At 40.2% G+C, this 144,179-nt stretch overlaps 6 protein-coding genes across 8 annotated transcripts; 2 read left to right on the top strand and 4 right to left on the bottom strand.

The window, feature by feature from the left end:
* Positions 1-5,642: 5,642 nt before the first annotated feature.
* etv4 (ETS variant transcription factor 4) lies at positions 5,643-25,861 on the bottom strand. The gene is made up of 9 exons (XM_012967532.3): positions 25,451-25,861; positions 25,237-25,363; positions 20,323-20,376; positions 19,697-19,778; positions 17,606-17,758; positions 16,132-16,379; positions 15,006-15,178; positions 9,762-9,863; positions 5,643-6,129 (listed from the first exon to the last, which is right to left on the bottom strand). The coding sequence occupies exons 1-9, from the start codon at positions 25,454-25,456 to the stop codon at positions 5,977-5,979; spliced, it is 1,098 nt and encodes a 365-aa protein (XP_012822986.1). The 5' UTR covers positions 25,457-25,861; the 3' UTR covers positions 5,643-5,976.
* A 10,035-nt stretch (positions 25,862-35,896) lies between these two features.
* usp36 (ubiquitin specific peptidase 36) lies at positions 35,897-84,459 on the bottom strand. 2 transcript variants are annotated; one of them, XM_004916345.4, is made up of 20 exons: positions 84,354-84,459; positions 80,659-80,752; positions 78,288-78,543; positions 77,579-77,797; positions 77,384-77,494; positions 76,152-76,254; positions 75,404-75,471; positions 74,611-74,681; positions 73,213-73,295; positions 63,341-63,452; positions 63,114-63,254; positions 61,094-61,194; positions 59,672-59,795; positions 58,194-58,628; positions 54,840-54,970; positions 48,057-48,578; positions 46,011-46,150; positions 45,416-45,562; positions 42,408-42,523; positions 35,897-36,247 (listed from the first exon to the last, which is right to left on the bottom strand). In XM_004916345.4, the coding sequence occupies exons 3-20, from the start codon at positions 78,535-78,537 to the stop codon at positions 36,119-36,121; spliced, it is 3,003 nt and encodes a 1,000-aa protein (XP_004916402.1). In that variant the 5' UTR covers positions 78,538-78,543; positions 80,659-80,752; positions 84,354-84,459; the 3' UTR covers positions 35,897-36,118. The 2 variants fall into 2 exon arrangements, with proteins under 2 accessions (XP_004916402.1, XP_017953405.1); XM_018097916.2 differs by having other exon boundaries at positions 80,659-80,748; positions 84,354-84,452.
* A 23-nt stretch (positions 84,460-84,482) lies between these two features.
* dusp3 (dual specificity phosphatase 3) lies at positions 84,483-94,484 on the top strand. 2 transcript variants are annotated; one of them, XM_002937585.5, is made up of 4 exons: positions 84,483-84,645; positions 85,288-85,453; positions 93,098-93,324; positions 93,942-94,484. In XM_002937585.5, exons 2-4 carry the CDS (start codon positions 85,332-85,334, stop codon positions 94,145-94,147), a joined length of 555 nt encoding a protein of 184 aa, XP_002937631.1. In that variant the 5' UTR covers positions 84,483-84,645; positions 85,288-85,331; the 3' UTR covers positions 94,148-94,484. The 2 variants fall into 2 exon arrangements, with proteins under 2 accessions (XP_002937631.1, XP_012822985.1); XM_012967531.3 differs by lacking the exon at positions 84,483-84,645 and having other exon boundaries at positions 85,294-85,442.
* A 3,478-nt stretch (positions 94,485-97,962) lies between these two features.
* On the top strand, positions 97,963-104,432 carry dcxr (dicarbonyl/L-xylulose reductase). Its single transcript, NM_203769.1, has 8 exons — positions 97,963-98,027; positions 99,978-100,075; positions 100,640-100,794; positions 101,696-101,738; positions 101,813-101,912; positions 102,517-102,581; positions 103,522-103,639; positions 103,771-104,432. The coding sequence occupies exons 1-8, from the start codon at positions 97,976-97,978 to the stop codon at positions 103,872-103,874; spliced, it is 735 nt and encodes a 244-aa protein (NP_989100.1). The 5' UTR covers positions 97,963-97,975; the 3' UTR covers positions 103,875-104,432.
* Positions 104,433-110,123: 5,691 nt separating this feature from the next.
* Positions 110,124-123,654, bottom strand: rac3 (Rac family small GTPase 3). The gene is made up of 6 exons (NM_001100242.1): positions 123,537-123,654; positions 116,421-116,492; positions 114,058-114,175; positions 113,827-113,889; positions 112,536-112,695; positions 110,124-110,746 (listed from the first exon to the last, which is right to left on the bottom strand). The coding sequence occupies exons 1-6, from the start codon at positions 123,569-123,571 to the stop codon at positions 110,616-110,618; spliced, it is 579 nt and encodes a 192-aa protein (NP_001093712.1). The 5' UTR covers positions 123,572-123,654; the 3' UTR covers positions 110,124-110,615.
* Positions 123,655-136,150: 12,496 nt separating this feature from the next.
* Positions 136,151-142,753, bottom strand: gpr142 (G protein-coupled receptor 142). Its single transcript, XM_031894823.1, has 2 exons — positions 142,615-142,753; positions 136,151-137,035 (listed from the first exon to the last, which is right to left on the bottom strand). The coding sequence occupies exons 1-2, from the start codon at positions 142,751-142,753 to the stop codon at positions 136,158-136,160; spliced, it is 1,017 nt and encodes a 338-aa protein (XP_031750683.1). The 3' UTR covers positions 136,151-136,157.
* Between the last annotated feature and the right edge of the window lie 1,426 nt (positions 142,754-144,179).

Here is a 144,179-nt window from a genome sequence, read left to right as displayed (position 1 = left end):
CCGCGTGGGTTTCCTCAGGCATTTGTATGTTCTCCCTGTGTCTGCGTGGGTTTCCTCAGGCATTTGTATGTTCTCCCTGTGTCTGCGTGGGTTTCCTCAGGCATTTGTATGTTCTCCCTGTGTCTGCGTGGGTTTCCTCAGGCATTTGTATGTTCTCCCTGTGTCTGCGTGGGTTTCCTCAGGCATTTGTATGTTCTCCCTGTATCTGCGTGGGTTTCCTCAGGCATTTGTATGTTCTCCCTGTATCTGCGTGGGTTTCCTCAGGCATTTGTATGTTCTCCCTGTGTCTGCGTGGGTTTCCTCCATAGGACTCAATGGTGCTCATTTCCTCAGTAGATTTGTCTGCCATATATTCTATTCTTTCAATGTGCCTGCCACTCTTAGAACTTGAATTCAACATGCCAACTAACAAAATGGAGCTTTTGTAGTGATTACAGAATACTGTAGTTTGTTTTTAGTTTGTAGATAATTAACATTGTTATGTTGCTTGTGTACTGAACTGCAATATAAATGCACAATATCACAATATTACAAGTTCCACCAGAGACCATTAAAATACAGTTTCATCTTTTGTGTCTATTATTTCAATAGAGAAATATAAATGACCCAGTAAAATTAATTTGGGGTGGGTGCTGATAGTTCTACTATGATTCCAGATATCTGATATGTAAGATATGAATGTCCTTAACTTGGCCTTATAGAGTGTAAGCTCTTTTGGGCAGGGCCTTCTTCACCTCATGTATTGGTTATTGGCTGCTTTGTGTGTAATTCTGTTTGTCCAATGTATGAAACCCACTTATTGTACAGCGCTGCAGAATATGTTGGCGCTTTATAAATAAATGTTAATAATAATAATAATAATTGGGGGTATCTGGAAAACATGCTTCAAGAGCAACAAAACATACTAAGAAAATGTTCTTTAAATCAACCCACAGTTCCCAGAACAATGTACCCCTCTCACAAATTACTTTTACCCAGGGCCAGATTTAAATCTGGTGCACCCCAGGCCTCTGAGCCGCTTATTTTCCCAGTCAAAATCAATTTGAATTTAGTCTTCCATCAAAATAAAAAGCAAAACCCAAACAAACCAAAATATATGTATAATGATAAAGACAGTTACTGAATTTGCTGTATACAATAGAAAGTAGTATAGTTACTTTTTTTTCGCAACCTATAGTCCCTATAATGCAGCTACACTACACAGCTACATTGGAGTCTGCCACCCATGGGTAGCCCCGTTACATGTTCTATAATTGGTCAGTGGTTAGTTTAGTTAATTAGCAGCTGACATGTAACGGAAAGAATATATGCAATATCTATGAAAAAGAAAAGGCAGTTATTTCTTATATTTGCAAATGTGACCAAAGAACCACGTAGGGCTCCATGAAACTCACAGAGAACACAGTTATCTCATCAGTATCTTCAAGTAACAAAGATATGAGATAAACAACAACAGAACAGGAAACACTGTAGAACACCAGACACGTGAAGTTAGTGCTTCAATGGTTCCATTTGCAGACAAGGCAACGTTTTGGGCAACGCTAGGCTTGACAAAGGGACCAGTGTAACCCGAGTACCCAAAGCAAGTTATGTTTGGACTCGTTTGACTGACAATATTGTATTAAAGGAGAAGGAAAGTCAATTTGACATTTTACTGCCAATAAATTTGCCACATTAGTGCCACCTAGAACACTATATTTATTCTGCAGAAAGCTTTACCATACCTGAGTAAAGAGCCCTAGAAGCTTTCTCTGTTTGTTTAAGATCACTGTTGCCATTTTAGCTTGGTCTTCATTGCTTCCTGCTGTAGCTCTAGCCATTATAGCTCAGATTACACATTCCTAAGGGAGGGGGGAGTGAGTTTTATGAATTCTTATGGGAGGGGGAGCAGGAGAAGGAAGAGAGGAGAGAGCTGCGCAGTCTCCGGCCCCCAGAATGCAGGATTTTTCTGACAGAGGAAGTCTGATACCGAAGAACATGTTTACAAAAAAGGAGACAAGAAATCCTGTTTTTCTTTTGATGGAGGACTCAGTGCAGCGTTTCTGTAAGTGCTTATGGCTGTATTTACATAGACCTTCTGATAAAGCTTACTTAGTTTTCACCTTTCCTTCTCCTTTAAACCCATAACCAGCTTTTTATACTGTTGGTATAACAGGCATGGATTCTGGGATGATTATTGTGTTTGAGTTTTCATTTTCATGTGATCTCCCTTTCATCTATGAGGTGTTTTGATATGAACTCTAAGTCAGCCCTTTATTGCCCCAGATGGCATGGCTGTACCAGCTAGGGCTTAGGGCAGGGCTTCACAGAGTGTAACCCCTGTACATAGGACTGGTTTCAGACATAAAATAACAGATTCCTGTAGGTATGTGAGTTATTTGTGTTTTACCAGCAGAATGTTTATTGAATACCATGGCCTGCTTTACCCTTACACTGCCTGTATTATTACAATCCCTGCTATCAGTGTAGTGCAGTTTAGATGATTTAGCCAAACTGACTGGGCAAGAAGTAGCAGTCTAGAGTGAAGGACTGTAGTATCTGGGAGAACAGAGAGACTGGGGAAGTTCTTGTTACGCTCAAAACCACCCTTGGGTGAGACAATACAAGGCCAGTTCAGATATCAGCAAGTGTTGGAGCAAAGAATAAAGTTTTGCAGATGAAACACTGTCTCCGGTCAACTGCAAGCTTTTTGGGAACTGGATTTATAGAGGTGACTGGGGAATAGAAACTTTATATACGATTAATTTATTTCCTGTTATTTATATAGTGCTGACACATTTTCACAGCCCTTTACAGAAATGATACTGCATTCACATCATTCCCTGCCCCAGAGGAGCTTACAATCAATCATACACACAATTTAGTCAGAAGCCAATTAACCTGCCTGGATGTTTTTGTGTGGGAGGAAACTAGAGCACCTGGAAGAAACCCAAGCAAACACGGAGATAACATACAAACTGCCCTGGCTGGGATACAAAGGCAGACTGACTGAAGTACAGGTATAGGACCCATTAGCCAGAATGCTCGGGACCAAGGGTATTCCGGATAAGGGGTCTTGCCATAATTTGTATCTCCATACCTTAAGTCTACTAAAAAATCAATAAAGCATTAATTGATCCAAATAGGATTGTTTTGAATCCAATAAGGATTATCTTAGTTGGGATCAATTACAAGGTACTGTTTTATTACTAGAGAGAAAAAGGAAATCAGTTTTAAAATTCTAAATTATTTGATTAAAATGGAGTCTATGAGAGACGGGCTTTCCATCATTTGGAGCTTTCTGGATAACGGGTTTCCGGATAAGGGATCCCATACCTGTATTAAGGGCTCAGCTAAATTATAGCACCAGTGGGAAAGTGAAATTAGAAAATTAAAATTCTGCTTGTGTTCATGGGGTGTCCAGGGGGTTGCACTGCACTCCATGCTACTTAATTGCTATAAAACTGCTAGGAAAAGAATATTCTCGTCAGTCTTTTTTGTTTTGTTAACTCACTGTAACATATGTGCAGGAGGAAGGTTCTATAGGTCTATAGCAGGTGTGGGCAAACTACGGCCCGTTGGTCTTTTTAATCCGGACCGCCGACTCTGCAAGTCTCATCATGCAAGACTTGCATCTGGGGACTGAGGAGCGGAAACGGCGTAACGCTGGCCCGGCCTGTCTGTAAGTTAATGTGGCCCCTGAACCAAAAAGTTTGCCCACCCCTGGTCTACAGGATAATGCACATTTTATTACTTATTTTGCTGTATGGGACTGGTGAAAATGCAGCAACTCCATTCTCTTGCCTAAGGCACTCTCACACTGCATATGTCTTGAAAATAAGTAGAAGCAATTTGCCAATTTCAACCATTTTGGGGCATTAGATAGCAGTCAGGAATGCAGCAGGGGGTCAGTATGTAGCAGAATAGACAACGAGCCTGTGCCTGCACTATCCTGATGATAATCAACAGAAAGATTTATTTGGTTTCATAGTTTGTAACCTATTCCAGCCAGGGGAACATTTAGGTGCAAATTTATCAAAATGTAAGAGCTCACCACAGAAAACCTCACCCTCTTTCTATTCATTCCTATGGGATTTGTAGAAGTGTATTTATCATTGGGTAAATGTTAGAAGTCACCAATTGATAAAAGACATTTAGGGGCTGATTTACTAAGACACGAATTCCGACCGAATTGGAAAAATTCCGATTGGAAAACGAACATTTTGCGACTTTTTCGTATTTTTTGCGATTTTTTTCGGCGCCTTTACGACTTTTCGGAAATTATCGCGACTTTTTCGTTACCAATACGATTTGCGCGAAAAAACGCGAGTTTTTCGTAGCCATTCCGAAAGTTGCGATTTTTTTCGTAGCGTTAAAACTTGCGCGAAAAGTTGTGCTTTTTTCGTAGCGTTAAAACTTAAAAGGCGCGATGTTTTGCGCAAGTTTTAACACTACGAAAAAATCGCAACTTTTTGCGCAAGTTTTAACGCTACGAAAAAATCGCAACTTTTGGAATGGCTACGAAAAACTCGCGTTTTTCCGCAAAAACCGTATTGGTAACGAAAAAGTCGCGATAATTTTCCGAAAAAAATCGCAAAATACCGATCATTACGAAAAAAACGCAATCGGACGCATTCGGCCCGTTCGTGAGTAAGTAAATGGGCCCCTTAGTCTTTAGAGGACATATACGGTATTTTAGTTTGATCATCAAGATCAATAAGCAGTTTTGTTTATTGATTAGCTAAAACCTCCTACATATATGGCATCCATTATCTTGAAACCATTTATGCAGAAAGATCTGAATACCAGCAATGACATTCATCATAGTGTATTGTGTTGTACAGGTATAGGATCCGTTATCCGGAAACCCGTTATTCATAAAGCTCTGAATTATGGAAAGCCTGTCTCTCACAGACTCCATTTTAATCAAATAATTCAGATTTTTAAAATTGATTTCCTTTTTCCCTGTAAAAATAAAACAGGACATAGTACTTGATCCCAACTAAGATATAATTACCCCTTATTGGGGCAGAACAGCCCTATTGGGTTTATTTAATGGTTAAATGATTCCCTTTTCTCTGTAATAATAAAACAGTACCTGTACTTGATCCCAACTAAGATATAATTACCCCTTATTGGGGGCAGAACAGTCCTATTGGGTTTATTTAATGGTTAAATGATTCCCTTTTCTCTGTAATAATAAAACAGTACCTGTACTTGATCCCAACTAAGATATAATTACCCCTTATTGGGGGCAGAACAGCCCTATTGGGTTTATTTAATGGTTAAATGATTCCCTTTTCTCTGTAATAATAAAACAGTACCTGTAATTGATCCCAACTAAGATATAATTACCCCTTATTGGATGCAAAACAATCCTATTGGGTTTATTTAATGTTTTTTTTTATTTTTTAGTAGACTTAAGGTATGAAGATCCAAATTGCAGAAACTCCTTATCTGAAATTCCAGAATTCTGGATAACAGGTCCCATACCTGTAATACACAGGCAGCCCTGCATTACAGAGACAGGTACAATTCTGTGCTCTCTATTCTGGAAGCATTAGGATCCATATTCCTTTGGGTTCCACATACAAATTCCAAGATGCAAAGTGCCAGCAACATGTTTTTAAATAACCCCACATAAACCAGTCTATAGGCAAGCCAGTTGTCCAGGGTTTGTTTAATGATTATTTTTTTCAGCAGATTTTAAGAAAGGTGTTTTACTTATAGGCAGCGGTTATTTGGAAATGTGTGAGTTCTGCATATTATGATAATAGATTCCCAAACTTTAAATAAATGTACTTGAGCCAAGAATACAGAAAATTAGTCACTTTTGGTGGGTTTTTTTTCAGAGCCATCTTATTATTTAAACATTTAAACACTATGCCCTTGCAAAAAAAAAAAAAATAATATATATATATACACAATTATACAACAGCAGGTAGTAGTAATTGATGTTGCTCTTGTAGTTTTGGTAAAAGACAGCTCCGTGCTTCATTAATCCAGGTGCGATAGTGGCACAGTGTATTCTTCATGAATCCGGCAGTCAGACTCAGATTTCAAGGAAGGGCACTGACTGTCATTGAAAGCCAAAGAGAAGAGAGCCTCGGGGTCACAAACAAATTTATATACATAGCGTTCGCCAGCCACCTACAGAAAAAAACATACTTTAGGTCATTGTGTGTTAAGGCATTTGGGATAACATTATTATTTAATAAAAATCAGAAGCAGATTTAGGTTTAGTTGGTGCCAAAGTGCGCACAGCTATGGGGCATTCCCACACACTAATATGCACGGTATGTATGCATTTATTTATTATATAGCACCACAATTGTACGCAGAGATTTACATGGCTTACATATAGGGTTATACAGTAAAAATAGATAAATACAGGTATAGGACCTGTTATCCAGAATGCTTGGGACCTGGGGTTTTCCGGATAATTCTGATCTCCTACCATAAGTCTGCTAAAAAACATTTTAAACTGTAATTAAACCCAATAGGATTGTTTTGCCCCCAATAAGGATTAATTATACCTTAGTTGGGATCAAGTACAGGTACTGTTTTATTATTACAGAGAAAAGGGAATCATTTAACCATTAAATAAACCCAATAGGGCTGTTCTGCCCCCAATAAGGGGTAATTATATCTTAGTTGGGATCAAGTACAGGTACTGTTTTATTATTACAGAGAAAAGGGAATCATTTAACCATTAAATAAACCCAATAGGGCTGTTCTGCCCCCAATAAGGGGTAATTATATCTTAGTTGGGATCAAGTACAGGTACTGTTTTATTATTACAGAGAAAAGGGAATCATTTAACCATTAAATAAACCCAATAGGACTGTTCTGCCCCCAATAAGGGGTAATTATATCTTAGTTGGGATCAAGTACAGGTACTGTTTTATTATTACAGAGAAAAGGGAATCATTTAACCATTAAATAAACCCAATAGGACTGTTCTGCCCCCAATAAGGGGTAATTATATCTTAGTTGGGATCAAGTACAGGTACTGTTTTATTATTACAGAGAAAAGGGAATCATTTAACCATTAAATAAACCCAATAGGGCTGTTCTGCCCCAATAAGGGGTAATTATATCTTAGTTGGGATCAAGTACAGGTACTGTTTTATTATTACAGAGAAGAAAGGAAATCATTTTTAAAAATTGGAATTATTTGCTTATAATGGAGTCTATGGGAGATGGCCTAATTCTGAACTTTCTGGATAATGGGTTTCCGGAAACCTGTATATGCGTAAGTGCTTAGGTGTTGCAATACACAGCTGGAATGAGGTCCTTACCCTAAAGAGCTTACAATCTATTAGTAAAAGGAAACAGAAACAAAAAGGTTGCATAGGTACATATACAAAATCATTACAAATTACATAGATTAAATATCAAGACTGAATGTGATCAGAGTGTAGTGCCGCACAAGCTGATTAGACGGGTATAGTTTAATACAGGTAATATAGTAAACATCATAATATTGGCCCAAACAACAGTAATTAAAGATCTGACTGTAACCTCGGCTGTCTGCTTGCAAAGGCTCAGAGATGGGTATGATGGGAAAGCTATTGCATGTGCAGAAAATGATGAGATAATTGGTATTACTGAGACAGGGTGGGATGAAATATGTGACAGCTGTGAATTTAAATGGTTTAAAATGGATTTTGTTAATCCCAGCAGGGCATTACTCTCATCATAAATGACCAGAACAAAGAAAGACTTTTCCTGCTGAGCATTTCTGTTGAGCAGAACACCCAGCTGATCCTGGGCTCCTGTTGTCTGGCTACTGGAAATCCCAGCAGGGTGTAGGGACACTGTTCCCATGGAAGGGTCTACATAAGTGATCAAAATTAGATCTGTGTTGCCACTGGGGCAGGCCCTTTGGGAATCCTGCAGGTTACAGGAGGCAGGGGGATGGCAGCACAACTATGGGCTCCCCACCACCAAGACACCCCCTGCTGCAATTACTGTATAGTCACCTCCCTGGCCAGGCAGACTGGGGGTAAAATAAAGGTGGGAAAGGGCACCGCAAAAGAAAATGTGTTGAATATGTGAAGGGCAATTGGATATAGACGGCAAGCAGGAAATGGCATCTGCTAAATGCCAAAAAGACTTCAAAAAGGTAAATTTGATTTTCATGAAAAAGTTGTTAAGATCTTTCCCTTTAACTTGCCTTTTTTCTGATTTATTCTAAACAGGACCCAGCAGTGAGAGTTGTAATCTATTGGGTCCTTCCTCGAGAGGTGAAGGAATGAATAACTGCTACAGGACAAAAGGATTTTTAAGTGAAGGTAAATAGTACTTGAATTAAAATGTTGTTAACGGACAAGGAAACCCAAATGTACAATGGGTGAGAATATTTTAGGCACCCTCCAGCCACTACTCCTCTTTAAGAAAATGCACTGACCTGGAAAGAAAATGAATGCAACACGGCCATATTCGGGGGGGGGGGGGGGGGGGGGGGGGGGGTGTCACACATGTGTGTGTATGTCTGAAGCAAAATGCCTGGGCTGAAAGTTAAGCTGATGGTGGGGAGTTGCATTCATTTACACCCTGCGCTGCTGCCCAATGATTGTAAAGAGAAACTGGGAAGAAGAGCTGCGGAGTTTGTGGCAATACCGTTTGCACTGCGCCGGGTCCTGCCTCAGGGGCTGTAAGATTCTCAACACACGACAACTTCTTCTAAAGGCCCAAAGAGGCGACTGGGGCCAGGGACCTTGCAACAACAGTGTTTATCTCTGACCTTTGCACAATTACTATTTTCTTTGTTCCTGTGTTTTAATGTTGGTGAAATAAAATGTAACTGTGCGTTAACATTTGCAAATATATTGCTTCGACTCGGTGATCTCTGCAGTACTTTCCTACATTTTAACTTTATAATGAGCTAAATATGTGATTTGCAAAGGGTACCAAGCTTTTGCATTCAGCTGTATGTCTGTTATGGTTTCTTGCAAAGGGGCAAGCGTCATACCAATACCATTCCATACCTTCAATCAGAGCTGAGCCAAGCCGGTTGGACACCTCACCCCTCCACACACAGGTGTGGGGGGGGGGGCAAGTGTCTGATGCCCCCCCACCCCCACTGTTGCACCATAGGCACATGCCTTTTGTGCATACCCCCAGTTCTACCCCCCTGCCTTCAATTACTATACTGTGTCAAAAATATGTTCCAGATTAAATGGAAGGTAGCAGATGGCCTAGGCTTACAGGAATGCATCTCCTCCAAATGCTTTCCCACTGGCAATAATATAAATCACCCAAAGGAAAACATAGAGAGGAGACAGCACAGCCTTAATAGAACTCCAAAGTAAAAGTCATTAACCAAAGGCAATAATACAGACAATTAGCAGTTTAGCAGATGGAAGGCAAATTACAGAATGCTTTACCTGCACACATCCATATTGATGCTACTTGGAAAAAAGTTCATGCATTATTTTATTAGTATTTGTATAATCTCATCACAATAATGCTTTAATTGTGGGGAAAAACTAGAATTGTGCTGCTTTTTGCAACGTGCCTGATGTTCGTAAATATGACCCTGTGTCTCAATAGTATGTGTGTGATATCCAGCAATGCTTGTATTTAGGCACTGTCCTGTTATTGTTCAAAAGCAAAATCTTTTTACTTGCCTGTAAATTCTTGTATGTTCCTAAAAGGTGCATTTTTGCCCAAAGAAATCAGAAAAACATATTTTTTAGATTCTACTATGACTCCAGGAAACCCATATGCCAATTCATAGTTTTTGAAGGATAATGACGGCAATGTACTCTACGTACCTTCTGCATAATGCCTTTCTCGTAATAGTAGCGCAAAGAACGGCTAAGCTTATCATAGTTCATGGCGGGACGGTTTTTCTGCATGCCCCAAAGTCTTGCAACCTGCAATATAAAAATGCCATTGCTATTTTAGCCTTATATAGGTAAAGGCATGAAAACAAACCAATTAAAATTATTTTCTGTTCTCCAGCTATAAAATGAGCTGCGCCTACCGGCTCGTATGATTTTTCAAGCAGTTGAAGTATAGGAACTCAGCCGCACACCTCTGAATCCAGAGCACAGTCCAGGGGGATTGGCACCCCTCCAATTCAGTAATTGCAGTTAAGGACATGCTGATGCGCGGAAATCTCCTGCATTTATTGTGTTTTGTGGGCAGACCCCTTTGTCAGGTATTTTTCAAGCAGCGCTAGGCCAGGTCAGGGTGCCCAAGGCATATTCGGTTTGGGATTCGGGCAAATCTGAGCCTTTCTTAGCAGGATTGGGATTTGGCTGAATATATAAAGTAAAAAATCACTGTGCGCTTTGGGCATGTCCGCTTTTTCCGCCTACACAGCGACAATTTCAGTTACAGATTCAGTTAGATTGTAAGCTCTACGGGGCAGGGACCTCCTTCCTACTGTGTCTCATACCACATGGCATTTATTCCCTGTGCATTTATATATATATATATATATTTTTATTTATTGTATTTATTTATTATATCACTTGTCCTCCATGTGTATAATTTTGTATATTGTAAGATTGTACAGCGCTGCGTACCCTTGTGGCGCTTTATAAATAAAGTTATACATACAGTGGTGTGAAAAACTATTTGCCCCCTTCCTGATTTCTTATTCTTTTGCATGTTTGTCACACTTAAATGTTTCTGCTCATCAAAAACCGTTAACTATTAGTCAAAGATAACATAATTGAACACAAAATGCAGTTTTTAAATGAAGGTTTACGTTATTAAGGGAGAAAAAAAACTCCAAATCTACATGGCCCTGTGTGAAAAAGTGATTGCCCCCCTTGTTAAAAAATAACTTAACTGTGGTTTATCAATTTTAATTTTCAATTTCAATATCAATTTCTGTAGTCACCCCCAGGCCTGATTACTGCCACACCTGTTTCAATCAAGAAATCACTTAAATAGGAGCTACCTGACACAGAGAAGTAGCCCAAAAGCACCTCAAAAGCTAGACATCATGCCAAGATCCAAAGAAATTGAGGAACAAATGAGAACAAAAGTAATTGAGATCTATCAGTCTGGTAAAGGTTATAAAGCCATTTCTAAAGCTTTGGGACTCCAGCGAACCACAGTGAGAGCCATTATCCACAAATGGCAAAAACATGGAACAGTGGTGGACCTTCCCAGGAGTGGCCGGCCGACCAAAATTACCCCAAGAGCGCAGAGACAACTCATCCGAGAGGCCACAAAAGACCCCAGGACAACATCTAAAGAACTGCAGGCCTCACTTGCCTCAATTAAGGTCAGTGTTCACGACTCCACCATAAGAAAGAGACTGGGCAAAAATGGCCTGCATGGCAGATTTCCAAGGCGCAAACCACTTTTAAGCAAAAAGAACATTATGGCTTGTCTCAATTTTGCTAAAAAACATCTCAATGATTGCCAAGACTTTTGGGAAAATACCTTGTGGACCGACGAGACAAAAGTTGAACTTTTTGGAAGGTGCGTGTCCCGTTACATCTGGCGTAAAAGTAACACAGCATTTCAGAAAAAGAACATCATACCAACAGTAAAATATGGTGGTGGTAGTGTGATGGTCTGGGGTTGTTTTGCTGCTTCAGGACCTGGAAGGCTTGCTGTGATAGATGGAACCATGAATTCTACTGTCTACCAAAAAATCCTGAAGGAGAATGTCCGGCCATCTGTTCGTCAACTGAAGCTGAAGCGATCTTGGGTGCTGCAGCAGGACAATGACCCAAAACACACCAGCAAATCCACCTCTGAATGGCTGAAGAAAAACAAAATGAAGACTTTGGAGTGGCCTAGTCAAAGTCCTGACCTGAATCCTATTGAGATGTTTTGGCATGACCTTAAAAAGGCGGTTCACGCTAGAAAACCCTCAAATAAAGCTGAATTACAACAATTCTGCAAAGATGAGTGGGCCAAAATTCCTCCAGAGTGCTGTAAAAGACTCGTTGCAAGTTATCGCAAACGCTTGATTGCAGTTATTGCTGCTAAGGGTGGCCCAACCAGTTATTAGGTTCAGGGGGCAATTACTTTTTCACACAGGGCCATGTAGGTTTGGATTTTTTTTCTCCCTAAATAATAAAAACCCTCATTTAAAAACTGCATTTTGTGTTTACTTGTGTTATCTTTGACTAATAGTTAAATGTGTTTGATGATAAGAAACATTTTGTGTGACAAACATGCAAAAGAATAAGAAATCAGGAAGGGGGCAAATAGTTTTTCACACCACTGTACATACATACATACAGCACATGGTTTCAGGGATTTTGCCGAATACCAAACAGGTAAGATCAGTGCGCCCATATTTATTATATTGCACCAATATACACTGCTACCTAAATACAAATTTTTTCTTATGACCACTTGGGTTAAAGGATCGTGTACAGAGGGTAGAGAAAAAGCGCTTAAGGGGAGATAATAACTATGTATAATTATATATAAGGGCCATATAATAACCTCTCTAATGCTTTAGTTACCAGTAGGTCCTTCCAGCAGACACAAAGGCACCCACTGTGATTAGAAGAAAGTAGGTTCCATCTAAACATCTGAATACATTTTTATTCAGTGAGAACAAGTGGGAAAATCCAGGGTTACTTAAAAAAGCTCTTAGAATAAAGTTGATCCAGGGACTAGTTTGATTTCCATCTGAGAGTCAGGAAGAAATTTGACACATATTGGAGAGGCTTCAGATGGATTTTTTGCCTTCCTCTGGATCAACTAGCAGTTAGGCAGGTTGTATTTAGACATAAAAGGTTCGATGTATGTGACTTTTTCAACCCAGTTTACTATGTTATGTTACATGCTTCTGTGACTTCCTTACTCAAAAGATTATATTACATCACTAAAATGTGCAAAGAATTTCTAGAATGCAGGGTATGAAGTAGAGTTTTACCCTCTTCTTTTCAGTATGAACTGGAGGCTTTACTTTTCTTAAAGAATGGTTTTATACCCCACTTTGAGAGCATTGCAAGAAGAACTGAATATACAAATGGTGCCCTACTTTCTATTAGGTACTATATAATACAGTATATAGCTATGTGGAGGGTAGACAGGACAGGAGGCAGAGATCTAAGGAGGGTAGGTAGGACAGGAGGCAGAGATCTAAGGAGGTAGACAGGACAGGAGACAGAGATCTAAGGGGGGTAGGCAGGACAGGAGGCAGAGATCTAAGGAGAGTAGGCAGGACAGGAGGCAGAGATCTAAGGAGAGTAGGCAGGACAGGAGGCAGAGATCTAAGGAGAGTAGGCAGGACAGGAGGCAGAGATCTAAGGAGAGTAGGCAGGACAGGAGGCAGAGATCTAAGGAGAGTAGGCAGGACAGGAGGCAGAGATCTAAGGAGAGTAGGCAGGACAGGAGGCAGAGATCTAAGGAGAGTAGGCAGGACAGGAGGCAGAGATCTAAGGAGAGTAGGCAGGACAGGAGACAGAGATCTAAGGAGGTAGACAGGACAGGAGGCAGAGATCTAAGGAGAGTAGGCAGGACAGGAGGCAGAGATCTAAGGAGAGTAGGCAGGACAGGAGGCAGAGATCTAAGGAGAGTAGGCAGGACAGGAGGCAGAGATCTAAGGAGGGTAGGTAGGACAGGAGGCAGAGATCTAAGGAGGGTAGGTAGGACAGGAGGCAGAGATCTAAGGAGGGTAGGCAGGACAGGAGGCAGAGATCTAAGGAGAGTAGGCAGGACAGGAGGCAATATCAAAACCCCAACTACAACATGAATTAATGGTAACTGAAAAAAAACAAAAACGCCAACCTAGTCACATAATTCTTCAAAAACAAAAAAACTATCATAGCATTTTTTTTTTATCTTTAACCACCTAGCAGGGTTTTCAAGCATATATATCTCTGTTGATTAAAGAAGCATCAGAACTCGGTATCATGTAGGCTTTGGAACTAACCTCCACGTCTGTTTTGTTTCTTAGCTATGCCTTATGATGTACGATAATATGCTAGAGCTTTTCAAAAACCTATGCACAATGCTACCTTGCAGAAATTGGCCTTGTCTGTCTTCCACTAATGAGATAAAACTGTATTTATTAGTGGTAATAATTCTCTTTGAACTTTATTCTGTATCTATTGCTCCTTTGACTAAAGTGTGGCCCGTATTGACCATATATGGCTTCTGATTTTGTTCTGTCCTATCAGGTCCCTTGCATGAGATAAAAATAATATTTAGTTTGTCTGTGGGGGTTTTTAGACTTCTGATATCTGTAAGCAGAATCCTGACATTACTTTTTTAAATGATTAAGCAGGGCACTTACATGAATTACTGGTTTTACACACCCCGTTTCTCCTCAGAAAAAGTGCCCAAATGCTAGAATGTTACTGCTACACAACATTCCAATGTGTTGTTTGGGAATGCATGCAAAAATACAAACACTGGACTGATGTATTAAAATACTTGGATGAACAGCTTGTACTCCCTGGAGTTAACTCTCCAGATGTGATAAGTTAGTCCTCTTAAAGGAGAAGGAAAGTCATTTTGGCCTTTTACTGCCAATAGATTTGCCACATTAGTGCCACCTAGAACGCTATATTTATTCTGCAGAAAGCTTTACCATACCTGAGTAAAGAGCCCTAGAAGCTTTCTCTGTTTGTTTAAGATTGCAGCTGCCATTTTAGCTTGGTCTTCATAGCTTCCTGATGTAGCTCTAGCTGCTGGTAGCTCAGATTACACATTCCTAAGGTTGAGGGGAGTGAGATTTAATGAGTTCATATGGGAGGGGGGAGCAGGAGAAGGGAGAGAGGAGAGAGCTGCACAGACTCTGGCCCCGGGAATGAAGGATTTTTCTGATAGATTAAGTCAGATACCGGAAAAACATTTTTACAAAAATGGAGACAAGAAATCCTGTGTTGCTTTTGATAGAGAAGTCAGTGCAGCGTTTCTGTGAGTGCTTATGGCTGTATTTATATAGACCTCTGATAAAGCTTACTTAGTTTTTACCTTTCCTTCTTCTTTAATCATTCCAGAATCTGATGAGTGCAACTTTGTCTTTGTGCCTGTTTTTAGGTATAAAAGTGCGGTGATTGATTCTTGAGATATAAATATGTTACCTCTTCTGGCTCAATCAGTTTGAACTCCATGCCTCTTCCTGTCCATGCAATAAAGTGCGAATTTGTCGGGTTGTCGAGCAAAGCCACAAGGAACTGCCACAGCTGCAGGGACCCTCGGCGCTGATATGGAGGCCTATCTCTGTAGGGTACCGCTTCTTGTTTTATATCTCCTGCTATGAAACGTAATTTAGAAAGAAAATAATTAGTACTGGATTGAAGAACTTACTAGCCTGGGATGTTGAACATAACACAACGGTACATAGGAGCCTATTATATGGGAAAATGCAGAATAAGCAGGAGCGGGGTGAAAAAGCAACAGAAGTCAGATTTGTGTTGAGATGTGGGCATTATTGGTTAGAGAGAGTTTAAATGAAACAGTAATTATTTTCTAATATTGCCACCACAAAAGAAAATGGACGCTACAAACAAAATAGATGCCAATGTCATTGGCTTAAGTGCGGTGCAAACATGAAAACTGCATATGTGAGGAAAATACTGTTTGCCCCTTAACACCCAGTTAGTAAAAATAGTGAATGGGTCTTCCCCATCCGCAATTAAATAATAGCAAAGAGAAAAGAAAGTCCTCATTGTGGTTATTTTTGTAAGGCTGGTGGAATGAACTCTATACCACAGAGAGTATTGGGAAGACAGAAAAAGTGTTAAACTGCCAAAGGCACATTATGTCGCTAAGGGGGTTATGTAATAAAAGGCACTAAGTTTGTCCAAGAGCAGTGACCCTTAGCAACCAATCAGCAGGTAGCATGTACTGGGCAACTGTTTAAAAGCAAACATCTTATTGGTTGCTATGGGTTACTGCTACTGGGCAAACTTAGTGCCTTTTATTACATATGGGGGTTAGAGTATGTTACCTCTTTGACATGAAGAGGAAAGGGCTCCCTCCCTGCTACAGCTGCTTTACCAGTAGAACATATGTTCTACACAACTTTATTGTTATTGAAAAAAGACATAAAAGAAAAAATCCCGCATAAGGGTTATTCTCTCATGTTTCTTCTATCACACTACTTGATCCCGACACTCAAAACATAATAAATCAAGCAATGTAATTACAATAGAGGAGCCGGTGTTCATTAGAGCCAGCTGGTTACTGAATTTCTACTTGTCCTACCTGAATCATATGAATAGTCTGCCTGTTCTTGCTTTATGACCACATTTGAAGGGAGTTGCTGAGCCTTGTGGTTACCCAAATGATTTGGCTCCTCACTCAGCGGCTCGTGGTACTTTTCTTTGAATTCTTGCTGCAGATACTGGAGGCAAGGCTCAGATATTTGTGACTGGTAACCGTCAGAAGTTTCTCTACTCAACTGCAGCGATTGGAATGGTAGGTACGTGTCTATAGGCTCTGCATACCGGGATCTGAAAGCATAAAAACTTTTATTTAGGAACCAACACTAAGGGGCACATTTACTAATCCAAGAACGTCCGAAAAGCGCCCAAATGCGTTTTTTTCGTAATGATCGGTACTTTGCGACTTTTCCGCGAATTGTCGCGACTTTTTCGAGCTCTCAATACAAAAGTTGCGATAATTCACGAAAGTCGTAATGGCTATGATAAAGTCACGACAATTCACAAAAGTTATAATGGCAATGAAAAAGTCACGACAATTCTCCAAAGGCATAATGGCAATGAAAAAGACGCGACAATTCACGAAATTTGTTATGGCTATGAAAAAGTCGCGACAATTCGCGCAAGTCGTACCGGTTACGGAAAAGTCACGACAATTTACGGGAAAGTCGTAACGGCGACGAAAAAATCGCAAAAAATACGAAAAAGTCGCAAAATGTTCGTTTTACAATCCGAATTTTTCTCATTTGGATTCGGATTCGTGGATTAGTAAATCAGCCCCTAACTATGGGTTTTATAACAATACATTTATTACATTTTAACAGTGGTATAAATTCAGGGGCCCAGAACCCCTGCAAAAAAATTTTTGGGCCTCTACAATCCCCCCCCCCCACACGAAAAGGTCACATGTGACTTTTTGTCTCTCGGGCCACACGCAATTTGTGTCACCGACTACCCCCCATGGCCCCCCAGACCTCCACCCTATGGCTACGGGGTCTGTCCCATCAATAGTTACACCACTGACCCTAAATTAAGGTCAAGTAAGACATTGAAGACATTTCTAGAAAGGCAGGAGGATTCCACTGGTTTATAACTTTATCTATAAATTGCTGCATGGAAATGCAATGCTTCAGAATCTTACAATGCAGAAAAGTACACACAGGGAGATTATAACAAATAAATAAAAGCAGGGTTGGACTGGGCTGCCGGGACACAGGGAAAAAACCCAGTGGGCCCTGGTGGCTCAGACCCAATCCCCACAGGGCACTATATCGAGCCACCAGTCAGATGGGTGGGGGGGGGCGGATGAAAGGCTGCGACGGGGGCCATTGGGGGGCCCTGAGGCAGAAGCCCGGGTGGGCCCTGCATCCCCCAGTACAACCCTGAATACAAGTATAACTATACAGAGATTCAGTTGTAAGAGATAGAATAGGTAGAAGGTCCCTGCCCCATAGATCTTACAGTCTAATTGGGTGGAAAACATACAGGCACAGATAGGAGGGCAAAAGTGCCCTTACTTGTGTTCTGTGAGATACTCCTCAGCTGGAGCATACTGAATAGAGCCTTGCTGAATGGCAAATCTTCTACCTTCCGTAGAGAAGTAGTGGATCTGTGACTTCTGAGAACCTTGGTTTGGAGAAATAATGCCATGTCCTGTTTGATGATAGGCACTAAAAAAATATCCATAAGGTACATTGTTTCAATAGTCAGAAAATAGATGAACTTTCATAATCTAAAGGGAAACTATATCCTGTAACACAAAGTTGGACACAGAACATCTTTACACTTTTTTTAAATGTCTCCATGAAAATGTTAAAGGCATTTAAGTGAATCTGCAGAGAATCGCTCTCACAGCTTATGGCTGCTTCCTAAACACAGGGCCAAAGAGTAAGCGCAGGCATTCTTGGAGAATTCGGACTTATCTGCCTTTCCTGATGGGTGTGTCAAATACCAGCAAAGTCCTATTCTAACTAAGGATGGCCAATCACAGTTGAGCTCTCACTATATAAAGCTTTCTCCACTTCCTGTCCAGAGAATTAAGGCTGATTTCTTAGATCTTGCCAAGACTGTTTAGGCTTCTGCCTTGCCCAGTGCCCACAAGACAATGGCTTCTGCCTTGCCCAGTGCCCACAAGAGAATGGCTTCTGCCTTGCCCAGTACCCACAAGAGAATGGCTTCTGCCTTGCCCAGTGCCCACAAGAGAATGGCTTCTGCCTTGCCCAGTGCCCACAAGAGAATGGCTTCTGCCTTGCCCAGTACCCAAAAGAGAATGACTTCTGCCTTGCCCAGTACCCACAAGAGAATGGCTTCTGCCTTGCCCAGTGCCCACAAGAGAATGGCTTCTGCCTTGCCCAGTACCCAAAAGAGAATGACTTCTGCCTTGCCCAGTACCCACAAGAGAATGACTTCTGCCTTGCCCATTGCCCCCAGGAAAGTGACTCCTGTCTGACCCTGTGCCCCCAGGAGAATGGCTTCTGTCTGACCCAGTGCCCCCAGGAGAATGGCTTCTGTCTGGCCCAGTGCCCCCAGGAGAATGGCTTCTGTCTGGCCCAGTGCCCCCAGGAGAATGGCTTCTGTCTGGCCCAGTGCCCCCAGGAGAATGGCTTCTGTCTGGCCCAGTGCCCCCAGGAGAATGGCTTCTGTCTGGCCCAGTGCCCCCAGGAGAATGGCTTCTGTCTGGCCCAGTGCCCCCAGGAGAATGGCTTCTGTCTGGCCCAGTGCCCCCAGGAAAGTGACTTCTGTCTGGCCCAAGAGAATGGCGTCTGCCTTGCCAAGCGCCCATGGGAGAGTAGCTTCTGCCTTGCATAGTGCCTGACCTTGTAACTGCTTGTTTGCACTTCTAAAACTGGACAGAAACCTGCTGTAGAACTTTAAAAATTCATAGTGTTTTTATGTATCTGGAACATGTTGTTCCCTAAGTACAAGGTAAGAGAAGCAGCTGAGAGTTTCATTGGGATGTTGGGCTAATCTGCCTTCTCTGGTGGGCGAGTAAAACCCAAACAACCTCATACCCCAATTAAGGCCAGCCAATCTTGATACTACGTTACTATTCGCTGTTCCCTCTCACTAATTCCTATTGGCTTGCTCATGCCTTAGAGACAGCAACAAGAGGTCCTCTGCACTCATTGCACCCCCCTATTTGTTGAATATTTAGAGGTGAGCACAACTATTTATATAGATATTGCTAATGCCTTATAGATGCATGCCAGTTGATTCGGAAACGTATATGTTTGAGATTTGATGTTTTCATTTCATTTTTTTCTGAATTGTGGTTAAGTGCACAGTCATACCAGGTAAAATGTATACATTATATAACCATGTGGTCTGTGTACAAGATCTTACGTTTCACTATGTTTACTAACAGCTGATGGTTCCCTTGCAAACAAGGGAGTGGGGTATACGTTTCTGTTTGCTGTGTGTTAATGCAGCCTTGACAAAGGTCTCAAATAAATTCATTTTTTTCACCATTATATGAAGACCTGTGAGTGCCTAACATTTCTGTATGCTCCTATAAACTCACACACCCGGGCTGTTTTCCTATATGTGAGTGCAGCTATATGAGTATACAATATACATACAATAAATGGCTTTTGCTCCACAATACTTACTCAGCGTAGAGACACTGCCCATCACTGTTATACCGGTACTGTTGCTCCTTTTTGATTTTCATGGGAGGGCTATAAAAAGTAACTGAAACAAAATTACTTACTAAAATACAGTTTGATTATCAGTTGCAAATATAGGTCATTAATGTAAAAGTGATTAAAAGTGCATTTCCCTGTGGTGTGTTCCTCTGCTGATTTACATTTATATACAAACAACAGCATAATGTGGTCGAGCCAGGTCCCCCTGCAAGAAAATTCTTCTGAGGGGGCTCAGTATGACCAGTCACTCCTCCCAGCGCTCTTGTGTCGCACCCCCCGACCCAATCATGCTGCTATTATAAAGGTAAAAGTATGGCTGGGTAGGGTGACTATGGTACAGCAGGCACCGCAGCCCCCCCCCCCCATGGGCTCTGCTTATATATAGTTCTATATAGGGCTCATTTACAAACAGTGCGCACCCAGAGAAGCTGGAGCAGAATGGAGGGCAAGGACCCGCTGCACTTTATGGATCAGTACAGTATGGCCTGTGTTTAGCAGTGTAGCGGTACCCTTCCTACATAACAACTACTTTGTGGGTCATTCAGACAGGCAAGCTCGAGCAGGACAGGCTCCAATAAACAGATACTTACTGTTCTCAGACTGCATGTCTTGTGGAAACTGTTCATCGCTGTCCGGAACTTGAGCTAAACAAAGGACAAAAAATAGATTTTTAAGAATTAGTGTAAATAATGACACCAACAGGATTGTGCTCATATACTTGGCCAAGTCTGGTGCTGTACTGGCAGCTAGGGTTGCCACCTGTCTGGTTTTGACCCGGACAGCGCGGTTTTTAAAAGGACTGTCTGGGCCAAAACCTCCTGCCCGGTTTCCCAAATTAGGAAAACCGGGCAGGACATTGATGCAGTGATTGCCGATTGGCGTCATAGCCACACCCCATGATGTCACAGCCCCACCTCTTCCCTGACCCACAACGCCATGGCGCTGCCTCTTCCTCCACCGCCTGTGCCGTCACCCCCGCCCCCTGCCCGGCTAAGAAAGCTGACAGAGGTGGCAACCGTACTGGCAGCACTTCTTAAAGTGGCATCAGAGATTGCGGCATACTCAGAACTCTAAGTTAAGTAAATTTTACATGGGGCTAGCCATATTATTCATTTCCGAGAGTGCCACAGCCATGTGACCTGTGCTCTGATAAACTTCAGTCACACTTTACTGCTGCGCTGCAAGTTGGAGTGATATGCCCCCTCCCAGCAGCCGATCAGCAAAACAATGGGAAGGGAGCAAGATAACAGCTCCCAGTACGTATCAGAATAGCATTCAGTAGTAAGAAATCCAAGTCGGGCTTGGGACTCCTCCAGTTACATGGGAGTAGGAGAAACAATAGGTTAGCTGAAAGCAGTTCTAATGTGTAGCGCTGGCTACAGATACAGAAATCAGTGTACCCCAAAGAATCCTTAGTTACTTTACGTCCTGTTTAAAATATATCTGAACTGGTTCAGATGCCCACACACAACATTTATATGCCAGTTTATGAATATATATTTCTTGTTCTGCACTACACGTATCAGATCTGTTATTATGAAATGAAAGCTGACTTATTTGAACCAAATTAGACTGTGAGGCAAGTTATACTGAGCTTCAGAATTGTATGATCAATAACTTACTGACGGCGCAGACTAAAGATCAGTGACAATACTATAATTACTAATGGTTGTTGATGATATTAGGGGGCCTAAAGAGCAATATTTGGTTTCTGCAGCAAACAGTATGTAAAGGGTTACATATAGACACAGCTGTGTGAGCAGCTCTACATATTCTATTTTATACAAAAGCATAACTTCCCTTCTAACCATAAAAAGCATTTATGAAATAGCATGTAGGTTAAGTACAACATACACAGAAGACAAATATTAAAATCACAGACTTTTTCTCATGGGACCCAAATTAAATTGAAAGGATTCAGCTTCATAACACCAAAATGAGTTTTATTATGTGTCTAAGTTTCGTTACTATTTTGTATTGCAGAAACGTCACATTAAGATGGAGCACAGAGACCCACGTTAGATGGTTTGGGAATGCACTTTGGGACCCTGACCCATAGCTTAAGAATTGCTGCCAAATGGAAGGTTTTATAGGAAGGTATGGGACCTGTAATCCAGAATGCTCGGGACCTGGGGTTTCGGATTAGGGGTCTTTCCGTAATTTGGATCTCCATAACTTAAGTCTGCTAAAAATCATTTAAATATAGAATAAACTCAATAGGCTTGTTTTGCCCCCAATAAGGGGTAATTATATCTTAGTTGGGATCAAGTACAGGTACTGTTTTATTATTACAGAGAAAAGGGAATCATTTAACCATTAAATAAACCCAATAGGGCTGTTCTGCCCCCCAATAAGGGGTAATTATATCTTAGTTGGGATCAAGTACAGGTTCTGTTTTATTATTACAGAGAAAAGGGAATCATTTAACCATTAAATAAACCCAATAGGGCTGTTCTGCCCCCAATAAGGGGTAATTATATCTTAGTTGGGATCAAGTACAGGTTCTGTTTTATTATTACAGAGAAAAGGGAATCATTTAACCATTAAATAAACCCAATAGGGCTGTTCTGCCCCCAATAAGGGGTAATTATATCTTAGTTGGGATCAAGTACAGGTACTGTTTTATTATTACAGAAAAAAGGGAATCATTTAACCATTAAATAAACCCAATAGGGCTGTTCTGCCCCCAATAAGGGGTAATTATATCTTAGTTGGGATCAAGTACAGGTACTGTTTTATTATAACAGAGAAAAAGGTAATCAGTCTAAAAAATTAGAAATATTTGCTTATAATGGAGTCTGTGGGAGATGGCCTTTCCGCAATTTGGAACTTTCTGGATAACGGGTTTCCGAATAACAGATCCCATACCTGTACTTGATATGTCACCCTAGTGGGTATAAGTACAACAGTTTTGGATCCTTTTACATAAAATACAGCATTAAGAGTAAAAATGGCTTCCCCTACTGTTTTCCTGCTCTATATTAAACCCACTGCTTTACCTGTAACATTTACTTAAGTTCTTGCAGATCATTTACAATTTAATTTCTATAAACAAAGTCTTAAATACTTGCTAAACAAAATCCTCCCCCTGCATTATTATTAATATGTGATAAACCGTATCTATGATTCAGGGTGCGTCCAACCTCAGCAAAAGGGTATACGAATATGAGATAAGGGACAAATGGAGTTTCCACATTAACCCCCTTTTTAAATTAAATTATCCTGAATGGTCCTTATAGACTTAGGGGACCAGCAGTAGGGGTATAATAACTAGGATGCCACAAATCTGTTGGGTTGCATTGTGCCCACTGTGCTCTGCAATAAAATGATATTATAACTAAACACTAATGTGAATGAATTGTGTAAAATGACATTTATTTACTGACCTTCTGTGGAGTTACCAGTTTTAGCTTGTTTAACCCTTGGGTCTTACGTGAACAACAAAATAATATCAATGAAATGATTATAATACAGGTATAGGGTAGATTATCCACAATGCTTGGGACCAGGGGAGGTTTCCAGATAAGGGATCTTTTTCTATAAGTCTGCTTAGAAAACATATACAGGTATGGGACCTATTATCCAGAATGCTCGGGACCTGGGGTTTTCCATAATTTGGATCTCCATAACTTAAGTCTGCTAAAAATTATTTAAATATTGAATAAACCCAATAGGGCTGTTCTGCCCCAATAAGGGGTAATTATATCTTAGTTGGGATCAAGTACAGGTACTGTTTTATTATTACAGAGAAAAGGGAATCATTTAACCATTAAATAAACCCAATAGGGCTGTTCTGCCCCCAATAAGGAGTAATTATATCTTAGTTGGGATCAAGTACAGGTACTGTTTTATTATTACAGAGAAAAGGGAATCATTTAACCATTAAATAAACCCAATAGGGCTGTTCTGCCCCCAATAAGGGGTAATTATATCTTAGTTGGGATCAAGTACAAGTACTGTTTTATTATTACAGAGAAAAAGGAAATTATTTTTAAAAATTAGAATTATTTGCTTATAATGGAGTCTATGGGAGATGGCCTTTCCGTAATTTGGAACTTTCTGGATAACGGGTTCCTGGATAAGGGATCCCATACCTGTACACATAAAATAAGCCCAATAGGATTTGGCTAATAGGGATTCATGCAGCTTAGTTACCATCAAGTACAAGGTACTGTTTTAATATTACAAAGAAAAGGAAAATAATTTCTAAGAATTATATGCTATATGGGCTATCTGTGCTATATGTGGAGATGGCTGTCCCATAATTCTGAACTTTCTGAATAATAGGTTTCTGGATAAAGGATCCTACACCCGTATGAATGTGATTACTGATAATATAAATGCTTTGCCTTTAGCAATGTACAACTTTTTCAGGTTCCTACTTATGTTCCAGGGTGGAAGGAACCACAACAGCCAAAATCTTTAGCTGCAGAAAATTCCGTTCCAAAGACCTGTTCTCACTTGCTCTCATTTTACGCTTTACACATTTCATACCATTTTCTGTTTTTGTGATCTTGTTAAAACAAATGAGCCTAATTCAAATATATATCTAGTTATTCTGCTTCTTGGGACTAATTTCTCTTGGTTTTTTTTTTGTTTTTTCTTCCTAAACTTGCCCATCGCTTGTTCTTATCCCATAAATTATTTGTCCATTCTATGCACACAGGTTTCTTTTTATTTGTATTAGTGTGCTTCCTTGGGCTTGGGGATAGGTGCAAGCAGGGCACTAGACAGCACTAGCAAATAGTCTCTGTGTTTGCTATGATTTAATCTTTATAGGCGAGAGGCTCTCCGCTTCGTCCTGGGCCACTTGTATAGACAGGGCTTATTTACTAATAGGTGCTAAACTGCACTAGTGCCATTACCTATAGAAATGAAAGCAAATATCCTGTTGGTTGTGATGGGTGCACTGGTGAAAATGAGTATCTATGTTAGCCAATCAGCCCCAGATGCAAACAGAATAACAGCACAGAAGGTCCATAGAAAGAAATCCGCATAGGCACAAACCACTGAATGAAAATACGCTGAACAATATTCCAAAGCACGCGTTTATAAAGCCACGCAAGATCAGTCGCTGAACATTATGATCCCCTTTAGTCTTATGGCACCAAAAGCCTGTTTCTCTGAAAATCATTTTAAAATCTTGGCATCTATAACCCTGACATATATACCGGATTTAATTAATGCTGTCATTGGATTCAATTTAGAAAGTTTGATACTATTAAAATTTTCATCTTTTTCATGTGCTTTCCCTGCGCTGGATAATAAGGTTAAGTGAAACGTTATGAAGCATATATGAACATACCCCATAATAAAAGTCTGAAGCATGCAAGTTGAATAAAAGAATATACAGCCATATCACAAAATCACACATATATTATTTATACTATGGAAAACATTTAGAATGCAACAACAGTTCTGCCTCAGCAAAAACGAATAAAACTACAATTAACCCCATTGGGGCCAGACAACAGAAAAATACATGTATAACATTTATGACCTACCAGTTATATCAGACCATACAGAAACAGGTGATTGTATGGATTTCGGTATCCCAATATTAACCAGCATGTTGACTACTTCCCAACTGATAAAGAACAGTCCCAGCATGAAGGTAAAAGGGCTTCCACTCTGCAGAAAGGGAATACGTAGTAGCAGCGCCTATTTCAGAGTTATTCCTCATTAATAGCCACACTTTTGACAAACCTGCTCGCTTACCTGCATTAGAACTGGCAGTGTGTCTTTTCAATATTCCAGCTCAGGATCATCATGCTAATCTCAGTGATCCAATTGTTAAAAAGCAATTTCCGTTCAGGGCAGTTTCTAGGCAATTTGGCTCGCACTTCACTTACCCACCCCCAAGAAAACATTTCAAATAAATGGCACCTCTTTAGGCTGTACCTAACAAATGAACATGAAAAAAATGTCAGTTGCAGAACATTGCGATATTAAACTCTTTACATCTACAAAGAGATTATACCCAAGTCAGACATGAAAAGGCTGATAATAGTTATAATGATATTAGCTAACTTGTGTTTACTGCTGATATTTTAAAGAATAGAAATGAAGTCTAGGAAACACAATATCTCTGAAGAAAGTGGCTCGCAATGCACCATGGTCAGCCAGAAAATGGCTAAAACTCAAACTTTATTTACATCCTTAAAAACCCAGAACGCCTGACGCGTTTTGTGCGTACCCGCACTTGAATTTGCTCCCTTGGGCTACGGGTTTGGGGCTCCAAGCACCCGAACCAAATTTCGGCATCCGTGAGTGTGTGTATATTGACGTGATCTTCACTGCATGTGTACTAGCATTTGAAATATTTGGCGGGGGACCTGGGGTATATACACGCAGGTCAACACCTGTTTTAGGTAAAGATTTTTGTCTTTAACTTTGACCCCTTTCATAAATTGTTTCATTAAACTGTGTTAGCACACTACATATAAACTTTACTAAATTGGGTGTATTCTTTGAAGATTTAGGAAACACAATACAATAGAACCACAATTTTACATCCCCTGGATTTTACGTTTTGCTGGAACCGACAATATTTTGTCACGTTCCCGCTCAGGAAATCGCCCATTTTTCCTCCATTTCCTCCAATTTCCACCATTTTGATGCAGTGCTTTGGCAGCACCCCCAAAGTTTCCAGAGGTGGCAAAAAGCCTTTCCTGGTAACTTAAGAGCCAAATTTCCAGTTTTTGCACTCTCTGCAGTAGTAATGCGGCCCTCCTGGACCCCTCTGGCGCCAGAAAGGTAATTGCGGGGGTGGTGGATCCTGGGTGAGAATCAGCCCTGCCTGTGGGAAACATAAAATCTGGGTTCTACCATATCTTGGTAATAAGTAGGGATGCACCGAATCCAGGATTTGGTTCAGTATTTGGCCAAGATTCGGCCTTTTTTGTCAGGATTTGGATTCAGCTGAATCCGCGCTCCTGGTAGAACCGAATCCAAATCCTAAAAATCACGTGACTTTTTGTCACGTAACCACTGAAGTTTTTCATTTAACCCTTCCAAAACCTAATTAGCATTTGATTTGGTAATACAAATGGTTTGGGGGTTCAACTGAATCCGAAAAAGTGGATTCGGTGCATCCCTAGTAATAAGAAGCCAGGTTTTATACACAAAAGCAACAAAATGTTCCAGAAAAGTACATTTTTACTTTGCAGATGCAATGATGTGAACCAAGGTCTCTCAAATGAAATATACAGACCTGTTCTAGTTAGGGTATCATTTGGTAAAGAAACGATATAAAATAATAATAATTATAAAATGTTTGTCAACAACAAGTCTACTAATAAAATATTACATTGATTGCAATAACCAGAAGCACAAATACTGAAATCCGATTGCTTGACTCCCATGTTGCTTACTCATTACATTGTTCACATTAGGCCAATGGAACATGGAGCTGTGCCTCAGCTTTTTTCTGTTTGTGGTTTTTCTGCAAATAGACAAAAGCCGATGTGATCCCTTCCGCTCCTGTGGGCCTCTACACTGACAGATGAGACAGTGACCGGTATAAGCACAAAAATGCCTGGTTTTCTGTAGCTATCTGCACCATGTATCTGTACCCAGGCTGGCGCAGTGCAGGTTTGAACAGGAACCCATCGACTTCCTCCGTTTGCAGGAAAAACACAAGCAGAGAAAAGCCAAGGCACAGCTGTCATTAACCATGAAACGTTTGCCACAGTGGTTACTTCTCCCACTGTAACATTTACTTTTAGCAAAATTATAGGTCACTGTTGACATGGCAGATGATTTGTGTAAGGCAGGGGTCTCTCAGATCCCTCAGACGTTTTAAAAAAAAAAAAAAAAAAAAAAAAAAAAACAGGCACTCTGCAAATATTTTTGAGCAATACAATATTTTATGAGCTTTAGAGCCTGACTGGCAGCATTGCTGGCCTGATGTTGTGTAGGCAGCTAGTAACTGAGCTGCTAGTAGCAACTAGGGGGCCCTGCTCTGGGCCGGGCTACTACCTGTCTGTGTAGTGGTGGTGACTCGGCTCAGCATGTCTTCATCCCTGGCTACTACCTGTCTGCCTCAGCGTGGCCCTCTGCCCCAGTGCATCACGTCACAACGTAACAACGTCACACCGGCTGGACACATTATTAGGGTTGGCCGGTGAGACGGGGTGACGTGATGCACTGGGGCCAAGGACAGCACTGAGGCAGACAAGTAGCAGCCAGCGGTGAGGGCACAGCGGGGGCGGGTGCCAGATAAATTACTTTGGAGGTCCGTAGTTTGAGGACACCTGGTATAAGGCAACCAATTTAGCAGAACCTTTATGCATATTGCTCAATATACTAGACCAGTGCTGTCCAACTGGCGGCCCGCGGCCCGCGACCCCCCTCTGTGCGGCCCCCCACCTGTCTGGCTGGCTGCTTTGATGGCTTACCTTTGTGTAAGATTTAAATGGTATCAGTACTGAGATTAACTGCCCCCCTGCATTGTTCACACCTCATATTCAGGCTGTAATCCCCCTGTATTGTTTAAACATGTAATTCCCTGTGCTGTTCACACCTTTTAATTCCTGCAATGTTCATCCCCTGCAGTGTTCACACCTCAGGCTCAGGCTGTAGGCACCCAGCATCTGTTCACACCTCAGACCTGTTGTTTGTACTGTCTGACCTATGCTGCCTGTGTGTATGGCACATAGGGAACATCATCCAAGGATATGCTGATTTTAAGATCTGCAGTTAGTTAAGTATAGGTATATAGTTTATACTTGTATAGGAGATTATAGTTTTATAGTTCAGTATAAGTAGAGATAGATAACAGCAGTAGTTTGCATTTATATTTCCCTCAATTTGAGGTGGGGGGATTGGATTAGTTGCACCTCAATAGACAGTATAATGGGACTCCAGCTCACTCTTGTGGACAGTATGTAGCTGGAGTTAAACATGCCTGCATTTAGGAGTTTAAATAAGGAGTACTTTTCCTGTTTTTGTGCTCTTTAACTGGGACAATGGGAGGCAGGAAGGTTGAAGGTCTGGTTTGATGCCCGGTTTGTAACATGTATGCACACTTGTAACCGGAGCATCAAGGTACTTACCTCTGTGGTAGATATTAGCAAACTACTAGAAGCTTGAGTGAGACATTAGCAGCAACAAATTGCAACACTGACACCAATTGACTATATTAATAGAAGCCTCTTGCTCAATAAGCAGGACCTAGCCGTGGCAGGCAGAGCTAAAGGTGGAGCGGGGCAAATTTTTGATTAAGGCTTGGGGAGTAGAGGAACTGAATAAGACCCAAATAAAGCAGTTTTAGGGATTCTGGAAACCTTTTTCTGTGTACCCAGGGCTTTGAAAGACTGCTTGCATGATATAATGGAGTAAACCATATGATTTCTCAATAGTAAGAGGCTTCCAAAGAAACTGTTTGATAATGCTTAGCTTTGCCTCTAAGGGAGACTTTTCATAAGGGAGAGTGTTACAGACAGAATGTGCCCCCGGGGTTGTGCAACAGATGAAATGGGAAGATTTTCTGATAGACTGCCCAACTTCTAGAGCGCTAAGGGAAAGGCTGGCAAGGACTATGTCCACATCCTTCTTTAAATCGGCTACATGAGCAGAATTACACTATGGAATCGTTACCAGAGACACTAGTATTTATAAGGATACTTTGTATACAATAATTGTACAGTCGTGGGCAAAAGTTTTGAGAATGACACAAGTATTAGCTTTCACAAAGTTTGCTGCTAAACTGCTTTTAGATCTTTGTTTCAGTTGTTTCTGTGATGTACTGAAATATAATTACAAGCACTTCATACGTTTCAAAGGCTTTTATCGACAATTACATGACATTTATGCAGAGAGTCAGTATTTGCAGTGTTGGCCCTTCTTTTTCAGGACCTCTGCAATTTCGATTGGGCATGCTCTCAATCAACTTCTGGGCCAAATCCTGACTGATAGCAACCCATTCTTTCATAATCACTTCTTGGAGTTTGTCAGAATTAGTGGGTTTTTGTTTGTCCACCCGCCTCTTGAGGATTGACCACAAGTTCTCAATGGGATTAAGATCTGGGGAGTTTCTAGGCCATGGACCCAAAATTTCAACGTTTTGGTCCCCGAGCCACTTAGTTATCACTTTTGCCTTATGGCACGGTGCTCCATCATGCTGGAAAATGCATTGTTCTTCACCAAACTGTTGTTGGATTGTTGGAAGAAGTTGCTGTTGGAGGGTGTTTTGGTACCATTCTTTATTCATGGCTGTGTTTTTGGGCAAAATTGTGAGTGAGCCCACTCCCTTGGATGAGAAGCAACCCCACACATGAATGGTCTCAGGATGCTTTACTGTTGGCATGACACAGGACTGATGGTAGCACTCACCTTTTCTTCTCCGGACAAGCCTTTTTCCAGATGCCCCAAACAATCGGAAAGTGGCTTCATCTGAGAATATGACTTTGCCCCAGTCCTCAGCAGTCCATTCACCATACTTTCTGCAGAAGATCAATTTGTCCCTGATGTTTTTTTTGGAGAGAAGTGGCTTCTTTGCTGCCCTTCTTGACACCAGGCCATCTTCCAAAAGTCTTCACCTCACTGTGCGTGCAGATGCGCTCACACCTGCCTGCTGCCATTCCTGAGCAAGCTCTGCACTGGTGGCACTCCGATCCCGCAGCTGAATCCTCTTTAGGAGACGATCCTGGCACTGAAGCCTTCTTAACAAGAATTGAACCTCTTTCCTTGCAGTTCTTGATGATCCTATAAATTGTTGATTTAGGTGCAATCTCAGTAGCCACAATATCCTTGCCTGTGAAGCCATTTTTATGCAACGCAATGATGGCTGCATGCGTTTCTTTGCAGGTCACCATGGTTAACAATGGAAGAACAATGATTTCAAGCATCACTCTCCTTTTAACAAGTCAAGTCTGCCATTCTAACCCAATCAGCCTGACATAATGATCTCCAGCCCTGTGCTCGTCAACATTCTCACCTGAATTAACAAGACGATTACTGAAACGATCTCAGCAGGTCCTTTAATGACAGCAATGAAATGCAGTGAAAAGGGTTTTTTGGGATTCAGTTAATTTTCTTGGCAAAGAAGGACTATGCAATTCATCTGATCACTCTTCATAACATTCTGGAGTATATGCAAATTGCTATTATAAAAACTTAAGCAGCAACTTTTCAAATTTCCAGTATTTATGTAATTCTCAAAACTTTTGGCCACGACTGTAGTGTTTTGATTTTTCTTTTCTCTGGAATGGTGGAGGAGTCCATGGTTCAGGTGATAAATGCCATAATGAGGGAAATTATTCTCATAAAAACAAGGGATATGGAGAAATCAAAACAAAATATGTCTCTTTGGGAAAATGTTAACCTTAAAGAGATACTGACACCAGAAATTAAACCTTTTTTTACATCTTTCATAACATTGTCTTTGCATGAGCTTTGTAATTTTGCCATAAATGTATTTCCTGAGGCTTTTACTATCTGATCCCCCATGTTCCTCTATGAGGGGGCGGCCATATTTGTGCAGCAGTAGGCCGTTAGCATTAGAAGCTGTAACTGACAGGCTGAGAAGGGACAGTCAGGTCGGCAAAACAGTCAGGTTTAGGAACTTCAAGTAACAATCACAAAAGCAGCCCTATCAGTGAAAAATGTTCAACATGACCTATAGGTAAGTTTTTATGTAGATTCATATTTTAGTATCACTTTAAATTTGACATTTATTCGCATTGTATGTTATGTTTCTTGTGAATTAATGTTTATGTATTTTTTCTGTTACTTTATAATAAACTAAATTCCCAGTAGATATCAGAATAACAATAGTAAGAAATCCAAGTCCGGCTTGGGACTCCTCCAGTTACATGGGAGTAGGAGAAACAATAGGTTAGCTGAAAGCAGTTGTAATGTGTAGCGCTGGCTGAAAGCTCAGACTCAGGCACAATGCACTGAGATGGCGCCTACACACCAATATTACAGCTAAACAAATACATTTGTTGGTTCAAGAATAAAATGTTAAATGGCAGAGCGAATTATTTGCTATGTAAACAGTGTCATTTAGAAATAAAAAGTACCCCATAAAAAACATGGCACAATCCCTTTAATGTGGTGCTATTATTCTGTCATTGTCTAATTGGACCGGTGTTGTTAGAGAAGTACTGCGGGGGTCTGTCGATGGCCCTTTTAGTTTAATTAATAAGGTTGCCATTCTGTCTCTGTTTTGCTCTATTTTTAGTAAAATAATTATTGATCTAGTCCAACATTTTGGTCACAGGGACAATAAACAAATGCGTTCAGTATAGTTGGCCAAAAATGTCATCTATATAGGTATCAGTGAGGAGATGTCGGACAAAATAGCCAGAACACAACTTCCTCGTTAGTTAGTTAGCAAACTATCGGACTAACAGGTTAGGGAGTTGTGAGTTTATCACATAAGGCCCATTTGGTTATTTGTAGCCATTTTGTGTCATGTTGTCCCAGTAGGATTTCAGTCCTATTTAGAAAGCTTTGATTATTGACCATATCTAGAGACAGCATGTAAGACTAATCTTGAGTGTGTTACATCTCAGACAGCCATCTATTAAGAGAAATCCCAATTCTGTGACGTTTTCATGGTGTTAATATGATTTGTGCTGTAATTGCAGGGGTTTTTAGAGCTCAGACCCCTTCACTTTCCTTTCAAGCTGCAGTTGATTTATATGCCGATTTCATCACAATGTTAATACAGGTGTCTCAACTAGGTTCTACCTGGTACAATATAGTCTGCCTGTGTTTATCTTCCACAGAAGACTGAGCAACATGTAGTAGGGAAGCACCGAATCCACTTTTTTCAGATTCAGCCGAACCTTGAATCCTTTGTAAAAGATATTGCCGAATACCAGGCCGAATCCAAATAAGCATATGCTAGTTAGGTTATGTAAGGGTTAAACGGTAGCTTCTGTGTTCACATGAGAAAAAGCCACATGCTTTTTAAGATTCGATTCAGCCAAATCCGATCTTGCCAAAAGAGGCCAAATACCGAACTGAACCCTGGAATCCACAATATTCCTATTCTGAAACTCTGTGTCCGTCAGCACTGGCCTGTCCCCTCCCATGCTGATATCCCAGAAGGCAAAGGGGGCACTGATGCTGCAGATGTTTTTAAAAGAAAAAAAACCCCAAAATACTGCCCATGTACCACCTTGGGTTAAAGTTTGCGCCACTCCCAAAAGGAGTACCAGCCTGGGGCCCACAAGCACATTCCCCAGTACCCTTGAAAAGTAATCCCTGTTTTTCAGTTAAAGGAGAAGGAAAGTCATTTTGGCATTTTACTGCCAATAGATTCACCACATTAGTGCCACCTAGAACAATATATTTATTCTGCAGAAAGCTTTATCATACCCGAGTAATGAGCCCTAGAACAGCGGTTCTCAACCCCTGGGTCCCTTTCACAGGGGTCGCCTAAGACCATCGGAAAACATATTCCAATGGTTTTAGGAACCGAGACACTGCTCCTCTGTGGTTGAGGGTCACCACAACATGAGGAACTGTATTAAAGGGTCGCGGCATTAGGAAGGTTGAGAACCACTGTCCTAGAACTAACTCTTTTTGTTTAAGATTGCAGCTGCCATCTTAGCTTGGTCTTTCTAACTTCCTGCTATAGGTCTAGCCTTTATAGCTCAGATTACACATTCCTAGAGAGGGGGGAGTGAGTTTTATAATTTCTTCGGGGGGGAGAGCTTCACAGACTCTGGCCCCAGGAATGAAGGATTTTTCAGAGAAAGGAAGTCAGATACCAAAAAACATGTATACACAAAAGGAGACAAGAAATCCTGCGTTTCTTTTGATAGAGGACTCAGTGCGGCGTTTCTGTGACCTTTCTGATAAAGCTTACTTAGTTTTTACCTTTCCTTCACCTTTAAAATGAACTGTTGTAGTTACTTTTTATAACAGAGAATTCAGAGCACAGTAATCCGATCCATCTGAAATTCCTGATTTTTAGCCACAGTTTGCCCAGGAGCCTGTTGCTTTTGCATCGTTTCTTTCAACAGGATTAACAGCAGAGTCACTAACAAAGAGGCAAAAGAAACACATCCAAAGCATTTTTAAAACATGAAATTTTATGAAAACTGTATATATTCATTGACAGAAAATGCCAAACATGAATTAGTTGGAATTAATAGTAATCAATTATATAGAATACATGAAAGTGGAAAATTAAAGATGAACTTCCCTTTAAAGGGATACTTGTTATTTTACATCTTTAATTGACTTGACTATGCTGTGGATGTATTCTGTATTCTACACAACTTTGTCACTCATTGTAATTTCTTATTTATGGTTCCGATTAGACATTTTATATCCTATTTCGAAAATTGATTCTCTTTATATGGAATAACCTTATCATAAAAGAAAGGGATATTGGAAGTCAATGAGGTGATTCATGGCCATTTAAATGGGACGTTCACCTTCAGACAAAAGTCTAAAATATGAACAGTCACTGTCCGAAAAAAACACGGCTGTTCCAATTTGGACTATGGGCTGAAAGTGAACATCCCTTTAACACAAGAGCAAAGGCTTTTTCATTGGTCATGCAGTGCCAGGTGACCTCTAATGACCATAAGACACTATTTGGAATAAGTTTCAAAATGATTATATTAAGGACAATGGCCACAGGAGTATCGGGTAGTGGATTTTAAAAACAATCATAATCTGCTTTTCAGAATTGAGCTTCTCTCTTGGCAACCACAGAAAATGTTGCATTTCTAGATTGAGAGAACCCAGCACAAATAATACAAAAAGGATGACCAATTGCAAAAATTCTCAGAATATCACATTTCTTATTTCCAGCCCTGAAACAAAGATGAAAATAATGCACACATATCTGCTTGTCTAAACTGTCTGAAAATTCTAGATCATTTAAAAAAAAGCTTGGTTAAAACCCTATCCCCCCCCCCAAAGGGCACTCAGTTTGCCTAGGTTCAGTAACCCACATAAAGCAATAAGATATCTGCTTTTAAACAGGTGACCGCAAATCCCTACTGCTGATTGGCCACTGTAAGTGACCAGTAGCAAACCCTTTTATTGCTCATAACCCAGGACTTTACTTTGTAACATTGTATCTGTATATTTTACTTCTTATCTGTAGTAATTTCCCAGTATATGTATATATAATATCTGTCTGGGGTGATAATAACAAAAATATATAAAGAAAAAGGTATAGCACTCCACAAGTCTTGATAAAAATCAACAGGTTTATTGAAATCCCAACGTTTCAGTCAGCTCTTGTGATCTTTCTCAAGGGACACAGACAGAAAGACTTTCTTCCCTTGAGAAAGATCAGAAGAGCTGACTGAAACGTTGGGATTTCAATAAACCTGTGGATTTTTATCAAGACTTGTGGAGTGCTATACCTTTTCCTTTATATATTGGGATCTCAAGCTACACAAATAGCACAGATATTTGTAGTTTCTATTAGTAGTATATATCTATCATATATAGTACATTTTTTTATATACAGGTATAGGACCCGTTAGCCAGAATGCTCGGGACCAAGGGTATTCCGGATAAGGGGTCTTTCAGTAATTTGGATCTCCATACCTTAAGTCTACTAAAAAATCAATAAAACATTTATTAAACCCAACAGGATAGTTTTGCCTCCAATAAGGATTATTTATATCTTAGTTGGGATCAAGTACAGGTACTGTTTTATTATTACAGAGAAAAGGGAATCATTTAACCATTAAATAAACCCAATAGGGCTGTTCTGCCCCCAATAAGGGGTAATTATATCTTAGTTGGGATCAATTACAGGTACTGTTTTATTATTACAGAGAAAAAGGAAAGCAGTTTCCTAATTCTGATTTATTTGATTAAAATGGAGTCTATGGCAGACGGGCTTTCCGCAATTCGGAGCTTTCTGGATAATGGGTTTCCAGATAAGGGATCCCATACCTGTATATATATATATATATATATATATATATATATATATATATATATATATATATATATATATATATATATATATAGAAACTATTTGTAGATATCAGTGTAGCTTGAGAAAGAGTATGTTACTATGAATTAAATGAAGTTAGGGAAATAGTAACTGCTACCTGCATGATATGCTGAAAATATACTTTGAATTATTGTTTTATTTCTTTGTTGAACTTCGTTGATCTCCTATAATAAAAACAAGAGATTGTGCTGCTGTCAGTATTCTGTATCACTGAACATAAGATTTGTGTTTCCGGTGTGCTTGTAACATAGAATAAATTAAAGTCATTGTTATTAGTACTTCCTGTAGGATATGGTTTCAAGTAAATATTATTGATGTGTTAGTACGGTTTACATAAGGAGTGGTTTGTAGAAATGACATAAAAAATCAAAACCGCAGGGTTTTTTTGTTTTTACACTATGCCCAGCTAGATCACTGTATCAGCACATTGGTGCTAATCAAAACCTATAGACTGGCCCTGAGAATTGCCTAGGGTGCATGACAGACCAGAAGTTACGCCGATTTTGCAAGGTTTGGAAAACATTCCTGGTCCTCCATCTGTCCCGCTTGAATTTCATCTTCTTTACCTGTGAGACAGAGCAGGCACAGATTATCCTTAGAACATTGTAAAAACAAAAATTACAGTTGGCAACTTTAAATTCCTTTCACTGCTGACAGAACATGCACAACCTGCTTCCCCCCTCCCATCTCAACTCGCTCCCCTCCCATCTCAACTCGCTCCCCTCCCATCTCAACTCGCTCCCCTCCCATCTCAACTCGCTCCCCTCCCATCTCAACTCGCTCCCCTCCCAACTGTGCTGTGTAATCTGAGCTACCTGCATGGAAGTTACTGAGACCAAGCTAAAATGGCAGCTGCTATCTTAAACAGAGGGAGCTTCTTACTCAGGTATGGTAAAGCTTTCTGCAGAATATAGCTTTAAAGCTTGCACTAAAGTAGCCCTCCCCAGGGCTTCTCCTTTAAACATTCAATAAACCCAATTAATTGGGATCAAGTACCAGGTACTTGTTTCATTATTACAGAGCAAAATAAAATCATTTTTGAAAAGGTAAATTATTTGATTCAAATTGAGTCTATGGCAGATGTTTTGAGAACAAACTTCATGTTGTTGCCAGGGTTCCCAAACTTTGCGTAGTCAGTCACTAAATGACTACTCATTTAAGGTTTTTTGTATTTTTTTAAGTGGATGGAGCCACCAACAACCAATCAGATTTTACCTTTTAATGGGCAAACTGTTGAAAAACGTGAAGGCACTGAATGAAATCTGATCTGTTGTTGACTCCGCCCACTTTTTCTAACCTTGGACCCACAGTTATATAGTAAAACCACTGTGCAAGGTTTGGGGACCCTGGTTTTAGTAGTGTCTGAATGGCAGCAATTTAAATTTCCCCACTGAAAGTCAACGAGTGACATCTGATTGGTGCCTCTGCCCCCTTTTTCTAACCTGGAGCTGCAGTTACCCAGTGACTAACTCTGCAAAGTTTAGGGACCCTGGGATTAATAGTTAAAGAACGGCAGCAGTTTAAATTTAAACCAATAAAAGTCAATAGGTAAATTGTGATTGGAGGCTGTGCCCACTTTTTCTAACCTTGAGTCGAAATCACCCAGTGACAGTGGGCACCCTGGCATAAATAGTGTGAGAATGAGAGCATTTTAAATTTAAATCAATAAAATTCAATGGATGGAATCTGATTGGCTGTTTGGCCCAACCCACTTTTCCTATTTTATAACTGCAGTCCCCCAGTGACCAACTGTGCAAAGTTTGGGGACTCAGGCATAAAAATTGTGAGACTGACAGCATTTTACACTTCACCATTTAAAGTAAATAGGTGAAATGTGATTGGCTGTTGGTGGCTCTGCCCACTTTTTCTAACTTTGAACTGCAAATACCCACTTGTTCTTACCCTGAATACGTAGTCAGCCAGTGACTGTACAAAGTTTGGGAACCCTGACATAAATAGTGTGAGAAAGGCAGCATTTTAAATTTAAACAAAAGAAAATTAAATAGCTGAAGTCTGATTGGCTGTTGGTGGCTCCACCCACTTTTTAAAACCTAAAAATGCAGTCCCCTAGTGACCCTGGTGTTAATACTGTGAGAATGGCATCAAGTTGAATTTCCCCATTGAAAACAAATAGTTAAAATATGATTGGCTGCTGGTGGCTCCACCCACTTTTTCCAACTCTGAACCGCAGTTACCTGGTGACTAGCTCTGAAAAGTGTGGGGACCTTAGTATTAATATTTAAAGAATGGCAGCAGTTTAAATTTGAACATATGAAGTCTATAGGTGAAATCTGATAGGCTGTTGTTGGCCCCGCCCACTTTTCTAAACTTGGAACATAGTCACCCAGTGACAAACTGTGCAAAGTTTGGGGACCCTGACATTAAACATGTGAGAATGGCAGCAGTTAAAATTTCCTCACTGAAAACAATAAAAGAAATGTGATTGGCTTTTGGCGGCCCCGCCCATTTTCTCTAACCTTGAGTATGTCTTGCAGTGACTGACTGTGCAAAGTTTGGGAACCCTGGCAACAAACCAATAAAAATCAATAGGTGAAATCTGATTGGTTGTTGGTGGCTCTGCCCACTTTTCAAAAGTAAAACTGCAGTCCCCTAGTGACCAACTGTGAAAAGTTTGGGGACCCTGGTGTTAATTCTGTGAGAATGGCAGCAGGTTGAATTTCCCCATTGAAAGTCAATAGATAAACTCTGATTGGCTGTTGGTTGCTCCGCCCACTTTTCCTTACCTGGTGCCTAACTCCCTGCAAAGTTTGGGGACCCGGCGTTATTACTGTGAGACTAGCAGCAGGTTGGATTTCCCTCAAGTCAATAGGTAAAATCTGATTGGCTGTTCACAGCTCCGCCCACTTTTGGGCATCCAACAATCATCATATTTTCATTCAGGCTGAGCCCATGACTATGTGATTAAAGTTTGGGGAGTGTAGCCTCAAAGCTGTAAGATTGGCAGCAGTTTCAATTTCCCCCATAAAAGCCAATGGGTAACAGCCCCTCCCACTTTGCGTTTAAAAAAAACAAAACAAAAAAAAAAAAAAACTTGAATGCGTAGTCACCCAGTGACTGACTGTGCAAAGTTTGGGAACCCTGGCAACAAACCAATAAAAATCAATAAGTGAAATCTGATTTGAAAAGTGGGCGGAGCCACCAACAACCAAAGTAAAACTGCAGTCCCCTAGTGACCAACTGTGAAAAGTTTGGGGACCCCGGTGTTAATTCTGTGAGAATGGCAGCAGGTTGGATTTCTGCCAAATCAATAGTTAAAATCTGATTGGCTGTTCACAGCTCCGCCCACTTTGGGCATCCAGCAATCATCATATTTTCCATTCAGGCTGAGCCCATGACTATGTGATTCAAGTTTGGGGAGTGTAGCCTCAAAGCTGTAAGATTGGCAGCAGTTTCAATTTCCCCATTAAAGTTAATGGGTGAAATTTGATTGGCTGTTGTTGGCCCCTCCCACTTTGGGGTCATCCAACAAATGTCGCTGTTTTATTCGGGGTGTCCCCATGATTATGTTATTCAAGTTTGGGGGGTGTAGCTTCAAAGCTGTAAGAGTGGCAGCAGTTTGAAAATCTTCCCTGTCAAAGTCAATGGGAAAATTGGGGGTTCGGAGCGGCGCCACAAAAAGACGGGGGGCGGGATCGCTTAGAAAAGCACAAGCAACCTGCTCCGCTATAGGGCGAAGATGTGTGGGGAGTTTGGGTGTTGTACCCCTAAAACTGTAGGAGGAGTATCGTTTAGAAATGGGGGGCGCGAAGAAGAAGTGGGAGAGCAGTCTGGGGGGGTTCAGCCCAACACAAATATAAATAAGGGGGGGGGTACAGGGCTTACAAATTAGCCCCCCCCCTAAATACCAGCGTTAAGCGCAGAACTAAAGCCAATAAACAACATCCTTACATCAGTAGCTTGTTTTGTCCAAACGAGACAAATAAAGATGGAGAGCAGCAATAATGGCCTCCCCTGTAGCTGAATTGGAGCAATAGGGAAAGTGCAATGGATCCAATGGAGGCGCTGGGATTAATATGTCACATAACTGCTCTTCATAAAAAACTTGGGCGGCCAACTCCCAGGTACGCTAACTGCCAACCTATGTCTTTGTGCTGTGGGGCGGAACCCACTGCCCGCACGGGGAGGACATAGAGACTCCATACGCAGCTGAAGTGCCCTTGCTCCCGTTGCTCGGAATTGAACTCAGGTCTCCAGCGCGCAAGGCTGCAATGCTACGCACTGAGCCACCGTACGGCCAAGGGGTTGGGCTCTCACTTTATATAAGTCTTTCAGTCTGTCTTCTTCTTAGCGCCCCCCATTTCTAAACGCTACTCCTCCTACAGTTTTAGGGGTACAACACCCAAACTCCCCACACATCTTCGCCCTATAGGGGAGCAGGTTGCTTGTGCTTTTCTAAGCGATCCCGCCCCCCGTCTTTTTGTGGCGCCGCTCCGAACCCCCCAATTTTCCCATTGACTTTGACAGGGAAGATTTTCAAACTGCTGCCACACTTACAGCTTTGAAGCTACACCCCCCAAACTTGAATAACATAATAAAGGAGTCACCCTAAATAAAACAGCGACATTTGTTGGATAACCTCAAAGTGGGAGGGGCCAACAACAGCCAATCAAATTTCACCCATTGACTTTAATGGGGAAATTGAAACTGCTGCCAATCTTACAGCTTTGAGGCTACACTCCCCAAACTTGAATCACATGGTCATGGGCTCATCCTGAATGAAAATATGATGATTGTTGGATGCCCAAAAGTGGGTGGAGCTTTGAACAGCCAATCAGATTTTACCTATTGACTTGGTGGAAATCCAACCTGCTGCCTTTCTCACAGTAATAACACCGGGGTCCCCAAACTTTGTACAGTACCACTGGGTGACTTCGTACTCGAGGTTAGAAAAAGTGGGCGGGGCCGCCAAAAGCCAATCACATTTCTTTCATAGTTATCAGTGGGGAAATTTGAACTGCTGCCATTCTCACACGTTTAATGTCAGGGTCCCCAAACTTTGCACAGTTTGTCACTGGGTGACTATGTTCCAAGTTTAGGAAAGTGGGCGTGGCCAACAACAGCCAATCAGATTTCACCTATAGACTTCATATGTTGTCATTCTTTAAATATTAATACTATAAGGTCCCAAAACTTTGCAGAGCTAGTCACCAGGTAACTGCGGTTCAGAGTTAGAAAAAGTGGGCGGAGCCAACAACAGCCAATTTTAAAATTTTAACTATTGATTTTCAATGGGGAAATTCAACCTGCTGCCATTCTCACAGTATAAACACCAGGGCCACTAAGGGACTGCATTTTTAGGTTTTAAAAAGTGGGTGGAGCCACCAACAGCCAATCAGAGTTCACCTATTGAATTTTTTTTTTGTTTAAATTTAAAATGCTGCCTTTCTCACACTATTTATGTCAGGGTTCCCAAACTTTGCACTGTCAGTCACTGGCTGACTACGTATTCAGGGTTAGAACAAGTGCGCGGAGCCACCAACAGCCAACCCATTTCCACCCCTTAAATTTCATTGGTTTATATTTAAACTGATGCTATTATTTAAGTATTAATTCCAGGTTTGATACATTTTGCAAAGTTAGTCACTGGGTATTTGCCGTTCAAAGTTAGAAAAAGTGGGCGGAGCCCCCAACAGGCTATCACATTTCACCTATTTACTTTCAATGGTGAAGTGTAAAATGCCATCAGTCTCACAATTTTTATGCCTGAGTCCCCAAACTTTGCCGAGTTGGTCACTGGGGGACTGCAGTTCAAAAATAGGAAAAGTGGGTTGAGCCACTAACAGCCAATCAAATTTCATCCATTGAATTTTATTGGTTTAAATTTAATGCTGTCATTCTCAGGGTGCCAGGGTGCCCAATGTCACTGGGTGACTTCGACTCACAGTTAGAAAAAGTGGGCGTGGCCACCAACCACCAATAACAATTTACCTATTGACTTTTATTGGTTTAAATTTAAACTGCTGCCGTTCTTTAACTATTAATCCCAGAGTCCCTAAACTTTGCAGAGTTAGTCACTGGGTAACTGCAGTGGGGACATTTAAGTTGTTGCTAATCAGACACTATTCAAACCAGGGCCCCCAAACTTTGCACATTGGTTTTTACTATATAACTGTGGTCTAAGGTTAGAAAGTGGGCGGAGCTAACAACAGATCAGATTTCATCTCGTGACTTCACGTTTTTTAACCCAACATGAAGTTTGTTCTCTAACTTCCCTTTCTAGTTAGATAATGTGCTTTTTTTTGGTTTGACTGGCTGCCCCCATGGCTACAAAGCAACTTATTTAGATAAACTATAGTAGTCTATATAGAAGTCTTTCTGAAGCAAATTTTACTACTGCAGGGCAATCGTACATTTTATTTTACTGTAAGGGATGTGACAGACGGGGAGATCCAATTTCCGTGGGATGGCATTTCGGGGAGATTAGTTGCCCGCAACAAGGGTGATTTGTCGCGGGCGACTAATCTCCCCGAAATGCCATCCCACGGAAATCGGCGACATTGCCTTGAGCGGAAACTTTGTACCATTGCAATGCTTTCTTTTCAGGTCTCTTTTTTATCCTTCTAATTCTGCATGTAATTTAACCAGCAACATTTTCATTTAAATTATCTTCTAGACTATAACATTGCAAGTATATACACACACCCTACAACTAGTACATGGACACTGCTGCCTCTAATTTAAAAAAAGAAAAAAAAACTGCCATACCTTTCCACTGTCAAAATCTTCATCCCATTCATCTATCACAGTATTGTCTTTTATTTCATTAACACAGGATAATGCATCATGGCTGACATCAGATACTTCTTCATTCCAGGTGAGCACTAAGGGTACAAAATCCTTTATAAGTTACTGAACACTTGCCCTTGATCTCAGACCTAAACAGAGCAGCATTGCTAGGCTCCATTTGGGTCAGGAATAGCCGACAAAAAAGGAGATTTATCGTTAAAGGAACAGTTCAGTGTAAAAATGAAACTGGGTAAAACAGACAGATGGCGCAAAATAAACAATATTTGTATTTGTAAGGGGTCACAGGGACCATGGAGTAAAGGCCCCTCTCATCAGGAGGCAGGACATTGATGACATCAGAGCTGAGGATCCTCCTACTCTCCCTTTTTTCCCCTGCTACCCGAAAAAGGTGCCCGTTTGTAACAAGTAATTGTGAACTCAAAACTTAAGAACAATCTCTAAAGAAAATAGTTCAAGGAGGGAAGCCCTGTGTCTCCCTTACAACTGGAGAGAAAAGACTTAAAGGGTACATAAATCTTCTTTTCTCTCACGTGTATAGGGACACATGGACCATGGGGACGTACCAAAGCCACCTCACAACAGGGAGGGAAGAACTCTGATGACTTAGGAAACACTGCCAAAGGCTGCCTCTGCAGACAGGTAAGTATTTAAGTAGTAAAATGTTGTGAAAGTATATAATGAGGACCATGTGGCTGCTCTGCACACTTGCTCAGTCGTAGCTGCATTTTTGTGAGCCCAGGAAGCTCCAATAACCCTAGTGGAGTGAGCCCTGAGTTTTACTGGTGGTGTTTTCTTCCATATCAGATAGTTACATCTCACTGTCCAATGTGCGATTGTGGTTTTTGTGGCTGGAAGACCCTTACATGCCCCAGAGGGCACATGAATAAAGTATCTGTCTTCCAGAAGCACTGGGTCCAAGACCCTTGTAGTTTCTACGGCTATTGCAAAAGCATGGTAGAACAATGTTGGTGTTATAAAACACTGAAACCACTTTGGGAAGGAAAACACTGAAACCACTTTGGGAACACTGAAACCACTTTGCTCGTCTTGGGGGCCCTATTCCCCAGCCCCCAAGACGAGCAAGACACCCCCAACTCAAACTCTTTTGGAAAACAAAATTGTAACCTGAAATAAAGCCTTTAACGTGAGGAATTACAATCCCACTTCATTTAGAGGTTCAAAAAATTCAGTCCAGGAGGGCTGTCAAGACTAGATTGAGGTCCCGCGGTGGTATTGGGTGCTTGAATGGTGGAAAAATGCAGAAAGCACTTTGAAGAAAGGTACAAACGTCTTCCATGAGAGCTAGGTGTTCTTAAAAAAAATAAATAAATAAATAAAAAAACAAAACAGACAAGGTGGACACTTAAGCTTTCAGAGAACCCATGCTAAGACCCTTCTGAAGACCTGTCTGGAGAAATTGTAAAATCCAAAGTAGCCAAAACTCTGCAAACAGAATCTGCTCGACCTTGCACCATGACCAGTTACACTCCCATATCCTGTGGACGTTTTTGGGTTTGCGTGCCCCGATTACGGTCGATATTACCTTTTTTGAAAACCCTTTTTGCCTTAAGATTGCAGCCTCAAGAGCTATCCCATTAAGGTGAAGAGTTGAGGCTTGTGGTGGAATAGTGGACCCTGAGAGAGTAGATGGGGGGAATGAGGCAGAGGAACTGGAGGTTCCAGTGACAGCTCTAGAATATCTGAATACCAGGACCTCCTGGGCCAAGAGGGAGCAACCATGATTATCATGACAGGTTCCCTAGAAATCTTATGCAACACTTGTGGTAACATAGGAACAGGAGGGAATATGTATGCCAGTCAGAATTGCCAGACGTAGAGAGGGGTCTAAGGGGTCAGATTAGTGAGCCTGGGTAGGAGCATTAACTTGGCCCTTCCTGAAGTGAGGCATTTTAAGCCACGGGGTGCACTGATGTCTCTTCCGGCGCACAAAGATATGCGTTTACTTCTCTTCCGATTCACAAGGATGATACGGGGATGCAGACATCGCTTCCGGTTCGCCAAGCCGATCAGAGAAGGCCTTTACACTAAATGTGAGATAGGACATGCTGGCGGGGGATCATCCCTTGGTATTTTGCGCTCACATACTCACTTTGTGGAGGCGGGGGGTGGGGGTGCGGCACACTGATGCTGAGCATTTGTCCCCCAGTCTCTATGGCACTTCCATCAAGGGAGAGTATAGGTCTTGCCTGCATTGAACAGAACAGGTCTGACAAGGCCTTACCACGAGTGTCAGTACTAATTACTAACCAAGGTATCCTTTGATGGGCCTGCCAAACGGCCTTTCCAAACCTCCTTTCCAAACCTCCTGTATGAAGGGCACTGGTGCTTTTTGGGGGTTGCAGGGGATAAAGGGAGAGTAGGGGGGTCCTCAGCTCTGATGTAATCAGTGCCCTAACTCCTGGTGGGAGGGGCCCTTGACCCCATGGTCTCTGTGTCCCCCTAGACATGACAGAAATGCTCCCTAACTAGCTATAGAGTTTGGACATATTTTTAACGGAGAACCAAATCTGAACACAGAAGTAGGGCAGAAGAGCTGAACATTAAGTTTTGGAGTTCTATACCAGCCCAACTTGGAAAGCTAGTAACAACCGTACATGAACATACAGTCAATCAATGTCTCCTATCAGGAGGTAGTGCATATTAAATATCAGATGTTTAATTATTTCTTTTTAAGGCAGTTCAGTATTTTGCTATCAGTTAACTGTATCAATCCACCTACAGTATTCACAAATGTCTAAGATAACTTTCTATTGCTCCAATATGAAAGATGCAAAGGATTTCCCGAGGCCTGACCCAGCTAAGGGCTCCAACCAATCTGTATATATCTCTGCAAAAAAATACAATAAGCAACTACTGTATTATTCTACCTAAGATTGGGGTACAAAGCAAAGCAGGGTACAATAAAAAGTTTAAAAAGTCATGTTGTTCCTACTGATTATTATTACCTTTTGTGCTGTATGCTTTATTGCTGGAATTCTTAAGTAGTTCCTCTGTGACATGCCGACACTCATTCCCTTTACTGTTTGTCATAACAGGAATTTCCTGTTTGCTATGAACACCTCGGATTTGACTGTCCCATACAAATACTGGCGCTGTAAAGAGAGAACAGTGTATCACACCAGGCCATGATAAAGACATATTATATAACCTTACCTATTGGGGAAAAAAGTGGTCTAATGATTTTTTGATTTGTTTTGTATAAAATTATATTGTTAAACTTAAAGGTTAACTCATTTTCACTAATCAGCTCGTACTGTTGAAGACAACTTTCTCCCGCAGCTTACATATATTTTCTCAGGTAGAGTGTCTGTAAATCTGAGCAACATTTTTTTAACAGATATATTTCTGGTCCAACAGGACACAGATAAAAAGAAAACTAATACTTAAAAAGAAGCAGGGTATAAATGATGCACATTAAGTCTGAGGCTCTGCACTGGCCCAAGGCAACCACTGCCCTTTAGCATTAAAGATCTGCGCCTCCAAAGACGCCACAGTATGTACTGTATATTTGAAATATACAATAGATTTTTATTTTTTTACCTTCTTGTCGTGTCGTGTTCCCGTTTGGGGTGCACTGCTTTTTCTCCTGATGCAGTACCTGACTTGGCTGTTTTTTCTTCTTCTTGCTTTCTCTATTAATATGATGCGCTTTAGAGTCCTTGTCACAATCTGAAAGAAAGCTAAGAGGCGCAACTATTAGAAAATCAGACGCTGAATTATTAGAAAGGAAAACAATGAGAAAAGTGAATGACTTCTGTATCATCATTTTTCACACTCTTGTCTTTTAATTATGGCCCTTTGCTTTTTTTTTTTTTTTTTTTTTTTTACCAGTCACTCACAGTCTAATAGATTTGGCAACTACTAAAAATTATAATAGGAGGTCTATATATGTATTATATGCAATACTCTCTCACACTCTCTCAGTCAAAAGATGGTTGGTCAAATAAAAACCGACCTGCATTTTAGTCCTGTTGCCCTTATGGATTAGCCTTTTCTAAGAAAGGATTAGAATCAACAGGGTTTCATCAGAAAACCACGGGAAATGGTATTTCTGAATTATCAGTCCCCAAATGCTTTGCTATCCAGGCATTTATTGCCACAGATTTGCTGTATTGCAATACTCTAAACTGAAGAACCAGCTATGTTAGGGTAAGAAAGGGTAAACAGGTGAAAACTAATATGGGACCATATATTAAAATAGTGAAAGCTTTCATTCTTCACACATAGCATTGCCATAACCAGGACTTAAAGAAGAACTAAAGCTTAACTAAAGAAATAGGCTAGAAATATTGTACATTATATTTTGGGTTTCTGTACCAGCCCAAGGCAACTACAGCCCTTTAGCAGGGAAGATCTGTGCCCCCAAAGATGCCCCCAGTAGCCCCCCATTGTGGACAAGTTATTTTAGCTTTCAAGCTGCATTGGCCGAGTAGAGCTGGGCTGAACTCCATATGCTAGCTAACACTAGTAAACAGATGCAAGAACAGCCTGCTAAAAACAAAAGTAGTAAAAATGTGCCTGTGATGAATAAGGCTCAATCCAAAATGTGGATTTCTGAAAAAAAAAAAATGCCGCCTTCAGTGGTCCAGTCACAACTTTTTGGATTTGGATTCAAGCTGACCAAGCACCAAGGATTATGAAGGATTCTGCTGAATCTACATCCTGTAAAAGGTGCTGGAATTTTGATGAATCTCAAACCATAGCCAGGCCTATACATAGCTAGCCACCATACACACAAATCATCATCATTCACTTATATAGCACCAGCAAGTTATGCAGCGATTTATGTTCATTTCATGGCTCTAAAGAAATTAATGCTTTGATCCAAAGTTTTTCATAGAATATTCCTTGTTCTCTATTTTATCTGAAAGTGGTAAAACCGGACAGATTTTTTTTTTTTTTAGCGGATATCTCTCAAACCATTATCATAATACAGTAATCCCCAACCAGTGGCTCAGGGGCAGCATGTTGCTCCCCAACCCCTTGGGTGTTGCTCTCAGTGTCCCCAAACCAGGGAGTTATTTTTGAATTCCTGACTTGGGGGCAAGTTTTGGTTAAATAAAAACAAGAGTTACTACCAAATAAACCCCCTGAGCTGATAGTGTGCATAGAGGCTGCCTAATAGCCAATCACAGCCCTTATTTGGCACCTCCATGAACTTTTATGGTGCTTGTGTTGCTCCCCAAGTCTTTCTACATTTGACTGTGGCTCACGAGTAAGAAAGGTTGGGGATCCCTATATTAATATATACATACTTTTGTGGGGAAAAAACAGCAGCACTGAATGTATATTTGTTTGGCTGGCAGAAAACATACATCTATAAGCAGAAAAGGCAAACACAGGCAAATATTTAAAGCTGTCTAAAGCAGGACAGAGAGCATAGAAAACATAACATGTTATTGATATTATTTAGGGGGGAAAAAACAGATCCTATCCGTGCGACAACACATGGAGGTACAAGAAAAATATGTAAAAATCTATGGTGGGATACCGATTTAAAAACAAAAAAGCAATTTTAGAAATAGAAAAACAAAAGTGTGAAACAGATAAGACTGTATAAAGTAAAATATTAAGAAGCATCCTTACCCATCAGGCTGTGCCAGATCTGTGCCCTCCACCTGTTGCATTTTCACCATTTTTGTTTTTTTCTTATGTCGCTTCTTCTGGAAATTTTCAGTAGGATTTGGTATCTGCAAATCTAATTGAGAGGTATAATGTGTAGCTGTTGGATTATCATTTTCTATCACAGTTTGACCTGATTGATGCACTTGCTCCTCTTCAGTCTGCGGCACCATGGCTCGCTCATTGTATCCTAAATGAACATTTGTTTTTTTCCTCATCTTTGCTGGGCTGCATTCAGTAACAGTCGTTCCACTGTCTTTCAATTTAGAGTTCTTTTTCCTTTTCTTGCACTCTTTTATAGAAGCACAGTCTGTCCCGGAACTTCTGTCAGCAGACAGGGAAGATGAGGTCTCATATTTGAAGACAGTATTAGAAACATGATTTTCTGGGGTGATGTGGGGGGCTGCTCCTGGACTGGTTGGTTTATCTGTTCTTTTACAGGAATGGCTTGCACTTGAACTTCCAGCGAACACTACTGTACATTCTCTGCAAGAGAACCATTTCAAATGTAAAACACAAAAACGCAAATGCAATTTAGAGACGTCTAACAAATCACTAAAATATGTGACGTAGGGCTGCTACCTGTCCAGTTTTCAGAAGGGCTGGCTGGGGAATGATGGCCTGTCTATGAATAAAAATACCATTTTTATATGCTGAAACTCAGCAGAAAATCATTTAAAATCCTGACAAGGGAGGAGGAACTAAAACTTTGATGTTACAAATTGTAACAACTTCTCCACAGCTTACAGACAGCATGCAAGAACTCCATAACCCACAATGCATTGCACTGTCATGTTCCTTTCCTTATTGACATCACGTGTGCAGGGAATTGTGGGATTAGGAGGATGCAGGCTGAGGACTGTCGACTACCGTTACAATTTTTTGGTCTAGAAGTAGTCAGCCAGATCAACAGGGGAACAGGGAACTTTTTTCAAACCACATTATTACATTAAAACTCATTAAAAGGCTGCATATTTTTTTAATTGATGTACATTGTAAAGTTGCTTGAATTTATGGTTTCTTTTCAAAACGCTTAAAGTTGTGTTTAAGTGAAGTTCCCTTATAACTGTAAATTACGGAGACATACTTCTGCATGGGCACAGCATAAAGGAGAACTGAAGCTTAAAGAAATACGCTAGAGGTTTTGTGCTTCTGTATCAACCAAGGCAACCCCAGCCCTTTAGTAATAAAAATCTGTGTCCCCAAAGATGCCCCAGTAGCCCCCCCATCTTCTTTTCTGCTCATTCCCAACAAATGCTCTGTGCTGCTGGCACTTACCTGAGCTTAGGGACCAACACACAATATACTGTATATATAGAATAGAAATGTAACAGTATAAGGCTGATTAGTACAGGTATAGGACCCGTTATCCAGAATACTGGGGACCAAGGGTTTTCCAGATAAGGGGTCTTTCCGTAATTTGGATCTTCATACCTTAAGTGTACCAAAAAAAACAATAAAACATTAATTAAAGCCAATAGGGTTGTTTTGCGTCCAATAAGGATTATTTATATCTTAGTTGGGATTTAATTATTTGCTTATAATGGAGTCTATGGGAGACAGGCTTTCCGTAATTCGGAGCTTTCTGGATAATGGGTTTCCGGATAACGGATCCCATACCTGTAATCCATTTGGATTCACATAACATGGCAGCTCTGAAACCATCGCAATTAGCATCAGAATTTAATAATCAGACCTGTAGCAACAGTTTATATGACAGGCCAACCTCAATTTCATCTTGATCATTTGCAAAAAAAACCCCTAAGCTCAGCTTCTCAGAGCTCACTGAGTATGTGCCCTGTCCCTGCCAGTTCTAACAGAATCCAAGATGGGGAGCTCCTGTGACAACTGTAAAGACCTGTATAAATGTTGAAACTTTTGGCTAGTGCAGTCAGTTTAGTATATAATATATGGCATTTCTAGCCATATTCATTTTCAGGGTTTAGTTTTCCTTTAAATTCAGCTGCATACATAACACTACTCACTTTTATTAATACTGACATTTTAACATTGACATTTGACTCAAACGATGAAAACATAATTTTGCCTCTTTAAAGGTCCCTGGTAAGTATGGGGGGCAGTTTTGGGCTCCAGTCCTTAAGAAGGATATTAATGAGCTGGAGAGAGTGCAGAGACTGCAACTAAACTGGTAAAGGGGATGGAAGGGTTAAACTATGAGGTTGGGGTTGTTTTCTCTGGAAAAGAGGTGCTTGCCAGGGGACATGATTACTCTGTACAAGTACATTAGAGGGGATTATAGGCAGATAGGGGATGTTCTTTTTTCCCATAAAAACAATCAACGCACCAGAGGCCCCCCCTTTAGATCGGGAACAGAGCTTCCATTTGAAGCAGCGTAGGTGGTTCCTCACGGTGAGGGCAGTGAGGTTGGGGAATGCCCTTCCTAGTGATGTGGTAATGGCAGACTCTGTTAATGCCTATAAGAGGGGCCTGGATAAGTTTTTAAACAAGCAGAATATCCAAGGCTATTGTGATACTAATATCTACAGTTAGTATTAATGTTGGTATATATAGTTTATGTATGTGAGTATATAGATTGGTAAGTATAGGTTGTGTGTGCCGGGTTTACTTGGATGGGTTGAACTTGATGCACTCTGGTCTTTTTTCATCCTTATGTAACTGTATGTAATATGTATAATAATTTATGTATGTATAAAAATCTATTTATGTACAATTATTTAACTGAGCACAGACATAACACAAGCCCTATTTATATGGCGTTAGGGCAGAGATTGGCCCCTTTTGGCCTCAGAAACAGGTCAAGCAAGTATAAACATAAACTGCTTAGTATTATAGAAATCAAGAGTAATTCTGCAGACTACAGTGTTATCAACAAAAGTTCAGAACAAATAAGAAGTCAGCATGTTTAATCAACTATCAGCACAAAAAGAATTCAAAAATAATAATTGTGATAATCAAATCTGAAAGGGGAAGTCTGTGGTAAGAGACGCCTGGCCAGAGATTTTAACATCATAACTGATGATTCTGCATTTGTACTAAACAATCATAGAACACTGGGCTTGCATATCTTACAGTCCAAAGAAATGTTTATAGATTTTGTATCTAATCAAACTATGCTGATGTTTGTGTAAGGGTATACGGTCATAAACTACAATTTGTCAGGAGCTGCTGAATGCGATGTTGACATTCTGAGTATGGTGTTGGGAATCAATATACTGCCTCCTCTGAGGGTCTCTGGGTGTCGCGATTTTCAGGGGGTTCAACCAGACTTCTTACTGGTTCATGTTGAAAATAAGTGTAAATTGCCCCATTAATATCCTTAATAATATCCTTGGAATATGTAAACCAATGATCGCAACAGAGATCAAATGGGCCCTGGTTTGATAAATACTAACCCTAAGGGGATAATGAAGTCTATTATGACCACGTTTTACAGTTTAGGACAAAAGCCAGTGGGGTATTTAGATGACATGCTGCTCAGACACATAAAACATCACTAAAAAAACATCATAACTAAAATGATAAGACCTCTGCTGATTCACCACTTCAGATTGGTTTATCATTTAAAATTTACAATCTGATCATAGAAAGATTGGCCTGCCACAAAGCACAGATTCTGATCTGCAGCATTGTATCCCAAGGAAACGCTGAACTGGCACAGGGTTTTATTGCATTCTGTATGGCTGTTTGTGCCTATAAAACTTTCATTGCACAGTGAGACTTGTGGAATTAGGATCTTAAAGGAGAAGGAAAAACTAAGTAAGCTTTATCAGAAAGGTCTATGTAAAAACAGCCATAAGCACTCACAGAAACGCTGCACTCCCCCATCAAAAGAAACACAGGATTGCTTGTCTCCTTTTTTTGGGAACATGTTCTTCAGTATCAGACTTCCTCTCTTTTAGGGCTCCTTCAGGTTTGGGGCTTGAGTCTGCTCAGTTCTCTCCTCTCTCCCCCTCACTTCCCATAAGAATGCATAAAAACTCACTCCCCCCACCCTTTGGAATGTGTGATCTGAGCTTTCAACGGCTACAACTGCAGCAGGACGCTAGCAAGACCAAGCTAAATTGACAGCTTCCATCAGAGGGAGCTTCTAGAGCTTTTTACTCAGGTATGGTAATGCTTTCTGTAGAATAAATATAGTGTTCGAGGTGGCACTAATGTGGCGAATCTATTGGCAGTAAAATGCCAAATTTACTTTCCTTCTCCTTTAAAGACTGATCTCCCTATGCATTTATGTTTGTTTGACTGCATTCTGCATTGTCCTTGAATACTCCTCTTGCCCATAATGAGAGTAAATATTTTCACGTTGTATTCTGTGCATGCCACATACATTGATATTTAAAATGCATAGGATTACCAAACTGTTCAGAAGACCCTTGGTGTTCATATTTATCATGGAATGGATGTATCTTTCTACAGTAACTTATCTGTTTATTTCCAGGTATTTATTTAGTGCTGACACATTTGCGCAGTGCTTTACAGAGATTATACAACATTCACATCAGTCCCTGCCCCAGAGAAGCTGAGGAAATGCAACCTGCTAGGCCACTGTGCTGCCCCTTGAGGAGATTTTTATCAAAGACGCAGACACTAAAGCTTTGCAGTTTGGAAAGACATTTACCCATTTTTTTGTCAGAATGTGTACATTTCCAAACATGTCCTTTGGGTGTCCAAAGGATATGAGGTTCTCTAAAATGCAAGCTTTAAGAAAACCACCAACTAGAAAACTACTAGTAATTCTTTACAATTTTGAGCAGAAAGATTTGTAGCCATTTGAAAGTGTAGTCCCCAAAAAAAAAAAAAAAAAAAGTGCGTATGTATATATTTATATACACACACACACACACAACATAATAGCGGGGAAACGTAGGGATTGTGATACACATGGTAGATGTTTATTTTGCGGTCAAAGTGCCCGACATTAAAACTCACATGAACTATATTCATTTTGGGGTCTCTATATGTCTTATGAAAATCCATATTCAACATGTGCTTTAGGAAAGTCAGGCATTGTCAGCGCAGTTTGCCTTTAGAAATACTATTCACATATTACAGGTATGGGATCTCTTATCTGGAAACCCAATATCCAGAAAGTTCAGAATTACAGGAAGGCCATCTCACATAGACTCCATTATAATAAAATATTTCTAATTTTTAAAAATGGTTTCCTTTGTCTCTGTAATAATAAAACAATACCTTGTACTTGATCCCAACTAAGATATAATTACCCCTTATTGGGGGCAGAACAGCCCTATTGGGTTTATTTAATGGTTAAATGATTTCCCTTTTCTCTGTAATAATAAAACAGTACCTTGTACTTGATCCCAACTAAGATATAATTACCCCTTATTGGGGGCAGAACAGTCCTATTGGGTTTATTTAATGGTTAAATGATTCCCTTTTCTCTGTAATAATAAAACAGTACCTTGTACTTGATCCCAACTAAGATATAATTACCCCTTATTGGGGCAGAACAGCCCTATTGGGTTTATTTAATGGTTAAATGATTCCCTTTTCTCTGTAATAATAAAACAGCACCTGTACTTGATCCCAACTAAGATATAATTAACCCTTATTGGGGGCAGAACAGCCCTATTGGGTTTATTTAATGGTTAAATGATTTCCCTTTTCTCTGTAATAATAAAACAGTACCTTGTACTTGATCCCAACTAAGATATAATTACCCCTTATTGGGGGCAGAACAGTCCTATTGGGTTTATTTAATGGTTAAATGATTCCCTTTTCTCTGTAATAATAAAACAGTACCTTGTACTTGATCCCAACTAAGATATAATTACCCCTTATTGGGGCAGAACAGCCCTATTGGGTTTATTTAATGGTTAAATGATTCCCTTTTCTCTGTAATAATAAAACAGCACCTGTACTTGATCCCAACTAAGATATAATTACCCCTTATTGGGGGCAGAACAGTCCTATTGGGTTTATTTAATGGTTAAATGATTTCCCTTTTCTCTGTAATAATAAAACAGTACCTTGTACTTGATCCCAACTAAGGTATAATTAATCTTTATTGGAGGCAAAACAATCCTCTTAGTAGACTTAAGGTATGGAGAGCCAAATTACAGAAAGATCCTTTATCCGGAAAACACCAGGTCCCGAGCATTCTGGATAATGTGTCCCATACTGTAATATTTTACTTGCTACCATTTTCTGCCAGGTCACTGTAAGTGTCAAAATGCTGTGTCCCATTAGCCTTGAAATACATATATTAATGACACAGTTTAAGTGATTATTTGTGCTTGTAGTTGCAGTTAAAATCAGTACATATCCCTTTCTGGTCATGAGTTTTAAAATTTAGGTTTTAAAGTTTGGTATCACTAGGTCTAGTTTTTCAAGTATATAACATATTTCATGTTAGGAAGAGGTGTTTGTCTGCCATTCCAGAAATAAAGTAGTTCACAATGAGGTTCCCTTGCCCATTAATAACCTACACTATATGCTGTACAAATGCTTACTGCTGACTAGATGTGCTTTCACAGCCAGGCCTGAGGATGACTTTCATCTTATTAGTAAAGCTTAAACAAGAAAAATTGAGTGTGACCTCTCAAACAAAAATACAGAGCCCATTGTTACCACCCTTTTGAAGTAAAAAAAAAATGGAATGGGAATAAAAACACAACATTTAAAACAAAAATACCAGTGAATGTGACAAGTTTATGCAGGAAATAAGAACAGAACAATGATATGCAACAAAATGCCTTCCCATGGCATTTTCATTTTACCAAGATAACATTCATTATCACTTACCGGTGATTATGGAGCTGTTGGGATGAAGTGGAGTCAAGGTCAAGAGACCCCAGATGAGCAGAACCAGTGGTGAGAGATGAGGATATGGGTAAGGGTATGTGATTTTTGCTTCCGTTCTGTAATGCACTGCCCTGCATTAAAGGACATAAATTAAACATATTTGGTCCAAAGAAAAAAAAAATTGAAGTCATGAAGCAAAATGGAGATATGAAGCCAAACAAAATGGAGTCATGTAGTCAAACAAAAGTGCACTTTGTTGCATGAAAAAGTATTTACATAGAGTAAATCTGTATTCAGCATGTTCGTTTAAATCTAGTGTCCTTATAAAGTTATTCTTCTAGAGAAGCAGAAGATTAAAAAATTGCACATCGGCAATATGAAAAAGGGTAACGGGTTTTTTTTTCTAGCATTAGGGAGAGACAGCAGTTGAAGCAAGGATCATAAATTCATAAAAATAATGGATTTGAAAACATCAGTTATTAAAAAGAAGGCATCCAATAAACTGAAACTAAATGATAGTGATACCTTGAATTAAAAAAAATATCAATAGCAAAGTTGTATGAATAGGGCATTCTATGGGCATATTAAAAGTTAACGCAAAGCTGAACCACCCTTTTAAAGACTGGATCCCGAAACTGCACTTCATATTCAAGATAAGGCTTTTCCAGGGATCAATGAAGAGACAACATTATGCTTTTCTCTCTTAATACCCTTTCATGCAAAACAGTGCTATTTTGTTACCGAGGGGGGGTTTCACAGGGAGGCGATTTAGAAAATTGCCTGTACTATTTTAACACTAAGTGACAGACATGGACCTCAGTATTCTTTACCCAAGACCACTTCTCTTTCATTGAAAAACCTTAGGTACAGAGATTTTAGGGCCATGGCCCACAGGGGGATTAGACGCCTACAGTTAATACCAGCTAACATGGTGCACTAATCTCCCCAAAATGCCTTCCCACTGGCAATACAGTGAATCAACAGTGGTAAGGCATACATGTCGCTTTGTTTTCCAAAGTCATGCAAAGTTTCCTCCTGCACAAATCATTACGCGACTTCTGAAAACAAAGCGCTGAGTATGCTTTACCACAAGCCATTCACTTTGACAGTGGAAAGGCATTTTGGGGAGTTTAGTTGCCCACAGTAGCAGAGGTTTAACTGTGGGGTGCTCCCTGTGGGCCATGGAGTTACCAGACGACTTTAGGGTGGTAAATTTAGGGACAATTCTAATAAGTGTTGATGAAAAGCTTTACTGGTTAATTAAGACATTTTGGAGAGAAGTTAGAGATTTCTCGAATTTCAACTACACACCTCTAACACCAGAAAACGAAATGCTGGGTCTTCTGTCACAAAGCCCCTCAAGACTCCCAGACTCTCTCAAAAAAGCCATTTTACAAGGATGGATTAAACCTCAACCCCACATCCTCAGTGCAATTATTAATTGTAAATCTGTGACGCCTATTTCATGTAGATGGAGTTGTGGATGAATGACAAACAAAGCAAAATATTCCTTCAGAAATATTTTTATACTCTATTAGTAAAAAAGAAGGAAATGGTGACGAGGAGGTCAGATTTTTGGCACACAGGTTAAAGTTTGGATCACAATAAAGACTAGCTGGGAGAGGACAGTATCCATGGTCCAATGCAATGTTTACCTGATGGGATTTTCTTTTAGATTGTAAGCTTTTTTTGGCAGTGCCACCTTTACCTCTTGTATCGGTCACTGGTTGCTTTGTATGTAATGTGTATATTTAAAGTATACACCCTTTTTATTGTAAAGAGTAGCAGAATATGTTGGCACTTTAGAAATGTGATAATGATTTTCAAAGCTGTCCAGCCAATACCTGTTACAATCAAGGGATGCACATGGATAATGGAGAAGGTATACAAATAATCCTAAAGATGGTAGTAAACCCCTTTGAGACTGGCTTGCTTCTAAAGTGATATTTTCCCCTTGCAATACTTTGGGGGCTAAGAAGAGAGGGGCACTTTCTTCCACATGTGGTGGACCATGCATGATGGCTACGGAATTCTGGGAGGAGTTTGCTGGTATGCTGACAACTGTTTTCAAACGTAATATTGAACCCAACCCCTTGTTTTTTCTTTCTGGCTTTGCCCATTAAAATAATAATCTAACAAACTGGCAACACAAATACTGAGAGCAGCAAAGATGCCACAGGCAGCCAACTGGGAAAAATATTCCCTTCTAAATCAACTGACCCTTACCGTTAAAGTTAAATGGACCAGATCCGTGAAAACTATAAGGGTGGAATATAAGACAAATCAGTTAAAATCATGGGCCTATACCCCCAATATTTCCACACAACTGCCCCCCTCCGGCCCCCCCAGCATGCCTCAAAGATCACTAGTATTAGGCCCAGCAGATCTCCGCAACTTCCCCCCCGATGACATGACCCATGCTACTGTATAGTAGTACACATTTTGAGAGGCATTCCAAATGGGCAAATATGTCTCTCTATTTGAAATGATCAAACTGCAAACACTTGGCTAAAGATTGTAGATTTTATGAAATCAAACCTGCTTATTATAGCCACATGTTGCAACATTATGAATATTAAATGTTATGGGCCGTCTGAACAGTTTACGTACCACAAAATCCAATTAATATTGGATAGCAGAGACCCAAAAATGAAAATGGTTATACTGGTCATAAGAATTACATCAAAATCAAAAAAGGCTGTATTATGCACTTGACAAAATCTGAAAAAAAAAAATTATATATAAATATATATACACATACACACACACTTTGACCCTAAAGACATATATTCCCGGAAAATACCCATTCTGAAGAACTGAAAATGGTCAAACTGCAAAGCTTTGCTAAATTTTAAGTTTTTCATTAAATCAACTCAAAATCATGATGTCTCCCGCGGAAGAAAGCTAAAACAAATATAAATGCCAGGGGTCTTTGGTCGGTATGAATTTCTAAACACCATGTAGAAAGCTCGCCCCCAAAACAAAAAAAAAAAAATTTTGCCCTGGAAAATAAGAGAAGGAACAAAGAAGCAGCTTTAAAAGCCGCCTCTCCACTCCCCAAACTGGAAGTTTTCAGAACCTAGAACCTGCATTATATGGTACTTTTATCCACAGAACATAGATTCTATGGCTCTATTGGATATTGTCTCCCCTTAACTTGAAGCAATCTGTATATTGGGTTTCTGGACAAGAGATACCATGCCTGTACTATATATCGAATGTGTACAAAGTTCTTGAATTTTTCAAAGCACCTTTGTGTTTTTTTAACCAACATTTTTTTAACCAGCCTTAGGATTATGAATTCCACTATCCAATCTGTGTGAGTTAAGCACTTCACTTCCAAGGTTAACTTACCTTTGTGGCACATAGGACTGGCTTACTGGCAGGGACAGGAGATATGGTTAAAGCCTCACATTCATTCTCTAGTGTAGGAGATGATTTCAAAAGTTTGGTTTCACTCAAGTTCTCTGGTGGACTGGTTGAAGACATCACCCCATGCCCAGTCACAGGATTGCCAGTTTTCATATTCAGCTTTAAACTTTCATGCTTGCTATTCTTATTAAGAATAATCTCCTGTTGAGTTTGGAAAGGCTTCTTGCCATTGCTCATAGAAGTATCCCGATTAAATGGAACACTAGGGGGACTTGAAGCTAGTTTGGTGCAGACGTCAACACTCGAGGGTCGTAAAGGGTTTGCACTGCTGTGACTTTTGTTAATAAAAGGTGACAATTTGCGTAAAACAGGAATTCCAGTTTCTTCCTGGGGTGAAAGTTTTTTTCCTTTGTGTCCCTAAAAAACAAAAGGCACAAAGATCATCGTAACAGAAACCATTCTTCTGTAGGACCTGAAAATTGACTAAAAACAACTCAAATGGCAAAGTGAATATTGTGTTTTACATTTACATGTACATACACTTAGTACTGAATACAAAAATTATCACATTGCTTTTGTACAATATTTGTTATGTGATAATTTCAGCACCCTTTGGCAAATTTCACATATGGAATCACAACCCCAAATCAGCAAAGCTGTTATTTTATTCATCTGTTATCAAAACATACAAGCTCGCACTACAGATATCCGCACTTCTGTTTTTGATGGTGGGCTGCCAACTCAATCCATTGTATGTATGTATTTATTTATCAATGGCTGAAAGTTTAAAGTTTACCATTTGATAAATACAGTTCTAAAAAAAATGAAAGAATACCAAGTAGGAGAATTTTTCTGTGGGGAGCTCTGATCTAACATTTTGATACATCTGCCCCCTTTGCATTTTTATATTCACATTTTAAAACCATACAGCCAATTTCAGGGAAGCCAAAGAGAAGTTTGGCTGTTTTATAAAAGTATGTATTAAGTTGTGTTCTCTAAAAAAAGAAGATAATGTATTGTTGACACACAACAACTGGCAATCAAGGGCAATCTGGATTTCAATGATTGAAATATTTTAGCAATTTTTGTTACTGTATTTTATCAGCAAAAATAACCTTATATACAGAAACATTTGTACACAATATTCTGTAGTTTTGTCTTATTTCTGCTGATTTGTCTTTTGTTTATTTTATTTGTTTAATTAACAGTTGGTTGGATTTATTCAGCATCTGGTTGCTAGGGTTCAATTTACCCAAGCAACCAAGCAGTAAGAGACTGGAAAATGTATAGAAAAGAGAATAAAAAGCTAAATATAAATAATTAAAAATAAAAAGGTGAAAAAAAGCAAGAGGAGGAAGGCAAATAATTTGAAAGCTATAAAAAACTAAGACCAATTGAAAAGTTTTTACAAATAGGGCATTCTATAAAATAGTAAAAGTTACAGTGAGAAATGTACCCACCTTTTCCTCATACAGGGGTGAGTGGTTCTTTGTTATGTTAGGTGAAGAGGGGGTGGTATGAATACTGTGTCTAACTTGCACTTTACCCGTTGAATTATCATAATTTTGCCTGTTCTCGGAAACCCTGAATAAGAGAAAGAAAAGTGGGATTATGAATGAAGAAAAATAATAAATAAAATAAGGAATATTACTCCTTTTTTATGCAATAAAATATTTCTGCTTCTGTGCGAGTATGGGCGCATTTAAAAGATCGAATTGCATTTCATCCTGTGCATTCCTGTTATGGAATGGAGGTGCGTTCCACCACAGGGAAATGCGAGGTGAAACACCTGTTGGTACAGGTTACAGCAGCAGTGTTCTGAAGGAGCTATCAAAACAGCATAACAAGGGAAGGTATAAGTTCAAGAGTTTCTCCTTAAAAAAGGAAATTATGAAATCTGAGTTATGTTTATGATTACATTATTCCAAGTGGACATCTTACATAGTCAACAAAACCTCTGTTCTGAATTTAAATTTATCTGTAAATACACATACAGCTTTGCCATGTAGTTATCAGTCACATTCTATGCTCCACACTGCAGAGAATATTAAGTATTGTTAAGACAAAAAATTTAAGGCACATTCTAAAATTTAGATATGGAAATGCAGAACTTGATATATGAAAATGCTAGATTGGCTACAGCTAGAGGTCCATGCCTCTAGAGGAATAAAGGATGCTATTGTTCTACATTTATAAGCAATATGGAATTTTATTTGTCCAATACAGCACAAAACATAGCATATAACTAGGGCTGGGCGATATACCGTTTAATACCGAATACCGGTGTTTTTTTTTTTTTTTAAAACTATATTCATTTTTCAGATACCGCAATACCGGGGTGTCAAGGTACTCACCCGTGCGGGCCGGTCTTGCCGCCTCCTTGCATGCGTGCGTGCGTCCCGTTGTCCGCGGGACGTTGCACACGCACGTCCAGGTGCGCGTGCGTCAAAGCGCACGTACATGTCAAAACGTGCACGTCCACGACGCGCTGACGGCGCCGGTTCTGCGCGAATGCGTGGGGGGTATTTAATGCTATCAAACGCCTCCTGTACTGTGCTATGTTGTCTGCGGCCTTGCCTGGGAAACTAAGCCTGCCTGATTTACCTTACGACTTTCTGTTGCCGATCCTTCGCTTGCCTGACTCTGATTTTTAATACTGCAGTAATTATTCTCTAATTTATTAGGAAATGGGGTTAACATCTAATCATGCATGGAAAAAAAAAAATACCGCCAAAAACCGTGACACCGATATAATTTTGAAAAATACCGTGATATAAATTTTTGGTCATACCGCCCAGCTCTACATATAACCATTCTAACATAAATGCGAGAACAAAGAAAAAGAAAAAGGGTTGCACTCAATATTCCCAGTATTGCATTACCGTAAATAGAAGAGAACATAAGCTTGCTGGTTCAAAACAACCTTGATATTGCTGGCATGAACTAGGGAATCGTTCATCTGGTACCACTGTCCATTACTGGCCTACAAACAGAAAATAAATTAAGACAATCAACCTAATTACATTTAATGGAGAATGAAAGGTATAATCACCAGGGAGAGACAAGTAAGGCCCTGCAGTGATTATAATCACTTACTTGAGACCCTAGGTCAGTTCTCCCGTTTGTTGAAAACTGCACCGGCCAGGGTACTAATGTAGGAGCGACACATCACTATCTTGTCTCCCAATAATATATTGTAGCTGTGCACATGTGCAGTAGTGTGAAAAGCAAGTAGGCACAATACCTGGGCACTAGCTTGTTCTTGGAGGTCAGAATATCTATGCCTGGCTGGCCTATTTTCTCAAAAATCTTTTAGGAAATTTGTGGATGTATTGCTCATTCCCCTTGGTTGATGGTCTGTCAACTGAGATAGTTGGCTTAATACTGCCCACATGGGTTAAACCTGGAACATTTTGAATTATGTCCTTCTAGTAGACGTGATTACTAGTAGTAAACGTGGTAAGGGACCATGTTCCCTTACATATAAGAGGTGAAAACATTGTTCCCCAATCTGACAAACTGGCGCCTGTTGTTATGACATCTCACAGTGGAAGAACCAAAAGGTTGTCAGTGCTCAATATTTTATCAATATCTCAATGCTCAATATTTTAAGGAGTCCCTGACTAGATTGGATAGTAGAATCCTCTGTGTTCAGTCCAAGTGGCTCTTGTTCCATAGAGAAGTTCCTCTTAAAGGGCTGACTGTGAAATTTTGCAAAGGGGATGGCTTCTAGTGAAGTAATTCAACCCTTCTTTGTGCAACTTTAAACTGCTACAGAAAAAGGTTGTCCAGGGTCTCAGGTGATAGCTACAACTGATTATTTCGCTTTGGCACCATCTTGTGGCCAGCAAGAAAATATTTTTAGAGCAGGTGGGAATTGCCTGATTAAGGCTTGTACACTTGCTAAAATAGTTAAAATGGGTGAGGCGATTCTAAGGAAACCGTAAGCAGCCTGCATAGAAAAAGTGTTCTGGTCAAACAGTTTGATTATATACTCAGTATGTTAAACAGAATTGTTAGCAAGCAGGTCATTATGTCCGAGCTGTAGACCTGCCCACCATGTTTTTTTGTTGCGCTGTTAGATTGTGGCACAAAGACTGATAAGCTATATGTATTCACTAAGCTGACGGCAGACAAAGCCAAAGGCAGAGACCAGAGGCTCTCCTTTGTCTCTACGAACAGTATCCTGGATGAGGCTAAAGTGGCGAGTACAGGCAAAAAACATGGGGGTGATGTGGTAGCAGTAGGGGCCCATGGTGTAGGCAGCAATCTTTGGCTAATACTTGCCAGTTAGTACTTGGGGTAAATATGCCACTGCTAATTCTCTATTTCCAGGATAGTGATTTTAGAGTCATTTTAATTAATTAACTAATTGCATTAAGATTGATACCCTGCTAAGCATTTAGGGCAGGTTATGCACCATGCTTTAGATTTTTGAATTGTGCATGGCATCACAGTCTGATATCAGGATCTGTAGATATCTAGGAGTCCATAATATTCACTTGTATAGAAAAACCTTTTAATATTTTGGTGGGACTTTGAAGAAACATTTTAGAATGCAATGATTTAAGAGAAAGATTTCTTCCTCTCAAACCTCCCATGTAGATCTAATATGCACAGCCTTTTTATAATGTAAACTCATGTTTTTCCTTATCAGTAGTAACCCAAACTACCACTAGGTCCCATGATGAAATGATGGGGTTCTCAGAGACTTCTTTCAGCACCCTGCATTCTTCCCTCAAGCTAAACTTGCTGAAATGGTCTGGCAGTGCAGTTGTTTGGAAAATTGTTTTGGATTAAACATCCATATTTTAAGAAGTTTAACATTGTCATGGGGTGTGTTTACTTTTGCACGCAATATCTGAAATTCCTCAATAAGGTGTATACGTCAGACAAACATACCTTGACATAGCAGTAATAGTGTCCTGCATGGCAGCTGTATCCAGAGTGAACCAGCACGGCATAAAGTGCATACATGACAGGAACACCATTTCTCTGTGACATGTATGGGCGAAGGTTCAAAAATTCAGGGTACCCAACTTCCTAGAAACAATTAGTGAAATTAGGAAATTGCAGTCAGCTTGGACATATTAGTGCACATTGCATATAGAATATAGAAAAGCAATTACCTTGGTGATTTTACCTCCACTAGAGTTAGCGAACCGTTTAAGAGACAAAGTAAGAACATTGGATTCCCTGTGCACACTGAACCTCTTACAAGCTGGAACCTTCTTCTTGCACCTAGTGGGAATTTTCAAAGAAACATTAAAAAACTAGTTGCCAATTTTAAGTTTCTAACATTCACATATTTAACCTAAGGCCAAACCTAAGGGCTTATATTAAACAAAGGTGTATTTTTCCTGATAAAGACCATCTGCAAACTGTAGCACATTTAGAGTATTTTGTCTCTTTTGAGTTAAGACAGTGTAAAATAAAAAAAAACAGAATGAATTATTTTTACAAAGCTGAAGTATTTAAAAACATACATTTGGAGGCCCATTTATCAAAGTCCGAATTTCGGATGTTTAAAACTACGATTGGCAAAAAAATTGTATTAATAACGATAATTTCCGAAAATGTTATGAAAATTCATCATAAAAGGTGCAAAACCCTATAGGACTCAATGGCACTCTGCAGCTCCAACCTGGCCAAATATAGTCATGATACCAAAGCTTGAATGAATTCTGAAACTTTCGTTATTGTTGCGCAAAGTATTATTTTTCATACAATAATGAACGTATCACGAAAGGTTGTGCTTTTTTAACGATGTTATCGTTAACAGTACAAACGGTTCTAAGCTTTAGAAAAAAACACACATTTTTTCGATTCGTGGCCATCGTACTTTAATGAATGGGCCCCTTGAAGCCTTTCTAGCAATTAAGCAGTTGTATTGGCCCTACAACCTATAAAGTAAACTCATTTCTTGTTGAGAAAAAAAAAGATATGATCTTTTGTGGTCCTAAATTAACATATCTATATCTGATACTAATTTGGTTAAGAATTTGAATATGTTTAAACAATATTTCTTAGTACTGTCAGTTATTAAGGATTCTTCTGCATTTATATTCATGTATCTTTCTATAAAATTTAAATTTAAAACTAGAAATTAGCTTGAAGAGTATGCTATATCAGATTAGTTAAAGGAACAGTAACACCAAAAAATGAAAGTGTATAAAAGTAATTACAATATAAGTACTGTTGCCCTGCATTGCTACAACTGGTGTGTTTGCCTCAGAAAGACTACTATAGTTTATATAAGTAAGCTGCTGTGTAGCCATGGGGGCAGCCATTCAAAGGAGAAAAGGCACAGGTTACTAAGCAGATAACAGACAAACACCCATTATATGGGGCTTATATACTGGTTATCTGCTATGTAACCTGTGCCTTTTCTCCTTTTTTCCAGCTCGAATGGCTGCCCCCATGGCTACACATCAGCTTATAGTTACATAGTTACATAGGGTTGAAAAAAGACCAGTGTCCATCAAGTTCAACCCATCCGAGTAAACCCAGCACACAACCTATACTAACCAATCTATACACTCACATACATAAACTATATATATACAACCAGTAATACTAACTGTAGATATTAGTATCACAATAGCCTTGGATATTCTGCTTGTTCAAAAACTCATCCAGGCCCCTCTTAAAGGCATTAACAGAGTCTGCCATTACCACATCACTAGGAAGGGCATTCCACAGCCTCACTGCCCTCACCGTGAAAAACCACCTACGCTGCTTCAAATGGAAGCTCTGTTCCTCTAATCTATAGGGGTGACCTCTGGTGTGCCTCTTTTCCAGAGAAAACAACCCCAACCTCGACAGTCTAACCTCATAGCTTAAATCTTCCATCCCCTTAACCAGTTTAGTTGCAGTCTCTGCACTTTCTCCAGCTCATTAATATCCTTCTTAAGGACTGGAGCCCAAAACTGCACTGCATACTCAAGGTGAGGCCTTACCAGGGAACTATAAAGCGGCAAAAATATGTCCTCATCCCTTGAGTCAATGCCCTTTTTTATACAAGACAGCAATTTATTTGCTGTAGTAGCCACAGAATGACACTGCCTGGCATTAGACAACTTGTGATCTACAAAAACCCCTAGATCCTTCTCCATTAAGGATGCCCCCAACACACTACCATTCAGTAGATAGTTCGCGTTTATATTATTCCTACCAAAGTGCATAACTTTGCACTTGTCAACATTGAACCTCATTTTCCAGTTTGCTGCCCAGTTTTCCAATTTTGTCAAATCGCTCTGCAAAGCGGCAGCATCCTGCATGGAACTTATAGTTTTGCACAATTTTGTGTCATCAGCAAAAATAGAAACAGTACTCTCTATGCCCACCTCCAGGTCATTAATAAACAAGTTAAAAAGCAAAGGACCAAGGACTGACCCCTGCGGTACTCCACTAACCACACTGGCCCAATTAGAAAATGTTCCATTTACCACCACTCTTTGTACTCTATCCTTCAGCCAGTTTTCTATCCAATTAAAAATATTATGTTCTAGGCCAATATTCCTCAATTTGATCATTAACCTTCTGTGAGGTTCTGTATCAAACGCTTTAGCAAAATCTAAGTAGATGACATCAACTGCCATTCCAGCATCAAGGTTCCTGCTCACCTCCTCATAAAAGGCAACTAAATTAGTCTGGCAAGATCTGTTACGCATAAAACCATGCTGGCACAAACTAATAATATTGTGAACTGCAATGTATTCAAGTACCCTATCCCTTATTACCCCTTCCAGAAGCTTTCCTACTACTGATGTCAGACTAACAGGCCTATAGTTTTCAGGCTGAGAACGAGATCCCTTTTTAAATAACGGCACCACATTAGCAATCCGCCAGTCTCTCGGCACCATGCCAAACCTCAACGAATCCTGAAAAATTATGTGAAGAGGCTTGGCAATCACAGCGCTCAGCTCATTTAACCCTTTAAGTGCCAGCCGAATTCGTCATTTCAGTTCCCCCCAGTGCCAGACGTTTTTTAAGCATTTTGTACTCATTCACTTTAAAAATGTTTTTTGGTAGGAAAACCTCCATGAAACTAGGGAAATTATATATTGTTTTTTTCGTCACTAATTGGGCTTCGACATACATACCAAATTTTATAATTTTTCTGGAGATATGATGTGTATTTTGGGTGAAATATGTAAAAAAAAAATAAAATTATGAAAAATTTCTGTATATTTTGAGTTTTTTTTCCATAGAAAAGTTAATTTTACACACTTTTTTTTGTTGTTTGTAAAAGCCCTGATACTCCCAAGTCCAACGATACCAAATATGTGGTGGTACCTCACAGTTCCTGTCCAGAAGTAACCCCCAAACTAAAGCAATACTTAGTACAATATCACACCAGAACAAAGCGGAAAAGCGCTTGTAACAGTTGATGCAGCATAACTTATATGTAAATCTAGAATATCCCCTCATGTTTGGTATCTTTAGAAACTACAGACCTTCAGGTTTCTAGGTGCAATGTTGTTTTCACTTAAAAGCCAAATACCTTTTGTCAGTGCATTGTGAAATTTGGAACTTTTTTTGACATTTTTTTTTTTTTTCTAAAACGTAAACTTGGACGCATGATCAAATGTGGATTTGACAAAAAAAAATCTCATAAAAATTTTCTAACAAAGGCAAATTTGAAAGACAAACTTCTCCTGAATAAAATGATGCCCCATATGTATGGGTGCACATAAAGCTAAAAATGTGGGTGCTGTGCTCTATGTGCACTACCTGCAGTTTTTCAGTGTTAACCCCCCCTACTTGTGAAATAACCCCCACAAACTATATATTTCTGAAAAGTGCACACCTTCAGCTATTCAGAGATGCCACTCTCCTCTTTCTACATGGAAAATTGTGGCCGCAGTCCCTTGCAGAAGTCAGCGCTTTGGTCAGAAATCAAGAAAAAAACAGATACAAACCTAGATTTCTCCCCAAAATCTCCATGGCAACTACCAAAAACTTACTAAACATCAATCTGCAAGTTCCCCTGAATAAAACGATACCCCATATGTATGGGTGCACATAAAGACGTGGCCACCAAATGCCCCAAAACAGGGGCAATGCATAAGGGCAATTTCAGTTGAAATTTTGGGGGCTGCACTCTATGTGCACTTCCTGCAGTTTTTCAGTGTTAACCCCCCCTACCTGTAAAATAACCCCCACAAACTATATATTTCTGAAAAGTGCACACCTTCTGCTATTCAGAGACACCACTCTCCTCTTTCTACATGGAAAATTGTGGCCGCAGTCCCTTGCAGAAGTCAGCGCTTTGGTCAGAAATCAAGAAAAAAACAGATACAAACCTAGATTTCTCCCCAAAATCTTCATGGCAACTACTAAAAACTTACTAAACATCAATCTGCAAGTTCCCCTGAATAAAACGATACCCCATATGTATGGGTGCACATAAAGACGTGGCCACCAAATGCCCCAAAACAGGGGCAATGCATAAGGGCAATTTCAGTTGAAATTTTGGGGGCTGCGCTCTATGTGCACTTCCTGCAGTTTTTCAGTGTTAACCCCCCTACCTGTAAAATAACCCCCACAAACTATATATTTCTGAAAAGTGCACACCTTCAGCTATTCAGGGACGCCACTCTCCTCTTTCTACATGGAAAATTGTGGCCGCAGTCCCTTGCAGAAGTCAGCGCTTTGGTCAGAAATCAAGGAAAAACCAGATACAAACCTAGATTTCTCCCCAAAATCTCCATGGCAACTACCAAAAACTTACTAAACATCAATCTGCAAGTTCCCCTGAATAAAATGATATGCCATATGTATGGGTGCACATAAAGATGCAGCCACCAAATGCCCCAAAACAGGGGCAATGCATAATAATGGGGCTGCAATTTATGTGCACATCTCAAAGTTTTTCAGACAAAATTGCCCCTTACCTGTGAAAAAACCCATATAAACTATACATTGAAATAGACAACTTCAGCTATTTAGAAACACCATTCTTGGTTTTCTACAGGCAAAATTGTGGATGCAGTTCCCTATACAAGCTGGACTTTAGTCTGAAAAAAAATATAAAGTTAGATTTCTCCCCAAAATCTCAATGGCAACTATCAAAAAACTTGCTCAGTATCAATTAGCAAGTTACCCTGAATAAAATTACACCCCATATGTCTGGTTGCACATAAGTACATGGGCGCCAAACCTGAAAATGCATAATATTGGGGCTGCACTCTATGCACCCCTTGCAGTTTTTTTACTTTAACCCCCCCCCCCCCAAATAAACCCCTAAATTGTACTTTACTCACCTATTTCAGTTTAGCGGAGCATCTTTGATTTGAGTTCCATCTTTCCTGTGGTGTTATACCAGTTTTTTGCTTCTTCCTACACTACTTTAGAAATGACAAAATCTGCACCACATTTAGAAGGATATTTGCCAAAAAAATCCATAGTAATTTGGCCCATAAATGATGCAAGTGTCCTTAGAAGTTGCACTAAAGGTGCCAACAATAAAGCTTGGGGCATTAGCATCAGAGATAAAATTATGTGCACAATTACGTGCCGTGCAGCAGTCACCAGTGGCACACCAGTATTACACAAAGGTTTTATATTTAGAGAGCCACTGCAACTTGTGTAACCTAACCAGAACCTAACCAGAAATACAAAGTAATATACAAAACTATGCACAGATAACTGCGCTGACAGGCATGCTTTTGAGGTGCCAGTAAAAGGACTTGTGGCATCAGCTTTAGAGATAAAAACATCTCATTGATTCATCACACACCACAAGTTTTATCATGCGCCCTGTCAGTCACCCAGCACCTCAGTTCGCTATACCAACAGCACAATACAAGTCCTACCCCATAACCAAAGAAACACTGCAACTAGCCTGAATAACCATAGCTCAAACACAAAAATCTGAATGCCCAAGAACAAGTCTAAACAACCACAAGCTACAAGCACACACTGTTTTTCTGACAACCTGTGCAAAAAACAAAATCACATACCATAAAACCCTACTTTACTAAAAAAAAAAAACTTTTGCCAATAATATGACACACCTTACCAAACTTTTCATCACATATATCTATAACCTAGTTATAAGTAAAGTACGGACCTGCCAGAATAGATAAACTCAATAAATAAAAAACAGCGTCACTTTGCCAGCACAGCTAAGTTTGGAGGCCTGCAACCTTGTGCATAAAAACCTAGAACATGCCAAGTTCACTATTCTGATATGCTAAATCCTTATTCCACCAACAAACCCAGAGAACCATAACCTACCTATAAAAACACAAAATTCAAGTCCTCTCATAGTGTACCACAGTATGGTACACTTCAAAACATGGGTGGAAACACAAAGCAGGCTTGCTAGGACACTTGGGACAATAATACCGGACATCTCGCCTAACACCCTTGGAACGGCAAACCTTACATTTTCTCTGGGCATATCTTTTATTAGGTGTTGGTGGAATTTGTGCTATAAAATGCTTACCCACCATTCGGGCAACATTGTCATTACCTGGCATGTCAGGAACCTCCTCTACATCACCAAACAACAAGGCAGGGAGCAACTGCAGCAAATAATTATAATAAGACAATCTGGGGCCTGGTACTGCCACCTTGTAAACGACATAAGAATTATAAAGGGCCATTTGGATCATATAAATTGCTGCTTTTTTGTACCAGGCCCTGGTTTTTCGGGTGGCATTATAATAATGTTGTATTTGGTCGGATTTATCAACACCACCCATATGCTTACTATATTCTTTACTACACAGGGGCTTTGTTTTTGAGGGCCTACCGCCACTTCTGTGTTGGACAATCATGGTCTCATCGTGGATAGTAGTAAGCATAAGAACAACTTTGGTGTCTGAATATTTTATGGCCAAGAGCTCATTGCTTCTTAGAGCATGTACTTCTCCACGCTTCAGTTTCTTATCCAGCAATTCCCTGGGCAGTCCTTTGCGGTTACGGTTGACTGTGCCGCAGGCTGGGGTGTCCAAAGAATTTAGGGCTCTAAATAAAGGGATGCCTGTGTAAAAGTTATCCACGTATAAGTGGTAACCTCGGCCCAGCAGTGGAGTTATGAGCTCCCAAACAATTTTACCACTGGTAGTCAAGTCAGTGGGACAACCGGGGGGGTCCAAATTAGTGTCCTTTCCCTCATACAGCATGAAATAACTAGTGTAGCCCGTGCTGCTTTCACAGAGTTTGTAAAATTTAATCCCATAGCGAGAACGCTTACTAGGGATATATTGGCGAAATTTTAGGCGCCCTTTGAAGAGCAAAAGGGACTCATCTACACAGACATTTTGGGAGGGGGTGTAAACCTCTGCGAAGCGCTGAGACAGGCTATCTATAAGGGGCCTCAATTTATAAAGCCTGTCATAACCGGGCTCATTAGGGGCAACAGCCGTTGTGTTGTCGTTAAAGTGAAGAAACCGCAATAAAATTTGATAACGGTTTCTTGCCATAACGGCTGAAAAAAGAGGGATGGAAAGGACTGTATTGGTATCCCAGTAGGAAGCTAAAGAATTACGTTCTACGAGTCCCATTGCCAATGTAAGAGCCAGGAATCTTTTTATTTCGTTTATATTTGTGGGATACCATGCCTGGGCTCTTGAAAAACCCGGTAAAGGGTTGCTGGCAAGATACTGCTCAGCATACAAATTTGTGTAACGGACCATGTCCTGTAGGATGGCCTCTGTAATATAGAGATTAAAAAAATCTATAATTTCAAAATTAGTGGTGTCCACACTGAGGCCAGGGACTGCAGTGAAAGGGGGAATTTCAGGGACATAATTACAGGGAGGCCCCCACGCAGGCTCTCCAACTGCTGCATCAGTGCTACCCTCACCCTCTTCTACATCCATGGGTACATCTTGGGCACTACCACTAGCCTCTGCCTCTTCAGCAGTAAGCGTGCCACCACTACTAAACTCTGCGCTAACAGTGTCACTATCCTCTATCTCTGATTCCTCAGTAGAGTGGTCAGATGGCACATACTCAGACCCAGAATCGCTAAATTCCTCTGAGCTGGAGTCCATGCAATACCTAGCAGCTTCCTCTGTGCTGTAAAACCGTTTGGCCATTGTGCCAGAAATATACAGACAACTACAAATCTAGCAATCAGCAGGCAAAGTCAAAACAAGCAAGCAAAAAAAAAAAAAAAAAAAAAAAAAAAAAGCAAGACAACACTTGTAATGATGTAATAATGTAATAGGAGAACACTTGTAATAGCAGAAGCTAGAAAAAAAAAACTCACTGTAACCTTTTGATAAACTCAAGCCAGCAAGAGATGACCAGGAGTTAACCTTTGGCAATAGAAACTACCAGAACAATCTGAACTTAGCACCTCTGGACCTTTCTAGAACAACTGAAATCAAATGGAATAAAACCACTAAAAGCAATCAAAGAACAATAATTGCAATGAAATCAGTGGTCAGAGCCCTGGATCCACTAATGTCACTGCAAAAGCAACCTTTTTTGGGGCACTAAACACACAATAAAGAACAATGCAAAGATAAAACACCATAAAATCAGTAAAACCGAATAAAACCACCTAAACCAACAGAAGAACAATAATTGCAATGAAATCGGTGGTCAGAGACCTGGATCCACCTATGTCACTGCAAAAGCAACCTTTTTTGGGGCACTAAACACACAATAAAGAACAATGCAAAGATAAAACACCATAAAATCAGTAAAACCGAATAAAACCACCTAAACCAACAGAAGAACAATAATTGCAATGAAATCGGTGGCCAGAGCCCTGGCTCCACCAACGTCACTGCAAATTCAGCACCCAATAGCAATACAAAAGTTACAGTGCAATAAAAACAGAAATCAATTATGAAAATGCCAAAAAAAACACTAAAATGCAACCAAATAAATCAGATAATTATAGAGCAAGATCAGAAATAAAGTTTTAGTAAAAAAAAAGACTGCCAAAGAAAGCAAAGAAAGAAAGAAAAGAAAAGAAAGAAAGTTTTTTTTTTTTTTTTTTTTCTAAGTGTAAGTGTGTGTGTAAGTGTCTGTGTGTGCTTGGGAAAGTTGTAAATAAGTGTGTATGTGTGTAAAAGTGTAATAATGACAAAGATAGAAGAAGAAATGGAAAAAAAAAAAAAAAATTTTTAGACAGTTGAGATAAAATAAGCAAAATAAACAGTGGTTAGAGAGTTGTAGTTCAGCTCACACAATGCAGGCAGGCAATCAGGGCGACCAATCCAGCAGGAAGGCAGCAGGGGGGCTCCAGCAGTCACACGTGCACAGCAGGAGTGAAGAGGCGACGCGGGGGCGGCGACATTTAAAGGGACAGCAGTGGACACGTCATCAATGCGTGTCCACTGCTGTCATTGGCTGAGGGACCGGATCGGTGCGGCTGGGCGACCGGATCGGTATGTATGTCCATTCTCGCTCGTTGCCTAGGGGGTTGTGCAGGCTTTACAAGCGCTGCGCTGCTTTAAAAGCGAGCGCAGCGCTTGTAAACCCGATAGTGCCATAGGACGTAGATTCTACGTTCTATGGCACTTTGGTCCTTTAGTGCCTAGGACGTAGAATCTACGTCCTATGGCACTAAAAAGGTTAATACCCTGGGATGAATCCCATCCGGTCCTGGACCTTTGTTTACCTTTACATGTTCAAGTCTCTTTTGAATTTCCACCTGAGTGACCCACGCGTCAGTAGCTAAATTACTAGCACTGGGTATATTAAAAGGGAAGCCTTCATTATCTGGCTCCTCAGATGTATAGACAGATGAAAAATAAGAGTTCAAAATTTCTGCTTTTTCCCCGTTCTCATCAACCAATGTACCCCCCCGTGATAATAAAGTTCCCACCCCTTCTTGCTTCATTTTTTTACTATTCACATAATTAATTTATTATATAGTAGCTTTTCTGTAGCAAAAACACCATTTTTATTGCAGAGCAATAGCACATTATATTTTAATTACTTTAAAACACTTTAGTTTTTTTTATGTTACTGTTCCTTTAAGGGTTGCAAGAGATGAGCACTGCAGTAAAAAAAAAAGTTGCCTTACCTTGCACACATATAGGCATTCTCTCCACTCAGTACATCTGATTTAACAAACATTTCTAGAGCACAGACAATATTTGGTACATTCTATAAGAAAATTTAAAAAAGGGAATGGGTTATTTTATTTTTATTAAATTTTTTACTGATTAAAATACCAAAAAGAAAACAAAGAATAAATAAAACAAACATAAAGGTAAACAAAGTGCCTCATTATATATACATTCCTGAGCTGTAGTACATTATTATTTTACACAGATACAAAAATTATTGCTGGTACAGGTATGGGACCCATTATCCAGAATGCTGGGGACCTGGGGTTTTCCGTATAAGGGATCTTTCCATAATTCGGATCTCCTACCTAAAGATTGCTAAAAACATTATTTAAACAGTAATTAAACCCAATAGGCTTGTTTTGCCTCCAATAAGGATTAATTCTATCTTAGTTGGAACCAAGTATTGTTTCAAGTACTGTTTCATAATTAGAGAAAAAAATACATCATTTTTAAATATGTGAATTATTTGATTAAAATGGAGTCTATGGGAGATGGCCTTTCCGTAATTCGGAACTTTCTGGATAATGGGTCTGATACCCATACAACATAACCACTATATTTCTTTAAAAAAGGATATTATCACAAAATTACCCCATTTTACAACATATATAATTTTTTTTACATGTTTTAAATGTGTTCCCTTTTTTTTTTTTAGTTACAGTACTTTTCATGTACTACTAGGCTAATGTAATGTGGCGTTCTCTCTGCTGGCATAAAATGCACCAGCAGATGCCAATCTGTGTGACATAAGCCCTATAGTTAAAACTTAACTGTTTACATCTGTTAACAAAAGGGGCAGTCCCAGCCCATGTCACCCAAGGCGGTCATTTAGTGGAGAGGGGCTGCTTTGTTATGCAGAGATCGCAATTGGGCTAACTGCACTAGAAAAGCCAGAATTCAGATTTACAAATAGGCATTTGGCTCTTTAAAGTTACCAGGAGTGGCTTTTTACCACCCCTGGTAACCCACCAAGAATCTCAAATTGCCTCAAAGCAGCAGTACCCCTGTTCAACAAAGCCACCATATCATTTTTGCTGTAACAGCAGTGTAGTAAATGTTTAGGTCATTCAGATAAAAAATATTTGATCTTGTTTTGTTCCATGTTACACAGACTCTGATCCTAGCGTACATATAAAACACTTGTGATTTCTTCCTGTACATATTACAACTATTTTCTGGAACTTAACCAATCTTTCTAACCTAAATTCAGATTACAAACACACACTGAAATTAATGGTAGACTGCTTTTAGTATAAGGTCTTGCTGTTCAATAAATAGGAGATGATTTAACCAGATTTAAAAACCAATGTGTGGTTTTAGCATTAACAGAAATTATTACAGAGGCGTACCCGTATCTCCAAAGCAATGTCCAGATAGGGATCGTAAGTGTCAGATACATTCTTACAAACAGAGCATGTCACTGAAAGAAAAAGAAAAATAATTAGTATTTGGCATAGCACTTTTAAAAACAAACATAGGTCCTTACGGGAAAAAATAAAAATAATTGTACCCTGAATCTCAATAGTGAATCTGGGTGTTTTTTTTCTTTCACTTGTTTGTGGTCTTAACCTCATTTAACATTAATCCTTTTTTGGGGTAATTTGTAGCCTTTACCAACTTTCATTGCAATGCTGTTAGGATACACCTAATTTATGAATTAGGAGAGATGTTCTCTCTAAAAACTGAATCTCGCCCATAACTTTTCGCATGACAAAGCATAAAAATTACGTTTTCTCATCCAACTAAACCTGAGCCAAAATATGTAAATAAAATGCCTTAAAAATTAATACAGAATACAGATTTCTCAAAATTTGAGGGAAAAAATTTGCATGCTGGCTCACATACTTCCATTCATTTTAATGAGGCTAAAAAAACTCCAATGTGTTAAAATAACATTATTTTGAGACTATTCCTATAGACTGCTACAGAACCTGGCCAACTTTTATTTGCAGAGTTTTCTGTGGCAATGTTTTGTTGGTTTTATCATCTTCAATATATCCCGACAATTCGAGGTCTCAAAAAAAATACTCCAGTGAGTATTTGAGTTTTTCTCAAATCGATGGAGGAAAAAGCAAACTCTATTTTTCATAATTAGCCCCCCCAGTGTCTTTAAACCTGAGAAATACGAAGCTCCATACTTACCACGGGACCGCAAATAGCCCCCAAATATCTGATGCACCAAGGAAGTTGCCTGGCTATGCCGATCCAGTCTAGGTAGAGGAACAATATATATATTCCAATGTTATTTATTTTTTTTAATGTATATTGACAAATATAGGAGGCAGTGGGAAGTATTGTATAAGACAGATTTCTTGGTTTAAAATTTAAGTTTATATTATCAACTATATAAAAATCCAATGATTGTTCCACGCTAGACTTGAAGGCCAGGAAACAAGTTGCAGCCATCCAAAACAATAGCCGTTTAAATAGCATTTGATTTTTCACAAACATATGGCCAAAGATAATGGCCATGGGTATTTTTTTTTTTTTAATTTTGTTCTCTCTATGGTTCACTTTTACTTTACACTTATGGAATAAGATATTGCTTTGAATACCTAAAAATTAAAAAACAAATTGATCACATCTACGCCAAATCCTCTGTTCAAGTTTCCACTTGCTTTATCATGAAAAGCAATTACATTTGTCTTGTCCTTCACAAACACAAGCTGATTACTACTCATAAATCTGTTCTTCAGATCTTGAAATTTTTTTGAATAACTAGTACTTTCTTTCTTGCCAAACATAACATCATGACACATTTAAAAGAAAAAAAGTGTATGAAACCATGAAATTTCATAAATAGTCACATAATTGCCCATTTTAGCCATTCTAGAATAGATTCTTTAATGTCAAATGCCCTAACGGACTGAAGAATCAAATGCAGACAAACCTTGCATATCCATTAAGACAGGCCTTCTGCATGGCATCAATAGTGTAGCGCAGAAACTCATGAGCATCCTCCTGGCTCCCAAATCGAAAATGACGTGCAATTTCTGGATTTTGCCAAAGGTGAGAGGTGTAATTAAAAAAAGCAATAAATGTTTTTTCACGTAAAGTTAAGAAGCACAAACAATGGCTCCACTAAATGCTTTTATGATCATTAAATAATTTGTGGACACTATATACTTCTTGAGGATAAAAACACACACCACCTATTTATTGTAATAGAGTAACATATCACAAATATATTTAATATTTGTGCAAACATACAATTGGTTTGGAAAGCTCTAGGTCTCTTTAACGTTTAATATCAAATATGTTTAGGTTTATGGAGATTCCTGAAATACAGATCAGAAAACCAAGCATGAATGCCAAATGTCTATTTAGCAGGACTAATGTTAAAAATGTGAATGACAATGTCTGAGCAATGTCTGCTAGAAATAAAAAGTCACATATCCGATTCATGCATTTAAAAGGGAACCACAAATTGGAATAAATGTCTTGCTCCTGATTGAACTGACCATTTTCCTGCACCTCTGTCTCAAATCCCCCCAATTCCCTTACTTTAGCTTCCAGAATGTATCACTTACAAATGGAACAAAGATTCTTCTGCATTTCCCTATTCAGAATAGGTGAGCTTTTTATAGGTTTCCACCCCTCTTTTGGAACTGAAAAGCATACCATAAAGTAGCCCTCTGCCGACCATCAAACAGGAAATGTACAATGAAGGCAGAGAGACAAGGATATACATCAGCAGGAGAAGCAAACAGTGCAGCAGTCTACGACCTAACTGAGCCAATCAGGAGAAATGTGCTAAAGGCAGAGTGACTGCTAGCAGGCATAAGGAATTCTTCTCAATCTTCAGACCAGATAGTTACTAGGTGAAGATAGGGTGGATGGTGCACATTTATACTGGAAAAGCAAAAGGAACTCCAACTCCCAAAATCCAGTGCGTACACATGGATAAGGTTCAATGTAGGAGTGACAGCTTGAAGAGTGACAAAATGGTTTGTTTTTGTCAAGCGCAGGACATTTTTTCCCATACATGGTTCCTTTCAAACAGCATTATAGTTAGACCTCTTTAAAATAAAAAGCAACAGTATACAACTACATTTTTTAATCAGAGAAATAGAAGCATGAAACACTATGCAGCTAATGAGTAAACATCAAATTCACACTTACTTTTCAAGTCACGAATGAAAGAAACTGGCTTTACATTATTTCCACTGTTTGCAAACACTTGAATGAGGTGGTTTTGCATGATGCAGAGCATACAGAATCCACTTTGCTGACCTACAGGTAAAAAGTTATAAACGTTTAAATGTGAATATACTAAATTTATCCAAGTTACTCTAGAGATTTCCAATAAAAGCTTACAGTTGCGGCTGTGCTCCTTAGACAACAAGTAGTTAGCAAGAGGAGGAGTGTAGGTAAGACACTGAACTGTTGCATTGAGGAAGCACGTATTTCCTAGATTTTGAAGTCCTGCCCCGACCCTGGAGATTCGGTCCCATTTCATGGACAACTTGTCAGCTGGGAACAGAATTTTTTGAGGAACAGGAACCCCATCTGACCTTCCAGTAGAGAGGTCAACATCTGCAAAAAAGATTTAGGCAGAAGGCAGTAACATGAATCAGAAGAGAAAATAAAATTGTCCACCCTTGTCTTTTACTGATGCCACTGATTTTATTATTATTCTTTTTCTCTAAAGCTCTGAACTTTATGAACAGCTAATTACAGAGACTGCCATTATTTATATTAGTTCCTGCCATGGTCAAGTTTACAAACTAAAAGGTCCCTACCATGCACACACAAACACAAAGTTAAATTTGCCGTAGGAGCTAATTAAATCTAGATGACGTGTTGGCAGAGGGAAAAAAAAGTACCAAGAGGAGACCCATGTAAGTATGGGAAACCAATAATTTTATATATTTAACTTTATAATGCACAGGGATGATGCTGGCAAAAGCAGGTCTGTTATTTCTTGACTTCATGGAGGAAAATGCAACAATACATATTGAATTAAAACCAATGCCTATTATAAATTCAGAAAATTGCCACTATAACAAAATTCATCATTACTTACTCTGATGCTGGGTCAGTATCCCATCCGTTTTTCCATTACAAATTGCCGTCTGTGAATGTGGGTTCAAAAATACATATTTGCTCTTCAGTGCCTTCAGCTGGTAGCACAAATTACTGCTGGCTGGATGAAACACAATCCTCTGCAGAAGGATTTTTTTTGCAGAAGAGGCCAGCAACTTCCCCAGCTCTGTATCTTCAGAGTCATTTTCAACTGTCTTTAGTGCATCCTTCAGTTTCTCCACAATGGGCATTGTGCACTAAAAAGAAAGAAAAGAAAGTCAGCCAAACCTAGCATTACTATTCCTACCTGAAGACAGGCAAATATAATCTGTGGGGGGTGGCCGACGGACAGGGGGCGGCCTCGGGGCGCCCGTCTTACAAATCCGGCCCTGGCAATCATCTGAAAGAAACCGCACTGGCACTTGTAAGCAAAAAGAAAGTCAGCAAAATTATTTGTCTCCTTTCTTGGTTTACTGTGGCCATCAATTGCTGACAGAAATGAAACCCATTTCAGCCTAAACACATTTTAGTAAGCTCAGAAATGGATTTAACAATTTATTTATTTTAGTAAATCAGATCTGTAGTACCCACACACACACACACACATTATAATCACACAGAAAACGAATTATTAAATTATATACAGTGGTGTGAAAATCTATTTGCCCCCTTCCTGATTTCTTATTCTTTTGCATGTTTGTCACACAAAATGTTTCTGATCATCAAACACATTTAACTATTAGTCAAAGATAACACAAGTAAACACAAAATGCAGTTTTTAAATGAGGGTTTTTATTATTTAGGGAGAAAAAAATTCCAAACCTACATGGCCCTGTGTGAAAAAGTAATTGCCCCCTGAACCTAATAACTGGTTGGGCCACCCTTAGCAGCAATAACTGCAATCAAGCGTTTGCGATAACTTGCAACGAGTCTTTTACAGCGCTCTGGAGGAATTTTGGCCCACTCATCTTTGCAGAATTGTTGTAATTCAGCTTTATTGGAGGGTTTTCTAGCATGAACCGCCTTTTTAAGGTCATGCCACAACATCTCAATAGGATTCAGGTCAGGACTTTGACTAGGCCACTCCAAAGTCTTCATTTTGTTTTTCTTCAGCCATTCAGAGGTGGATTTGCTGGTGTGTTTTGGGTCATTGTCCTGCTGCAGCACCCAAGATCGCTTCAGCTTGAGTTGACGAACAGATGGCCGGACATTCTCCTTCAGGATTTTTTGGTAGACAGTGGAATTCATGGTTCCATCTATCACAGCAAGCCTTCCAGGTCCTGAAGCAGCAAAACAACCCCAGACCATCACACTACCACCACCATATTTTACTGTTGGTATGATGTTCTTTTTCTGAAATGCTGTGTTACTTTTACGCCAGATGTAACTGGACACGCACCTTCCAAAAAGTTCAACTTTTGTCTCGTCGGTCCACAAGGTATTTTCTCAAAAGTCTTGGCAATCATTGAGATGTTTTTTAGCAAAATTGAGACGAGCCATAATGTTCTTTTTGCTTAAAAGTGGTTTGCGCCTTGGAAATCTGCCATGCAGGACGTTTTTGCCCATTCTCTTTCTTATGGTGGAGTCGTGAACACTGACCTTAATTGAGTCAAGTGAGGCCTGCAGTTCTTTAGATGTTGTCCTGGGGTCTTTTGTGGCCTCTCGGATGAGTTGTCTCTGCGCTCTTGGGGTAATTTTGGTCGGCCGGCCACTCTTGGGAAGGTTCACCACTGTTCCATGTTTTTGCCATTTGTGGATAATGGCTCTCACTGTGGTTCGCTGGAGTCCCAAAGCTTTAGAAATGGCTTTATAACCTTTACCAGACTGATAGATCTCAATTACTTTTGTTCTCATTTGTTCCTGAATTTCTTTGGATCTTGGCATGATGTCTAGCTTTTGAGGTGCTTTTGGTCTACTTCTCTGTGTCAGGTAGCTCCTATTTAAGTGATTTCTTGATTGAAACAGGTGTGGCAATAATCAGGCCTGGGGGTGACTACAGAAATTGAAATTGAAAATTGAAATTGATAAACCACAGTTAAGTTATTTTTTAACAAGGGGGGCAATCACTTTTTCACACATGGCCATGTAGATTTGGAGTTTTTTTTCTCCCTTAATAACGTAAACCTTCATTTAAAAACTGCATTTTGTGTTCAATTATGTTATCTTTGACTAATAGTTAAATGTTTCTGCTCATCAAAAACCGTTAAGTGTGACAAACATGCAAAAGAATAAGAAATCAGGAAGGGGGCAAATAGTTTTTCACACCACTGTATGTATGTATATATATATATATATATATATATATATATAGTCAACACAAGTCATCAAACATAAATATAGTTATGTATTTACAACTCACTGTTTGGACATACCTTTTAACTGGTATGGTATGTTTTCCTCGATATCCAACAGTTACCTTTAGTCCCTCAGTATGACCAATTTATTGTCTGTGTCTTCCAGCTCTTCCTAAAACAAGGAGTGCTTCCATTAAAAAAAATATACATTTATAAAATAACATTAAAAAAATCTAATGCACTCAACATTTAATGAGGATGGATACATTGGTCTCTTAATAGATACCAGCAGGCTGCCAGTGAATTCCAAACTTGCTTACAAAAATGTTACACACCTCCATGTTCAATTCAAATATTTAACCACAGCCCTGTGACATCAATGATTCATCAAATGATCACATACTACCATCTACAATTGTCTCTTTATAATATGCTGGCGAATGTCATTATGTCACTGTTTATGTTCTCTTACTGGTCTGTGCCACTGTCATGGGCAGCTCTAGGCATAGGAGAATGATGCTAATGATCTCTAACCAAGTGCCTGAGCTTTCCAACAGCACATTCTGTCCAACTGCTAAAGACATTAAAGGTGATGTTCACCTTTTGTAAAGAGTCCTATAATAGTAATAGAACTTTGCAAAAGAAGCACATACCCAAATTGATTTCTGCTTAAAAAAAAAAACTATTGTTTTCTTTTTATAAACAAGGATACCTTGAGCAGTACCTGTACTTTTAGAGGGGCCCCTTCTACCTACTGCTTTTTGTTGTTATGGTGGGGGAATAAGTTTAAACTGTATTTTCAAATATGAATAATGAACAAATGTTTTTAACGTATATTTTTACAGATACTGATGGTATTCTTAAATGTAAAGGTAAATTACCCAGAGAGTGTGGTAATATACAATTAATATTTAATCAAAAGCACCGGTTACACAAAAAGGTGCATATGCAGAGATCAGCAGCGGGTATGATTCTCCTGCAAGAACAATGCAGCATTTTTTATTATTGCGCAAGGCTGACAGCATTTCTTCACATCTTACTGGCTTCTGAGCATTGCAGTTGTCCTTTTGGAAGAGTCTAACCAGTTGCCAATCTCTGCATTAACAGTGGAGGGGGTCGGCGACAACCTTCCCAGAGAGTGGAGAAATAAGGGTAAGTGCTGCCTTTGATTATCAATAAAACAAAAAAATATGTAATCACAGGTATATGATTACAATCACTAGGGGGGAACCATACTTTTTGCACCTCCAAGTAATTGCAACTTTTCTTCTCTTTTAAAAGAGAAAGAAAGATAAAAACTAAATAAGCTTAATCAGAAAGGTCTATGAAAATATAGCCATAAGCACTCACAGAAACACTGCACTGAGTCCTCTATCAAAAGATTTGTTGTCTCTGTTTTCCTGTGCCAGAGACAAGCAGCTCCCTCCCCCCCTTAGGAATGTGGATCTGAGCCAATCAACAGGAATCTACCTCATAATCTTACAAACTGAGTATGTACATGGGTCTTGGTGCAGGAGCGAGGCATTATGGGAACTTTCTCTACAGAGCGCAGCTTTTTTTTGGTTTTTTTTTCTTATGAGGCTTCTGATCATCTGAACGGGAGAAATATGGGGAGACTTAAGGGCACTATTGAGAGAACTGAAGGTATGCCTGCAGCTTGAGATTAACTCTTTACTAGCCTTTCCTTCTCCTTTAAAGGAGACATATAAGATAAACAAAAAACTCTAATCTAGTAGTAATTTTGAATAAAATATGCTGCTAGTTTCACATTTGTCTAAAAATGAATACGATCTGTAAAAATGGCCACTTTATTGGAGCTCCCTAGAGATCCTCTCAGGTCCCTGTATTTCAAATAAGGGGTGGGTGTGTACTAACAGGTCCCTGTCGGAAGCACAGGGTTAGCCAATCACAGCCCTGCAGTCACACAAGCAAAGCCAGGCTTATTTCCCTATCACCTCAGCCTAACTACTGATTGGTTCCTCTCCTTAAGTACAGTGTGCAGAGCACCTGCCACCCCCCTGCAGCAGGAAGTGTGACAGATGCGCAGGACTAGTGGGGTTTTTGAAACAAAAACTGTAGTACCGTGTTAGCCAGTGTCAAAAATAATAATAAAAAAAAACAAAACACAAATACAAGAGTATTGTAGAAATGATACCTATATTGGCTAACAATAAAATTATTGTTAGCCAATATAGGTATCATTTCTACAATACTCTTGTATTTGTGTTTTGTTGTTTTTTTATTATTATTGGGGTTTTTGAAGAAACTTTAAAAACAGCACCCAGATACACTATTTTTAAAGCACAGTCCTTCTATATTTGGTGAGTACACAGGGTCGGACTGGGTCGCCGGGAAAAAACCCGGTGGGCCCTGGCGGGGGAGTGCTGGACAGTTCCTCCCGACGCATTAAACGTATGCGTGCGCTGGACAGTTCCTCCCCTGACGCGTTACACTTATGCGTGCGCTGGACAGTTCCTCCCCTGACGCGTTACACTTATGCGTGCGCTGGACAGTTCCTTCCCTGACGCGTTACACTTATGCGTGCGCAGGACAGTTCCTCCCCTGACGCGTTACACTTATGCGTGCGCAGGACAGTTCCTCCCCTGACGCGTTACACTTATGCGTGCGCTGGACAGTTCCTCCCCTGACGCGTTACACTTATGCGTGCGCAGGACAGTTCCTCCCCTGACGCGTTACACTTATGCGTGCGCAGGACAGTTCCTCCCCTGACGCGTTACACTTATGCGTGCGCAGGACAGTTCCTCCCCTGACGCGTTACACTTATGCGTGCGCAGGACAGTTCCTCCCCTGACGCGTTACACTTATGCGTGCGCAGGACAGTTCCTCCCCTGACGCATTACACTTATGCGTGCGCAGGACAGTTCCTCCCCTGACGCATTACACTTATGCGTGCGCAGGACAGTTCCTCCCCTGACGCGTTACACTTATGCGTGCGCAGGACAGTTCCTCCCCTGACGCGTTACACTTATGCGTGCGCAGGACAGTTCCTCCCCTGACGCGTTACACTTATGCGTGCGCAGGACAGTTCCTCCCCTGACGCGTTAAACTTATGCGTGCGCTGGACAGTTCCTCCCGACGCGTTAAACTTGTCGGGTGGGGGACCATGCAGGGGGGTGTTAGGGGGGCCCCTGCGGGGGGACAGTGGGGGCACCAGCCCCAGTGGGCCCTGCACCCCTCAGTCCGACCCTGTGAGGACAATTTATTGGCACAATATTGCTTTTCACACAATATGTTCCCATTTATCATCTTCTTTACGTAAATCTTGTCCCAGAGAAGGTTTTGTGCAGCTGCAGTGAAAATGCCACAGATCCTGCTGGGCAGGTGGAGCAATAAAGGCAGGAAACAAAAGTTTTGCCTGATAGATAATACTGTCTGAGCACCTCTGGGGGTACAGGATACTGTATTACTCACTGTTATACCTGCAACACTAACGAATGATGACTATCAGGCAAAAGAGAGTGGTATTGCTTTCAGGCAGGCCTGAAGTGAAGGGAACACAGTAAATAAGGGGATACATACACTAGAACAACACCCCCAGCTCTGCAGCCATACAGCCCGGCTGTGCGTCCCAGTGAGCTGCCTGCGGACACAAATACTAACATGCTTGTGCTTTCCGAATTTTACGACACTGCGTTATTTCTACACGACCCTTTCACGGAAAAGAAAACTATGCAGGGCTGTGCCCTAGTTTCCAACTGCAACGTAAAATGTTTCCCCAGAGGAACATGTTAATAACACCGCATTCCACTCACCAAATAGTCCGTGTTTCACACTCGTGGCGAACATCAGTTTCCGGTTCATTTTCTGTGCGTTTCCGGAATTTTACACCATGCTTTAAAGGTTACCGCTAGTTCCTAGCAGCGGGCCGGCCTCTCATCAAGTCACTTGCCTATGGGCGCAGCGTCACCGTCACATGGGGCAGTGTATTGGGCCGTAAAGCGCCGCCGCGGTGTGACTAGCGGGTAGTACTGCCCGGACGCTGCAGCTTTTACACAGAGAGGGGGTTACAGAGCAGTTTATATTTGCAGATCTCATCTTTCTGAGGTGTGTTGCCCTTAATATGTTGAGGGAATTGGGGGCAGCTTTTTGTGTGCTGAGGGGTTTTTTTTTGTAAGTGTACTAAGTTTTTTTTGTAGGCTTAATTTTTGGGGGGTGTTGAGTGGGGTTTTTTTGTGGGGGACATACCTCCCAACATTTTGAAAAGGGAAAGAGGGACAAATGTTTTGGCCACGCCTATTTTTGTGACCACGCCCCCTAAATAACACTCCCATTTAACTAAATTTGGCAGGTTATTTAAAGTTTGAACACATTTCTGGGGATTTTGGGGTCTTGTTTTATGTGTTTGGTTAAAAAAGCTGAAATTGCCCATTAAGCTGCAAGTCTCAGTTTCCCCAAGAGACCTGTTTAGCTTATTAGTTACAATTGTTTCTCAGTGCAGGTGTTGAGTATTCTGGGCTCTCTGCCAAAAGCTACTTATCTAATTAAGTTTCAGAAACTTTGTATCTTTTTTGGCATTCAGTGCAGGGGATCAAAAGGAAATGAGTAAGAATCCAGGACTGTGGGTTGAGCTGTCAAATGAGGGACTGTCCCGCGAAAATCGGGACAGTTGGGATGGGAGGGAACAATATTCATATCTTTAAACCCCCTGATGTGGGTTTTTTTTTTCTTTTTGTTGCCCTGCAAAAGTTCGGAGGGCTCTAAGCTGCAAAGAAAGCTTCACCCACTTGGCCATGTCTGGTTATGAGGTCTCTGTTCAGGCTCTAAATGATCTGCTAGCAGAAGAAGATGGCGGTTACTGCTTTCCATCAGAACATTTCAACGAGGTGTTTCCCAAAATTTACGTGGGTGATGCGTAAGTTACATTTGTGTATGGTTAAAGGAAATAGGGGGGGGGGGGAATACAGGTTTAGGCAGAGAACCTAGGGGGAGTATATTTTGATTTTGGGAATCCTCATAGAACAGTCGGAGATTCTGATTATTTGTATCACTGTAAAACACGCCAACAGGAATACCATGAAATTATTTTCTTTAAAGCAGCGGTTCTCAACTTGTGGGTCAGGACCCCTTTGGGGGTCGAACGACCCTTTCACAGGGGTACCTAAGACTATCGGAAAACACATATTTCCGATGGTCTTAGGAATCATTTTATGGTTGGGGGTCACCATAACATGAGGAACTGTATTAAAGGGTCGCAACATTTGCACAAGCAGAATGCCACAAACTCTTGTGCTGCTTGCCCTCCTCAATAGCTAAAAGTTAGCATAAAATTAAAGATGGCCATACATTCCCCAGACTGCAGATGTTTAATTGTATATACAGGGTAAGGGATCTGTTATTCAGAAACCCTGAAGCTGTCACACTTATAGTTAGTTACATAGGGTTGAAAAAAGACCAGTGTCCATCAAGTTCAACCCATCCAAGTAAACCCAGCACACCTCCCAATCTATACACTCACATACATAAACTATAAATACAACCACTAGTACTGACTGTAGATATTAGTATCACAATAGCCTTGGATATTCTGATTGATCAAGAACTCATCCAGGCCCCTCTTAAAGGCATTAACAGAATCTGCCATTACCACATCACTAGGAAGGGCATTCCACAACCTCACTGCCCTCACCGTGAAAAACCACCTACGCTGCTTCAAATGGAAGCTCTGTTCCTCTAATCTAAAGGGGGGGCCTCTGGTGCGCTGATTGTTTTTATGGGAAAAAAGAACATCCCCCAACTGCCTATAATCCCCTCTAATGTACTTGTACAGAGTAATCATGTCCCCTCGCAAGCGCCTCTTTTCCAGAGAAAACAACCTCAACCTCGACAGTCTCACCTCATAGTTTAAATCTTCCATCCCCTTAACCAGTTTAGTTGCACGTCTCTGCACTCTCTCCAGCTCATTAATATCCCTCTTAAGGACTGGAGCCCAAAACTGCACCGCATACTCAAGGTGAGGCCTTACCAGGGACCTATAAAGGGGCAAAATTATGTTCTCATCCCTTGAGTCAATGCCCTTTTTTATACAAGACAGCACTTTATTTGCTTTAGTAGCCACAGAATGACACTGCCTGGCATTAGACAACTTGTTATCAACAAAAACCCCTAGATCCTTCTCCATTAAGGATACCCCCAACACACTACCATTCAGTAGATAGTTTGCGTTTATATTATTTCTACCAAAGTGCATAACTTTGCACTTATCAACATTGAACCTCATTTTCCAGTTTGCTGCCCAGTTTTCCAATTTTGTCAAATCGCTCTGCAAAGCGGCAGCATCCTGCATGGAACTTATAGTTTTGCACAATTTTGTGTCATCAGCAAAAATAGAAACAGTACTGTCTATGCCCACCTCCAGGTCATTAATAAACAAGTTAAAAAGCTTGCTAGTAGGTAAAGCATAAAATTGATCCTTAAAATAACACAAGCTAACCCGAGATTGAATACAAGGAGGAGTGCTGTGGAGAGTGGGCAGTGAGGTGATCAAAGAGAGAAGCCAAAGAAGTAGGATTCAAGCTGAGTTAAACAGGAACAATCAGTAAGAGTAAACAATGGAATCACTGGAAGGACTAGAACGACTTAGTTACAAATCTAGGATGGTTTCCTCTATTGACCACTGCATTAGTTTGCACGCCTGTGCATTCATGCTGTGCATAAGGACGCCTATGTAAAGGTTTTGTGTAGGTGTGTGCACAGATTCACACTTGACTGAAGAATTTGGCACATGTGTAAATTCCACACAAAGGTACGCACAAAGATGTTTCCTAACCTTACAGAACTCTCTCAGAGTTCTAGGCCATCTCCCATAGAGTCCATTTAAAAAAAAAAAATAGTTTTAAGCAAATAATTCTGTTTCCCAAGTCAACATAGCAGCAAATTGCCAACATTGGATTAATTCACATTTCAAGGAGATGATTTCTGAATTGAAGCTGGCAGTCTACTTTATAGCTGATGCTTTTTTGGATCAAGTTAAGCTGTTTGCAAGGTCAGTGGCCCTGTATTTTGCTTCAAGAAAAGTTTTCGGCTTGGACTGTGGATAGCAGACTCCTCTTCTAAGTCTTTGCCAGTTGCCCTTTGAGGGTAAAATTTTATTTGGCAAAAATTAGATTATCAAATAAGCATCTGGAGGCAAGTGTGTCTTTGCCTCAGGAGGGAAGGTATAATCACCAGAACACTAGGGCAGAATCCCCAAAGGAACAATCCTTTCATGGCTTAAGTTCTACCAGAACTGAGATGGCTTATGACAGACAGTCTTGCTGGAAGAAATAATGTGGTGAGACAAGCAGGTAGGGAAGAACCCTCTTTCTCCTCAACTTTGGAGACTTACAATGAGAATCCGCTGGTCCAGACTTCGAGAGTGGGTTACAACTCTTTTATGAAGCCTGGGCCACAGATGTTAAAGAATGATGGGTTCTAGGTATTGTTTGAGAGGGATACAGTCTCAAGTATCGGATGGTGCCCAGAAGAAGTGATCATAGATTTGGGTCTCCAGACATCTCATGGCTACAGAATGACGCTGCAAATGTTAGAAGTTCTTTTTAAGAAATCCTTGCCACTCAATGGGGATGAATGATTTGCTTTAGGATTAAAGCAAGATATTGCCCTATGTGTATCCTCCCTTCTCTATGATATGGAGTGTGCTCAAAAAAATAGATTGGGAAAAACGTGTATTAGGAACCATAATTCCTCATTGGCTGTGTCACCCTTGGTACCCACTGTTTTGACCGATGTCAGTGGAGGCATGAGACTACCAGTCGAGCATAATCTTGCAAAGGGTCCAGTCTGTTTCAGGGATATGTGCCATCTGTTCCTTATGGCCTGGAAATAAAGAGGCAGTGGTTAACAAGTATTGTCGAGATGATCTCTTACCTTTACTGGTAAAATATAGAAACTCCTCCACCTTTTCTTCTCAGCACTACAAGCAGTGCTGGATTTAGGTTCAGTGCAACCCTAGGCACAGCCCACTTCCGGTTGTATGTGACATCACTTCCTGTGACAAGTGACGTTACTTTCACTGTCCACAAGTCTCTAGTCTGGTTACCCTTACTCCCCAGCTTCCAAATGTACAAGGAAAGTCTCTGGCAGTGACTAGGGAGAGTTTTAATTTTAATTTTTTAAAAATTAAGTACTGGGTCAGGTAAGCTGGTAAGCCTGCAAGGATTGCTATCGGAAAGCCAAAAGGCTGCTATCAGGAAGGTATACAGAAGCTGTACAACCTGTATAAACAATGAGCTAAAGCCAAGATAGGAGATAAATTTCCAATAAGTAAGGATATTCGACTGTCAAATCAAGACACGTCTACTCTATGGCCTGGATTATATTGGGCTATGATCAGGTTTTAATATTAATAACGAATAAATTCTGCATGTGCAGATTCACCCACAGGCCCCCTGACTCGAAGGAATTCTGTTCTCAAGCTAGCCTTAAGATGGCCATACATGGGATGATTTTATCTGCCGATATTGGTCCTTAGACCGATTCGGCAGCTTATATGCCCGTGTATGGGCACGAACGACGGACCTCCCGACCAACATCTGGCCTGAAACTGGCGAGATCTTGATCGCGCAGGTTTGATTTTTTTCTTCGGATAAGTGGCCGCATCGTCTCGTTGATTTACTTCAAATGCAGTTTATGGGAGATGGTCCTTTCATAATGGAACCTTCTAGATGTGTTTTCACATAAAAAATTCCATACCTGTACTAAGAATTTACAAATAAATGCCTATACCAGACTTGCTAGCAGGGGAAACTCACCTTAGATGGCCACACCAAAGGTCCAAATGGCAGGCAGAGAGGTGAGTTTCCTTCCACACTTCAAAAACATACAATCAGGTTAATTGACTCCTGATAAAATTGTGCGGGAATGTAATAGATTGTAAGCCCAAGTTGTACAGTGAATTATGTATAATGTTTGTACAGTGGCACACGTAATAAATTCCTTTGTGTTAGTCTCATCATAAATCCTTTTCTTTAATTTGAGGGAATACAAGCCTTCCACTCAGATAGCTAGGCAAGTTAAAGGAATACTGTCTTGTGGGAAAATGATTTTTTTTTTTTCAAAACACATCAATTAATAGAGCTTCTCCAGCAGAATTCTGCACTGAAATCCATTTTTCAAAAAAGCAAACAGATTTTTCAATATTTAATTTAAAAATGTCACATGGGGCTAGCCATATTCTTCATTTCTCGGAGTGCCACAGCCATGTGACCTGTGCTCTGATAAATTTTAGTCACATTTTACTGCTGCGCTGCAAGTTGGAGTCATATCACCCCACTCCCAGCAGCCAATCAGCAGAACAATGGGAAGGGCGAAAGATAGCAGCACTCAGTAGTAAGAAATCAAAGTCCGGCTTGGGACTCCTCCAGTTACATGGGAGTAGGAGAAACCATTGGTTACCTGAAAGCAGTTCTAATGTGAAGGCACCAATATTGCTATGTAAACCGTGTAATTTAGAAATAAAAATCATGACAGAATTCCTTTAAAAAAAAATAAAAAAAGCCAAAGGCTGGAACTGGATTTTGTCTAGGTCACAGTCAAAAAGCTTACAGGGTCCTGTCACCCAGGCATAAAAAGCTGTATAATAAAAGTCCTTTTCAAATTAAACATGAAATTCATATTCTTTTTATATTACCACAACCATATCCATTCTAAAGGCATGATCAAGGAAGAGAAATGAAAGCTGCAGAAGTGATTGCTTGTATCACAGAACAGGTACATAATTAAGAACAGACATATATTACAAAGTTTTATCATTTAATACTAAGAATCTATATATGTATACAAAAAAAATGACTTTACATCACCTTAAGGTTCTTTTTTGTAACATATTACTTTGTGATCAGGTAATCTTTAGATTCTTGCAAATGGGTCTTGCAACATGCCATAGGCGGTAGTGATGTGAGCTGGAGGTGCTGGTATTGGAGAGGAAATATGATGTGACTGGTGTAGAGGAGGGGTGTGGTTGTCTGTTAAGTGAAATTTAAAGGCCAATATAAAGGAGGAAGTGATGATGGTAACTGAGGGAGCTGAAGCATTATAGGTTGAGATTTTCACAGATAGTAATGAATCCAGCAAATTAATTGTAAGGGTATGCTATAAGCCCCCTAATTTAAGTAAAGAGGAAGAGGCTCAACTCCTGTTGAAAATAGAAAAGGCTGTTAGTCTGGGGCAAGTTATAATAACGGGATTTTAATTACCCACATTGCCTGAAGCAATAGTAGTGCCAGGACAGTAAATGGGAACAAGTTAATAAACTAGTTGTATGACAACTTAATGTCGCAGGTTGTTGAGGAGCCAAACAGAAACCATGCTATACTGGATCTATTGGTCGTTATCGACCCAGAACATATAACAGATGTGCAAGTGGTTGGATCCCTGGGTAATTGTGACCATAATGTTATATAATTTATTGTTTGGCACAAATAACAAATATACACTGGGGCAAAAATACCATTAATTTCTGAAAAAGCAAACAAGGTTTTGAGCTATATTAAAAGGGGCATAGATTTGTGGTTGGAGGGGGTTATTCTTCTATTTCACAGAGTGCTGGTAAGGCCCCATCTAGAATATGCAGCTCAGTTTTGGTCTCCAGTGCTCAGGAAGGATTTTTTCTCCCCCTCTGCAGAAAATTAGGCTTCAGAAGGGTTTTTTTTGCCATCCTCTTACTGTGTTACTATGATATGAGGGTTGGCCTGTGGCTTTGCCTTTAGGTCAGGCTCTTTAACGTTGGAAATTTAGGGGACCATTGAGTTGAGGTCGGGTGGGAGGTCAGACTGGGGCAGTACTCTCTGCTCCCAAAGTTTTCGTATCTTGGAACCTAAGGCACATGCAGAAGTAGGGAACAGAGCAGGGTTAGGGTTCAGGTTGAGTTTTTCCTGACCCACTCATCAGTAATAGGCAGTGACAATTTTTGATCCTGTGAACAGCTTTTTGGATCTCAGACCTGACCTGTATGTGATAACCTTTAATTGGTAAATGCTTAATGAAAAAAGAGGAGGGCATATGAAAATTCCCTGCAGCTGGCTTTATTGACATTGCTGGTGGTTACATAGGGTTGAAAAAAGACCTTCAAGTTCAACCCTTCCAAGTAAACCCAGCACACAACCTATACTTGCCAATCTATACTATCAAATACATAAACTATATATACAGCCATATACAGAGTAATCATGTCTCCTCGCAAGAAAAAGAGAAAACAAACACCTTCCATCCCCTTTACAAGTTTAGTTGCAGTCTCTCCAGATCATTAATATCCTTCTTAAGGGCTGGAGCCCAAAACTGCACTGCATACTCAAGGTGAGGCCTTACCATAAAGAGGAAAAATTATGTTTTCATCCCTTGAGTCAATGCCCTTTTTTATACAAGACAGCACTTTATTTGCTGTAGTAGCCACAGAATGACACTGCCTGGAATTAGACAACTTTTTATCTACAAAAACCCCTAGATCCTTCTCCATTAAGGATCCCCCAACACACTACCATTCAGTAGATAGTTCGCGTTTATATTATTTCTACCAAAGTGCATAACTTTGCACTTATCAACATTGAACCTCATTTTCCAGTTTGCTGCCCGGTTTTCCAATTTTGTCAAATGCTCTGCAAAGCGGCAGCATCCTGCATGGAACTTATAGTTTTACACAATTTAGTGTTTTCAGCAAAAATAGAAACAGTACTCTCTATGCCCACCTCCAGGTCATTAATAAACAAGTTAAAAAGCAAAGGACCAAGGACTGACCCCTGCAGTACTCAACTAACAACACTGGTCCAATTAGAAATTTTTCCATTTACCACAACTCTTTATAATCTATCCTTCAGCCAGTTCTCTATCCAATTACAAATATTATGTTCTAGGCCAATATTCCAAAATTAGATAATTAACCTTCTGTGAGGTACTGTATCAAACACTTTAGCAAAGTCCAAGTAGATGACATCAACTGCCATTCCAGCATCAAGGTTCCTGCTCAACTCCGCATAAAAGGATTAGTCTGGCAAATCTGTTACGCATAAAACCATGATGGCACAAACTTATAGTATTGTGAACTGCAATGTATTGAATCCCTTATTACCCCTTCCAAAAGCTTTCCTACTACTAATGTCAGACTAACAGGCCTATGGTTTTCAGGCTGAGAACAGGATCCCTTTTTAAATAATGGCACCACATTAGCAATTTGCCAGTCTCTCAGCATCATGCCAGACCTCAACAAATCCTGAAAATTTAAGTGAAGAGGTTTGGCAATCACAGCACTAAGCACATTTAATACCCTGCTGGTGGTTATGACTGGTGCACTGGGGATCTTGTTGGGATTGATTCTGAAAAGGTGCTGGTTAGATATTATAAGGCCCTGGGATATCCTATCCTATTTTGGGAAAAGCTAGTGAATGTTTTAAACATTAAAGCTGGTATGGTGGGATAGTTGCCATAAAAATGCCTCTAGTTTGACAGTCCTGATATATTACATAATAATGTACAAATTAATTAAAATTAGAAATTTGTTTTTTAGGGTTATTGTACAAAATGTCATGAGACTGAGGCGTCTACGCATTACTCACATTATTAATGCTGCTGAAGGGAATTCTTTCATGCATGTAAATACAAATGCAGCCTACTACAGTGGGACAGGCATTGCTTACCTTGGAATTAAAGCCGACGACACACAGCATTTTGATCTCAGTGTTTATTTTGAAGAAGCCTCTGATTTTATCAGCCAAGCTCTTTCTCAAAAAGATGGTAAGTAATTACAAGAGTTTTTTCCCCATCAAAAACAGCCTTTGCAGTACTATAGGTTTTTAAAAATATTAAAGGGGAACTCCACCCAAACACAACTTACGCCTTTTTGCAAAGGAAACATCATTTGAAGCAACTTTGCAATGTATTCCCTCCTCCCCTGCCAGAATTTCAAATGATGCAAAAGAACTGTTTTGCAGCCGGATTTCAGCATATAAAAATGGTATTTATTCATACTTTTTAAAGAAACATTACAGTGATGTGATACAGATTACAGCATTACAGTGGTTTTTTTTTTAGTAATCCTGATTAGAAAATTGCCATGTGAAGTACTAAGGGCCATCCCCAGGATGATACTATTCACAGTGCACACAAACAAGCCTAAATGTTAGGTCACATAAGCCAATTAATGGACAAAATTCTGTCTTATACACTACTTCCTGTTACAGTTAGAGCTGCATTATTTCCAGTCAGGTGATCTGTTAGTTAAGTATTTATTCTAGGGGTATAGTTTTCCATTAAGGGCAGAACTACTCAGGAGATTTTCGTAAGAATTTGAGACTACTGCAACCTCAATATCCGTTTATATTTTTCCTGTGGTCTTTATTTTTTTAATACAGGTCGTGTGTTTGTACATTGCCGAGAAGGCTATAGCCGTTCTCCAACTCTGGTCGTGGCTTACCTTATGCGGCATCAAAAGATGGATGTAAAAACTGCACTTACTACAGTTCGACAGAAGAGAGAGATTGGCCCTAATGATGGTTTTCTAAAGCAGCTTTGTCAGTATAATGAAAAACTAGACAGGGAGCGTAAAGACAAAAAATAATTCTACCCTAAAGCTTCGCAATATTTTACTGAAAATAAGTATTCTGATAAAGGGATCAGATTGTAAGCTCTTACAAGCACGCCCATTATAACCCTTTTGTAAAGGTCAATGGGGCTTATTTATCAACACTGTATGTAATTTATGGTGCATTCATCCATATATTGTACAGCATATATGTTGGCACTTTATAAATGTATATCTATTTATTCTATGCCTCCTGCTACCATTTAAATGTCTGCACACAGCATTTACTGGTTTCTAAACAATGCAAACCAAAACACTATTTAACCTTTTCACTGCCAGCTGATGTACTGCATTAAATTTGCATTCAGAGGCAGCTGCGTTTTGTGCTTTTTTGCTTTAATGCCATTTTAGCGGGCAGGGGGTATTTTTATAGATTGACCTGTATAGAACAACCTAATCTTTCTGAATATGCCTGATTTTTTTGTAAACCCTGTTTTGTAACAAGATATGGCCATCTGCCTAAAAATGAAACCATTCTTTTTACAATATAAAGAAATATATGCAGTGAACCCTTGAGGTTTTGGTTGTAGTAATAATGGGTCAGTTCAACCAAATCACCAGTAACCACACAAACATCAACTGCAGCTTTTAGCAAGCGTTAGTTAGAAATGGTAATAAGTCAGCACTAGCCCAGCACTCACCACTAGCAGTGATTGTGTATGTGCAGGAATAAACAGGGTCAAACCAGACACTGGCACCTAAATTACATGCAATATGTTACTGCAGTATAAGCAAACTGGAGTTAAAGTGATACTGACACAAAAAAACTACTTTTTAAAATATGAATATACATAAAAAGCTACCTATAGGTCATGTTGACGGTTTTTCGCTGACATGTTTGGTTTTGTATGTAATTGTTACTTGAAGTTCCTAAACCTGACTGTTTTGCCAACCTGACTGTCCCTTCAACCTGTCAGTTATAGCTTCTAATGCTAATAGACAAATATGGTAGACTTCACTATGAAAAAAGGCCAAAGCCCATCAAGTTTAACACTTCCAAGGAAACCCCAACACACACACATAGACCCATACCAACCTATCTATTCACTCACATACATAAAATATATATACCAACATCACTACTAATTGGGTAGCCTTTTGTTCTTTGATCTTTTATAAGGGAGAAAAGATCTCCCACTATCTGTCTATAATGTACATGTAAAAATAATTGTCCCCACACAAGCACCTTTTTCTCCAGAGAAAACAACGCCAACCTTGACAGTCTTGACAAGACTCATTGATATCCTTCTTAAGAACTGAAGACGTAAACACCACTGCATACTCAAGGTTAGGACTTACCAGAGACCTATTAAGAGGCAAAAATAGGGTTTTCATCCCTTGTTAATGTCTTTGTTTTTTGCCAGAGTGATACTGCCTAGAGTTACACAGTTTATTATCGACAAAACTCCACAAATTCTTCTCAATTAAGGATGCACCAACACACTGCAATGTAGAGTATTTATGTTATCTCTACTAACATGTCTAACCTTGCATTTATCTATACTGAACCTCATTTTCCATTTTGCTGCCCAGTTCTCTAATTTAGTCAAATCTCTCTGCAAACTAGCAGAATCCTGCACAATTTAGTATCATTAGCAAAAACAAAGAGACAGTACTTAAAATCACTGATCCAATTAGAAAATGCTCCATTCACTACCACTCTTTGTAATTTATCCTTATGTCAAGTCTCTATCCAAGTACAAACATTATGTTCTGGGCCAATATTCCTTTAGTGCTAAACACTAAATTAGGATAACTGTTTTTTTGGTTATGGATATAAATACTGTCCTGGAAACAGATACAAATTAAAAGTGGGTAACTGTCTGTGGGCAAACCGCAAATCTGTGTTTTTTAAAGTCTCTTTTTTTATAATGAAATCTCTGAAAATTGCCTAAGAATATGCACTTTGTACAAACTTTTCTCCAACATATGTACAGTACTTTAGTCTTGGTGCAGTGCATGCATTTGGGCTCTCTGTACTATCTTTGTGTTTCTTCTTTCATACTATAAGGGGATATTACAATTTACCACATTAACATGAGATACAAGGCCACTGCAATCTGGCAGGTACAATTTGCCAAAACCATTCTGCAGTTACTTAGGGGAGCAAGAACACTCTGTCCCAGTCATTGCTCGGAGCCTTGTGAGTTTCATATAACAGTGTCCGATATCAGGTAAGAAGACCTCATTCTTGCAAATTGTAGCTGTGGCTTTGATTATAAAAGTCCATGGTAGGTGGATTTGAGCACTTATATGGGAAGGCACATTTATAAATGTTTGAATTTGAAGAAAATATGCTCAAGCATATTTAGGTTTGCATCTTCTGCCACCTTGTTTGGATTTTGATAACCGCAATCTCAAGTTTTCATAAATATGCCACTTAATATCCAAATATCTGAATTTCTTTGCGGGTGCGGGCAAGAGCATACCATCATTAGATCTCATAAACATTCTTAAAGGGGACCTGTTACCATAAGAAACTTCACTTACACTATATAAATTATATAAATCTTGTTTCCTTCAGTCTTAGAGTTACACATTCATTACAAGCAGACAGCCGCCATTTTGTGGACACTGTTAGTAAGGCAAGCTTTGTATCGCCCCAAAATCTTGTGTATGTGCCAGAATGGGGACCTAATGCACATGCTTATGCACTGAATGGACCGATACTGTATGAGGGGCAAAAGTACCACACTGGCCTCCATGTTTGCATTGCCATGGTGCATTTTTAAATCTACATCACAAAATCAAAAGTTTTATAGCATTATATTAGTATATGTATAACAAACTTAAGGCTTTCACCAAACCCAGAATTTATTTAGTAGGTGAACTAAATCTCAGGCCCTAGGGCCTGTTTTTTGAACCCTCGAGTGTCTGGTCCAGGAATTCACATTCTCTTCAAGCGCTTGTACGAACTCGGAAGCACAAGGGTTTCTAAATCAGTTGGCAATGGTGAGAAGTCAACAAAATAACTTTTATTTTTCTTTATTACAACTATTTTTTTTTTATTCTTGAACAATAACATTAAAAAAAAAAAATTTTTTAGTCACAACTAAGCATTCAGTTTTATTATTACACATTAACCAGCATTATCACGTATTTTGTCTGATAAAGGGGCCTTAGAGCTCCGAAAGCTTGCAATGTATTTTTACTGTTAGCCAATGTAGATATCATTTCTACAATACTCTTGTATTTGTGTGTTTTTTTTTATTATTTTTCACACACACTGGGGGCTGAGCAGCAGCAGAACAAAATGTTTGCAAATGGATAATGACTGTGTCTCTCTCAGATGTACATGGCTTTGGGATATCACTCAGGGCTACTAGGTAGAGCAGAGCTTACTCATTTGTATTGCAGCAGTTCTGTGCTCCACATTGACTATACTAAGGGAAATGCCCGCCTCCTCAGTCTAGCACTGAAAAGGGATGGGGAGGAGCCGAGGGGAGGGGAACAGGAAGAGAAGACTGGTCACTGTTTTGTGAATGCTGTCCCTGATTCTGCGCTTGTTATTCTAAACTGTTGCTGCTGCACTGCCTTCTCATTGCAGGCTTTGTACTAATTAGTCTTTTAGCGTGCTTTTGCCATAAGCATTTTCCAGTTAAATCTCTCAGTCCCTTCACAAAAGCAGCACATTCGCTTCCTATGCTGACAGCTCAGTGACACATTATTCCTCACAGCGACACGCCCACTTCACAAGCGACACGCCCACTCATAAGTCACATGAATGTGATGTCAGAACCTCCTCAAAATCAGTGTAGTTTAGCATTTACCGTCACATGAGTGTGTATTGGGCCCTGTGCTATTATGGAGATAAACTTCTGTGGCCAACGGGCCTTGGTGACTGGGGCAGGGAAGGGTGAGTTCGCTTTGTTTTGGGGGAGAGGAAAGGAGGTGGAGACGTTTGAAGGATATACATATTTTGGCCATGTATAATAGTAGAGTAATGTATAATATATTATAAAAAAAAGTAAATAATGTGTAAATGACTAAAGGAGCTTACTAAGGAATAGAAAGTATACGGGCAGAGAAAGGGTTCAATTTATGTAAGTTGTAGTACACTCCCCTTACCAAGTTCTTCACCAGCTGCCACCCCTTACATACTGGCAGCTGCAGCCCCCAAAAGCAGCTCATAAGTGAATGGCACAACTGCCCTAGCTGCACCCATTAAACATTAAATGTATGCCCTATCCTTTGCTGCCCTAGTTATGCCCCCTGCAGCTGCACCCATTAAACATTAAAAGTATGCCCTATCCTTTGCTGCCCTAGTTATGCCCCCTGCAGCTGCACCCATTAAACATTAAATGTATGCCCTATCCTTTGCTGCCCTAGTTATGCCCCCTGCAGCTGCACCCATTAAACATTAAAAGTATGCCCTATCCTTTGCTGCCCTAGTTATGCCCCCTGCAGCTGCACCCATTAAACATTAAATGTATGCCCTATCCTTTGCTGCCCTAGTTATGCCCCCTGCAGCTGCACCCATTAAACATTAAAAGTATGCCCTATCCTTTGCTGCCCTAGTTATGCCCCCTGCAGCTGCACCCATTAAACATTAAATGTATGCCCTATCCTTTGCTGCCCTAGTTATGCCCCCTGCAGCTGCACCCATTAAACATTAAAAGTATGCCCTATCCTTTGCTGCCCTAGTTATGCCCCCTGCAGCTGCACCTAATGCATCAAAGCAAATACAATGTTCAGATTCCGCTTTGCATCACTTCTGGCTTGCTGAGTTTTTGCATGTGTTTCTTTTGCCCCAAGTCTGCAAAGTCTATAGACCCAACTCCTTGCGGCAACCTTGGGCTTACTGCCACATTCAGGGTGGTGGCAGCTCCAGGTTTCTACAGTATCAATAGGCACACTTGGGCATGATTCCCCAGAAGAGGCAGGAGGGACGCAACTATTCAGGAGGGCAAGGGGCACTGTTAGTTGCAAATTCCTTTAATGAATGGCTTCAATAAGTGCAACATTTTAGCATGACTGCACTTGTGGCTTCATTGGAAAATGACCCCTTAATATACCCTCCCCCAGCAGGCTTGTACGTATCATAATATGACCCCCCAAGCCCCTTTATAAGATCTGTGATTTTAAATACCAGTCCATTTAGCCCATAGTTCCAGTCTGTTCAAAAAGGTCATGCTGAATTTCACCACAAGGTGTCACCATTTTTAAAAAAAATCACAAACTTTTAAATCACTTGAAAATTCATACATAAAATTCTTGCTAGCAGGGCTGAACGGATAGCAGTTTATTTTAAATGCAATCGGTGCTGCCCTGCGACATTATATATTAGACGTGTCCCTGAATTTTCATGCAATCTGGTCACCCTAAATTATTTGCACAGGAAAATATGTAATATGCATATATTGTAATTCTAGTATTAATAATGCTATTGTCAATGAGTGACCATAACCCCTAATACTTAAGAATTCAGAAAAAATAAAAATAATAAAGTTAAAAATAATAAAGTGGTAAGACCAATTGCATTATATACCCATGTACTCTGTACTAAAAGCTAATTTTATGAAAAGGCACAAGTAACATATGCCAACAGCCGGGACCCATATTTGTCTCCTGGGGTGTAGTGAGGAAACCACATTTAAATGTTGGTTTAGGGAATTAGTCACTTCTCTCCAGGAACTGTGTAGCTTTTGGAAAGACCGAAATATAAAAAAGCAATTACAAATGACTTATGTTCTGGAAATGTGCCAATACACTGTGATTTAGTATGTATATCTCATGTACAGTAGGTGTTAAGGAAAATAAAGAGATTGGAAGGTTTGTGTGACTAAATGACAAAATCTCTCTGCAGGCATTGGACGGGAGACTGTAAAGGCTTTGAGGAAAACAGGGGCAGAAGTGGTTGCTCTGAGTAGAACTTTTGAAGACCTGGAAAGCTTGGCCCAAGAGGTAGGGAGACAGGATAGTGAAGTCTGGCCTAAAGGGTAAGATTAGTCTGTTATCATAGACTGATCAAAACTAATAGCTGATACTGACAATTGTGATATTTGGTAGTAAATGAGGCCCACTTAGTAGAACCTCAATTTTGTTTAATTTTTGTTATTTTAAAGTGTGGGTAAGATTTTCTTACTCACAAACTCATTATGTATTAGTTCTAAATATGGCAAATGTTCATCAAAGCATTTCATTTGTGTACTCACTGTAAGTTACAAAAAGGCATAAGTTAGTCAAGTTCAGCCCTGTAAGAATGCTCTATACATTGATCCAGAAGTAGGCAAATAGCTGGTCAGTCAGTCAGCATCTTCAGTCCTAATATCCAGAGTAACCAATGAAAAGCTTTATGGACCATTTACTGCTAATATTTAAGAAAGTGTTCCAAAATTGGATTTATTCTGATCACAACTTTCTAGACCCTAACAAGTTATATTCTGTTACCAAAGTATATGTAGGATTTCAGTGTACTGCCTGTGTTCCCTTTAAAGGGTCTATCCCCAGTGCTGTGTTTCATTGCAGTGCCCTGGAGTGCAGACAGTATGCGTGGATTTGGCAGACTGGTCAGCGACAGAAAAAGCTCTAAGCTCCATTGGACCTGTGGACCTACTGGTAAACAATGCCGCTGTGGCAGTCCTACAGCCATTTCTTGCAGTCACAGAAGAAGCATTTGACAAGTAAGTGAAGTTTTAATACTCTGTGAGTACTTTTAATATTCTTCTTGTTGGAGACATTTGTATCAGAGCTGTGTGAATATCCATTTGTCTCTGTGCCCTGCACACAGAAAATAGCCGGTAAGTGCAACTAAGGCCTTTGTTCCTTATCTGGATCTGTTCTGAAAATTCTAGAACAGTATGTTCTAGAACTGTTTGTTCCAGCCACAATACAAATATCTTAGTTAAAAAACTATAGTGACTAAATAATTTATGCAAGAATGATTTGACCCCACTGAAGTATTAAAAGTTTGGAACAATGAAATACATTTTCTTGAACAAGATAAAATGAATCGGTACTTTTCTACAGAGCACCACCATGTTTCACTGCAATAATTTTTTTCTACCGTGGGACACAAAAAACATGGTGGAAAGTACCACAGGATATTTGTTTTGTAAAGAAGTGGCATGCCAGCCTGGGGTAAAAGGTCTGTGGTTTTAGTTACTAGGGGGAGCCTGACACATTGCCCTGCCCCCCAAGTGTTCTTCTGTTGTCTTTTGACCCTTTTACTGCCACCCACCCACCCAGAGGCTTTAAAAGCCAGTTCTCTGCTCACCAGCCTGGCACTGCTACAAATTGTAATAATAATGATTTTTTTGCAGGCTCAGCCTTTCCTGCATAGGTTGCAAATGATTGTGCAGGTAATGTAGACTGTTGTGACCTCATCAAAGGTTTCACGTAGTTACAGTACTTAAGAAAAGTTCCCATTCAGACAGGCCTTTGGGTCTCTGGAGTAGCTTTGGGAGAAGGGGAGTCAGGAGTTGGGATAAAACAGTCAAATTTTTTTTAATGTATTTTGGTAGCATGGATTGCTAGGAATAAAATATGATACTTTAAAGAAGTATGCATTTTACCTTTTTCTAGGAGCTTTGCTGTGAATGTTAAAGCAGTGTTACACGTCTCACAGGTAAGCAGGAATACAGAAAAATAACACAAGGATTTGCTGTCTCTCTGGCTGATTACTCTTATGTTTTCCATCAGATTGTTGTCCATCAGATGATTGAGCGTGGAGTTCCTGGTGCCATCGTTAATGTATCCAGCCAGGCCTCTCAGTGTGCATTACAGGACCACTCTGTGTACTGTAAGCACCTTACATTCCACCCATTTGCAAATAATAATAATAATAGCTGCTCTCTTCATCTTTTTCCATGTTGTGGACAGCTGTTGTCAGGTTTGACATGTTTGTGGGCCAGATTATAAATGATTACAGGCAACCCCTTTGAACATGAGAAACTGAACTTTCATTTGAAGCAGTGTAGGTGGCTCTTCACAGTGAGGGCAGTGAGGTTGGGGAATGCCCTACCAGGGGGGCGTTGTGATAGCAGATTCTGCCAGTGCCTTTGAAAACGGCTTGGATGATTTCCTGAACAAGCATAATATCCAAGGCTATTGTGATACTATAATCTACAATAAGTATAGATATTGAGATATATGTGAGTGTATAGATAGGTCAGTAAGAGTGTGTATTTATATTTGCGTTGGGATTTGTTTGGGTGGGTTGAATTGAGGGATAATGTGACACAAGTCAGAAAGTCAGTGCAGCATTTGGGTTGGCTATGGAGTATAAAGATACCTTGGAGGGTTATATCATGCCTTTAACCTTTAGATGGACAGATTTGTTTATAGTAAAGCATCCAATAGTTGTTGATAATGGTGTTGGAAAAAGTTTCCTTTTTTTCTGACAGGTGCAACAAAAGGAGCTTTAGACATGCTGACTAAGGTGATGACACTTGAACTAGGTCCAAAAAAGGTGAAGCCTCTAATCTATTTTTATGTGGGGGGTGGGGGTTATATAAGATGAAGCACAAAACAGCAACCTGAAGCAGGTTCAATATAAAATGAAATGGTTCAGTAGAAAATAAACCAGAATGGAATGTTCTTTCTGGCTACTTTGCTTAACTTCATGCTCTTTCTGCCTCCTTCTTTTCACAAGCCCGTTACCTCTCCTCCTCTTTTCCACTTCTCCCCCCTTTTCCACTTCCCCCCCTTCTCCACTCCTTCACCCCCTTCCCTATTCTATCCCTCCATTCGCCACTCCTACCCCCCTATTCCCCACTCCTTCACCCCCTTCCCTATTCTATCCCTCCATTCCCCACTCCTTCCCATCCCATTGCTAGGTATCAGCTTCTAATACCAGTCTACTTTGGAGGAAAGAAAATCAAATGAAAAATGACAACAGAAATTCTTTACATTTTAAATAAGGCTAAACTGTTCACATACAAAAATGCTGCCATCGCTTTCACCTATTGATAATTAGGTCTTAAAGGTTTTATAGAAATTTATAGAGCGTTGTGAATTTTCAGTGTGGCAGTTTGTACCAATGCCTTGCACTTCGAATGCAAGTTATTGTGGTTTTTTATAGAGATATTTTTCAAAGAATAAATTTGGCTTCCCAACAAAATTGTAGTTATTTTATTTTTTTTCAAACCCTTTTGTTTTACATGGGTAGTACCTGATGGTTTTTACTATTTTTGTAGTTCATCGTTCTTTCTCTGGCCCCGTCAGTAAAGTTAAGTGTACCTACTTTAGCTATGTACCTTTGTGGAGATTCTGGAAGTCTGCACTTGGCTTTCCACCAATATGAACTTTTTATAACGTATCCTAAACTGTTATAATTCTCTTATTTAACTGCATTTATGGTTCTACACTAATGGTTTTGTTGGTTTATTTGTCTTTTGTTTCAATTAAAGATTCGTGTTAACTCCGTAAACCCTACTGTAGTAATGACCGAGATGGGACGCATTGGTTGGAGTGATCCCCAGAAGTCTGAGCCAATGTTAAAGCGTATTCCTATGGGACGCTTTGCTGGTTAGTCATTTATCTACAGTTTCTATGTTCATTCCTATCCTTCACATCTGTGTTTTCTAGCAGCAGTTGTTGCTGCAGTATCTGTCCCTAAACAAATTCTTTTTTTTACTACCCTGTTGCTTTGTTTCCAGAAGTGGAAGACGTAGTTCACAGCATTCTGTTCCTGCTCAGTGATAAGAGTTCCATGATTACTGGCTCATGTCTGCCTGTGGATGGGGGATTCCTTGCCTGTTGATTCTTTAAGCCAATATTCTCTGCACCACTGTGGGCCAATCCATATCTCTCCAACTATTTCTGAACAACAGTGCCAGCATATTTGACCATAGATAAACCAGCACTGGTCTAAATGATTTCTGGACCTTGTAATCTTAAAAATAAAAAAAAATCTATGCATTTAAGTGCAGAAGAACCATAAGAACTTCACAACTTTCCATTACAGGTGTGGAGCCTGTTATTCAGAATGCTCCAGAATGGGACCTTGGTTTACCAGATAAAGGGTCTTTCTGTAATTTGAGTAACCATGCTACTAAAAAAATACTTTAAACATTAAATAAACCCAATAGAATTGTTCTGCCTACAATAAAGATTAAGTACACAGTATTGGTTTATCATTACAGAGAAAAAAGTAATCATTTTTCAAAACGGGAATCAAGTAATTGAAGTCAATGGGGTATGGCCTTCCCGTAATTTGGAGCTTTCTGGATAATAGATCCTTTACATGTGTTACCTTTTATAAGCAATGATACATTTTGTTATATTCTGTCTGAAATAAATAAATATCTGATCCTACAAATAACAGTCTGTGAACAACCAGCATTGCCTGCAACAGATTATAAATGTGTAGCACTTCCAGTCTGGGGAGTAAAGAGAACAGGTCTACTTTCATTCTCACTCCTCTAAGCCCCCAAGGCATGCAGCAATTACATAAATTACAAATTGACTGCATCCTTAGCTAGAAGTAACTTATTATAAAGACATAATTTACAGGATACTCATGACTCTTGTGTAACATATAGTGGATAATGCAGCCCTTGCCGTAATTTATGGTGACATAAGAAGTCACAACGTTCCAAGGCCATGTAAAAACACAAGACCACAGGTGGGTCGGGGGGCAGGGACATAGTTGTTGTGGGAGCAAGGATTGGGATGGATGGAGGGCATAAACAGACAGGTTGGAGGAGTATCTGTGCAAGATTGTGGGGAGGACAGGGAATCATAAACTTACATGCAAGTATATTGCTGGTAAAGCCATAAATCTGCTTGGGCTCTCTGTTCCAGGGATACTCTGTGCTGCCAGGGACTAACTGATTCAGATCCTGTCAGATCTGACAGGATTTATCTGGGTTACTTTTTTTTTTTTTTTTTATTAAACAAAAACTGCAATTTTGCAGGGGTGTGTAGACTTTTTATACTCAGTGTATTTGTTACTGACTAATGTCAGTGCTAAACCACACCAGTGCAGTTACCAATAGCAACCAATGAACTTAGTTTTAACTATTCTAGAAGTTAGGCAAAAGGTTTTATTAGTTGCTATGGTTAAATGTGCTGATGCAAGTTTAGTACCTATATTAGCAAAGTTAGTAAATCTAACTTTGATGCATAGAAAAGCCTTAATGGAGTTGTTCACCTTTGACTTTTAGTATGATGCAGAGAGTAATATTCTGAGAGAATGTGCAACTGGTCTTTATTTTTTATTATTTTTTTATATTATTTGTAATTTTTGTGGAGCAGCTCTCCAGTTCGGGGTTTCAGCAGCTATCTGGTTGCTAGGGTCCACGTGGCGGCGCGATTTCGGGAAATCGCTGAAAAAGACTCGCGAGGCTTCTTCAGCGATTTGCGCGAAATCGCGCCGCCACGTGTGCCATCCCACCGACGACTTACATTGTCGCCGGTGGGATGGCAGGGGAAGGCAACTCGGGGAGATTAGTCGCCCGCGAACAGGGAGTTTTGTCGCAGGCGACTAATCTCCCCGTGTGCCAGAGCCCTTAGAGTTGACTAATTACATACTGTGATTATAGCCCTTCACTGGTTTTCCTGAAGTCGATTAGAAATATACATATTGTATATGCCTGGTAAGCCTCTTGGTCTGTGTATAGGCCCAGAATGATAACTACCCTGAGTGATTAGGGTTCTGTCAGATTTTGATTGGGCTAGGTAAAATATAGCATTTGCTAAGGACACAGGTCTCCCATTTGCCAGATAATGGAAGGAACAATCGGCACAACCCGAACTGGGCCTGTGAGGCTTCTCAGTGTCAGACTAACCTGCAAGACTACCGAGACTTTTACCAGTGGGCCCTGACCTTAGTGGGGCATTTGTTCTTTTTAGAGCACAGAACATTATCTCTTTTCTACCTTTATTCAGATTTTGGAGTCTACTGTTGTCACTTATAAAGTTAACCCCCATGTCCTTTCAAAATCAGGGCTTTTGTTTCTCCAGTTTACCCAAGGGCTCCACAGATATTTTCCAAGCAAGCACGAGAAAAACCATACAGAAAGTGGCCTGACTGTGAATTAAACCTATGACCCCGGTGTTAACCATTGATCCATTGTGCTGTCCACTATGGCTTCTGCCTCTGAACACAGTTTAAGACCAGTTTAACCTAAGCTTAGAGTCAGCACTAAGTCTGTGCTCCCAGTCTCTGTGTGGATTTTCCTGCCACACCCCAATTTCTGGTGAAATTGACCCTAATATATTTGATATGGACTTAGATAAGACTGTTAGTCTGGTTGGGGCTGGGCTGGACTAATGTCAGGCAATCTCATTGAGTGCTCTGTAAATGGGTTAGGTAATATATAAATGACAGACAATAATAACCAATATCATGTTAGTGATCTATGCAGGCCTTTTTTTAAGTAAAATGTTATCTTAGTAAAGGTATGTAAGCACTTTGCTTTATTATATGTCATCAACAATAATGATCCAACTTGTAAAACTCTCTCAGCAGTAGAAATATATATGTTCTGTACTAGCCTATCCCTGATCTTCAATTTTGTTGCATTTTATTGTATAAAAATTGAGTATTAAAGGTTAAGATTTTTTAAATATTAGGGAGGAACTGAATCCAGGATTCGGCCAAGATTCAGCCTTTTTCGTCAGGATTTGGATTTAGTCAAATCCATGCCTCTGGCCAAACTGAATCCGAACTTAAAAATCAGGTGACTTTCTGTCATGTTAACATGGTAGTAATTTTTCACTACGCACTTTGCGCATAGTTCGGTATTCGGCCAAATCTTTCACAAATGATTTGGGGTTCAGCTGGATACCAAAATAGTGGATTCAGTGCATCCCTACTAAAAATATACATTTTTCTTGAGCTGCAGATATTGATAATCTACAATGTATTACAATGCCTTGCATAAGTGTAACCCACCCCTTTTAGGGCTTTTCTGCAACTTGAAATCAGGAAAAATTAGCACACTGAAGGTGCAAAATATATATATTTTTTTACTGCCATGGGATAGTTTTACTTTGGCCTTTTGTTTGTGAAAATTGTTCTGTAGAAATATGATCCTGTTCCCATACATACCTGGACTGGGATTTAAGATAGGCCCTGGCATTGAAGTACACAGAGGCCCAAACAGCCCCCACCAGCCCAACAAATAGTGACAGTCTGTAGCGTCTTACAGCAGCCCCTCTGGCATTTGCCAGAACCCACAGATTACCATTCCGGGCCTTCCATGATTATTTTTTTTATTTTAGCAGACTGAAACAAATGGTTTTTCAGTACTTGCTGGCCCTTGCTGAGTATTATACAACAACCTTCCCTGTAGCCATGAGTTGCAACCATATCTTGTCTTCTGCATAACAGTTACATGTAAATAGGTTGGAACAATAGAAACCATTACTTAAAAAGAACCATGTCAAGGCACATCTGGAGTTTGCCAAAAAGTATTACAGCAGCCCAGTTGAAAGTTTGAAAATGCTTAGTGAACAGAAAAGGCCAAGATCAAGCTTCCTTAATATATCTCAAAAACACCATACCTTCAGTGAAGAATGGTGGTAGCATCTTGTTAAAATAGGAGGAACAATGGATGGTACAAAATCATACCTCCCAACATTTGAAAAATGGAAAGAGGGACAAAAAGAAATATCGAGCGCAGTGTGGTCCACGCCCATTTTGTGACCACACCCCCTAAATGCCACTCCCGTTTTACTAGATTGAGCAGATTATTTTGAACACATTTGGGAGTTTTGGGGTCGTTTTAAGTGTTTTGCTAATGCAGGTGAAATTGTCCTTTAAACTGCAAGTCTTAGTTCCACCAAGAGACCTGTTTAGCTTATTAGTTACAATTGTATCTCAGTGCAGGTGTAGCTTGTTAACTTTCTGGGCTCTATGCCAAAAGCCACTTATTTAATTAAGTCTGAGAAACAATGTATCTCAGTGCAGGTGAAGCTTGTTAAGATTTCTGGGCTCTCTGCCAAAAGCTACTTTTTAATTAAGTTTGTATTTTTTTAGTGTTCAGTGCAGGAGATCAAAGGGAAATGAGGGACTTTTCAGTAAGATTGGGGGTCTGCAGGCTGAGCTGTTAAAAGAGGTACTGTCCCGCCAAAATTAGGACAGTTGGGAGATGTGCAAAATACAGGGAAAAACACTGTTCAATCTGCTAAACAAAAAAAAAAAATAATAGTGTTGGGTTAAAGTTCTTTCAAAGGCCAAAGTAACTCTGAAGTGGCTCAATAACAAAAAATTAAATGTATAGTCGAGTTAAATTCCTTTTCTTAAGTGCTACTATTCAAAATGTCAGACATACCAGATTCATCAGACTTACATGAAAAATATAAAGAAAAGCTGACTGAACAAATGGGCCAAAAGAATGGCAAAATGCTGCCAAAACATTTCAACAATGCAATTTTTTGGCCCTAATATGAGCGTTTTACTGCTGAAATTTGACCCATGTTCACAATGGCAGTTTCATTATGGGTAGAGAAAAGGCCAAGTGACAGCCTGGACTGTGTTTTAAACTGGTATGTACTTACCAGAGCCGGGCAGTGATGAGAGAATCTGTCCCTTTGCTTTGTCTACAAATTTGCAAGGGCCACAGAAAAATTGTCAAGACTGAATTGAAGTCAAAAGTTTTTTTTTGCATACATTTTCTTGCAGCAAAAATGGAGAAAATTTCACTCATCACTAGAGCTGGGACAAATGGACATATTACTTGGCCCAGCACCGCCTGCTCACTATCCCCTTTCCCCCATTGCTCTCGCTCCCCACCACCACTTCCACAAGCCCTGTCAGATGTTCACTCCCCAACCTACATACTTACTCGCTCCCTCCGAATTGCTACCCCACTCTTTCAACCTAGGCAGCTGCCTACCCCTAGCTCCAGCCCTGATACTTACCCCAAAACACTGTATTTGCAGCCAAAGGTTGTTCTAACAAGTAGTGACTTGTGTTAAGTATGTTGTGTAGATCAAATGGCAAAATTCTCAGTGGTGGAAAAGCCAGAGGGTGTGTGTGCTTACATATGCAAGGCAATGTATAAGTCATGCCAAATCTTTGTGCATATTAAATAATTTTCTTCTGTTTTCTCCTTCTGCAGACTGATGTTTAATTAGAGAGCACACAGATAGTCATCTAAAGGACATGCTTGAGCAACAGTTGGATACAGGTTTGCAAAGGTAACTAGAGCAATTACAAATAAAAAACATAAAACATTCTAGTTTCAAACACTTTCTAATTGGAACTGTCAGTGCTCTATTTATCATTTAGCAGTTTGAAGTTGTTGAACAAAGGTAAATATTTATAATACTCACATATACACAAAAAGAACCTTTGAAAAGTTATTTAAACCAATAAGGTCTTCCATACTTTACAAGTATTTTTTTAGGTAAGCTTCCCCTTTAAATATTTGGCAGGCTGTTGCCTATGTTGTCTACTAGAGGACCTTTAGGGCAATGATGAAAGAGGTTTTGATCACTGCAGTTAAGGAAGAGTGCAATGACCAAAGCACCTGAAACTGTTAGCAGCCACTGTCCACTGTATGGGCATACATCTACTAGTACAACTCTTTTGTACAACTTTCAGTATGTGTATTGTGGCCCAATAATCCAGGCTGATAGCTATATACTACCAATATTGATCGGGCTGACTGTCAGTCATGTTTGAATACGTAATCTGCCAGTGCACTATATCTGTCAGTGTATCTGCACCAGCAACTCTTTATATCCTGCTGTTCCAATCGTTTTGTCTGTCGGCCCAAATGAGCAGAACAACAGAAAGGTGGCCTTACCTCGTACAGTATCCATTTGTTCAGACTGCAGGACGATTGGCCACGTACTATGTAGCGTATGGTGGTTTTAGGAGTATATATTGGCAAAGTACAAAGATGTAAATGTTCTCTTACAATCCTCATTCTGGTAATGCTGCCATTGGTTCCACAATGCTGTGATCAAAACACCTTGTGTGCCAAAGTCGTTAGATTCCAAGCTAGGAAAACATCCCTACCAGCACTTAATTACATGTGCATACTGTCATAAGTTATTACATATTCAAAACTTTTACTACAGAATTCTTGTAACCTGAACACAGAACAAGAAAGTTGGACAGTTTCCCTCTTTCCCCATGCAACAGAAATATTAGCAGGGCAGTGATTATTTAATGCACCCGGGCCCATGCAGACTATGTTCCGCTTCCTTACACCGTAACGTCCATGTCAATTTCAGACGATCCACGTACATCCTTGCTAAGGATACCATTGATGTTTCCACCTAGGGCTTAGTTGTACCAGATCACCTGGCTGAGTGGGTGCCCAATGTTGACAATGCTCCTCCCTGTAGAAGTGAACTTATCAGTGCAGGCCAGAACATCTCACTGTACCACCCTCCCCTCCCACCCCATGCTCAGTACATTCACAAAACACTAAGCCACAGAAAACATCTGGAAGTCTCCGGTCCCATGATCCAAACTGGCAGGGATTCACTTCTTTGGAAAAAAAGTGGCAGGAGTTTGGTCCAGTCTGAACGTTAGCAGAAATCAGAAAACAGTACATTTCTTCCCAGCCCTCTTAACAGGTGGGGGGCACAACACAGCACGTATAGCTTCATCAAAGACTGTCTTCAGGCCACGCTGGGTCAGTGCAGAACATTCTAAGTATTTGACAGAACCTTTGCAAACAGAATGACAACCAAATTATATTTGTGATGTTACTTACATGGAAATATTCAACAAGGAACAGGACAAACTTTTGTTCATGAAATATACCCTTTCCATAAAAAGAAAATAATTAACATCAATCTTGTATAAATAGTAAGTATACATTAGATATACAACAAATCCAGGATTCAGTTAGGTATTTGGGCTGGATTTGGCCTTTTTTCGGCAGGGTTTGGAGATAAAACACTGCATCTTCCATAGGATCCAATAAAACATTGACCAAATTATCCTAAAAAAAAGATAATAACCACTACAAGAAAATAAGCCCTCTCATGCAGACATATTTTCGTCCCTATTTTATTAGCCAATCAGTCACATTTAACTTTAAGGCTAGTTTAAAAACATAAAAGCATAGTTGCAGTTCTAGGACTACAGCATCCATATGTAATAAAAAGCACTATTGGGGCTCATTTACCAGCTCTGGGCAAATTTGCACCTGGGCAGCAACCCACGGTAACCAATCACATTGCTTGATTGCAGGGGTCGCCAACTTTTCTTACTTGTGAGCCACAGTGAAATGTAAAAAGACTTGGAGAGCAACACAAGCACCATAAAAGTTCATGGAGGAGCCAAATAAGGGCTAAGATTGGCTATTAGGGGCCTCCATGCACACTATCAGCTTACAGGGGGCTTTATTTGGTAGTAAATCTTGTTTTTATTCAACCAAAACTTGCCCCCAAGTCAGGAATTCAAAAATAACTCCCTGGTTTGGTGGCCCTGAGAGCAACATCCAAGGGGTTGGGGAGCAACATGTTGCCCCTGAGCCACTGGTTGGGGATCACTGCTTCATTGTAATCACATTATTTGTATATCTTCCAACAGGCTAAAAAATCACTGATACTACCCAAGTGTAAATTTGCTCAGTATTAATAAATGAGGCCCTGTAAGTTTACTCAGATGCATTAATCCCTAGAACCAATAAGATGATTGCTTTTAAACAGTTAACCATTAAATGCTACCTTCTGATTGGTTGATATAGTGTCTTTCATTACATAACCCCAGAGAACTATCCTAAAAGGGGTTGTTACCTTTAAATGGTGTAGACTAGTGATCCCCAACCAGTGGCTCGCAAGAAACATGTTGCTCCCCAACCCCTTGGATGTTGCTCCCAGTGGCATCAAAGCAGCTGCCCATTAAGATGGCCATACACAGGCCGAATCTAGCTGCCGATATCGGTCCCTTACACCGATTTGGCAGCTTACTGGCCCGTGTATGGGCACTAACGACGGTTCTGCCCGACCGACATCTGGCCAGAAATTAGGCAGATCTCGATAGGGCAGGTTTAAAAATTAGTCGGATCAGGGACTGTATTGGCTCGTTTGATGCGGTCCCTGAACCGATGACGCCTATACCTGTCATTCCCTGGAGCCAAATGACTTAATTAGCCCATATCACCCACCTATAGGTGGCCAAACGAGCGGATCTTAGCGTTGTATGGCCACCTTTAGACATGGCAAAAAAAAAATGTGTGCTGCAAAAAAGAGCCTCCTGTGGTTTGCCAGACCTTATTAGGCAACTCCAGGAACTTTTTTTATGTTTGCGTTACTCCCCGACATTTTTTATATTTTAATGTTGCTCACAGGTAAAAAAGGTTGCAATTGGGCTTTATTTTTTGTGTTTTTTGAATTATTTAGTCTTTCTAGCAGTTTTCCAATTTGGGTCCAGTTTTCCTTTGCAACCAAGCAGTGGTTTAAATATCTATTTAAAGCTAACATAAGTGCCCTATACTATTCAACTCACCTATTTCCCGGGCCATTGCCAAACCTTGTGGGTATGTGATTGGTGACAGTCTCTTGTCCCTCAGCCTCTCAATTGTGTCCTTGTCATCTCGTAGATCCAGTTTCGTACCCACCAAAATGATGGGTGTGTTAGGACAATGATGCCGCACTTCTGGGTACCACTGTAGATAAATAGTGTCAGTGTGTAGAATTTACATACAACATATTACACATTTAAATACATAGTACTAATGTACAGCAAGAAATTACATAGCAACACAGTAGCTGAGGTTGAAAAAAAGACAAAAAGACATGCTTCTGTAAAAAACTCTTTGGGGGAAAAAAACCCCATCTGAAGACTTTCCAATTTGCCTCGGGGGGGGAAGTCAGTCCCTGCATTAATGTATGTCTCTTGCACACATTGAAGGGAAAGGCCGAGTGCTTTTATGCAGGTCATGAAACTCCTCGGTTTTACAACAGGGGGTATATTATTTATATTTTATAATAAACATGTTTTAGTGAGTCACCAATTATAACTGATGACATCACTAAGCACTGCAGGGATATAGTCAGGATATAATTTTATATATATATATATATATATATCAGGACTTACTAAGGAGCTATAATTTATTAAAGTGATCTAATCATGTGTAGTCTATTGTTTTGCTCACTAAACAGGTGACCTGTCTCCAAGGAAGGTCATCTGAATGACCGAAACATTGGATTACAAATGATTTGATCACTTTAACTGAAGTTTTTTTTAGGTATTTCACATTGACAACTGTATTTGTACTTTTTCTATTAGTAAATTACTTGCACCCCGGGTCTCTTCCCCTAAGGAGCGCTTCTTCCAGTTAACTTTATATATACACAGACGCACACACACACACATAATATCAGTCACACATATATGCAGTCATACATTACATATATACAGTTACATACCAAGTTAACAGCTTGTGTAACAGATACAGGACTGTCTTGCTTATTCACACATCACTGGTCAGTAATTTTGAAATGGTAGTCCCCTCACATTTGTTGCCTTTTATGACTGCAACATAGCCCACTGGGACCACATATATTTTCAGACACAAGCCATAGTCTCTTTCACACACATACTCCCTCCTACTCACAGACACACTCCTGGCATCACACATACACATATATTATTCTTTAACCATACATATTATCTGCTGAAGACAGTCAATTATATATTTCCCTTGCTATATAATTTGCAGAATCTATAACTGCAATTTACACGCATTTCCAAAAACAGTATTTTTACAAAAAAGTGAAAATGACAATTATACCTTTGCTCTGACATTCTCAAATGATGCAGGACTGACGAGAGAGAAGCAGATCAGAAACACGTCCTGAGGAGGCAAAGAGAGTTATGGCATAAGGTGGTGGCTATCAAGGCCTGTGACCTTATGAAGACAATTTGAAACTTACCAGAGAACAATCATGATAACTAAAGTGAGAGAGATGCCCATATGCAACCCAGAGTAAAAAAATGACCCTCTTAACACTCCCTCACACACCGTTTGGGGGTAGGAAAGGGGTCGTAGTCTGTCATAATCCTCCTGGCCGGCTGTGTCCCAGAGTCCCAAATTTACTGGTTTCCCGTCAACCATTACATTGGCAGAATAATTGTCAAACCTGTTAAATGAGACAGAAACACTGTTTACCCCACTGTGATATGCAGAATAAAACAGTATTGTGTCCTATCAGCAATCATCTCCAGCCAATATGCCAATACTCACCTTCATATAGACACTGACAGGTATGTTATATGTAAACTGTTAGTATTCTGGACAATGAGTACTTTTTCCTTGTCCCTATCCACCAGGGGCCTGCTTTACATAACCGCTGTATATTAAATTATTCTAATTCTGCAAAATCAACACATCTATGGAATTTTATGTGGGGTAAAGCAAAAAAAAGTAAATTCAAATTCAAACCCCCAAAAAGTAATATATTTTTGGAAAGTATGCATTCCCCCGAATCCAAAATGGGTACACAAGTCTTTCTACTCCAAAATACCAAGCCACAAAGCTTTTCCTAAACTGGCTAGCTATATATACAGTGGTGTGAAAAACTATTTGCCCCCTTCCTGATTTCTTATTCTTTTGCATGTTTGTCACACAAAATGTTTCTGATCATCAAACACATTTAACTATTAGTCAAAGATAACACAAGTAAACACAAAATGCAGTTTTTAAATGAGGGTTTTTATTATTTAGGGAGAAAAAAATCCAAACCTACATGGCCCTGTGTGAAAAAGTAATTGCCCCCTGAACCTAATAACTGGTTGGGCCACCCTTAGCAGCAATAACTGCAATCAAGCGTTTGCGATTACTTGCAACGAGTCTTTTACAGCGCTCTGGAGGAATTTTGGCCCACTCATCTTTGCAGAATTGTTGTAATTCAGCTTTATTGGAGAGTTTTCTAGCATGAACCGCCTTTTTAAGGTCATGCCACAACATCTCAATAGGATTCAGGTCAGGACTTTGACTAGGCCACTCCAAAGTCTTCATTTTGTTTTTCTTCAGCCATTCAGAGGTGGATTTGCTGGTGTGTTTTGGGTCATTGTCATGCTGCAGCACCCAAGATCGCTTCAGCTTGAGTTGACGAACAGATGGCCGGACATTCTCCTTCAGGATTTTTTGGTAGACAGTAGAATTCATGGTTCCATCTATCCAGCAAGCCTTCCAGGTCCTGAAGCAGCAAAACAACTCCAGACCATCACACTACCACCACCATATTTTACTGTTGGTATGATGTTCTTTTTCTGAAATGCTGTGTTACTTTTACGCCATATGTAACGGGACACGCACCTTCCAAAAAGTTCAACTTTTGTCTCGTCGGTCCACAAGGTATTTTCCCAAAAGTCTTGGCAATCATTGAGATGTTTTTTTAGCAAAATTGAGACGAGCCATAATGTTCTTTTTAAAAAAGTGGTTTGCGCCTTGGAAATCTGCCATGCAGGCCGTTTTTGCCCAGTCTCTTTCTTATGGTGGAGTCGTGAACACTGACCTTAATTGAGGCAAGTGAGGCCTGCAGTTCTTTAGATGTTGTCCTGGGGTCTTTTGTGGCCTCTCGGATGAGTTGTCTCTGCGCTCTTGGGGTAATTTTGGTCGGCCGGCCACTCCTGGGAAGGTTCCCCACTGTTCCATGTTTTTGCCATTTGTGGATAATGGCTCTCACTGTGGTTCGCTGGAGTCCCAAAGCTTTAGAAATGGCTTTATAACCTTTACCAGACTGATAGATCTCAATTACTTTTGTTCTCATTTGTTCCTGAATTTCTTTGGATCTTGGCATGATGTCTAGCTTTTGAGGTGCTTTTGGTCTACTTCTCTGTGTCAGGTAGCTCCTATTTAAGTGATTTCTTGATTGAAACAGGTGTGGCAGTAATCAGGCCTGGGGGTGACTACAGAAATTGAACTCAGGTGTGATAAACCACAGTTAAGTTATTTTTTAACAAGGGGGGCAATCACTTTTTCACACAGGGCCATGTAGATTTGGAGTTTTTTTTCTCCCTTAATAACGTAAACCTTCATTTAAAAACTGCATTTTGTGTTCAATTATGTTATCTTTGACTAATAGTTAACGGTTTTTGATGAGCAGAAACATTTAAGTGTGACAAACATGCAAAAGAATAAGAAATCAGGAAGGGGGCAAATAGTTTTTCACACCACTGTATATGTTTGGTCTTTTTTTCAAAACCACTGCAAGAGGAGATCCACTTTAACATGGCAAGAATTTTGCAAATGCTGAACTCTCTTAACGGTCATGTTTAACTTGCTTTGTTAATGATTTATACACACAGCCTTTTATTCTGATTTCTCTACCCATATGTCCAAAAGTCTGAACAAAGTTCATTGTGCTTAAATCTTGTACTCACACAGTTGGGATATATTCTCCAGGGAAAGCGTTGGTTGTATAACTAATTAGGAGGCATGTTTTTCCAACAGCCCTGAGGGAAGATAAAGCAGAACATTAGGTTATGCAATATATCAGCCAGGAAATATATACATTTCATACTAATAAATCAGTAGTCTGGGTATGATGTTCTCTGTGCAGGTGTACTGATGCCAAAATTCCATAATAAATAAAAGTGGCTACTTATTAAAGAATACGAAACCAAAGTTACCATCTAAATTATGTAATAGTCTAATGCAGTGCTGTCCAACTTCTGCAGTGCTGAGGGACGGAATTTCTCTCGCATACATGGTGGAGGGCCGCTAATGGAAGCCAGTTTTGGCCACTCCCCCATTTTAAAACACACCTACTTCAAACCACACCAATTTTATCACAATGGTTGCTGCAGGGATATCAACCATTATTCATATGTTAAAGAATTATATTACATCATATTAAGAAATACCCGTAAATCCATATGCCTCCTCCCCTGTGGATAGCACAGCAACCCCCAGCATATAATTACACACCTTAGGGACCATTTAATGGCTATTTCCAACTGCTAACAAACTCCCAGAACAAACCCCTGCCAGGTTCACCTCCCACAGGCAGCATAGGGCAGGCAGAGTATGGCACACACAGGCAACATAGGGCAGGCAGAGTATGGTACACACAGGCAGCATAGGGCAGGCAGAGTATGGCACACACAGGCAGGGTAGGGCAGGCAGAGTATGGCACACACAGGCAGCATAGGGCAGGCAGAGTATGGCACACACAGGCAGCATAGGGCAGGCAGTGTATGGCACACACAGGCAGCATAGGGCAGGCAGAGTATGGCACACACAGGCAGCATAGGGCAGGCAGAGTATGGCACACACAGGCAGCATAGGGCAGGCAGAGTAAGGCACACACAGGCAGCACTCTGCCTGTCCTTTGCTGCCTGTGTGTGCCATACTTTGCCTGTCCTATGCTGTCTGTGTGTTACATACCCTCCCTGCCCTATACTGCCTATCTACCATACTATGCCTGTCCTATGCTGCCTGTGTGTGCCATACTCTTCCTGCCCTATGCTGCCTGTGTGTGCCATCCTCTTCCTGCCCTATGCTGCCTGTGTGTGCCATACCCTCCCTGCCCTATGCTTCCTATGTGCCATACTCTGCCTACCCTATGCTGCCTATACACAGGCAGCATAGGCCAGGCAGTACATACAATGTCTGAGGTGTGAAGAGGTGAACAATGTGGGTGATTGTAGCCTGAGCCTGAGGTGTGAACAATGCAGAGATTAAAAGGTGTGAACAACACAGGGGATTACATTTTTAAACAATACAGGGGGATTACAGCCTGAATCTGAGGTGAGAACCATGCAGGGGGCCAGTTTAACTCAGTACTGATACTATTTAAAGCTTACACAAGAGTAAACCATCAAAGCAGCCAGACAGGTGGGGGGCCACACAGAGGGGGTCGAGGGCCGCATGCGGCCCGCGGGCCGCCAGTTGGACAGCCCTGGTCTAATGCATTAATTAGTCCTTACTGGGCTTAGCAACAAAACTGAGGATCTATTTCTCACAAATATACCCAAACAGAACTCCAAAACGTAGAACCGTAGCCAAACAAAGAGACTTGGGTTTTTAGATTTTAGCACTCAGTCAAGCACTTTGTGGTGCTGCTCCCATAAGCATGATGTGTGATTATCCATAAGAGCATGAGTTTTTGAACAAGCAGAATATCCAAGGCTATTGTGATACTAATATCTACAGTTAGTATTACTGGTTGTATATATAGTTTATGTATGTGAGTGTATAGATTGGTTAGTATAGGTTGTGTGCTGGGTTTACTCGGATGGGTTGAACTTGATGGACAATGGTCTTTTTTCAACCCTATGTAACTATGTGTATAAAATAATTTTGTAAAACAGGTACAGGATCTATTATCAAGAGTGCTTATTTATCCAAAGTTCTTAACCGTAACAGAGTGCAGACCACAACAAAGTGAAATACTGTGAGTGGTGCATTATTTTGCAAACGAGCACTGGTTATTAGGTAAGCGATTATACTCCCTGGGGCAGGGGAGGGGGGGGTCTAACCTTTTGGCCCCTAGTGATATACCATTTTAAGAAAAAGTAGAATTGTTTTATCACTGAGTTGGATTCAGTGCAAACATACATATATTTTTCTTAACTTAAGGCATATTTTTAGATATGCCTTAAGTATGGCTAGCCTGTGATTCCCTAAACATCAAACAGGGCCTATCAATTCATTAAAATAATAATTAAAAAGCACTGGTTTGCACTCAATGTTAATCTATTACAATGGTGCTGGTAAATAAATGGTGGCTAAAAAAGGGCTTATTTAGGTGACGGTTCTGTCCCCTTTGGGCAGTGATCCCCAACCAGTGGCTCAGGGGCAACATGTTGCTCACCAACCCCTTGGGTGTTGCTCTCAGTGCCCCCAAACCAGGGAGTTATTTTTGAATTCCTGACTTGGGGGCAAGTTTGGTTGAATAAAGATTTACTTCCAAATAAAGCCCCCTGTAAGCTGATAGAAAGCATAGAGGCTGCCTAATAGCCTATCACAGCCCTTATTTGGCTCCTCCATGAACGTTTATGGTGCTTGTGTTGCTCCCCAAGTCTTTTTACATTTGAATGTGGCTCACGAGTAAGAAAGGTTGGGGATCCCTGCCTTAGGGGAACCTCTATGTATCGTATCTCAATACATCAGATGACTACTGTAACCGTTTTTTCAAAGCAGAACAATTCTTTCCTTATCCTCAATTGTTTCCTGACAGTAAGCCAAAATGACCAGTGGGTGGAGCTAAAGAAAAAAAAACATTGCAAAATTGCTTTGAGAAAAAAACAACAGTTTTAGCAAGGCAAGGTGTTTCTTTTCTTCCATATAATAGCAATTCATTCCATTTATTCTTTTCAGCATCCTAGCATGCTATTTGAGGTTCTCTCTTGTTTACATTCTAGTCTTTCATTTCGCCACCCTTGACAGGTAACCCAAAAAGGATTTTACCTTTAGAGCTGAAGGTTCTGTGGTTTAACTGGTTACGCTGCATTTTATGGCGATCCATGCTGAATGCATAGTTTTTCACATTTCATTCTTGAACCAACAAATGTATTTTTAGTTGTGATATTGGTGTGTAGGCGCCATCTCAGTGCATTGTGCCTGAGTCTGAGCTTTCAGAAGGAGCCAGCGCTACACATTAGAACTGCTTTCAGCTAACCTATTGTTTCTCCTACTCCCATGTAACTGGAGGAGTCCCAAGCCGGACTTGGATTTCCTACTATGTGCTATTCTAATATCTACCGGGAGCTGCTATCTTGCTCCCTTCCCATTGTTCTGCTGATCGGCTGCTGCAGTAAAGTGTGACTGAAGTTTATCACAGCAGAGGTCACATGGCTGTGGCACCCTGGGAAATGAAGAATATGTCTAGCCCCTGTTAAATTTCAAAATTAAATATAAAAAAATCTGTGTTTTTGAAAAATGTATTACAATGTATTACTGATGCATTTAAAAAAAAAAAAGTTTTCCCATGACAGTATTCCTTTAAGTTTCTGTGCTTTCCATATGGTGGTGGGATTAACTCTTTGTTACCCACTGGAACAGGAAATTCCACGTAATTGCTAAAGAGGCTGTCTCTAGCATTAGTCACATGTCTGGCAAAGTGGATTATGTGGTAGGAAATGTGGCAGCTGAGTGGGTGGGGCATAAAAGCAAAATGCTAGATTGACAGAGATATCTAAGCATGGATAAAGGAAGCAATTGGTGGAAGGGGAATTCTCTTTAAAATCTCAGTCTGGGAACCTACTGTATGAGGCAATGCCTCTGTAATTTGCATCACATACCCTCCTATTTGTGTCTAGTTAGTTAAAGGAGAAGGAAAGGCTAAGTCACTTGGGGGTGCCAAAATGTTAGGCACCCCCAAGTGACTTAGATTCCTTACCTTTTACCCCGGGCTGGTGCCCCTGTATGGAGAAAACAGCACCAGCCCGGGGTAGCAGCGAGTGCTTCCTACTTCCTATTCGCATGCGCCGGCCAATTTATTTTGCCGGGAGAAGAAAGAGGAAGCGCTTCCTACAGGTACCCTGGGCTACAAGGTAAGCCAGGGTACAAGGTAAGCGATCTAAGTCACTTGGGGGTGCCTAACATTTTGGCACCCCCAAGTGACTTAACCTTTCCTTCTCCTTTAAGCACCCATTTAAGGTGTATAGCCACCTTTGTATTGTTCCTGCAGCTGTGGCTTCACTTCTTTTGGAAATTTTCTATGAGGACCAATAAACCTGAATCCACAAGGAATGCAGGGTTATCATCTGAAAGCTCTGAAACATTGTCAAACACGCCCAGATGGTTAGTCAGTATGGTTGAAATTGTGTTCTGATGTCAAAACAGCCTGTTTATAACTTAAACAAGAAACACAGCCAGGTCCGAACTGGGGTTCCAAATAAACCCTGGCACTGCAAGTAAACAGAGGCCCACCAGCTCAATAAATAGTTACTGTCTATTGCCCTCTTACAGCCACCCCTCATCATCCCCTTATCACCGCCATTTGTTAGAATACAGCCAGTCTGGGCAAGACCACAGCTGTGAATTTAACAATTTCTTAGGCTTTCTTAACATAACATTTTCATCTAGCTGCAACCAACACATTCATGTTGACTGATATCACCAGGTCTGTCTGGCTGATTCCAGCATGAGTCAGCAATATGCTATGTGTTGCTGACAAAACAGCATGCTTGAGCTCTTTACAGCAGGAAGAAAAAATATTATTGAGGAAGCACTCTCATAAACCATTTATAATATCCAAGAGTCATGAATAACCCATAACATATAGACTAGGGCCCCACAAGGCTGATCTGTTCTTTACTGTATTTGGACTGACAGGCACTATGTAGGCCTATGCACAGACACATGGAGCAAATTTCAGCAAGAAAATGCATACTTCACGTTTCCACGCCAAAAATCATCACTCCATTTATCTGTATATCAGGTCAACACTGTGCCTCTCACAGCACAAACAGAGAGGAGGGGATTGGCTGCATATAAATGCACTTGTGTGGTATTACTTTATCTATATAAATGGTGCTTAGTGAATGAATGTGTCACATGATTAAATGAAATTTGTGTACTTGCAGGGCCCTTAAATGCCTCCCCTGCCGCACCACACCCTGCCACCCGCAGCAGACAATAAAGTATGTGGCAAAGTTTGAAGAAGCAGGGGGGGAACTATTATACAGAAAGCCCTGCGACTGCCTGATGTATGGTACTTACTCCACTGGTGCACCTTTTGTTGTAGCATATAAGCAGAAGTCACCTTAGATTTCCAGGACCTCTAAAAAAAAAGCTTGTACAGGTATAGGACCTGTTATCCAGAATGCTCGGGACCAAAGGTATTCTGGATAAGTGGTCTTTCGGTAATTTGGATCTTCATACCTTAAGTCTACTAAGAAATCAATAAAACATGAATTAAACCCAATAGGATTATTTTGCATTCAGTAAGGATTAATTATATCTTAGTTGGGATCAAATACAAAGCACTTTTTTATTTTTACAGAGAAAAAGGAAATCAATTTTAAAAGTTATTTGAGTTATTTGGATATCGTGTTTCTGGATAAGGAATCACATACCTGTATAAGCAGAATGTGGCCCTCCAGGTAATTAGTTAGGTAATTCCCTAAAACTGCACAACAAATGTCTGCCCTGAGAACTTGCATATTATCACCGTTCAGAAAAAGACTAGTAGTTTACACTGCAAACGCTGGCCACTGGGACTCATAAATTTGCATTCCTTAGGACTTATATTAAGCTGGCCATACACGCACCGATACTATCGTACGAAACCTCGTTTCGTACGATATTCTGTGCGTGTATGGCATGTCGGCGAGTCGACCGATATCGCAGGAAGCTGCTGATATCGGACGACTCGCCGATCGGCCAGGTTAGAAAATTTTGATCGGGCGCCATAGAAGGCGCCTGACCAAAATCTGCCGTCAGGGCTGAATCGGCAGAAGGAGGTAGAAATCCTATTGTTTCTACCTCCTTATCTGCCGTTTCATCCCTGCCTGTGTGTGGCGGATCTGACGATGTTTCGTGTGACCATCATTGTTAGATCGCCACGTGTATGGCCAGCTTTATATTGGAATTTTCGGAAAGTAAGAAATCTCTACAAATATGTTTCCATTACTTTTTGAATGGGAGCATGCTGAGAGGCAGATTGCTGGTAAGCATACACATACATAATGGCCAATAAAGCTACATTTATTTTCCTACTTTCATTGCCCTTTACATTTTGATTAGTTAAATACATTCTGCAGGGTTGTACAATAACGTTTTGCATTAATTTAACATACAAGAAAACAGGCAATACCCAATACAAGAGGTAAAAGGGCCCTGCCCAAAAGAGCTTACAATCTAATGTTTAGAAGGGGCTTTGGGGATGATGTTGAAGGGGGAGGATATTATAGGCCAGAGTAATCAGGGAGCAGGCAGAATGCTGCGGAATAGGGAGAATAAGGGAGCTGCATGTTGCATCCTATAACTGTTTAGATGTAGGGAGCAGGTAGAATGCTGCAGCACAGAGATATCAGGAAGCAGGATGAAGGGAGGTGGCCAGAGAGAGCAAGAAGCAGTAAGGAGAGAGGTGGGGGAAGGAGTAAGACACAGAAAGCATGCTGCAGCCTGGAATAATCACTTATACATAGGGGATTACTCAAAGCTTAATTGGGGCAGGCATAATAAAATACATTTAGTAACAAGGAGATTTTAGACTGAGAAATGAACAGATCATGCTGTCATTTTGAACAAAAATGTCCTAACATGGACACCGTAGGGCTCATTAGCTGTGCATATCCATGGATGTTCTGTATCGATGAAGCAGCCATACTATAGCTTCTGCATTGTATACGGAATAAAAGATAATGCAGTATATGGACAGCCTGTGTTGTTTGCTCATGTAGCCCGCAGCTATAGCCCATGTGTTCCTTAGGCAGGTAAGTGCACAGTTACACACACACTATGCAACACAATTACTCCGCATCTGCCCTATCACCCATACACTTCCATACCGGCTGCGCCTCAGCTCACAGCTCTCACCGACTCACCCGTCTCCCACTACCACGCATTTGATGGCCTGCATCTCCCGAACTGGAACAAGAGGGACAGGTAGAAAGAAAACCTCGGTGCAGAAGAAACAGCTGATCGATGGAGCTTGACAAGCCCAGAGCCGATGTAGGCGGGAATTGCCGAGCAGGGGGCGGAAATAGCCGAATGTGATGATAGTGAAGATTGCCGGGGAGTGAGAGAATACACAGCTTTAAAAGGGTGTTACCGTGTTGGAACCAACCTATATCTGTAGAGATAAAAGGTTTTGAGATATAAACAATGACTTATGTTCTTCAGTCATAATATAGTCAGAATGTTACAAAGCAGTCTTAATACTAATAATAATAGTCCTATGGCCCAAGTGCTAAAATTGCGCTGGGTTTCGCGCCCCTCATACTTAAGTCCAAGGCGTTCGATCGGTCCAATTGTTTTTTCCGCAACTTTTTCGTACCTTGTGCGACTTTTTCGATGCTTGCGTGACTTTTTGGTATTTTTAGCGCAAAAATATCGGATCGGTTTTGGCGCTGTTTACAATCGTTTGGTACGAAAATTTCGTGACTTTCGGATTGCCTATACGATTTTTTCGGAAGCATTTTCGTGATATTTGCGATCTTCAGAAGTTTTCGTTTCCAATCCGAATTTTTCCCATTTGGGATTCGAACTCGTGTTTTGATAAATCTGCCCCATAGATTCAGCAACCTGTATTCTCCCCGGCGAGGGGTCATGGTGCCCCCACCAATAGTCTTCCACTGGACTGTGGGTGCAAGAACTCTGTATTCAAAAGGTATAGGCAACCTAAAATGTACAGGTGTAACAGACAGGGTGGGTTCTGGTCTTTGGGAGACCTGTTTTAACCCTTTGAGTGCCAACAGACTTTCCCATTTTAGTTACGCTCAGTACACAACGTTATTTGAACATTTTCTGCGAGTTTAGGTAGGAAAATTATATTTTTTTTCAGGAAAACCTGAGCTTTCCAAATTTGCCTGGGTTTTTGTGTATTTTAACTTCTGCAACAAGATTTAGAGCTCTAAATACCAAAAAAAAGAAAAATTGCCATTTTTCACGATATAGGGATTTATACCAGAAAAACAACAATTCATTTGATTGAGAAAGCCTTATGTCTGTCAAATGTGCCAATACCAGATAAGGGTAAGTTTTATGGAGATTTCTGACTATAGATCCCAGAAGTAAATCACCAAATTTTCAAAGCACTACAGCAGAATACGGCATACTTTAGATTCCAAAGCACTGTTCCCTCTAAGCTGTGCGCGTGTGCGCGCGCACACGACTTTCCACAAATTAAAATAGCGCGCACAAAAATTAAATTTTTGTAACTTGATTTAGACAAACTGAAAGACCTGCGCAAAAATGCCCATAACTGAACTCCAACAAACATTCTGTAGCGCACAAAAATTTAATCTTGCTTTAAAATGCGCACGGATGATATTTTTTGCGCACACAGCCTATAAAAAATTAGAGGGAACGTTGTTCCAAAGCCAAACATCGTGGAACCATATATTTTTTAAAAGCACACATTCTGTGGAATTTGAAAAGGGTAACCATGTCTTTCTACTCCTAAGTGCCAAACAGCAATGCTTTTCTGAACTTAGCAGTTTCTATAAAAATTTACAAAAATGCTAAAAAATCGCCTCAAAGCTTCCATTTTCAAGCACCTTATTCCCCACATATCATTAGGTACCAAGATAAAATATCCTAACTATGAAAGCCAAGGGTCCACTAAACAGTTTGATGCCCATTGTGCATAGAATTACCAAAGTATCTGGCATTTAGAGACCCAAAAATGAAGTTAGTGCATACAAATTGCCCTGGAGATCAATTAAGCTACTGATAATTCGACACATTTACTTAATTTTTGTGTGGAAAAAAAATACATTGAACTCCCCCCCAAAACCATATATTTTTGGAAAGTACACATTCAGGGGAATCAAAATAGTTTCCTATGTCTTTCTACTCCAAACAGTCACAATTATTTCCCAAATTTGGAGGTTTTCATGAAATACTTGAAAATCAACTCAAAGCTTTTAATTTCAAGCACCTTATCTCCCACATAACATTAAGTACCAAAAAAAAACCCATCCTAAATATGAAAGCCAAGGGACCACGGAACACTTCGATGCCCATTGTGCATAGGATCACCGATGTATCTGGCATTTAGAGACCCCAAAATGAAGTTAGTACATACCGATTCCCCCGGAGCTCACTTCAGTTAGTAAAATTCAACACATTTATGGTAGTTTTTGTGGGACAAAAACACAAAAAAATACGGTGACCCCCCAAAACCATATGTGTTACTACGGAGTCGCAATGCCTTCCCAAAATTGGCAGTTTTAATGAAATACCTAAAAATTGCCTCAGAGCTTCCACTTTCAAGCACCTTATCTCCCACTTAGCATTAAGTGGGTAATGGCAATGCTTTCTGCAGAATAAATATATTGTTCTAGGTGGCACTAATGTGGCAAATCTATTGGCAGTAAAATGCCAAAATGACTTTCCTTCTCCTTTAAAGTATTACATTTATATGTTTTTTTCCAAGCAAGTTATTAAACATTATAATAATATTCTATATTATTCAAAATTGCACCTTATTATTTATTTTTTCAAGTTGATGCTATGTTTCTACTAAATAAACACATTGAATAAAACTATTCAAACAATACAAATATGGTATTATTGTATCCTAGCTACAATTATTTGATTAAATGATCAAATACGCAAATTGTAATTTACAGAATATACAGTTTTAGACAAGCAACCAATATCAATTATTGTCTTTAGTTTTATGTTCATTTTAAGCTAATAACATCATGGGCTGTAGTACAAATTTGGATTATAAAGTCATTATAAATTTAATTCGATTATGTAATTATTAATAGAGTCTAGTGCACTTCCGTTCTTAATTAAAGGCAAAAACGAGAATAATGTTGAGCAATGATAGCAGATTTTTGATAGCAAAAATTAGTTTGGCTATCCACTGCTTGTTTAGTCTGGGAAAACAAATATAAACCTTGGCATCACTATTGAATTGTGTGTACTGTACTTTTCCCACTGATGAAGAGGGTGTGAAGCCCTAGAAACAATTGGTCTGTATTTGCAACTCCACAAACAGGTCGGAGGTGTTTTTTTACACCAGCAATTTCCTTTTCTCCTTTTGGGCTCATTGATATAGGCACCTGTCAGGTGCATCTGGAGGATTTGCACCATTGGATAATGGACTGAGTTTACAAAGAGGAACCGTGAGTGTATGGACTTTTTTGTGTTTTCTAGGGTTTGGGTTGGGAGCGGGCGGGTTAGGGTCTGGTATGGGTCGAGGAAATATCGACCTGCACATCACTAGTTTGTACTGTATTACATACACTAACACAAAGCTGGCACTGCTCCTTCAATTTGTTTGAGGTATGAATAGGTGAACAATGCTGGAACCTAGAGTGTCCTTAGAGTTTCCTTAGAGTTTGAAGTCTTACAAGTGTTAATAATGCAGGGTCTGGCAGGTGTGAACAATACAGGGGCTTACAGCTTAAAGGAGAAGGAAAGGCTAATAAATAGTTAATCTCAAGCTGCAGGCATACCTTCAGTTGTCTCAATAGTGCCCTTAAGTCTCCCCATATTTCACCTGTTCAGATGATCAGAAGCCAAACAGGAAGAAAAAACGCTGAGCTGTGTAAAGAAAGTTCCCATAATGCCTCACTCCTGCTCCGACCCAGACCAAGTGAACATGCTTAGTTAGTTAGACTATGAGTCAGCTTCCTGCTGATTGGCTCAGATCCACATTCCTAAGGGGGGGTGAGTTCTTAGCATTCTTGAGGGTGGGGGGAGCAGGAGAGAGCAGAGAACAGAAAGCTGTGTGTCTCTGGCCCATGAATTACAGACACAAGAAATCTTTTGACAGAGAAGTCAGTGCTGTGTTTCTGTGAGTGCTTATGGCTGTATTTACATAGACCTTTCTGATAAAGCTTACTTAGTTTTTACCTTTTTTCTCCTTTAAATCTCAGGTGTAAACAATGCAGGGGGCCGGTTAATCTTAGTACTGATACTATTTAAAGCTTACACCAAGGTAACCAGTCACAGCAGCCAGATGGGGGGCCACACAAGGGGGCACCTTGGGCCACCAGTTAGACAGCACTGTATTAGAGGAATTGTTAAAGACACATTTCTAAATCTGACTGACATGACTTTGCATGGGATTCTGCTGACCTGTATGTATTGGTAATATACTGTATCTCCAGGCTGGGACTTGCTGGTGGTGCTGGAATTATAGAGCAGGACCAGCGCAATCATTTTTTATTTTGGTGATGTACATACATCAGAGAAAAGATAATTTACTTTGGGAATATAAAAACTGAATATACCTTATATTTATGTGTAGCACACCCGTGAGTGTTGGCTAGAAGTATTTAAGCGTGTGTGTTATTTGAGCTCTGCACGATTATGTAGGCCTCATGAATGGCAACTCCCTGCAACTGCCCCTTAGTGAGTGCTTACCAGGTAACTGGAGATCCACCCGGGGAGGAATGACCAAGAGACTTGACATTGCTGATAAACCAAACAAAACTTCTTTATTTATTCCAAACAGTATTCAGTAGTATTATATGCAAACTCATGTATCTCTCCCCTATATCCAAACCAGGAACTTCTCTTACTCCCAATAATCTCCCCTCTTTGGGAATATGCTGTGACCTGAGCTAGCCACTGATTGTACCTGAACTACGGCCAGCAATACCACAAGGTAATAACCTCACTAATTTCCTCGGAGGGGCCAGAAGCTGCCCAACTAAATAACCCTGTCTGCCCTTTCACTCCTAGGGGCACATTTACTTACCCACGAACGGGCCGAATGCGTCCGATTGCGTTTTTTTCGTAATGATCGGTATTTGGCGATTTTTCAGAAAATTATCGCGACTTTTTCGTTGCCATTCCGAATGTTGCGCAAAATCTGGCGATTTTTTCGTAGCGTTAAAACTTGCGCGAAAAGTCGCGCCTTTTTCGTAGCCATTCCGAAAGTTGCGCAAAATGTTGCGATTTTTTCGTAGCGTTGGTGACTTTTCTTGGGCCAGGTTGGAGCTGCAGGGTGCCATTGAGTCCTATGGGAGGCTTCCAAAATCATGCTAAGTCTGAAAGTTTCGCCCGCCGCTTACGAGCGCTCAATACGAAAAAGTTGCGACAAGATACGAGCGAATCGTAATGGCTACGAAAAAGTCGCGTTTTTTCGCGAAAATCGTATTGGTAACGAAAAAGTCTCGACAATTTCCGAAAAGTCGTAAAGGCGCGAAAAAATCGCAAAAAATACGAAAAAGTCTCAAAATGTTCGTTTTCCAATCGGAATTTTTCCAATTCGGATTCGAATTCGTGTCTTAGTAAATCAGCCCCTTAGAGTGACTATAACATATCAAACAGAATTATCTAAACTGGCTCCTGTAGATACCGCCTTATGAGGCGAAGTCCCAGGAAGAAGAGTCATCCCCTTTTATATTGTAGAACACCTCCACCTAGTGGTCACTCCTGAACTGCAGGGAAAACTCTCTTTTTACCTGGAAAGAATAGTTATAGTAAGCACATTATTAGGACCACCTTTAGGTGTCCACATCAAAATAAAGGTCACTTGCTGGCATGCCTGCCTAAAGGGGAACCTAAGGGACTTATATTTTAGGGTCGCCCCCCCATGTCCCCCACTCCCTGACTGCTCACGCTGAGTAGGTAACAGAGCAGCTGGGAAGGGCCCCCCCTGTGACTATGGGGTCTGTTACCTCTATAGATACACTGTCCTGAATAATACTTTACAAGAACGGCATATCTGTTTTTTGCCATATGAAATGTTTTATTTTTCTTCTCCTTTCTTCTTCTTTTTTGCTGTATATATATATATTTCTCCTTTTACATTAGGTGATTTACTGATCCTAAATTCTTCCTTCTCCTCTTTCTTCCAATCTCCTTCTTTTGCTTCTCTCTCTTGAATGATTGAAAATGCTGGAGAAAAGTAAAAACGCAGTGGAAACAATAAAGAATGGCGTAAGGCAGTGATCCCCAACCAGTGGCTCGTGAGCAACATGTTGATCCCCAACCCATTGGATGTTGCTCCCAGTGGCCTCAAAGCAGGGGCTTCTTTTTGAATTCCTGGCTTGGGGGCAAGTTTTGGCTGCATAAAACCCAGTGTAAAGCCAAACAGAGCCTTCTGCAGGCTGCCAGTTCACATAGGTGCTATTAAGTAGCCAATTATAGCTCTTATTTGCACCCCCAGGAACCTTTTTCATGCTGGTGTTGCTCCCCGACACTTTTTCCATTTAAATGTGGCTCACAGGTATAAAAGGTTGGGAATCCCTGGCGTAAGGGAAGAAGAGATGAATGGACACATCATCCCTAATGTAGGGAAGTTACACATAGTAAAACTATTAAGACCAAACAGTGTTGGACTGGGATAACTGAGGCCCAGTGACTTAAAGGGCCGCCCTCACAATCTACATATTTTACCAGTTTCATTTTTCGAATAAACTGTTCCTTTAAAGCCTATAATGTGTATGGACTGTTTCACTGTCTGGGGAGGATTAGCCAAGAGCATACAGGGGTGAGGGGTGGTGTCCCTTTTGGAAATTCAATGCATTCCTCCCATTTAATGTTAAACTATAGATTGTAAGCTACCACTTAGATTGTAAGCTCTATGGGGCAGGAACCTCTTTCCTACTGTGTCTCATACCACATGGCACTTACTCCCGGTGTATTTATATATATATATATATTTATATTTATTGTATTTATTTATTATAACACTTGTCCTCCCTGTGTGTAATTTTGTAAGACTGTGCAGCGCTGCGTACCCTTGTGGTGCTTTATAAATAAAGTTATACCGTACATACATACATAATGAAGCACCTTGTTTTTGTGCTGCAGAAGACCCTTGGACTTGGACTTAATGCTAGAAATGCCCTCAGGGAAAAAGGACTGGTCTGACTAATGTTCTGGTTCTTTGGAACTTTCGAGGGGTACTTCAGTGCTAGTGGAGGTGCTGGCAAGAGTGTGATTTTTGTGAATGCATGAAGTATTTCCTCCGAAAGGAGCATTGGACCTGGACTTAATGCTGGAAATATCTTTTATAATTTAATGCAATACTTTACTATTAACAATATGAAAGCAGCTTGACCTTGTAGAAAGTGCTGCATCTGTGTTACTCAAGTAGCCATGTAAGTATAGTGTTTGACATTGCATGTTTTGTGGTTGTATGTAGGGTTACCATCTGTCCGGTTTTGACCTGGACAGCCCGGTTTTTGGAGGGGCTGTCCAGGTCAAAACTGCCTGCCCGGTTTTCCTAGTCATTACCCCAACCCTGTGACATCATCACCCCAACCTATGACATCATTGTCTCTGCCCCATGATGTCACCGCTTGCACCCCTGCCTGTCTTTTGGCAGGGGAAAAAGTGGCAACCCTATTTGTATGTACCCTCTCCTTCATCGGGTCAGTAAATTAGCAGAGTCTTTCTTAAATAGAAAGAGTTTTTTTAAAACCTCAGGTCTAATGTCTTTACATCTTCAACTTACTGCAAATATTTTTTGGTGGTTCTATGTCTTGACATATAATATTCTGTTTTGCAGCTACAATCCTATTTTCTCTGATGAGATGGTAAGAATTTAAGGAAAGACTGCTTGTTTAGTAGCTCAACCAACTGCCTGGTAGGGCTGTGCTTAGAGCTCCCTCTGGTGCTCAATGTAAATATGACAGGAATAGCAATATCGTTTTAGCAGAAGCAATGAGGCCATTTGTAAGCTTTCATAACCCACAGGTCAATCCAAGCGATGTCCAGCCAGTTCATTTACCAGGAATAAATAAAGACATTTTAGATACCAAAAAAATAATGGTGGCAGGTAATGTATTTATTATCTATAAAACAACAAAGAGAAGTACTAAACTGTGACAAGAAAATATAATGCCTAGATTTGGCAAAAAAAATCTTCCTACCAGAAAGACCTTGGAGTGTAAGTAACATGCACAAATAACACTCATAAGTAATTTATAGGTGTGGTAAACCCTTTAAATAAATAAAGTAAATGTGCAGGAAATGCTCTACTGAGCACTTTTGCAATGTCGTTATTAATGTCGTTATGTCGTTATGTATGGTTGTGTCTCTGAACATACATTTGTGCCACAATCTTTCAAATACCCTCTCATTAGCCCAAGTCCATTGCTACATTTGTGCTTACTCCCATCCCCAGCTGATCGTTACCCTCTGTATATTTACACTCCAAAATGTGAAAGGAACTGAGTTCCCCAGCCCAGCATAACTGTCTATATTTGATCAGAGTTACGTAGTTAAGTTGGGTTGAAAAGGGACCAAAGTCAATCAAGATCAACCCCTTCAAATAAACCCCAGTGCCCATATACTGTTGTAACACTTGTTTGGCTTAATAGGGGTATTATACCAGGCTAGTTGGACACTTAGAGCACGTGTTACAGCAACCCCCTTTCCCAGGAATGGGCCTCCGCTATTTGGGAGCTATATCAGGGGCTTTATGGTGTTGCTGAACTACAACCCACACTGTGTTGTGCAATATAATGAGTGACTGGACGCCAGGAGCTCTTGCAGTTAACTGAATAATGGTTTATTGAACAAGGCACATATAGAATAGTGCATCAGGGTATATACTCACAGTCACAGCAGTATAGAACTTGGTCACAGAGAACACAGCAGAAGTGACACTCCAGTTAACAGTATAGCCCACTTGGAGGTTATGCAGAGTATTAGCTGTATGCCAGGAATGGATGCCCTTTACTGGAACGGATCCCCTCCAGCCAACTATGGTTCAGGGTAAGGAACTGCCTGAATCCTGCGTCTTAACTGTGGTCCCTACAGCAAGGCATACAAAGCCTGGGTTGGACTAAACCCTTACAGTCTCCTTTGATGGGGCCAGTGCTGCCCTTACTAAATAAGCTATCTATGCTCACCACTCCTAGAGGGTGCTATTACATATGACTGACTGTGCTGGCTTTATCTCATTCACGGGGCCCTGTCCCCGACTTACAAATCAGCAGTTCTCTTTACTGGGGCCTAATTGCCTCAGGCTCAGTGACATGCAGCCTCAGGACAACATCAGCCAAAGAGGAAGACACTTCCTTGTGCCAGACACTATATAGTCTGCACAAGGGGAGTGGTCAACCTGGGCTAAACCTATAGGGGGTAGCCTAATACTGTAATCTGAGTGTAGAGGGCTCTGCCCTATTACAACACAGATAACATAAGGGTAGGGGATAACACCATAGGGCACTTAACCCTATGGGTCCCTACACTGTATTTATACATACTTATGCAGACCTATCTATACACATATATAACTATATATGCCAATAGCTGTAATATACTTATATACTAACTAGCTCTATATCTTAAAATCACAATAGCCTTGGATATTCTGCTTGTTCAAGAACTCATCCAGGCCCCTCTTATAGGCATTAACCGAATCTGCCATCATAACATCACTGGGCATTCCCCAACCTCACTGCCCTCACTTAGGGGGTCCCTGCTCTAGAGCCAATGCAAAACATAACACCTGGCTACCAATGTCTGTCATGAGTCTGTCATTAAATACAGGTGCCACAGTGCAGAATGAAATCCTTAGGGCCACAATATGTCATAAAATGATTGGGGCCACCGTGTCTGTCTTCTGGTGCACTTTGTGTATGTTATGCTTTTCAGGTGTGGTTTTGTAAAATGGGCCTAAAGCGGGCGTGACCTAAAAAAATTTCCCGCGCTATGCGCGACAGACATTTTTGTCCCTCCTTCTGGTTTTCAAATGTTGGGAGGTATGCAGTTAACATTAATAGAACAATCCTTGCCATAATTGGCTGTGTCTCCTGTCAGTTTGGCATTGCTTCCTGTGCCTGTGTGCTGCAATCAGATTAGTGATATGCTGAGTCTGTGTGCCTGAGCCATTGCAAGGGAGAAATTAACCAATTACCTTTTAATTTATGCAACTGGTTAGAGTACACAAGCAAGGTGAGAACCTTACCTCAGGCAACAGTGAGCGGCCAGTTACCAGGGGCAGCAAAAAGCCACCTCTGTAACAGTAACAGCGAAAAATGCAACTGTAAAATAATTACGATATAATTTACTGTTGCCCTGCACTCGTACAACTGGTGTGTTTACTTCTGAAAGACTACTACTACTATAGACTATATAGACTACTGCTATATAAACAAAGCTGCTGTGTAGCCATGGGGGCAGCTATTCAAAGGACAAAAGGCACAGGTTACATAGCAGATAACAGATAAAGCCCCATTATATTCTACAGAGTTTATCTGTTATCTGCTATGTAACATGTGCCTTTTTCCTGCTTGAATGGCTGCATGCATGGCTACACAGCAGGGTATTTATATAAACCACAGTAGTGTTTCTGAAAAAAACGCACGAGTTTTAACAGTGCAGGGCAACAGTACATTATATTATAATTACTTTAAAACACTTTCATTTTTTGGTGTTACTGTTTTATTAAGAGCTGAATTCGCAATAGTACTTTCTGCACTAGCGATGCGGCCCCTCTGCACCTGCTCCGACACTAAAGTTCTAAGCGCGGAACGGGAGAGAGGGGGCGGCATCTGCACTGATCCAAGGAGCTTTACTTTATGAAATAAACAATCTCACAACAGTTAAATCCTTAGTTCATAATATTGCAGCAACGTGCCAGATTATGATCCACAGTCAGTATTACTGCCACCCAAATAGATGCATGCAGGGTCAGACTGGGGGGTACAGGGCCCACAAGGGCTTCTGCCTCAGGAGCCCCCAACACCCTCCAACCCACTCCCCCGAGCGCGCCTAAATGAAACTTACCTGTGGTGCATCAGGGGAGGGAGACCGGCGGATCGCGGGAGCCCCCTGGGGGTTCCGGTCTGGGCCGCAGGGGTTCACTAGGGCTGGGGCCCACCGGGTTTATTCCCGATGCCCCAGAGGCCCAGTCCAACGCTGGGTGCATGATTGCAGGAGAACATATAGAAGGAACCAACACTCACCAGGAAAGGGAATCAAACCCTGTACTGGCAGTTGCAGCAACCCCTGATCATTAGTGATGAGCAAATCCGTCCTGTTTTGCGTTGACAAAAATGTGCACTACTGCTGAAAAAGTAGCAAAATATTACATTCCTTTTAAAAAAATTAAATACTTTATTTCATAATGCATAACATTTTTTTAAACCGTATAAGTGGGAGTATTGTATACATTAGCAGAATGTAAGGCATCATGCTGGTGTAGTCATCATGCAGAAGCAGGCAACACGTTGCAACGTGGAACAGCCATTAAACATTGGATAATACTCACAAAATAGAAATGCTGCCACTCACATTAAATGCGTATACAATATAACACAATGTGGGGTCACAGAGTTTGACTCAGGGCTTCCTCACCTCACAACTACGTGTTAATTATATTAACCTCTACTCTGTGGTAGTGTGTATAAATGTCATGATTTTTTTGTTTCTGTGTATGCCATGCCTCAAGCAGGGACCTTTGTAGTCCCAAAAGCTCACATTCTATAATCTACTACATTATCCAATAATGTATCAGCTACTCTTTTTTCTGGTTTTGATCTATGGCTAACATGGTACAACTCTCTGCTACTTTATATGTCTTTGCAGCTTTACTGGTTTTCCCCCTCTACAATTTTATTACTTCTTTTGTAAATGTTGAAATAATTGATTCTAACTATAAAATAAACAAACTAAAGTGAAGGGCAGACTATTATCAAGAAACGATAAGCCTGCATTTGTATTTATTGTGTTTTCAATGCTCATTTCCATAAACAATAAATAAAAATGTCATCAATGGAATGAGATTGGAATTGGGTCTTTGAAACTTCTGGTAACACTGTTACATATGGAACTGATATCAGTGCAAATCTTTCATCTTTTTCTCTCTGAGGAGCCAGAACCATATTTGTCTGCCATTTCCCTTAGTGTCAACTGGGACCCAAGGGGTTCACTGCAAAAACCTTAGACCCTAGGCCCATTCTCCAAGCTACGATTTGCTCCTTTCTTTTTCTTTCTCTTTTATTTACATGGTAGCATCTATTCTTCCATCTATTTCTCCTCTTTGTTCCCATTCAGAAATAAAGAATGACTGTGAAGTAGGCCAAATGGTCAGGAGCAGGAGGGCCCACTGACACCTGGGCCCCCCGGGAGTTTTCCTGGTATCCTGGTGGGCCAGACCAACACTTGTTTTCCCACCCTGATATCTTTACTCTTTACCATATTCTCTTACAATTTGGAAACCATAGTGAGACAGAGGGAATCCTGAGATGATTAGAACAATACACTCCAATATTTTAAATGCACTACAGAGAGCACAATAACCCAGCGATGTAGCTAACAGGTTATAAAAAGACTTTTTTTACGTTAACTGACAGCACCAAAAGACTTATTGGCCATTTAAGTGCTCTAAATTATCCATAGCAAGATGAGCAGGCTCACTTTTAAAAGAGTGGACAGTAAGGCATTGTGACTTAATGCATCTCCAGTCACAACCAGGTCCATGCCAGCTCCCCTACATTTCTATTTTTACAATGGGCTTTATGGCTGCGGCAAAGAATCCAGCAAGAACTTGTAAATCTTTGTCCCATGTACTGCTGCTACACTGCCGTCACCACTGGGATTCCCACAGGCTTCAGAGAGTCAGAACAACCTTCAACCTGTATGCTTTGTCCCTCTTTCATATGGCACCGTCTGAAAATCCCTAATATCTCTCTCACCGTGTCCCGAAATCTCCGGTTGACAAAACAGTAAAGGAAGAAATTTACAGCTGTGTTGAGAAGGGCCAACATGTTGCCTATATCCATAGCTAGGTGAACTTTCCAGTCTTTGTTTACAGATGAAACATACATATGAATAATGATGACAATGGTTCTAGGAGCCCAAAGAACAGCAAAAACAGAGGTAATGCCCAGGAGAATTGCTGTGGTCTTGCCATTACGAAGCTGGCACTTCTTGGACCCTGTTCTTTTCCTCAGCCTGTAGATAATGACAGAGTTGGTAATCAAAAATATGGTGCAGGGAATGAAGTATATTATAAAGCAGTGGGTCCACTTGAGTATAAGGTCTAGCAATCCTGGGGTACGCGGATCCCTCCAAACATCACTCCACCAGTAGAAGGGTACACCGGTCACAAACGATGAGAGGAAGACAAAGACAATGACTCTACGGGTTCGCTCTGGGTAAGAGAAAGAGCGATATTGTAGCGGATAGCATAATGCCACATAACGGTCCACGGTCAGTATCACTGTCACCCAAATAGATGCATGATTAGAGGAGAACTCAAGGACACTGACCACATGGATTAAGGTACTGGGCACCTTGCGGTGGAGTATTGCTGTTTGCAGGATAAAGCCCACAAAAATGATGAAAATCTGGCTCAAGATGTCTGAGATGGTAAGAGCCAACAGGTAACTGTAGGAGGACTTCTTTGTTCTCGATGCCAGCCTTGAGAGTGCCACAGCAGTCAGCATGTTCACTGTAGGAAGAAAACAGTTTATTGTCAATGGTAAACACTCACGCATGATGGCACACACTGCATCACAGCCAATGCTAATTTCAATGCATGGATTTTGATATTTTCACATAATGGGATCATTTCCAGTTATGCATCTAACCCCTTTTTGCATAGTCCCTTTCTTATGGGGTTGCCATGGGGATAGAAACAGTCTGACACAAAAATCATTATCTAAAGTAGAATTTGTGGGTATAGTAACACTTTTAAGCTTGTATAAAAATACAATTTTTAAAATGTATTTTAATAAAATGGGTTAATTAGGAGGTGTCAGTATCCCTTTACGATTTACATGCAGGATGACTGAACTATTTTTATGCCAAATCCACTTTTTGAATAGCATTAAACACTGATGAATAATATGAACTATAAAACTAGTTTTTAATCTTGGGAATTTACTAGAAGTCATTGTGTTTTTTATTGAAACAGTAGGCCTTTTTTATTAATTATGGTGCAAAATGCAGAATAGGCAAAAAGCCGTTTTGTTCCACAGGAGGAAGCGGCTGAAGGGGACTGGTGGGTGTGGGGGCCCCTGAGGCAACAGTCCCAGTAGGCCTCAGACGTCCAGTCTGACGCTGTTTTAGTTATAACTAGTTGCTAGACAGCCTTCTACATATACTTTTTCATATACAATATAGACCAAGGGCTGCAGAAGATCAGTGGCTTAGAAGGGCCAGGGAGTTAAGTTTCAGTGCAACGTGCTACGTGCCACACCAAAAACGTTTCCTTCAACCCACTCACCTCTATAAAAATTCAGAACTGGGATCAAAATTCTAGGAAGGCCACCTTGGGCCCCCCTGGTTCTGATCACTATGATACAGACATATAATATTTTTACATTTTTGTCAATTTACCCACAATACTTTTCTTTAACATAGAAAACTGTATGTTTGTGTGCTCCCCAGTTTTCACCCATTTCTAGATTCAACCTATGCATAAGCAACTGCACAAATTTTGCAGCTGACCATCAAAGATAGCAAACCACATAGCTGCTGTTCGGGAAGGACCACAGGGACTTAGACATCGCCCCAAAAACAGCACAATAACATTTTTAGACACTGCCCCCAAAACAGTACAATTTGGATAAACAGTAAATATAATTGCAAATAAAAGCAGGATCTGCCTATCTGTTTCTGTTCTTTGCATAATTGGTTCTGATGCCTTAGGCTAATGTCATACGAGGCGTAAATACGCGTTTTTTTGTGTATATCGGCTACATGTGCCTGCACCCGAGCGTATCTCATTCATTCGGGTGTGTGCACATGTGGGAGGTGTAGGGTGGAATTTTCGGCAAGCGCTTTTCCGCTTGCCGAAAATATTCGCTCTAGGCATCGTCTGGCATTAGCCTTAAACTATATAGCTGAAGCCAGCTGTGAACCGACTCCTGCTATACTGTTTCACTGCTTCAAGAGTCAGAACCAGAATAACAACCACCAATAACATAGCATAACTAGAAAATGTATCTGTACATTAATTCCTGCCTAGAGTGTAGAATTATTATTTGTGCTGTGTTTAAGCCTAATTACACAGTTAACACATTAGCTTTCCATTAACGCATTTAAATAGTTAACTTCTGGCCAGCACATCACTGTATGTCAAGGTTGTTGTAAGATACAATATATGTCATCTCTGCATAGTGTCACCCAGTTAGATGACACAGTAACTGCCGGTTTGCTCTGTGATCATGGTCACGTCTGCCTCTCTTTGCTATGGAGATACAGCTACGATCAGGACTGGTACATCCGTAAATGAAACACACTCCCATATAACCCTTGTTGAACAGCTTGGTGCCCACAGGTGCCTGGCAAACATCAGTGGGAGACAGTCTGTACCCAAGAGCACATGAAAAGCCATACTGTAGGAGACGGCTCTGGGTAAGAAGCTGTTGCGGTGATATTGGCTCCAAGACAGAAACACATGTACAGTATGTCTCAGAGCCAAGTGTAGGAGCAATTAGAAGCCCAATATTGGTCCAATATTAATGCTTTCAAGCCAAGATTATTAGCACATTGTGGTCAGTGTAATTGACACAGTGCATATACTATGTATAAGTTGATAATAGTATCAGTGGGTAAGTTTACAAATCCAAGACTATTTTAAAAGGCAGGAATGGGGAATCTGACAACAGAATGACCAGATCTTTTGGTTTTTGTCTATTACCAGGGCTGTGTTTTAGTGCAGTGCCACCATAGGCACCGGACCTATTCATGCCCCCCAGGATGCAGAAGTGATGTCATTTGCATGGCTGCATGTGGTGTCACTTCCACCGAATGTGATGTCACTTCCGCATACAATCGCCATCTGCACCCCTATCCACAATCTCTGCTGCCAGATTTGCACAGGTATCATCTAGTGGCTGAGTTTGTTTATTATGTTTATTTTTTAAAATTTTTATGATTATAAAGGCCCCCGAGGTTGCCCACCTAATGCTGGGTCCCTAGGGACTGGCCCTTAGGTGCCTATATATAAATACGGCCCTGTCTAGAGCACAAATTTGAGCTATTAAGGGGAAATAAACCCTAACAATGAATATAGCTATATATACTTTATATACTGAATTTATCGAACCAGCCTAAAGGCTCAGCATCTCTATATAGTAGCAATGATCCAGTACTTCAAAGTTGTCATAGCGGGTCACCATACTGGAATCTATTAGAAGTGTCTGCCACACTCACATGCTCAGTGTGCTCTGGGCAGCTTTGGGGAAGGTAAGCTTAGGGGTCTGTAGAAATTCCTGTATTTATTATAACATTTTGTGTAAGTACTATGGTCAAAGGTAAGGCCAGTTAGAAAATGTTCCATTTACCACCACTCTTTGTAATCTATCGTTCCGCCAATTTTCTATCCAAGTACATATTTGTTCTAGGCCAATATTCCTCAACTTTATCATAACCTTCTGTGAGGTACTGTATCAAACGCTTTAGCAAAGTCCAAGTAGATGACATCAACTGCCATTCCAGCATCAAGGTTCCTGCTCACCTCCTCATAAAAGGCAACTAAATTAGTCTGGCAAGATCTGTTACGCATAAAACCATGCTGGCACAAGCTTATAGTGTTGTGATATTCAATGTATTCAAGTACCCTATCCCTTATTACCCTTTCCAAAAGCTTTCCTACCAGGCACTTCTTCAACTAGTCAAAACCATGGACTGGTTGTAAACTAAGACATAATGACTATATCACCCATATATAAAAGAAACACTGCATTACACTGCCATTCATCCAAAAGATAGAATAGACTATTTTTTCCCTCTAACAGCATTTAATACAACTTAAGGCCCTAGTCTTCTTGAAGTACAAATCTAAATAGGTTTAATTCAATGTTAACACTATTATACCCAATTACCTGTTTAGAAAGCAAATAAAAAAATGATGATTATTTCTGGGAGCTGTGTTACTGTGCCTTGACTGCAAGTACATGATGCTAGCCTATGAATGGGGCCTGTGTAACTGCATTAGGCTTGGATTGGCCAACAACAGGCACCACATCTGCCTACCGATAATTTGTAAGGAGCCAATAACATCACTGCCTTAGGCTTGTTCTGTGCTGATTCATAAGTGGATTTGTTGTCTTCTCATCTTTCTAAAGCCCTAAGCTGCACACAAACCAGCCATATTTTTTCACTCTACTGTACATCTGTGGGTCTGTTCCATTGTACTAATACGGGAAATGCCATTGGTGAAATAACTACAACAGTTGCAGTACACATGTATAATGGCACTGAGAGCCAAAAATACATTGGATAAGCCCTCCAGGCTCTTTACAATATATAAACTAGTTCTGTGTAAATGACCATTAACCTCTAGGTAAAATAGATATCCACATAATATTTGGGGTTCTAACACCTAATACATTATTATGACCACCATATGGCTGGATATGAGAGTTGGACTCTGGCACTCAACTCTTTAATAAGACAGAGCTCTGACTAGGGGGCACATTTACAAAAGCACGAACACTCCGAGCGTATTTTCACCGAATTTTTCGGGCGTCCGCACGACTTTTTCGTACGTTTGTGCGAAAAAATCGGAAAGGCTTTAACACTGTTTACAATGGTTCGGTACGAAAATTTTGTGACTTTCGGATCGCCAATACGATATTATCGTGACTAATACGATTTTTTCGTAAACATTTTCGTGATATTTGCGATCTTCAGAAATTTTCATTTCCAATCGGAATTTTTCCCATTCGGGATTTGAATTCGTGGATTTGTAAATCTGCCCCTAGGTGTCCAGTTTTGACCTGGACAGACCATTTTTTCAAGGGTCTGTCAAAGTCCAAACCTTCTGCTTGGTTTTCAACATTCTAAAAACCAGGCAGAAATCCTCCAAATTGCAGGTAACTGACGCAGTAACCCTGCCCCTAATGCCATCATCAGTTTGCATGATGACATCAGCAATGCGCCCTGCTGACATCATATTCCATATTTTTCATTTTAATAAAATAATTCACATTTTTAAAAAGGATTTCCTTTTTCTTTGTAATAATAAGACAGTACTTTGTACTTGATCCAAATTAATTCATCCTTTTTGGAGGCAAAACAATCCTATTAGGTTTATTTAATGTTTACATAGTTTTGTTAAGGTATAGAGATCCAAATTATGGAAAGACCGCTCATCCGGAAAACCCCAGGTCCCGTGCATTCTGGATAACAGGTCCCATACCTGTACAGGAAAATCCAGACAGTGAGGACTAAGTGAATCTCACAGCACTTGGCTCCCCAAGGTATCTGGGCTGCCTTGCCATTAAATATCCATGTTTATCTCTTGTTTGCTGTCTATCTGAATTCTACAGTAGGTGTAATATGTGTAATATATGTATATATATATGTGATATGTCTTGTATATATTGACTCCCCAAATCTGTTTAAGGTATACTGTGAAACATATTTTAACTTTTTTTCTAAAGACATGGCAATTTGTTTTCCCATTATATTATATATTTTATTAATCCAGTGGAGTTGGTTTTCTTATCTATTGTAGACACATTGATGAGAAAGAAGGAATTTTCTATGAATAAATGAAATCCAACTGAATATCATTTTCCTAATCATACAGATCTATGTTTTTAATAGTGGGTCATTCTGGTTATACATATTAACAAGTGTGTATTTATAATACCTTTGCTAATGGGCTACAAAAAAAGTTTTACAAGCAACCAATAAAACAATTAGGCCTAATTAGGATAACTAGTAACTAACGTGCATGTAATCACCCCATAGCAACTGACTGGAACCCAATGAACCGGAGTGTAACACAGGGAAGCAGGGAATAATGAGGTTAGGAAGGCAGTGCCCCCCCCCCCCCCCCCCCCCGTGTTAGCTGGTAGTTGACTGATAAGCTGTATAATAAATATACCCCATTGTGTATTGTGGTGGTATCAATGTCCAGGAACATAAAAACTGTCATTAGCAAGCTAAGTTTGAACAACAGGTTATACATGGTGTCTTACGTGGTTTTTTGCTATTTGCACATAATATAAATATATATATGCAGAATTATAACCATAACCAGTGTTAATGCATGATTTAAAAAGGACTAACCTGGCAAGCCAAGACACAGCAAAATACTGTAGTATATAACTGGTATAATGCCCAGCACACAAGGGGAGGGATCTGAAACGTTGCCCTCGTCCATCACCCCAGGCTGCAGAGGTTCGCTGCTGTTTTGTAGCAAGATCATTCTCATAAATCATCAGTAGAGCCTTAAGAAATAATAAGGAGAATTGAAAAAAATACATTTTGTTGGGGGAAAATATAGTATTGTGTATCGTATCGTATAGTATCGAGTACAGTATTGTGCAGATTTAAAAACACGTATCAGTATGTCAGCAATGTGGATACAGTTTGAATGGAAAATAGGTACAGGTATGGGATCTCTTATCCAATAACTTATTATTAGTGATGATCGAATGTATTCGCCAGGCAGAGATACCCATTACTCTAATCTTTTCCTTCAAAAAGTATGAATAAATCCCATTTTTATATGCTGAAATCCAGCTGCAAAACGGTTCTCTTTCAGCCAGATCCTGGCAGAGGAGGAGGGACTAAAACAGTGAGGTTAAAAATTGTTCACAGCTTACAGACAGCATGCAGGAACTACATAAACCACAATGCATTGCACTGGGATTTTCCTTTCCCTATTAACATCATTTATCCAGGGTTTGTGGGATTTGGAGGATGCGGCTGAAGGCAGGATGAAGCATTCCGAGGCTCATTTTTTTGTGTTTTTTGGGAATGCCCCATAAGTCAACAGTTTTGAGTTACTAGACTGACATACATACATATACTGAATGAAGTGTTATCTCATTATATGAGAAATTATGTTACTTGCAATTACTGTTCTATAATTATGTTCTAATGCAGTGGAAAGCTACTTTCATACTATCTTGAAATTATTGGCGGAAACTAGTTAATGATGTGCTCCCTAAACAAAAAAACGCTTTATATAGCGAGAGACAGGCCTGACAAATACAAGGCTATTTGAACCTCCTGGTTGTCTTCATAAACTCTGCAAATTGCCAGCCTCAATTAGCTTTTTATTCTACCACTCCTCTTTTCTGCTCTTCTCTTCCTATTTTTATTTGGTGTATTTTTCTTGTTAAACTTTAACACTTAAATAAAACTTTTAAGGAAACAGAAATGACATACGTTGAATCCAAATCATATATAAAGTGCTGAGTTATGGAATTAGTGCATCCCTACATGAAAAAGCCTTTATATCCATGCCCTGTCTAGAGGGCCCAATTACTGGAGGGTCTCATTCATCAACAGGGGCAAAGGGCTAATCAAATGACACAATCTAAAATGCTTTTGCCCTACAGTGCAGCAGTTTTACCAGGATATGCTCCACTTTCTTAAAGTTGCCCTCCCTTGTGCCTTGCCTTACTGTGCCTGAGTCTCGGCAATGGGTGTAATGGTGCATTGAATCTAGATGCAGCCCCTCTAGGTCATAACACATGGGATAAAGATACTGAAGCTTAAGGAAGACTGCTTTGCCAAACACAAATAAAAGACAGCTATGGCACTATGATTGTGACCATCCCATCAAAGCACTAAAGATTATTAGTTGTCACACCATTGAAGGATGGCAACTGTTATTATTGCTG

This window comes from Xenopus tropicalis, chromosome 10 (genome assembly GCF_000004195.4).
Source record: "Xenopus tropicalis strain Nigerian chromosome 10, UCB_Xtro_10.0, whole genome shotgun sequence".
Classification (NCBI taxonomy): Eukaryota; Metazoa; Chordata; class Amphibia; order Anura; family Pipidae; genus Xenopus; species Xenopus tropicalis.
The sequence above is the reverse complement of the archived record's forward strand: the minus strand, read 5'-3'. Positions and strand labels throughout refer to the sequence as shown.

Coding starts and splice junctions, on each gene's coding strand:
- etv4 (XM_012967532.3), bottom strand. Junction 20,377..25,236: donor TGTATGGTCTGATATAACTG/GTAGGTCATAAA, acceptor TCCTTTGTTTAG/CTCAAGTTCCGGACAGCGAT. Junction 19,779..20,322: donor AGACATGCAGTCTGAGAACA/GTAAGTATCTGT, acceptor ATTTTGTTTCAG/TTACTTTTTATAGCCCTCCC.
- usp36 (XM_004916345.4), bottom strand. CDS start 78,537: ATGCCCATTGTGGAGAAACTGAAGGATGCACTAAAGACAGTTGAAAAT. Junction 74,682..75,403: donor GGGCTATTTGCGGTCCCGTG/GTAAGTATGGAG, acceptor TTTTTCTTTCAG/TGACATGCTCTGTTTGTAAG. Junction 42,524..45,415: donor TAAAGCATACAGCACAAAAG/GTAATAATAATC, acceptor TTGTACCCTTAG/TGCTCACCTGGAATGAAGAA.
- dusp3 (XM_002937585.5), top strand. CDS start 85,332: ATGTCTGGTTATGAGGTCTCTGTTCAGGCTCTAAATGATCTGCTAGCA. Junction 85,454..93,097: donor AAAATTTACGTGGGTGATGC/GTAAGTTACATT, acceptor TTTGTTTTTTAG/GGTTATTGTACAAAATGTCA. Junction 93,325..93,941: donor AGCTCTTTCTCAAAAAGATG/GTAAGTAATTAC, acceptor TTTTTAATACAG/GTCGTGTGTTTGTACATTGC.
- dcxr (NM_203769.1), top strand. CDS start 97,976: ATGGAGATAAACTTCTGTGGCCAACGGGCCTTGGTGACTGGGGCAGGG. Junction 100,076..100,639: donor TGGAAAGCTTGGCCCAAGAG/GTAGGGAGACAG, acceptor GTTTCATTGCAG/TGCCCTGGAGTGCAGACAGT. Junction 101,913..102,516: donor ACAGGACCACTCTGTGTACT/GTAAGCACCTTA, acceptor TTTTTCTGACAG/GTGCAACAAAAGGAGCTTTA.
- rac3 (NM_001100242.1), bottom strand. CDS start 123,571: ATGCAGGCCATCAAATGCGTGGTAGTGGGAGACGG. Junction 116,493..123,536: donor TGCGTGGTAGTGGGAGACGG/GTGAGTCGGTGA, acceptor ATCTTCCCTCAG/GGCTGTTGGAAAAACATGCC. Junction 113,890..114,057: donor CCCTTTCCTACCCCCAAACG/GTGTGTGAGGGA, acceptor TTGCCTCCTCAG/GACGTGTTTCTGATCTGCTT.
- gpr142 (XM_031894823.1), bottom strand. CDS start 142,753: ATGATCTTGCTACAAAACAGCAGCGAACCTCTGCAGCCTGGGGTGATG. Junction 137,036..142,614: donor GCTGTGTCTTGGCTTGCCAG/GTTAGTCCTTTT, acceptor TTCTTCCTACAG/TGAACATGCTGACTGCTGTG.